Source organism: Balaenoptera physalus, assembly GCF_965194825.1.
Source record: "Balaenoptera physalus genome assembly, chromosome: 16".
NCBI lineage: Eukaryota > Metazoa > Chordata > Mammalia > Artiodactyla > Balaenopteridae > Balaenoptera > Balaenoptera physalus.
In genome coordinates this window covers 77,242,040-77,343,826 of record NC_138898.1, presented here as the reverse complement: position 1 = coordinate 77,343,826, position 101,787 = coordinate 77,242,040, and the positions used below count along the sequence as shown (strand labels likewise).

The 101,787-nt window shown below is 49.5% G+C and overlaps 6 protein-coding genes and 1 long non-coding RNA gene across 19 annotated transcripts; 3 read left to right on the top strand and 4 right to left on the bottom strand.

Annotated features, from left to right (window-relative positions):
* Positions 1–17,155: 17,155 nt before the first annotated feature.
* On the bottom strand, positions 17,156–26,668 carry TRIM72 (tripartite motif containing 72). Its single transcript, XM_082431197.1, has 7 exons — positions 26,482–26,668; positions 25,643–26,039; positions 22,846–22,941; positions 22,526–22,756; positions 21,651–21,673; positions 20,638–20,756; positions 17,156–19,728 (listed from the first exon to the last, which is right to left on the bottom strand). The coding sequence occupies exons 2-7, from the start codon at positions 26,030–26,032 to the stop codon at positions 19,151–19,153; spliced, it is 1,437 nt and encodes a 478-aa protein (XP_082287323.1). The 5' UTR covers positions 26,033–26,039; positions 26,482–26,668; the 3' UTR covers positions 17,156–19,150.
* A 111-nt stretch (positions 26,669–26,779) lies between these two features.
* Positions 26,780–35,421, top strand: LOC309645720 (apoptosis-associated speck-like protein containing a CARD). 2 transcript variants are annotated; one of them, XM_082431208.1, is made up of 4 exons: positions 26,780–27,821; positions 27,899–34,436; positions 34,638–34,694; positions 35,054–35,421. In XM_082431208.1, the coding sequence occupies exons 2-4, from the start codon at positions 34,163–34,165 to the stop codon at positions 35,308–35,310; spliced, it is 588 nt and encodes a 195-aa protein (XP_082287334.1). In that variant the 5' UTR covers positions 26,780–27,821; positions 27,899–34,162; the 3' UTR covers positions 35,311–35,421. The 2 variants fall into 2 exon arrangements, with proteins under 2 accessions (XP_082287334.1, XP_082287333.1); XM_082431207.1 differs by having other exon boundaries at positions 26,780–34,436.
* Positions 35,422–41,466: 6,045 nt separating this feature from the next.
* FUS (FUS RNA binding protein) lies at positions 41,467–51,647 on the bottom strand. 3 transcript variants are annotated; one of them, XM_082431191.1, is made up of 15 exons: positions 51,539–51,647; positions 49,962–49,986; positions 49,716–49,870; positions 48,842–48,986; positions 48,491–48,672; positions 48,065–48,272; positions 46,424–46,458; positions 44,845–44,877; positions 43,932–44,035; positions 43,445–43,574; positions 43,099–43,200; positions 42,840–42,963; positions 42,409–42,509; positions 42,145–42,292; positions 41,467–41,839 (listed from the first exon to the last, which is right to left on the bottom strand). In XM_082431191.1, the coding sequence occupies exons 1-15, from the start codon at positions 51,549–51,551 to the stop codon at positions 41,800–41,802; spliced, it is 1,545 nt and encodes a 514-aa protein (XP_082287317.1). In that variant the 5' UTR covers positions 51,552–51,647; the 3' UTR covers positions 41,467–41,799. The 3 variants fall into 3 exon arrangements, with proteins under 3 accessions (XP_082287317.1, XP_082287318.1, XP_082287319.1); XM_082431192.1 differs by having other exon boundaries at positions 48,842–48,983; XM_082431193.1 differs by lacking the exons at positions 46,424–46,458; positions 48,065–48,272.
* A 6,906-nt stretch (positions 51,648–58,553) lies between these two features.
* On the bottom strand, positions 58,554–76,859 carry LOC309645054. Its single transcript, XR_014254710.1, has 2 exons — positions 76,773–76,859; positions 58,554–74,366 (listed from the first exon to the last, which is right to left on the bottom strand). It is a non-coding gene; the product is annotated as an uncharacterized lncRNA (long non-coding RNA).
* Positions 74,374–84,589, top strand: PRSS36 (serine protease 36). 6 transcript variants are annotated; one of them, XM_082429496.1, is made up of 15 exons: positions 74,378–76,045; positions 76,346–76,381; positions 76,569–76,604; positions 76,832–76,994; positions 77,269–77,717; positions 78,002–78,168; positions 79,831–80,080; positions 80,190–80,319; positions 80,664–80,920; positions 81,006–81,169; positions 81,592–81,829; positions 81,942–82,083; positions 82,359–82,624; positions 82,702–82,823; positions 83,087–84,589. In XM_082429496.1, exons 1-15 carry the CDS (start codon positions 76,009–76,011, stop codon positions 83,363–83,365), a joined length of 2,736 nt encoding a protein of 911 aa, XP_082285622.1. In that variant the 5' UTR covers positions 74,378–76,008; the 3' UTR covers positions 83,366–84,589. The 6 variants fall into 6 exon arrangements, 5 of the variants coding, with proteins under 5 accessions (XP_082285626.1, XP_082285622.1, XP_082285623.1 ...); XM_082429499.1 differs by having other exon boundaries at positions 74,380–76,045; positions 77,437–77,717; XM_082429497.1 differs by lacking the exon at positions 76,346–76,381.
* A 2,482-nt stretch (positions 84,590–87,071) lies between these two features.
* Positions 87,072–91,457, top strand: PRSS8 (serine protease 8). Of its 2 annotated transcripts, XM_082429560.1 has the most exons (6): positions 87,072–87,410; positions 87,690–87,707; positions 89,405–89,567; positions 89,848–90,119; positions 90,210–90,376; positions 90,508–91,457. In XM_082429560.1, the coding sequence occupies exons 1-6, from the start codon at positions 87,326–87,328 to the stop codon at positions 90,829–90,831; spliced, it is 1,029 nt and encodes a 342-aa protein (XP_082285686.1). In that variant the 5' UTR covers positions 87,072–87,325; the 3' UTR covers positions 90,832–91,457. The 2 variants fall into 2 exon arrangements, with proteins under 2 accessions (XP_082285686.1, XP_082285687.1); XM_082429561.1 differs by lacking the exon at positions 87,690–87,707.
* Positions 91,458–91,532: 75 nt separating this feature from the next.
* KAT8 (lysine acetyltransferase 8) lies at positions 91,533–101,254 on the bottom strand. 4 transcript variants are annotated; one of them, XM_082429527.1, is made up of 11 exons: positions 100,993–101,246; positions 99,609–99,683; positions 99,358–99,533; positions 95,668–95,721; positions 95,402–95,566; positions 94,546–94,635; positions 92,717–92,857; positions 92,526–92,619; positions 92,281–92,431; positions 91,975–92,129; positions 91,533–91,702 (listed from the first exon to the last, which is right to left on the bottom strand). In XM_082429527.1, exons 1-11 carry the CDS (start codon positions 101,201–101,203, stop codon positions 91,638–91,640), a joined length of 1,377 nt encoding a protein of 458 aa, XP_082285653.1. In that variant the 5' UTR covers positions 101,204–101,246; the 3' UTR covers positions 91,533–91,637. The 4 variants fall into 4 exon arrangements, with proteins under 4 accessions (XP_082285653.1, XP_082285652.1, XP_082285654.1 ...); XM_082429526.1 differs by lacking the exon at positions 91,533–91,702 and having other exon boundaries at positions 91,709–92,129; positions 100,993–101,248; XM_082429529.1 differs by lacking the exon at positions 91,533–91,702 and having other exon boundaries at positions 92,053–92,182; positions 100,993–101,250.
* Positions 101,255–101,787: the final 533 nt, after the last annotated feature.

Genomic DNA, 101,787 nt, shown 5'->3' with positions numbered 1-101,787 from the left:
GCACATGAGGAGCCCTCTGTTCTCTCTCCAGTTCTTTCCTCTCAGTCTCTCACCCTGGAGGAGCTACAATCAGAAGAGGGAAGAGGAAAGGAGGAAGAGTAAGACAGTAGATCACAGCCCCATCCTCTCGAAGTCCCTAGAGCCAGAAATGGACCTTATATTGTATGGTGAATTACATATACATCCATCTTTCCCCCAGACTATTCATTCAACAGATATTTACTGAATGCCTATTATGTGCCAGGTGTTGTTCTGGGCTCTGAAGATATACACGTGAACAAGAAAGGAAAAAAATCCCCACCCTCAGAGAGTTTATGTTCTCAGGGAATAATAGACTCTACTTCACTTGAGAGCTGGGATTATGTCAAATTCATGGCTCTATCCCAGGGCCCAATATTATCTTTGACTGGGGCTCAGTGACTGTTGTTTAGATGAACCACAACACAATTTTGATTTTGTGTTGAACACTTGCGGTTTCCTCCCTGCGTCCAATTTCCCTCTTCTCAGCAACTTTCAATTCCCATTTGAAGTACTATGTCACTTGGGGAGAACTGACTTCACCCCCAGCTCTGAGGGTGGAGCATGTGGACTAAACTAAGCCAATTTGTATATTCCAGACCCTTGACTTCAGTGATGGGTTTAAGTATGGGCATGTGATCTAAACCAGACCAATCAAAGTGGATCTGAGGAAAAAGATGCTTTTGCTCTTTCCAGTGTAATATAAAACTTGGACTCACTGGAGCCATTTTTGCTATTGTGGAGAAAGTCCACCTGAGGATGAACCAACACATCACAGAAATAGAGCCAGATCCCTCTTGAAAATGTGAAACTCTGGATCAAACCACACCTGAAATCCTCTCTACCTCTGGACTTTCCAGTTGTATGAGTCAATGAATTCTTTTCATTGCTTAAGTCATTTTGAGTTGAATTTTTCATTTGCAACCAAAAGTATCCGAACTGATTCAGAGATTTTGTTTTACAAAGTGGAAGAATATCCAAGTAGATATATGACACAGACAGTTTCTAAAAGGCAGTCCAACACAAAACTGAAAGACAGAGTGTGTGTAAATCTACATGAGGTATCAAACAGCCCAAAGAAAAAGCAGAGAACATCACGGGGTTTACTTGGACATATTGGAAAGCTCTTGCTGTATAATATGGATAAGAAGAGAGAGTTCAAACTTCTAGGTGCCTTCTTAAAAACCTTTCAATAATTTCTTATCACGAACAGTTAAAAGCCAAACTCATTAGACCCTGACAATTTAGTCCATAAATACCTTTGATTCATTTCTAATCATTTATAGCCCAAGCACAATATATCAGTTACACTTAGCATGCCCTGTATAGTAGCCAACATCCAAGATGGCCCCTAACAATCTTCCTATCCTAATATTCATACCCTTGTGTAGCCCCCCTTCCACGCTGAATCATGGCTGACCTGTGTGACCAAGAGAATAGAGCAGAAGTGAAGGTGTGTGGCTCCCAAGGCATTTCAGCTTCTGTCTTGCTCCCTTGGATGGGTCTCTCTCTGGAGGCCGGAGGAAGCCACCCACCATGCTGTGAGGACACTTAAGCTACCCTGTAGAGAGACCCTGGTGCAAAAGAACTATTGAGGGGAAGGTATGAAGATTTCCCATATACCTCCTACCCCCACATATGCATAGCCTCCCCAGTCATCAACATCCTCCACCAGTGACATTTTTACTGTCTCCATAGTTTTACCTTTTCCAGAATGTCATATAGTTGGAATGACACAGTATGCAGCCTTTTCAGACTGGCTTCTTTCACTGAATAATATGAATTTAAGTTTTTTTCATGTCTTTTCATGGTTTGATAGCTCATTTCTTGCTCGTGCTGAATAACATTCCGTTGTCTGGATGTACCAGTTTATTTATCCATTCATCTCCTGAAAAATATCTTGGTTGCTTCCAAGTTTTGGCAATTATGAATAAAACTGCTGTAAATATCCATGTGCAGGGTTTTGTGTGGACGTAAGTTTTCAGCTCCTTTGGGTGAACACCAAGGTGCACGGTTGCTGGATTAATGCAGTAAGAGTATGTTTAGTTTTGTAAGAAGTTGCCAAACTGTCTTACGAAGTGACTGTACCAATTTGCATTTCCACCAACAATGATTATTGTTATTTTAAGCCACTAAGTCTGTGGTCATTTGTTATGAAGCTTTAGATAACTAGTTCAACCTACCATTGAACATGTCTAGAATGCCTTTCTTCTGCTTCTCTTTGTCATCCTTAGAAACTCCTGCCTGCTTTGATTTTCCTACTCAGACCCAGGCTGTCTTCCATACAGCTCTATTAAGAGTCCTCACATTGGGATCTCATTAAGTGTTTAAGAGGTTATTTTTTCCACTATTGTTTATTGAAGCCAATTTTTTAATTTTTATTTTTTATAGAATCTTTAAAGGTTACACTCCACTTACAGTCACTACAAAATGCTGGCTATATTCCCTGTGTTGTACAGTTCATCCTTAGAGCCTATCTCACACCAAATAGTTTGTACCTCCCACTCCCCTACCCTTATATTGCCCCTCCCCCTTCTCCCCACTGGTAACCACTAGTTTGTTCTCTATATCTGTGAGTCTGTGAAGGCAACAATTTTGAATTATCCAAATTTATATTCCCAGGACTGAACATGGTACATGCCACGTTAAAGGAGCTTAGCAAATGCCAACTGAATAAATAAGTAACGGAAAGTTCAGCTCTGGGCAAGACAAAAAAAGACTTCCACTGGTCTGGGGAGCAAAGAAGGAAATAGTGGAGAGACGAACCAAAGATATTATTGCAGGACGGGTCTTGCTCCTAGCTCCTTAGTTCACATTGAAAAACTCCTTTTCCTGGTAGTAAATATGCCAACGAAGTCTAGGTAAGCTATAGTAGGTGGTTCCATAGTGGTTTTTACTCACAAAAAATTACTCTGCTGATAGAAAAGTGTAAGAACCATTGCAACAGAAAACTGGAGCAATCATGTGGCCAAAAGCTGAGTGTCAGGGCCATGGTCAGGGGAGGGAAGGAGGCTGGATTTGACAGTGTCCAGAAAAGAGGAACATCTGGTTTCAGACACTTCCTGCCCCCAGACAGAGCAAGAGGAAGTGGGGTTTAAAAGGGGGCCCATCAGTGGAGATAGAAAAGCCATAGACTGGGTGTCTTTTTCCAGAATCTTTGTAATGAAGGTTATTTTGAGGGTGGAGAGTAGAAAGGTCTCAGAGGTAAAGCACTGAGTCTAGAAACAAACTGGAATTTAAGAAAAGGCTGGAATCATGTCCAGTTAGAACACAGGAGGGAGAGGTGGATCTTGGAAACATTAGAAAGTAGAAATGGAGAACAAATTCAGATTCAGTTCTAGATATAGGATTTAACGGATTGATCTGAACAAAACAACTAATAAGGTAGCATTAACAGATATATGTGGAAGATTAACTTTCAGAAATAGGATATAGTTTTTTAAGCACTAAAGCACATTTTGCGAAAACCATTCCAATTTTATGCCACATAAGGGCAGAAATGGGGAATTCCCTGGTGGTCCAGTCAGTAGTTAGGACTTGGTGCTTCCACTGCCATGGCCTGGGTTCAATCCCTGGTTGGGGAACTAAAATCCCACAAGCCTAGAGGCATGGCAAAAAAAAAAAAAGGCAGAAATGATACATGCCATATTCTCTGATCATGCTACATTAAGGTAAATAATAGAAAATATCAAAAATACAACTAAAAATGCCTAATTTTGAAAATTGAATATTATAAGAACTTAGAACAAATAGTTAATGCACAGTAAAATAAGATATTATATCTTAAAGTAATAAGAATAAAACACTAAGAACAATTGACATTGTATGAGTATTTGCCCTGTGCCAGGCACAGTTCCAAGTGTTTTGCATGTGTTAACTCATCTAATCTTCATAGAAATACTACGAAGATATTATTATCCCCATCTTGCAGATGAAGAAACTGAGGCACATAAAAGTCATGTAATTATATACCAAGTTATTACAACAGAGTTTATATCTGTTGGGATGCTTTGGGCTACAAATTAATAGAGATCCCAATTCAAGCAATAGTCAATGTATCGTATCACAGAACAAAACCAGAGGGGGTCTCCAAAGCTGAGTATCCAGCTGCTCGGTGGCATTATTAAGGACCCAGTGATTTTGTGTCATTTCATTTGAATTCCATGATTTTGCTAAACTGAATTGTTCTCAAGTTTCTCTTAACTACTATCAGGGTTCTCCTTGCTTTCCCTTTTTCATACAAAATGAGGCTCGTTTACCTGAAGCGTTTAGCTTCCACAGTATCTACTACTGTAGTTTGCTTAGTCTCTTGCTAGACCCTTGCAATTGAATCCATGAATTCTTCACTCATTCATTTTGTCATCAAAATACTATTTATTAAGCAACTATTATGTGCCAGGCCTTGAAGATCTAGAAATAAGCAAAACATGAAGCTCCTGCCCTCATGGACCTTACATTCTGTTTGGGGAGTGTAGCAGACACTGTCAGCATCCTGCCCTCAAATCCCTCAGATCCTAACACCCTCAGACCCTGCAAGTCAACTTCCAGATGGCTGCTAGGCCCACACCCCATAAGCTAGAAGTGCAGAAAAATCAATACCCACCCCATCTCCAAAGCAGCTTTCAACCAATTACTTTCAGAAGTTGGAGTATCAGTATCCCATCTCCCTCACACCTTAGGTGGGATTCTGAGGTATGTGTTTTTCATCATTTCCCAGAGTTTTCCCTCTGGATTAAGGTCCAGTCACTCACTAAGGTGACTGGCTTAATAATGTACCGCCCTTTGTACAAAGTTTCAATTATGCAAGATAACTAGGTGCTGGAGGTTTTGTGTACAGTGTGGTAGTTGCAGCTAATAAAACCATCTTGTATACTTGAAATTTGCTAAGAGAGTAGATCTTAAATGTTCTCACCACAAAAAAAAAAAAAGATGACTATATGAGATGATGGATGTGTTAATTATCTTGAATCTGGTGAATCATTTCACAATGTGTACATATATCAAAGTACCACATTGTACCCTGTAAACATATGTAATTTTTATTTATCAATTATACCTCAATAAAACTGGGGGAAAAAGTGAAAAAAAATGCACCTTGAACTTCCCTGGTGGCAGAGTGGTTAAGAATCTGCCTGCCAATTCAGGGGACACAGTTTCGAGCCCTGGTCCAGGAAGATCCCACGTGCCGAGGAGCAACTAAGCCCGTGCGCCACAACTACAGAGCCTGCGCTCTAGACCCCACGAGCCACAACTACTGAGCCCACGTGCCACAACTATTGAAGCCTGCACGCCTAGAGCCCGTGTTCTGCAGTAAAGAGAAGCCACTACAATGAGAAGCCCGCGCACCTCAGCAGAGTAGCCCCTGCTCCCTGCAACTAGAGAAAGCCCGTGTGCAGCAACAAAGACCCATCATAGCCCAAAAAAATTTTTTTTAATTTTTTTTAAAAATGTACCCTTTCTGGAATCTAAAAAATAAAACAAAGTAGTGGATATAACAGAAAAGAAATAGACTCAGGAATATGGAGAACAAACTAGTGGTTACCACTGTGGAGAGGGAAGGGGTAGGGGCAAAATAGAGGGTAGGGGATTAAGAGGTACAAACTATATAAATTAGTATGTATAAAATAAATAAGCTACAAGGATATATTGTACAGCACAGGGGAAATAACCAATTATAATGACTATAAATGGAGTATAACCTATAAAAATTTTGAAGCACTATGTTGTACACCTGTAACGACTATAATATTGTAAGTCAACTGTACCTCAATAAAAAAATAAGGTAAAGTTAATTAAAATAAAATAAAATAGGGAATTCCCTGGTGGTCCAGTGTTTAGGACTCCGTGCTTCCATTGCCAGGGCCTGGGTTTGATCCCTGATCGGGGAACTAAGATCTAGCAAGCCAGCATGGCGCAGCCAAAAAATAAAATAAAATAAAAATTTTAAATGCACTCTTTATTGGCTGCCTTCCCTCCCCACCCCTCTGCCAGTGATCCCTGCACCTCCCTCATACTCGGAGTCCTTGTCTCAGGATCTGCTTCTGGGAGAACTAAAACCAAGGCAGAGACAGATGATAAGCAAGAGTGAGGACACTGCTTCAAGGAAGTCAGACGTCCGCCACGTGAAAGGCTGCTGAGGCGTGAAGATGAAAACAGAAGACTGCCCATTGGGTTTAGCAACACAAACACAAAAAGGCCATTGCAGAAGCGTGGGGCGTGTGGAAGCCAAGCTGCTGCAGCTTGAAGAGTGAGTTCAAAACAAAACAACAGAAAAAATATAGGTGCGGTCTCCACACTACAGGAAGAGGGAGGGGTGATGGCCTTGGGGACTGTGGCCACAGAAGACAGGGCGATACGAGGTGAGATGGACAGATAAGGAACTGGATGGAACCCGTGGTGTGTCTGGACGTACCTAGAGCAGATTTAGACACCTGGCAGAGAGGCTGGTGACTGAATTAGGGATAACCACGAAGAGAACCAAGAAAAAGAAAAAGACAAGTATTCATTATAGAGAAAACAAAAAGCTATGCAAGAGAGAAAAAGAGGGACTTCCCTGGTGGTCCAGTGGCTGACTCCGCGCTCCCAGCGCAGGGGGCCCTGGTTCCATCTCTGGTCAGAGAACTAGATCCCACATGCACTGTAAGAGTTTGAAGGCCGCAATGAAGATCCTGTGTGGGAGCAGCCAAATAAATAAACAAATATATTTTTTAAAAAGAGAGAGAAAAAGAAATCAAAATACATTACATGGTTCTGCCATGAATAGCATATACATGGTCATCATAATATAAAGCCAGAATACTGATTTAATCAAAAATAAAGATTTAACTATATTGGGAGGATGGAGGAAGAAGAGAAGGAGATTAAAAAAAAAATCTTCCATAGTAGGAAGGCCTAATAAATAATGCCTAAAAATTAAGAAGTAGCATTATAAGCATGTTACTTAGAGTTATGAAGATGAATACCAAAATTAAGGAAAGTGAATGCCAGAGAGGGGGAAGGGGGCAGGGTGGGAGAAAGAGAAAGGAACGGCAGGTTTTTTTGTAACAAACATTGTATAACTATTTGACTCTTTAAACCAAGGTTGTTCAAACTTTTCTGAATGTCACCACAGTAAAAAACTGAATTTTACTGCACAACCCAGTACAGACATCCAAGTGTTAGAGCGGTCCACGGAATCTCTAATCACTGCTGGTTAGTGTGAAAATTGGAGAACCCAGGTTTCCACTTACCCAGCAATTCCACTTTTAGGTATTTTTCAAAACACATTTAGCACATATATGCCAGGAGACGCATGCAAGAATATTCACACCCATACTAGTCACAATGACTAAAAACTGGAAATGAGCCAATGCCCAACAGTAAGAGAATGGACAGATACAATGGATAAATAGAATATTTTACAGCCAGTGGAACACCCTGGATGAATCCTAGCAAAATTATGTAAAGTCAAATTAGCAGGTCTCTGGTATTACATAGTAATAAGGAATCGTTGTTGATTTTTGTTAGGTGTGATAATAGCAATATAGTTATGTAAGAAAATGTCAACAGTTTTTAGAAATGAGTATTGACGTATGTACAAGTGATTAAATGCACAAGTACAATTTTTTGACACCCAAATTGTAGTTTTTATTCAAGTTATTTTTACAAATTTATGTCTCCTAATGTGAAAATGTGGCTTTTTACTTCGTGCTCTGCAAATTTATATCAGCAGTAGGAAGGGCTTCAGTGAAATGATAAGATGTCTAAGATTTGCAGGAAAAGAGAAAGAAAAACATGATAGATGAAGCAAGTGCTGCAAAATCTTGATAATGGTTGGAGGTGGCTGCTGGGTATATAGAGGTCCATGACATTCTGCTTCTCTCTGTTTCGTGGGTTTGAAATTTCCATAACAAGAAAATTTTTAATAAACAAGCCAGTCCTAGAAAACAAAATATTTTCATGCTTCTTTTATACAGTTCAGAAGCAAGTAAAATGAAACTAAAGACATCTGTGATAATTAAAAGAAGGAAAAGCAGAAAAATGAAAACACAAATCCAGGCTAGTGGTCCCTTCTGAGAGGCAGGCTGGGGCTGGGACAGGGCAGAAGCCTGTCTGTGAGGAAGTTCTTAGAAATAATCTATGCGTTGGGTTAGGCGCTGGATTCAGAGGTGCTCAGATTTTTGAATAAATAGGTAACAGAAAACAAGAGGGGTATGCATAGACCATTTGATGATAGTGGACCAATGAAGTGTTATGCATAATCCAATTTTGTGCACCTGAGTTTTGAAAAAAGTATATGGGACTCACAGACACAGAGAACAAACTAGTGGTTACCAATAGGGAGAGGAAAGCGGGAAAGATAGGGGTACAGGATTAAGAAATATAAACTGCTATGTATAAAATAGATAAGCAACAAGGATATATTGTACAACACAAGGAAATATAGCCATTATTTTGTAATAACTTTAAATGGAGCATAATCTATAAAAATATTGAATCACTATGTTGTACACCTGAAGCTAATATAATACTGTAAATCAATATACTTCAATTTAAAAAAGTAAAATAGGGGCTTCCCTGGTGGCACAGTGGTTAAGAATACGCCTGCCAATGCAGAGGACACGGGTTCGAGCCCTGGTCCGGGAAGATCCCACATGCTGCGGAGCAGCTAAGCCTGTGTGCCACAACTAGCGAGCCTGCACTCTGGAGCCCGCGAGCCGCAACTGCTGAGCCCACGTGCCACAACTACTGAAGCCCGCGTGCCTAGAGCCCGTGCTCTGCAACAAGAGAAGCCACTGCAGTGAGAAGCCCATGCACCACAATGAAGAATAGCCCCCGCTCGCCAAAACTAGAGAGAACCTGTGCGCAGCAACGAAGACCCCACGCAGCCAAAAATAAATAAATAAAAATTTAAAAAATAAATAAAAGTTAAAAAAATAAAGTAAAATATATATTTTTTTTAAATATATGATTTCAGGGAATTCCTTGGCGGTCCAGTGGTTAGGACTCTGCACTTCCACTGAAGGGGGCATGGGTTGGATGCCTGGTCAGAGAACTGAGATCCCACAATCCGCATGGCATGGCCAAAAATAAATTAATTAATTAATTAATAAATTATATGGTTTCTCTACTGGGGATCTTATACTTCCAAAAGTGGGAGTGTTGTCTCAAAAAGGTTTCTGAAGTAGGAGTGGGGAAAGAGATGGCCTGTCTTTGTTCTGCTAGTTCCTGTGACTAATTCCTGTGGCTGGTTCAGTTTCCTCACCCGTAAAATTAGCAATTTGGCCAAATCATTGCTGAAGCTCCTATTAAGAAAGGAAGGCTGACTGAGTACTGGGCAGAGAGGCAAAACATGACAGGTGTCTCTGGCAACAGGCTTCCAGCACCCCCGGAACAGCAGAGAAACCTCACCCCATCACAACCTCCCCCAGGGCCCCACCTCCCTGTTCCCACCCCTCCCACTTCCAGGACCCCGGGTCTGGCCTCCGTTCTTCCCCACTTCCTCAGTCTTGGATAACCAGTGCTGAGCCCATTCCCCACGTCCCCACACCCAGCATCTGCCCCTCAGTCTCCCTTCCCCTCCCAGAAACCCAGTCATCCGGGCCTAGCCCCTAGTCATTCTTGGGAAATCCATTCTGCCTTCAGTACATGAAGATCCAGTGCCAGGTCTAGTGGTGCATGAAGCCACCTCCACACTCCCTTCTCTCAGGCCTGGATGTTGCTCCCGGGCCCCGAGGAGCAGGCAGGGCCAGAGAGGGTGACTAGATCCTCACAGCAGGGGTGACTCAGCCCCAAGGAACAGCCAGGGGGCCTGCTTTGCTGCTGTGTCCCTCCCAGGTCAGTTTCACTTGTCCCCCTGCCACTCCCCTTCTCTCTTGCCCACATCCAGGAACTGAGAATCCTCTAGAAGCCCTCCCGCTGCCTCCACATTTACCTCAGGAAGCCATCTGAGATCAGAGACTCTAAGCCAGTCAGAGGGTGTGACTGACACCGGCTGGCGGCTGGTCCCTCGGGCCTCACATCTCTCTGTGCTTCAGGCCTTCCCCCCACTGCAGCGGCTTCTCCCCGCCTGAGGGCTTTCTCTGAAGCCTCAGAAAGTGACCTTGCCCTTGTGAAAGCAGGCTAGAAGTGCAGGGGAATGAACCCCGCCTTGGAGCCACCCTCTACCTGTGGCTGACAAGAGCCAGTCGTGTCTAGTGCCCAGATCTTCCGCCTCAGGTGGGGTGAGGCGACTGCTTCTCAGGGGAGGAAGCTCCACTCGCCACGGCGCAGACCTGCTTCAGAACCCACCTTCCCCACCTCACTTCCCCGCACCCTGGAGGGGGCCGGTTCCTGCACCTCGTGAATAAGCCTGCTTTCCCTGGGATCTTTCTCTTAAGGTCTGCTTCTGGGGGAACCCAAACTAAGACCATGGGATCTCAGAGAATTCTTTAGAGCAGTCCCTTCCCACTACAGATGAGGAAACTGAGACCCAGAGAGGAGACAACATGCCCACCCCACCCCCAGCCTCCTGACGCCTGGTCGTCACCACGGACATGGTCTCCTCCACTTGAAAGAGAACTTGCCAAAATACCTCAGATCCTTTAAGGATTGTTTCCCGGACTTCATTCATTCACGTATCGTCTTTACAATTTTTGCCAGAAGCCACATGCCCTTTTCATATTTGTCACATTGTCACCTGTAGTATTTACTTCACATATTTTAATAGACTCTCTTTTTCACTTAAATTTTCTTTTTCCATGTTAGTTTCTATTTTTAAAATAAAAATTATATTTTTAATAGATAATACATTCGTATTGTTCAAAATTCAAAAGGTTCAATAACGTACACAGTGAAGTTTCCCTCCCAGCCCTGCCCCCAACCTCCCAGAGCCACAGGACCAGTATGTCTTTCCCGAGATAATCTAGGACTATACAAGCGTGTGTGTGCAAGTGTGTGTGTTTTCTCTAATACATGTATTTTTTCAATTTTTTATTGAGGCATAGTTGATGTACAATCTCATGTAAGTTTCAAGCATACAGCAATTTTTAAAGATTATACTCCATTTATAGTTATTATAAAATATTGGCTATATTTCCTATGCTGTACTAATACATGTATTTCTTTTTTCATTTATTTATTTATTTATTTATTTTTATTTTTGGCTGTGTTGGGGCTTCGTTGCTATGCACGGGCTTTCTCTAGTTGTGGCGAGCAGGGGTTACTCTTCGTTGCGGTGCATGGGCTTCTCATTGCGGTGGCTTCTCTTGTTGCAGAGCACGGGCTCTAGGCACACGGGCTTCAGTAGTTGTGGCATGTGGGCTCAGTAGTTGTGGCTCACGGGCTCTAGAGCACAGGCTCAGTAGTTGTGGCGCCCGGGCTTAGTTACTCCGGGGCATGTGGGATCTTCCCAGACCAGGGCTCGAATCCGTGTCCCCTCCATTGTCAGGCAGATTCTCAACCACTGCGCCACCAGGGAAGTCCCAATACATGTATTTTTAAAGTTAATGTTATATATCAAAACCATAGATAGAAGCCAGTATTACTTGCTTATAAATAGAAAGTAATGGTAAAAATAAATATAATGAATACAAAAGAAAATTAAATTCCTGCAAGACTTTGCTTATTATAGGGTCTGAACCTGAGACGAACATCTTTCTCTGTTACAAAGATGAGTAAGCGTCCAAGAGGTGCTAAGAGTCCCAAATGCAGACCTTCTCCTGGACTGAATCAGCAGGATTATAGGTGTATCAAAAAGAGAATAACGTTCTCGTGTGTGAGTCACTGATGAATGACTGTTCCAGTAAAACCATCAAGTTATCGTTACAGAACATCCCTTCCAGAGACAAAATTTACTTCATGGCCTTGAGGTGTAAACTAGTTGTGAGTTAGACCGAACCAGCTTTGCCACTTCCTACTTTTGTTACCTCCTCTAAGCATCAGTATCCTCACTGGTTTGAAAAAGAAAGTAACACTGATGGTCCCCGCCTAACAGCGCACTTGAGTGTGGTCCCATGAGACATCTCTCTCTGAGTCCTCATTCCTCCATCTTGTGGACATCTATGACGGCACCCACTCACTGCCAAAAACGGGGGGACGGCAGAGAAATAGAAAGAAGAAAAGTTAAATCACCGGGAATCCCATGGGTGACATGTTTTGGCATTGCTTTTGTCTTTGTTTCAGAGAAATTTTTTCTCATAATTCCAACCATGGTGGATATATAGTTTGATATGACACTTGTTTGTTGTCTCTCACTTAAATCATGAGTAAGTCCCATTTCATTAAAAACTCTTTGACATATCATACACTATTTGGTTCACAAAGTTTCATGATGGTTTGAAGGAAAACAACATACGTTTACACAGAGGAAGCTGTTTCTATCCATTCAGCCAGGCCTTGGGCGACTGAACAGGGGGTTTCCTGGCTCTCGAGTCCTTTCCTGAAACCCCCAGCTCCACCCAGCCTTTTAAAATTCTTTGCTCAGGCTCTATTCTCAGGAAAAAGCCTGAAAATCAGTAACAACTTAGGTTGGCTATGATTACCTTCAATTTCACTAACACAGCATTCCTTCTGAAGATCTCAAGGTACCTGTCATATCCCCCCCACAACTTCTTCAGATCTCTTTTAAGCTGAGGATTAAATAATGACTGTGTGGAAGACCAAGTCAAGAAAGGTCAAGATTTGGAGAGAAACAGACTTGGGCTCCAAGCCTGGCACCATCAGTCAGTTGTCATGAGAAACACAGTTTTCTCCAATAAGATGGAAACATAATTTCCATTCTCCCCCAACCCTCCAAGAGGATCAGATAAGATTATAGATCCGAAAGCGCTTGGTACAATCCTAAAGCACCACCTATGTAAGGTGCGGTTGCTTTGAAATTGGGAGGTTCTGAAGAAGTTAGGGTTTAAGGTTCAAACTCCACTTAGGGACAAGGAATTTTCCTACCAGGCAGAGCAGTGGGGGTGTTGATACAAAGAGCACATGCTCAAGAGTTAGAAGCCCTCTCCTGCTGGAAGGACCTCACAGCTTAAAGAGAAGTGTCTATCCTTGTTCAGGTACCCTGAGGGCACAAAAATACCCATGCAAAAGACACTTGGGCCTGAGCTTTTCAAAAACTTTTTCTCTAAAACCCACAAGGCACAGAATTCCAAAAACAAAAGACAAACTGTCTGATTAGGAGAAAAAAACTTGCAACGTATGTATGTAGTAGACAAAGGATATGTATGCAGAATTTATAAAGAACCACTATAACTCATTAGGAAAAAGGAGCAAGTGATATGCACAGGCAATTTTTAGAAGAGGAAATATAACTGGTCTATAAATACATGTAATGAAAAATATGTAAATTAAAATAACAGTGGGACATCTGAAGCTAACAACATTGTAAATCAACTCTACTCCAATAAAAATTTTAAAAAAAGAACAGTAGGGTACTGTTTATTTATTTCTTACCACATTGGCAAAAAGAAAGAAGAATTTGAGTTTGATAATATTGAGTGCTGGAGAAGATTTAGGGAAACTATATTCTCGTATTGGCGCCGTTTGGAGTATAAACTGATAGAGACAATTTTTGTTTAAAGTCCCAAAGCTAAGGACAGTACATGATCACGATCAATACGCTGCCCCAGATTCTAAAGAGAGCTGCGGACATACCCTTTGGGACTTCTAGTAAGAGATCAGGTCCAGCCCCACAAATTCCACCCACATCACCCACCTGGATGGACTACAGAGCTGTGGGGTCTCCCCTCCTATTCCCCAAAGAGGGCTCCTCACACCTGGAAGCAAGTGAGAGGGTTTACCAAAAGAAGCCTTCACGGAGATTGGAGGTAGCTCTCCCGCCCTGGGTTGCAGGAACTGGAAAGATGAAGGCTGGCGAGAAGTTCTTAGGAGAACCTGACACATGTCCCCTGGGCTTGGAGACCTACATGGACTTGGAGACTGACGCTGGCTTCCCATCTGGAGGACTCTAAAGAAGGGACAGAGTATACAGGAGTAGCTCAAGATGGTTAGACAAGGAGAGAGATAGGATCACACCCTTATCTTTATGTGAGAAGCCCTAGGCCAAGTGAATGTCGACAAAAGTAACTGGGCTCAAGGTGTGATAGGTCCCTGCCTGGGGCAGCCGCCCACCTGCCTTGGCAAAGGGACCCAGCAGTAGTGTAACCACTGCAGGAGTGTGGCGCGGGGACGCAGGGCAGGAGCTGAGGGGTTGTCACAGGAGGGCCCGAGAGTGTCTGCCTACATCACCTCTGAAGAACCCAACAATGCCTCCTATGAAAGCAGCAGTATTTGGATGCCTGTTGTGACAGGGGTCCCAGATTAGAGCCACAACCAATCATATGTCACTCTGCCTCTTTTTCCTCTAAGTAACCTGAACCTTGAAGGAGCCAGCAGAGCAGTGGTGGGGAGGGTTTGGAGGAAGGAAGGGGATTGAGAGGAGAGTGAAAAACCCGATCCCCACCCCCTTTTCCACTGAAGTGGAAAGTGGTCGCTTTAAATTGACAGTGATGTTGAAATTTTGAATTATGCTGGACTGGACATTCTCATACCTGAAAATGATATCAGAATGACTGTTCTGATAGCTGAGAATGACCCAAAAGCTATACAGTCCTCCAGAGCATGGCTGAAACCAGTGATAAAAGATAATTTCCTGATGTAATCCTTAAGGTCCAACAGCTTTGAAGTTTTAACCACTTCATGTCCATGTAATCCTTCCACTCCACCACTTTTTCTCCAAGTCCACAACTTAATGGCGACACCATTAAAACGTTTAAGATGCTCATGCTGGGACTCAGAAATTCCATCACTCAGTACCTACCCTAGAGAAGAAACCCTTGCACATGTGCACACAGAGGCACATCCACAGATGTTAACTGCAGCATTGTTTGTAATAACAAAGGTTAGAAACAAATACCAATCAATCAGGGAATGATAAAGTAAGCTATGGCACATTCACACAGTGGAATACTACACCGCAATCAAAAAGGAGAAGGTACATTCTATATAGTAACATGGACAGATCTCCTGACTGTATGACTGAATTGAAAAAAGGATGTTGCAGAATATGTAGAATAATATGTCATACTCATATAGAGTATGACATCATTTATACAGAAAGAAAAACACTGTATTATATATCAATATTATCTGTGGGACACATATATGTACAGAAAATCCTGGAAAACTACTCACCAAACTGACAACAGGGATCATTTCTGATGAGGAAGGAAGAGAAGAAATTAGGATTTGAGAGCATGGGCAGAGAACTTTCCCTTTGTAAAATATTATTAAGTATATTCATGCATTATTTACATATTTTTTAATTTTTTAAATAATTTTAAGAACTCATATCCTTGAGGGTCTGAAAGTCTAGATCCAAACAGCCAGCACCAGTGCAAAACTTTGTGGACATCTCTTGTTTAATCTCAAAAATCTGTGCAAATTCTGTACTCCATAATGTTTCTTTTGATACGAACATGATGTTTTCAATGTTTACTTATTGGTTGAATAACACAACTTTCCCACCACCACCGCCATTATCAAGAAAAAGAAGAAGGATCTTGGCGTAAAGATGAGGCTCCAGGACATAACATGCACCTGTGGTACATCCTTCAGGGTCAGACCATCATGTTCCCAGGGATACTCGAACCCCGGGGAAGAGGCAACCGAGCCTGGCAGCCTAGCGAGATGCTAGTTGTCGTGAGGCCTAGGGTTATGAGGATAAATGAAATAAATGAAATACTGAATACAAAGTTATTGACACGTAACAAGCTCTCAATAAATGTTTTTGCCCGCAGTTTAGCATGGCCCCGGCAGGTGCCAGTTTTTTCTTGGACACACAGAAGTCAGGAGGCACAGGAAACCTCTCTGTAGCCAGTTGCAATGGGTTCCCAGAGTGTCCACGAAGGGGGAAGTATTAATACTAAAGGAGGAGATTCTGATCCTTTGCTGGAGGGATCCATGTCTCTGTTCCCATTTCCCCTTCCTCCAGCCCCAGGGAGATTCTGACTGAACCAGGTGACCTCCATCCAACAAGGATCAGGCAGAGTTTCCCACAAACTCATCCCATCATGACTGCCTTTGGCTCAGGGACTCCATCTCTCATTCAGTCAGCCATGGGGAAGGTCACCAGGTCATTTCTCTCAATGCACACAGCCAAGCCAGGCTAAATTTACACACAAAGAACCTGTGAAGGCTGTGAAAAGGAAGTTTCCCACTGTAACTCCAACAAAAGAAAATTGCCCACTGTAACTTCAACTCGTGGAGCAAACAGCTGAGGGCAGCCGCAGAAGAGCCGTGAGACCCATCCCCGCATCTGTGCCCAGTCCCCGCAGGCTGCTCCCTCGAGCAAGGCAGGGACACAAAGGCAGGCTCAGGGACACCCAGGGCCCCTCACGGGGGCAGGTCTCTGGAGGAGTCCCCACAACAGTCGAGGACACATCCACCCAACCTTCCCTCTCTCCTTCACTCGGGGTCAGATGGGCATCACAATCTGACGGCCCCATTTTCTCTCTCACAGGCGTCTTCCCTCAAAAAAAATCCTTGCACATTTAATCCTGTCTTGGCATCTGTGTCTCAGAGTACCCATTTCCTAGAAAAGGGCTGGAGGCTCTTGGGCCCAAGAGCCTCCAGCCCTCCCCAGGCACCCATGACAGGGATTCAGTGCAGTGGTTGCACATTGTAAAGAGGTGCTGGGATCACGAGAAGCTAAGAAATGTGGTGTTTCTGGAGAAACTTGTAGGATGAGTGGGGGAAGGAAAAGCCATTCCTAGTGGAGAGTTGCATAATATGGGGTGAACAGGGACCCCAAGAGTTCAGTAGGGCCAGAGTGTAGGCGTACGTGTACACGAAGCACAGGATGAGGCTGGAGGGGGAATTCCCTGGCGGTCCAGTGGTTAGGACTCCACTTTCACTGCCGAGGGCTCTGGTTCAATCCCTGGTCAGGGAACTAAGATCCCACAAGCCGAGCGGCGCGCGCGGGCAGCCAAGCCAAAGACTGGGGGCTTCTTCCTGCAGGAAACTAGGAATCCTTGAAAGTTTTGAGCAACTGAATCACATGACCACATTTGGGTTTTTAGAAAGATTTGATGGGTCAAGACTGAAGGCTGGGCTGGCCATGAGAGGATACTGCCTAGCAATAGGACATTCATCTCTTCACACGGATTCAATGAGGAAGGAGTCAGAATATAATCGTGTTTATTCATGTGCTGGATTCGACAACCAAAGAATCCCTTTACTTTATGGTTTTATTTTCTAGCATGAAGGAGCTTCTCAAATGAATCCTCTCTTCTGTGTGCCAGAGCCAGGGCCCAAGAGGCCCTCCTCTGTCAGACGCAGCCAGGAGTGCACCCCCAGCCAGGTCTTGAGGCCTTTCTTACCCTGCCCACCTTCCTCTCCCCCCACCCCCAGAAAATTCCCACAGTTGCCAGGGGGCCCCAGGCCTTTTCACACAGCAGCAGCAGGCCCACTGGTGACAGTGAATGGCCGCAGGCCTTCACCCTCCCTTAGGATGAGAGAGGCAGCAGCCTCCTGTCCCACCTGCCTGAGTCCCCAAAAGCCTCTCCTCCAGGGAAGAGGGACTCCCACTCTTGGCTTCAGTGGTTAGTCCAAAACCCAAGAAACAGGCCTTTGAGTTAAAAAAAAAAAAAGTTGGCTTTTGAGGAGGCAACTGGGGGTTGGGGGGTGTGATGAGGTGGGAGCTTCTATCCTCCACAAGCAGCAGGGCCCAGGGCAGGGCTAGCTTCAGGCTCTTTCTCTTGGTTGGCAACTTGGGGGATTTCCTCCATGTCCTAGACACTCAGTGAACATATTCCAGAGACAAAGGGCAAAAAATTGGGGGTCAGTTTATTCACCCAGCATAGGCTCTGGCAGTTTTTATTTTTATTTTTTTAATTTATTTATTTATTTGTTTGTTTTTTCTTTTTGGCCGCGTTGGGTCTTCGTTGCTGAGCACAGGCTTTCTCTAGTTGCAGCGAGCAGGGGCTACTCTACGTTGCGGTGTGCGGGCTTCTCATTGTCTTGGCTTCTCTTGTTGCAGAGCACAGGCTCTAGGCCCGCGGGCTTCAGTAGTTGTGGCTCGCGGGCTCTAGAGCACAGGCTCAGTAGTTGTGGCTCACGGGCTTAGTTGCTCCGCAGCATGTGGGATCTTCCCGGACCAGGGCTCAAACCCGTGTCCCCTGCATTGGCAGGTGGATTCTTAACCACTGCGCCACCAGGGAAGCCCTCTGGCAGTTTTTAAACAGCCGTTGCATGGAGGAATATGTTTTGGGTTTTCTATGCCTCATAGCTGATAGCTATGTGATAACTGACTCTCTGTAACAGAGAGCTGACTGAACAGAAGGACGGCTGAGTCAGCAATGCTTCAGGTGTGATCCTGCGTGTGACCTGTAGCATCAGCCTCCCCTGCGGACTTGTTAGAAAGGCACATTTTTGACCTGCCCTGACCTACTGAACCAGAACTGTTAGGTGCTTTGAAAAGGTGATATTGATGCATGCTCCGGTTGGGGAATCACCAAGTGGAAGGCCTCTTGCTACAGTGAGTCTGGACCCTGGCAGTGGAGGCCCCCAAGGGGGAGCGGAGTGCAAGGCTGCAGGGGCTCCTTGCTCTACAGCAGGGCTCCCCAACCCCCAGGGCCACGGACCGGTGGCAGTCTGTGGCCTGTTAGGAACCGGGGCCGCACAGCAGGCGGTGGGCTGCGGGCAAGCCAGCCGAAGCTTCATCTGCGCTCCCCATCGCTCCCCATCGCTGGCATTACCGCCTGAACCATCCCCCAAACCCCCGCCCCCGCCCCCGATCCGTGGAAAAATGATCTTCCACGAAACCGGTCCCTGGTGTCAAGAAGGTTGGGGACCGCTGCTCTACAGAGTTCTCCAGCTCCTCCCCGCAATTCTCCCCAAGCCCCCTGACCCTTAATCTGTTTCTTCTCAGAACCCTCGGGCTTTCCTGGTTCTCCAAGTGGAGTTCCCCCACTGACCTGACTTTAGATCTCCCTTTCCCACCAGCACTCCAACCCCTGGCTGGCAGTCCCCTGTTCATGCCAACCCCAAAGTTCTCAGAACGCTTGAAGTTCCCGGTCCCCAACCCCCTCCGCCCTGCCTTCAAGCCCGGCAACCCGACCCGTCTCTCCTTCCAGGCCGGCAGGGCCCCGCACCCCTCCCCAAACCCGCGGGCGGCTCAGGCCTCCCCGCCGCCGTCGGGCCCCACGAGCAGCAGCGGCTGAGTGTTCTTGCCCTTGTCGTGCCAGCACACGTCGAAGAAGGGGTACACAGGCCCGGGCAGGCGCTCGTGGAAGGCGAAGAGCAGCTCGAGCGCGTCGGGGTCGCTGGCGTCGTAGAAGGAGAGGACGCCATCGCAGAAGCTCAGGTAGATCCCGATGCGCGTCGGCCGCCTCTCCGGGGTGCGCAGGGCGCGGGGCTCCTTAGCCTCGACGTGAGCCTCCAGGATCTTGCCTTCGCGCAGCCCGAGCAGCCAGAGCCCCTGCGAGGGCACCGCTTGCAGCCGGCCGCGGCGACCGGCCTCGGCCGCGATCACGCCCAGCGCCCAGCGCGGCTTGTCGCCCACCTCCACCTCCCAGTAGTGCTCGCCCTCGGAGAGCAGCTGGTGCGCCACTACCGCCACGGCCTTGTCGAACTGGCGCGGGTCCTCTCCGGCCGGCGGCGCTTTCTGCTCCGAACACTCCACGCGGCGGCCCGAGGCGCACAGCACCAGGCTTGGGTGGGCCGTGCTCGGGTCGAAGGTCAGCTCCTCCAGCGCTGCCACCGGAGGGAGGAGGGTCAGACCCTGCAGGTGTGGCTCCCGCGAGCCTTCTGCCCACCCACCTGTGGGCCAGCTGCGTCTCCTCTAATCCTCCCGGCATCTCCGGGAAGTGAGCCCCTCTCTGCTTACTGGTGGGGGCCAAAGACCACACCTCTCAGGGCTTCAGATTGTTCAGCTGTAAAACGAGGCCATAATTGCCTCCTTCCAGGGTTGTGGGCAGGACTAAGTTGATATAAGGCATGTCACTCGCCCTCTAAGGCCCCAGAGCAGGAGATGGTCAGGAAGCCTGGTCCTAGGCCAGTCCCTACCTCACCCCACTATGTGACCTCAGTGGTGATCCAGTCTCTGGGCCTTAGTCTTCTCTTGGATAAAACGGAGGTCCCTCCATTCCCACCAGTGAGGGCTGCACCAGCCTTGTGTACGTGTCCTGGAGCTCTGTAACCTGTAGCACCCCAATGTGCTTTAGCTATTGGGGAGAGGAGGCTGAGCCCTTGGGCCTCCCCAGCCACAGGCCAGAGTCAGTGTCTGACCCCAGGGTTCCATCTCTGCAGGTCCTCAGCCCCCAGTTAGCAGGGATCATCATCTCCACTGGCCAACAGGGGCAGGGACGGGCCAAGGATCACGCAGGGCTCAAACCCGGGCCCCCGCCTCCGCTCTGCCGGCAGCAACACCCTCTCAGTAAGCAGCGCCTTCACCATGTCAGTCACCCACCTGAAAACCCCATGCCCTTTAAGATCCTTCTCTGAGCACAGGTTATGAAGGTGCAGGGAAACCCCAAGGGAAAGGGGCAGTGGGCCCTTCTTGGATGACCTCCCCAGCTGGGACCTCCCTCTCTGTATGTGGCCGGAGCCTCCCATCAACCACACAGTTACAAACACAAACCCAGAGCGAGACCCTCCCAGTACCTGGCATCAGAGCTCGGAACATCTTCCTCCACACCTGGAATTTGAAGTCATCTGAGATGACGGGCAGCTGGATGTCCAGACGGGCAGGTGGTGGTGACTCTGCCAGGATCTTCTGCAGCCTGCGGGGGGAGGGGGGAGAGGTGTGTGAGAAGGGACTTCCTGGAGGAGGCACGGGGTTGGGGGAGGGCAAGCGGGAGTACCCAGAAGAGAGGAGGACGCGTGCTGTGGTGGAGTTCCAGGGTCCCCCCAACACCAGCCCCACCGCATCACACCCTGGCTTAAAACTCCTCTGTTGGTGTTTCAGTTGGGGAAGATGAAAAAGTTGTGGAGATGGATGGCAGTGATGGTTACACAACAACATGAATGTACTTAATGCCACTGAACTTAAAATGTACACTAAAAAAAAAAAAAGGTTAAAATGGGGAATTCCCTGGTGGTCCAGTGGTTAGGATTCTGTGCTTTCACTGCCGATCCCTGGTCAGGAAACTAAGACCTCACAAGCAGCACCAAAAAAAAAAAAAAAGGTTAAAATGGTAAATTTTATGTTATGAATATTTTACTAGAATTTTTTTAAAGCCTTCTGTTGGGATAAGGTCCAGTTCCTCCGCCCTTCACAGTTGGGCCCCTCCTGCCTCACCAGCTTCATCTTCCCTCCCTCTTAGCGGTTTGCACTGCTGTTCCCTCTGCCTGCAATGCTCTTCCACCAACTCTTTAACCTAGCCAACTCCTGTTCGCTCCTTCAGCGTCCAACTCTACAATGCACACCTCCGGAAAACCTGCCCTGGCCACCACCTCCCCTCCACGGCAGCACTGACTGATTCCTGTGTCCTGTGTCCCTGTCTGTCTCCAGGACAAGCCTGGGAGGTCCCTGAGGAGAAGGACATGTTGGGTTCTTTTCTACATCCACACAACGTGCAGGGGAATCGCAGTGGACTGAATGGGAGTAGAGGGTGCCAGTGTCCCTGGCAGACAAGGGCAAAGTGGGAAAGGGGACAGGGCCAGGCTGATCTCACCTGCTGGTCACCAGGCAGTATTTCTGGAAAGAGAGAGAAAGAGAATGGAGCTGAGCAGGCAGTGGGCACACTGGGGACTTCTGAGGGTGGGGGGGACCACAGAAATGCTGAGTGTGGGACCAGGAAGAATCAGAGAAGACAAAAGAAGTCCAGAATTCAAGGTCGCCCTTAGCCCTTTACCTCTGTGTGAATTAGAAAAAAGTACCCTCCTGGGACTTCCCTGGTGTCCCAGTGGTTAAGAATCTGCCTGCCAATGCAGGGGACACGGGTTCAAGCCCTGGTCCGGGAAGATCCCACATGCCGCGGAGCAACTAAGCCCATGCACCACAACCACTAAGCCTGCGCTCTAGAGCCCGCGAGCCGCAACTACTGAGCCCACGTGCCACAACTACTGAGCCCGCCTGCCTAGAGCCCGTGCTCCGCAACAAGAGAAGCCACCGCAATGAGAAGCCCGCGCACCGTAACGAACAGTAGCCCCTGCTCACCACAACTAGAGAAAGCCCGTATGTAGCAACAAAGACCCAACACAGTCAAAAATAAAATAAATACAAATAATTTTTTTTTAATTTAAAAGAAGAAAAAAGTACCCCCTTCCTCAAGAAATTAATTCCACCTGGTAAAAAAATTGTCCTAATAAATATGCAGACCTACAATATCTATGATATGAATGGTGCCCACTTAGATATAGTGTCCTTGTGCAGTGCCCAGCTTAAACAACTATAATGGCCATCTTGGGGTGCACCCCTCCTCAGTGTGTGACCCTGGCTCGTCCCTGCCCCTCTCTGGACCTCAGGGTCCCTGCCTGACAATGGAATGAGGTCTTTGAGACCTGAACCCTGGCTGAGGGGCAGAGAGGAAAGCCATCCAGTGCTCACCATGAGGAACTCAGTCTGTGGCTTGTCTGCCACCTCCTCCAGCACCTTCTCCATCTGCCGCAGCTGCTCCAGGTAAGAGTTCAGGCTCCCCAGCTCCCGCCGCAAGGCTACCCCTGCCTCACCCCGTACACGTTCAGCTTCGCGGTCCAAGGAGCCCTCCAGTGCAGCCAGGAACAAGCGCATCTTGCCCAGCTGCTCTCCCACGGCCCCCCGGAACTGACGCACTGTCTCCTGTGGGGACAGACAGACAAAAACATTTGGCTGGGGACCCCCCAACCTAGACCCCCAGTCCCCGGGCTCTGCTGTGCGGAGCCCCTCACCTCCACCTCCACCAGCTGATGCTCGAGCACGGCCACACTCTTCTCCTTCCGCATACACGCCTCCTGCAGCTGCAGCTTCTGCTGTGGGAGCTGCGTCTGGGGGGTGAGACATAAAGAAGTGATGTTGCTGCCCACCTCCCCCACTTAACCTGCTCCCTCTGGCTCAGCCTCAGTGCCAGCTTCTCTTCCAGCCAGGCTGACATTTTACCATACACACTCGCTGGTCTCAATTCCTTGCCGGTACCGGTTCTGAGGTCTAGAATGCTTCACCCTCCTGTTGTCTGTCTAGGTAAGTCCTCCCTAGCCTTGCCTTCCTTCCCTGATTCCATCTCCTCAGCAGACAGCCCCCCAGCACAGGTCTTCGTGAGGATGATAATCACAAATGTGGTTTGGTCTCCTCCACTGGAGGGGCAGGGGCTTTGCACACAGCAGGTTTCAGCGGTGAGCAGAGGGTGTGTAAAGAACAAATGCAGTCTCCTGCTATTCCTGGCCTTCACCCTATACCTAAAAGCAGAACCTTAGCAAAACACCCTAATCAGCCTCCCTGCACACCGGTGGGCTCTGGGGGTAGACATTTTAATAAAAATGTCTTCTGCATGGATGAACCAAACAAATCTGTGGGTCAGCTCCTACTCTAGGTCTGTCAGTTTGTGACTCCTGAAATGCAGGTGTAAGGGAGTTCCTATACCTCCAGCCAAAGCCACTGTTTGCCGGGAGGTGCACGGCCCTGGAATCAGACCCATGGCCCTGGAATCAGCCATGCCTCCATCACTTCCAACCTCAGTTTGCTCTTCTGCAGAATGAGAACTGTCATCCCCACCTCACCTCTGGTTGTGACAAATTGGCAGCCTCCTTCCCACCTCCCACTAAAGGAAGCTGGGAGACCCTCTAGGCACTGTTTGCTGATGAATCCTCACTGGAATTGGACCATGGGCTCCCGTGGCCAGCCACCAGGTCCGTCTCCTCCCCCAGACGTCCTGCAGGGCCACAGCCCTGCCTGCTGCAGGATGGGGTGGGCCTGGTGGCTCTCAGCCGTCCGAGGTTCATGGGCAGAAGGGCTGAGCCATGGGGACCAAGCACAATGCCACCCTAGAAGCTGGGGGCTGCACAGACACTTTCGGAACATCCTGCAGTGAGGAGGTGTGGGGAGCAGTGCTCCACGACGTGGTGTCTGGTGGATCTTACCGACAGGCTTGTCTCCTTCTACTCCGAGGCGTGCAGGAGGAGGCAGCACGGCTTCAGGGGGTCGTGAGTGTCCCCCTCACCCGGCAGATCCCATTCAACCATACTTGGGTCTGGTGCATGGTCTCTGGACCCAGCGCCTCTTCCTCCGCAAGGACCCAGGTGTTCAGTCCCACCCCGGGCTTCCTGCCCCGCTCCTCTTTCAGGCTCCTTCCAGGGATCCCCATTTCAGACCTCCAGCCAGCCCCTCCCTGCGGCTTAGACCCTGGCAGACTGTATCCCACCCCACCTGCCCCCTCGAGGCTCCTGGGCTGCCTGGTGCCCTGTCCCATTTCACGGCCTCTGTTCTCTCTTCGCAGTTAAAGATGGGTAAGGATGGGAGTTCTGTGGTTATCAGCAGAGGTTTGCCTGGGTAGGGAGGGCTCCTGGGTGGAGGAGGCTCCTGCACTGGGTTAGGGACCACCAGCCAGCACCGAGCGGGACTGTGCAAGGCTGAAGCCGGAGGTACGGTGAAGTTGGGCCCCTAGGGGAGACTGGGGCCCTCGAATACCAGCCTCAGGGCGGGGTCTACCCCCTCTAGGAGTCTGGAGGCCAAGGAGAAGTGCATTGCAACGCTGATGTTTGTGGGCAAAGATTACCCCCCCACCCCACCCCCCCCACCTCCCCCAAACAGCAGCGCGAGAAGACGGTGGCAGCTTCTGCACCGCGGAGACGGAGACAGAGGACCGCTCCATGCCTCCAGACCCCGCCTCCTCCCGCCCCTGCACCTGTCGTTTATTCTTCCAACAACCCTATAAATGCTTCATGACAGACCTCCTTGGGCCTGTGTATACATAAACCCTCCTGTAGATGCATGCGTGTGATTTGCCATACGTATGACAGCTGAGCTAGCGTGTGCCTGTGTCCCCATTTGCCAATGTCTGGGTGTCTTTGCTGGGCTTCCATGGAAATCGCCAACCTCGGGGCGCACAACTGTGTGTGGGCTCTGGAAGCGTTTGGAACTTCCAGCTCCAATCACAGTAACAGCCTGGACTTGGGTCTCGGTGCCAACCTGGGCCTGTGCACAGAGGTGCGTACCCAGGCGTGCCTTGGCCTCCCTTTGCATTTCTCCCCTTGCATTAGGCCACATCTGGTGACGGTCAGGCCCGCACAAGCTCGGAGGCTCCAGGGGCGCTGGGGGGCCACCGCCCAGCAGCTGTGTGCCCACCCCGCCCACCACCACGCCCCCCCCCGGCCAGCCCCGCCCCTCTTACTCGGGCCTCGGCCCAGCAGCAGAGCCTGCGCGCCTGGGCGGTGGGCACCGACTCAGTCCTCGCTCAGCCCCGGGCTCCGCAGACTCCGCCCCGTGGCTGAGCCCCCCGCATCTCCGGCGCGCTCCAGCTGCCGCGCCTATCCCGCCGAGGCCGGTCTCCGAGCGCCTCTTCAAGGCTCGGGTCTCCGCCAAGCTCCGCCTTCAGCCCATCAGCACCCCGATTCCCTAGCCGCCCCGCCCACGTACCCGGCAGCTCCAGGCGCACCGGGCCCTGAAGCTCAAGAGGCCCGATCGGCCCGGCCCCGACCCGTCCAACAACCCCATCCGCCCCCGCCCCCCACCGGAGGCCTCCCGGCCCCGCACCTTGAGGCGCGCATGGGCTTCGGCGGCGGGCAGCAGGCGGTGGCCGCGGTGCGAACCGAGCGAGGCGCACACACCGCACACGAGCACGCGGTCCTGCTCGCAGTAGATGCTCAGCGGGTCTAGGTGCTCCTCACAGTGGCCCTGAGGCACCTGCGCCAGCCCCTCCACCAGGCGCGCCAGTTGCTGGTTGGTGCTGAGCGCCTGCGGCCGCGTGGGTGCCTGGCAGCTCGGGCAGAGCACCGTGCCGTCCGCCGCCGGCTCCCCTGCCACGCGGCCTAGGCAGGCGCGGCAGAAGCTGTGGCCGCACTCGGCTGTCACGGGCGCGTCGAACAGCTGCAGGCACAGCGGGCAGGACAGCTCCTGGTGCAGGAGGCCGGGTGCAGCCGACATTGCGGGCCTGGGTAAGGAGGTGTCGGTCAGGGAGGCTCAGCGGAGCCACAATCCCGGGCCAGCCCCAGCCCCAGGCGGGGTTGGCAGCCCCGCAGGGAGGACCCCCAGCCTGTAGAGGCCTCTCATCTCAAACAGGAAGGGACTCTGGTTCCGGCCAAGGGAGGGAAGGGGACTCCCTCTCAGTCCCAAAGGCAGCCTCAACTGCGGTTCTCAGCCCCGGTCCCCCAAATAGCCCCTATCAGGGACCCGGTCTCAATCCCAGTTCCTAAACACGAGGCTGGGTTGCAAACACGGTCTTACCCACTGTCCTTCCCCCGACTTAGCCCCAGGCCTCAGCCCCAACCCCAAATTCTCCAGCGCCCCTCCCCCCTCCCCTCCTCTCACCTCTCCAGGGCCTGCAGCCCTCCCCTCCCCCATATCCCCAGGCCGGCCGGACCGGCAGGACTCACAGGTCTGGTTGGAGATCTTGGACAAAAAGAGACTCGCAAGAGGCCCAGTCAAGGTCAGGCCTAACTGTAGGTAGGTCAGAGCTGTGTCTGAAGACAGGTGAGAAGGAAGCACCGAGCTCAGAGCGAGGACAAGGGACACCACGGGTGATGGGCACGCAGTGAATAGCAGACAGACCCTCCCAGACTGAGCTCTGGCCCCAGGACTATATTTAGCTGCCCTGCCTATCCCCTTCCATCACTTCTGGAAACCGTTCTAAAAGTGAGGACTGAGCGGTCAGACAAGCATCACATGTCAAGGCCACCTGTCCTGGCCCATCCCCTGCCCAGCCTGGAGCCAGAGCTCAGAGCCAGCAGAGAGACACGGCCTCTCATACCACGGAAAAGACAGAAACATGATTGGAGGGAGTCTCCCCTTTCTCCCTCACCCCAACCTCCGCACTCTCCAGCCTCCCCTGTTCCCTGCCTGTGGCCCCCTCCCCAGCTTGTCACCCACTTATTCCCCAAGCTTAAGGCTCTCCAAAGTCACACCGGCAGTATTATTTCCACCTGCGGGAGAATAGAACCTCCCCCAACCCTGAAAGTTTTTCTTCCTGCAGGGCTGAGGGGAGAGCCTTTTCCCTGTTGGTGTCTCCAGTGCTCAGCACAAGCTGTGGGGCAAAGTGGGCCTCCCTAAGTGCTTGGAAAATGAGTGATAGAGGGACAGCTAAATAAATGAATGAACTAGATCCAGAGCCTGCAGCCGAGAACTCCGTTCTGCTCTGGGAGCCTCAAGGCTTATCCTTCAAATCTCAATTTAAAAACCAAAGTCCTCACACCCTAGTCATCACTCATCTCTCCCTCTGCTCACTCCCGCCTCAGCCTTTGCATTTCTCTCCCCTCTGCCTGGAACACTCTTTCAAACCCCAGTTATTTTGTGACTGCCTCCCCCTCCTCCCTCAGATCTTTACCCCATGTCACTTTTTCAGTGGGGCTTTTCCTAACTCCCTGATTTTAAATCTCACATCTCCCTTCCCCTTTTTATTTTTCTCCATATCATTTATCACGATCTGACACATGATATATTTTACTTGTTGGTTTCTTGTCTGTCTCCTCCTACCAGAATATAAATTTTGTTCACTGCTCATCTCCAACTTTGAACAAAGCCTGTGGCACACAGCAGGTGCTCAGTAAATACTCAATGAATGAATAAACACAGAGACTCACTCTGTCCTTCTCTTCTGGCCTCTCAGCCTTTTCCTGGATTTGTTCATTTCTCCCTCGACCACTCTCCGTCTCTGTTAGTCTGAGCTTCGACAAGAGCCAGGTCAATTGTCCCATGAGAGTAGCCAGACACCCCACAGGTGAGAAACAAGGAAGAATTATTTTCCCTGCTTATAAGGGAGAAGGAAGCAGCTGTCCCCCTTCCCTCCTTAAAAAGTCTTCTTTTTTTTTTTTGGCCACGCCTTGCAGCATGAGGGATCTTAGCTACCTGACCAGAAATCGAACCCGTGGCCCCTGCAATGGAAGTGTGGAGTCTTAATCACTGGACCACCAGGGAAGCCCCCCTTAAAGATCTTCTTACTCCAACTTTTTGGCAAGTAAATAAATCTCCCCAGGAGTCAGACAGCTCCTAGCACACCTCTGCTTTTATGACTTGTCTCTGAGTTCGGGGGCTCATTCCTTCTTGAACATTTGAAGTTCTTGCATGTTTCATGCTGGCCCACTGAGGGAGCTGCTCCAGGCTTCCTGGCACCTTGGGGTCTTAACCTAGGAACTTTGTTCAGGCTGTAATGATTTGGGCCTCTCGGGAAGAGATAAGTGAGGTTTTATCATTCTTTTGAATTAGAGCAATTAATCCTGGTTATATGAAGGATTCTGGTTATATGAAGAGTCTCAGGAAGGTAGGGCTTTTTACCAGAACCCTGAGAAATCCAGGGACGTTCCACTTCCCCAAACAGGAGGCAGGTGGGGATGAGAACACATCTGGAGCTGGTCTCTGAAACCACTAGCCACTTCATTTCGGTTCAAAAAGTCAACAACCTGAATGTAGATCTCACCTAGAGTTTCCACCCCTACTAGGCTAGGGCTGAAGGTTTTGGTCACTAGGAGTGGGTGCCCAGGAAAGGGAGGTGACACTCAACTCAATCCCTTTCTGTAGATGGGCCAGATCTGACCTCTGACCCATGAAAGGGACATAGATCATCTACAGCAGGGTGGGGGACAAGAAGGGGCCCAAAACCACGTCCAGGGGAGGAGGAGGTGAGGACTAGTATTGCTGAGGCCCAGAACTCAGAGGGGGCAGATTTCAGCTTGTCCTAAGGGAGAGCTTCCCAACGGCTGGAGTGATAAGTGCCATGGGAGGTGAGAACTCCTTGTATTAGATAAATGCAAAGAGAAGCCAGAAATCCCCCGATCGGGGCCCCTGCAGATGCAAGATCTGAATGCTGGTGTCACAAACTCATGCTGGGTGCCCCCAGAAAGATCACCTACCTTTTTGGGCTGCAGCCTCTTCAGCTACAATATAAGGATAAGTAGGATAATAATACCATCCCTGTAGGGTTGTTATGAGGATGAAACTAGATAATACACTAAATAAACAGCAAGAACAGCATGCTGGCACCCAAGGACTTAGGAAGCAGTGACTGCCACCACTAGGTTCAAATCTTGACTGCTCTTTCCTCGTCGTGTGACCTTGATCAGCCTGATTTTCTCATCTGGAAAATGGGGATCATGTCAGGATTATTATCGAGACTATTGGATCGTTATGAAGATTCAACAAGCTAATTCATAGAAAGCTTTTAGAACAATGCCAGGCCCGTAGAAAATGTTCAATAAATGTTGATATTGATATTATTACAATTATTACTACTAATTGTTCCAACGAACCTTCCCTACAGCCCTGTAAGGTCAATAACATCATCCCCACTTCACAGATTCGGAAACTGAAGCTAAGAAACTTTAACAATGACAAAAGCACCTACTCTGTGCCAGGCCTGTTCCAAGCACTTCACAATTCTCAATCCATTTATAACCTCATAACCTCATTTATAACCTCATAACAACCCCATCATTTTTCCTATCTTAACAGGAAGCCATGAGGCATAAAGAGATTAAATGACTTGCCCAATGTCCTGGCAGTCTATGGTCTTCTGACCCCAGCAGGTGCAATCTGGCTCCAGCAATCAGTTACTTTTGTTGGGTGGTGGAGGTGTCGGATCACACCCAGGAAGCATCTTACCACCAACAACTGGTCTGGCCTAGTCCGGGGGCAAGAAGATGGGCCCGAGGGGAGACCCAGAGGTTCTTTCCTGCCAGGAGTCAATGCTCAGAACTCGGAGTACTTCCCCCAGAAAAGGGGGGCCCAGGGAGAAGGGATTACCACGGCTTCCCAGAGAGTTGCCCAGGGCTCTTATTCCCCACCGCCGCAGGGGGAAACCACCCTGCAGTCTCCAAGAATGAGCTGGCTCTGAGTCTACCTCCCTGGGGTACCCTAGAGAAGCCACTGTCCTTCTCAGAGCACTCATTCCCTATGTGCTGGTGAGTGCAGACCCCAGAAAAGGGCTGTGACCACCCTGAGTCACACAGCTAAGAGGTAGAGGGTCTGGGAATCAAATCTGAGTGGGTCTGATACCCCTCATCTCCTGTTTTTCTCACTATTCCACAGTCTTCTGAATGTGTTTTGTGAGTTTCTTGAGCATTCTGCAAAGAGGAGGAAGTTAACATTACCATTCCTAGTATTGCAACATCTGCCCTCCTAAGGGTGTATTTGGACAGTCTGGAGGAGGCATACATTTCCATATACATTATCTCTCCAAGCAGTTTGTCAATTTCTGAAGACAGAGAGTGGGACTTTGAGGATGTAGGTTGGAATTTGGGCCCAGGAGTCAGGTGGCTCTGTCTGTATTTCCTCATGTACTACCAGCGCAGGCTTCCAGAGGAATTTTTGAAAACTTCAGTTTCCTCCTCTGTGAGGTAGGATAGACACACTTACCTCATGGGGTTGTTGGGAGAATTAAATGAGATTATGCATGTTAAGTGCTTAGCACAGTGCCTGGAACAGTAAATTTGAAAAATGGAAGCTGTCGTTACTATTATTATTCTCCCACATCACTTATCATGAGGTTGGGCATCTAGTAGGTCCTTAGTACATCTTTTTTTTAATTTTTTTTTTTAAACTTTTTTTTTTTTTAATTTTTATTTATTTATTTATTTTTAATTTATGGCTATGTTGGGTCTTCGTTTCTGTGCGAGGGCTTTCACTAGTTGTGGCAAGTGGGGGCCACTCTTCATCGCTGTGCGCGGGCCTCTCACTATCGCGGTCTCTCTTGTTGCGGAGCACAGGCTCCAGACACGCAGGCTCAGTAATTGTGGCTCACGGGCCCAGCCGCTCCGCGGCATGTGGGATCCTCCCAGACCAGGGCTCGAACCCGTGTTCCCTGCATTAGCAGGCAGATTCTCAACCACTGCGCCACCAAGGAAGCCCTAATTTTTAAATTTTTATTTTTTATTGACGTATAGTTGATTTACAATGTTTCAGGTGTAAGCAAAGCAATTCAGTTATACATGTGTGTGTGTATATATATATTCTTTTTCCGATCCTTTTCCATTATAGGTATTACAAGATATTGAATATAGTTCCCTGTGCTACACAGTAGGTCCTTGTTGTTTATCTGTTTTATATATAGTTAATACATCTTTTTAGGATCAAATAGATTCTCCTTCTGAGTTGAGAGTCTACAGTGGGCTCAATAGAGCATGTCCACCTGACAAGGTGTCACTTGTGCTCTCTGACCTCCAGCCTGAAATCACTGCAGGAGTGAGGCTTCCACTGCTATTAGAGGACGCTCCTGCACTTCCAGCCCCTTGTCCCTTGGCTCCCTGTGACATCACACCGAAGTGCTAGCGTGTGCTCTGAGGCATGTCAGGCGAAAAATCACAGCCGGATCTTCTGTGTCTCAGTCTGAATGTGTTTGAGCAAGAATGAGACTGAGTCAGGTGCCAGGGGCAAGCTGGGTCCAAGAGGAAGGGCCCTGGGTGGTGATAAGCAGGAACAAGGGAAGGGGCACCGTGTCACACCACGACACACATCCTCAGCTCCCCCGCTTCCAGGAAGCCAGGTGTGAGGAGGAGACCACCTTCTCCTCCTAGTCATGACACACACTCCCCAAGGTGCAATTCCCTGCAGCCCCAAAAGATCCGTTGAGATGTGTTACGTTGGTTTTACGTAAAGCCAAGGCCACCCCATCCAAACAAGAATTCAAGAGATGCAAATGGCCATATGTATGGCCAAGGGGATCCCCGCTCTTTTGGGGGGGTGCGGTTTGAATCAGGCAATCGCTTTTTAAATTCCATGGATCAAACACCCAAAGCTTCTGAGATTCCAACAAATGTGAAAAGAGCAGGTTTCTATGATCCTAGATTCTAGGATTCTTTTGTCATTTCATGAAAGCTTATCAAGGCTGGATCTGTGCCAAGCCCTGTGCTGGGTGCTGTGGACCTGAAAGGGTCCTCAGTCTGGTGAGGAAAGCAGAGTGACCAGACACAGTGTGTGATAAACACTGTGAGAAACGCATCATAGGGGTATCCAGCCGACATGGCCAAGGAATAATTCATTTTGCACAGAGAGGACAGAAAAGCCAACTGGGAAGCGTAGACAGCGGCCAGACTCAAAAGCTAACCAGACAACCTGCATGATCCCTCAGCTATATGACCTTGGGCAAGTCCTTCAACCTCTCTGAGCCTCAATCTTCTCACTTGTACAATAGGGCTACTATTCCCTATCCCAAAGGGACTGTTGTAAGGGTTAGAAATAACGCATGTGGAGGATCACAGCCTATACATAAGGGCTCCATTTTTTTATTTCTTAGAAAAAGTGACTCCTGATGCATGTTGGAGGACAGGCAGGAACTCATCAAGCAGACCAGGAGGGAAGAGAGGCCAAGCGGAGAGCAGGTGCTGCACGTGCAGAGGTCCAGAGGCTCACAGGGTAGAAAGTGCTGCCGAGGAAGTTGGCAGGGGACTTAAAGGCCAAGCCAAGGAGCTTAGACTTGATTCTGGGGGCACTGAGGGGTCATAGGAGGTTTTCAAGCAGGGGAGGGACAGCATCAATGTGTGGGCTAGGAAGATGTAGCCTTCTGGCCACAGTGCACAAAATGACATGGAGATTCTGCAAGGACGAAGACCAGTGAAGAGGCACAATAATAAACAGCCATGAGCCAGGGAACACTAGCCGCTGGGCCACAAGTGCCACCCATGGTAAGGATGTTGGCACATAGTACTACCCAGGCTGTGTGGGGCAACACGCACACAGATGGGGAGCAGGGCCCTGCTACTCTGATGGAAGCTTTTGAACACGTTGCAGGTAACACAGCCTCGTCATTCCTTCATTCAGCAAATCTTAACTGAGTACCTATTATGGCCCAGGTACTCTTGATGCTGGAGATTCAGCAATGAACCAGACAAGGTCCCTGCCCTCATAGAGTTCATGTTTTAGTGGGGAGGTGGGTGCCTAAACAAATACTCAGTTACAATTTAGTCACAATTGCTATGAGAGCTACAAACCAGTAGCAAGTGTTTTGAACTGGAGGGATTCTAAACCTGGTCTCCCAGAAGAAGTGGCATTTAACTTTAGACCTAAAGTCTTGAGAGTTTGTCAGGCAAAGAGTGAGGGAAGAGAGCTCCAGGTTGAGGGAATAGCATGTGCAAAGGCTTGGAGAAGCAAAGGAGCCTGGCACATTTGAGGAACTGAGAGGCCAGTGTGGTTGGAACTCATAGATGGAGTGTGGTCAGGGTGTGGTGCAAGACAAGGCTGGTGAGGTCCACAGGAGCAGACCAGCAGGGCCTTCCCAGCCATGTTAAGGGCAAGTTAAGGATTCTGGGCACAGCTTGGCCTCCAACGCCAACCCACGCCATCCCACTCCAACCTACACCAACCCAAGCCACCTTTCATCTGCTCTTCTGGGTCAAGCCCCCTGATCCCAGAATAGCTCTCTTCCCATGACTTTCCCTCCAGTCAAGAATTTTCTCAACCATTACAAGTGTCTCTTGTCATCACTTCCCAAGAAATTCAGTTCCTGGGGGACCAAATCCTGGCTCTCCCAGGAAGCATTTGGCAAGGTTTCAGGCACCATCAGGTAGCCCATGTTATGCTGGAATATTTACTAAGTGAATGAGTGAGTGTTATTATCCCCATTTTATGGATAAGGAAACTGAGGCTTGGAGAGAGAAAGCACACAGTTATCTCTACCTGTGGAATTTGGGAAGCTACATGGCTGTTAGGATTCTATGATTCTGATCCTATGACAGGGAGAGAGGATGATAAGGTTTAAGGAAACATGGAGATTTCAGGGTTCCAAAATTCCACAATTCTAAGCCTTAGCGCTCCAATAAACCAGGTTCCTGATCTGTGCTACCTAGTCCAAACCTGGAGAGGCAGGCAGCACCCACGAGCCCTTTTCCACCAGGTCTCCTGGGTCCCACCTCGTAGACCAGCCAAAGGATGCGATCTGGGGGCCCCCCCGATGGCCAGGAGAGAAAGGGAAGGAACGCAGTAGTCAGGAGCCTAACACCCAAGGGCAATGTTCTGGGGCAGGGACAGGAGTGAAGGCGGGGAGTTCCAGGTCCCGCCCCAGAGCAGACTTCCTGCTCAGCAGCCACCCCAAGTGAGCTGAAGCGGCGGCTGCCGGAGGGGACCCCAGGAGCCATGGGGTGCACGCGTGATGCCATCCTGGATGCACTGGAGAACCTGACCGCTGATGAGTTCAAGAAGTTCAAGATGAAGCTGCTTTCAGTGCCGCTGCACGAAGGCTACGGACGCATCCCACGGGGGACGCTGCTGCCCATGGATGCTGTGGACCTCACCGACAAGCTCGTCAGCTACTATCTGGAGGCGTACGGCGCCGAGCTCACGGTGCTCGTGCTGTGCAACATGGGCATGCAGGAGGTGGCGGAGCAGCTGGAGGAGACCTTGCGCAAGGGTGAGTGCGCCCCCTCCACAGGTCTGAACCAGTATCCCCTCTACACCCTCCTCCCAACCCAGAAGTTCGCCTCTCCCGGAGCTTCCGCTTCCTGTTTCTGCTACCCTTTAATAAAATCTTCTCCTGCTGGGGAGGCTTCCGGACCAAGAGACCCCTGACCCCAGAAACACTTGGGAGACACCACTTAACATTTTCTTACAGGCCCCGGAACCACGCCAGCCGGGATCAAGGCACCTCCCCAGACAGCAGCCAAGCCAGGTAAAGCCTTCAACACCCAACCTCACCTACCTGGGCACCTCACCAGCCCCGCCCCACTGCACCCCTGCATAGCCTCTTGTCCCAAGGCCAGGAGCACCCAAAGAGCACAAAGTTAGGCCAACCCTTCCCACCCAGCTACTCACGAACACCTCCTGGGGCTGAGCCTGGTTGGGAGGAGAAAGGGAGACAAAGGTAAACTTATCCCACTATACGTAGAGTCCCGGTGGCATGCCCGCCTTGAGCCCCACCACTTAGGGTTGCCTTCAGGGCAATTTCTAAAGGAAGCAAAGTGTCAAGAGGGACGGGCTCCAGCACCCACCCTGGTCCCAGCTCATCCCCTCTCCCCCCTCCCGCCCCAGCACTGCACTTTGTGGACCAGCATCGGGCGGCCCTCATTGCGCGGGTCACAGACGTGGATGGGGTGCTGGACGCCCTGTACGGGAAGGTCCTGACAGAGCAGCAGTACCAGGCAGTGCGGGCAGAGCGCACCAATCCTACCAAGATGAGGATGCTCTTCAGCTTTGCTCCAGCCTGGAACCTGACCTGCAAGGATCTGCTCCTCCAGGCCCTGAGGGACACCCAGCCCTACCTGGTGGCCGACCTGGAGCAGAGCTGAGGCATCTTCCCCAGCAGCGGTCCCACAAACAACCCCTGGCAGTTCCAGCCAACTTACCTGGAGTCTCTGATTTTTTTTTAATACACATAATATATGAAAAACCAGCTTGTACTTGGTGTGTTTTCCTACTTCCAGCCTGGAAGCTCATGCAGAGCTAAGCTACATATCCAAGCGCCGCAGCGGCTCAGATGAAGCTCTGGTCTCCGCCTGTTCCTGGGGCAGCAGGCTCCCCAGACATTTCATCCTACCTGCCTCAGTCACCATGGAATGGTCCCTCACTCACCATTTGGTGGCTCCCTTAATGCCACCCCAGAGGGTCTGCCCTTGAGACCTGTGAACACAAGTTAGCCTTGTGGCCAAGATCTAAAAAATTGAAATAGAAATATGTACAAAGGGCCTGGAGCTGTAGGGGGCCGGACTTGACAGATGCATTTAGAAACAGACTCGTCTACCAAGCTTCTCTTTCGCTTTTTCATAGGAAAAAAAATTGCAAAATGAGAGCAATTTTCAGAGGAAGCAACAAGAGTATCATCTAAACAGGAAAGAGCACAAACCACCAAGTGTCCCTAGGGCTCCTTCTGGCACTGACACCAGCAGGCGTCACTGCTCCCTCTGCTCCCTCCCACCCACTGCAAGAGGGGTTATAGGTTACACTTTGCCCAGAAAACGTGCCAACCACAAAAGCAACTTCAGGAAATGAGTTCTAGTAGCTGTTCCTTCTCTTGATGAAATTGTGCCCACAAAAGAAAATAGGAGTATTTATTTCCACAAAACAGCACTTAGGGAGCCTTTCCAGAGGCTGTTAGGGAACCAGATCCTAGGACCACATCCTGAGTACACTTTGCACCCAAATTCTTTCTGGCCTGCAGGGGGTGGACGCAAAGCAACAGGCAGGCCCCAAGGAGGCCAGATATCCTATCCTTAGGAGTCAGATCATCAGACTCGGCGATCCAGGCATGAGGGTACAAAGTGTGCCACTCACAACGATAGACCAGCGAAGAATGAAAAAGCTGTATGAAGGCTTCACTTGGAACACCCTCCCTAGACACAAGAATGGACAGATGCAGTGTTTATCCCCCTCCCCCCACCCCACACCGTCTAACACTTCCCTATTCTGATGACCGGATCACCAGAGCAACAGGAGAAAACCAAGCTGTTTGCTGCAGGAGGAAGCTACCAAAAAGCTAAGCTAATGACCACTGTCAAGGCTACAGTGACATGGGACTGCTCCTAATGCCATTTAGGACTCCAGGAGGAAAGCTGAGCTTCCCCAAAAGCGGGAATCAGCCCACTCACTCAGGATCCCGTGGGCTCATCTTCTTTGGCCAACTACCCCATAAAATAAATGATGTTCCCCATTTCACCCTCAGCCCTTTTCTACCAAGTCTTCTTAAATCTTATAAACCAAGCCTTATTCAATCCCTGAGATGTGCTTGTTCCCTTATGTTCTGAAGGACCTTACCATTTCCCAGACTGAAGTTGTCTTCCTTTTACTATCCCTGTATCTCGACATATGGCAACAGCAGCAGCCTAACCAGAAAACAAGAAACTCCAGCATGTTCCGTAAGGCCCAGGTTTAGTCAGTCTTCCAACTTACACCCAAACACCTTCAACTTCACTGCCCCCAAATGGCATATGCCTTCATGCCTTACCCACAACAGGCCTCCTGATCTCCCCGCTTCTAGTCAACCACCTTCAAGGGCCTGAGTATTGAAAACTGATGGAAATGGACTCCCTTCTAACACTAGGACACCTAAGCCCCGCTTCCAGCCTGACCCTGAATAACCCCATCCAACCTCTCCTACCTTCCTCTTCACACACCACCAGATCTCAACACTACTTACACCCCCTGCCCTACCGCACGCTGGTCCCCTGACTCTGGATACCTTGAAACCCACCTGTCCTAGCATGCCCAGAGACGGCCTTCCTCTGGGCTCCAGTGGCACTTTCATCTAGGTTCCCCGTGGTAGAACAAACCATATTGTCACGTTCTATTTTCACACAGGACTCTCCCATTAGAGCCCCATAAAAAGACATCTTTTCAACCTCTGTATAGTGCCTTGCATGTGAAAAATAGCAGTCACTGTGTATGTCTAGTGTCTTAACAGAGGTTTTTTTTTTTAACTTCATAGGAACCTAATGCTTCTCATGAGATGGAGCCATAACACTTCCTTGCACAGCAGATGCTCAAACAGACCAGCTACAAAAACTAGTGCAGGCCTGAGGCAAAAGACACGGTTCTAAGAAACAGCTCCCCTAAGTTGAAAGACTTCTTGGAGGCTTTATTTTTCCTTTATATTTGGTGGGGGAGGGGGAAGGGGGAGGCTCAGAGTTCTACCAGCCACAGCATACTGGTTAAGGACACACTTCTGCAGCCAAAGGACAGATTCAAATCCCTGCTCTACCCCACTCACCAGTTATGAGACTTAAGGCCAGTTTGTACCTCAGCATCCCATCTATAAAGTAGGGATAACAGGACATAGCTCATCACCTAACAGCAACTGGCCCACAGCGAGCACACATTAGTGTCAACAGTGATCTCCAGGATGTTTTCCTTCCTAGCTGCTCAATGGCTTAGGCTCCTCAATCTGGAACAATCAACATTTTCTGCCCAAACCTCTAAGCATCACAAGACTGGAAAAAAAAAAAAAACAAGCCGATCAACAGCAAACGTTCGATGGGCCTGTGCTAATTAGAACAAAAACCCACATGCAGGACCCAGCCTTCCACAAGTGATGACCTTTTTCTTAGCTCCTGGCTTACACTGTCTACATGGACAGTTTTGTACAAAATTGAGTTCCCCTTTCCAGACATGGTGGGGGGAATGAGCAGAAAAGGAGTCTCTGCAGAACTTCAGAACATCGCCAGAGGTCGCAGCACCCCACCAGGACCTACACACTGAGTTAGAACCGACGCACTAACCATTGCCGAGCGATTCAGGTACGTATTCAACTTAGACACACTGCTACAGAGAGAATCTGGCTCTGCCACCTCAGTCAGACGGTGACAGGTCTGCAGAAGCCTTCTCACATAGGGATTTGCCTTTTCACTCAGGGAAAGGGTATACAGGATGGGCCCTCTTCCCCTCAAATTCTGGTTGGGGCGGGGGGGCGGGGGGGACAGCCATCAAGCTAAATCTGACAGGTTCTTACCCCAAGCAGGCTGCAGTGAGGCCCTAAGGATCCTGCATGGAACAGCTACAAGGAATCAGCGCAATTGTGCAACACTGCCACCCTGAGGCGCGCGTGCAGAATGCTACCTGGAAGGCCTGGCTCCTGCTTCCCTTCGGTTTCTTCTTCCCATACCCAACCCCACCCTCCTTGGTATTCTCTACCGGGAATGGCCTAAGCTCAGTTCCCCACTACACACAAGGAATCCCCTACCTTCGACCCTGTAGTCCAAGCTCCCTTCCTGTCTCCAGTCCCTACACTGGTGGCTCTCAATTATCCTTCACGTTAAAGGAGCCCTTCATGCTCGCACTATAACCCCAAGACAATCCAAGGAGCTGAACAGCACAGTCCATCCACAGAGCACTCACTATTCCCAGACCCAAACTCCTCTGACATACTTCTGTTCCTCCCTCAAAAATATTCAGGAATTTTAAATTCAATGGTCTCTTAAAGCTCTAACTGCTAACACCATAGGATTGAGGGGCAATTTCTACAAGCCCAAAAGTCAAACCTGCTGGCAAGATCCACTTGACACTACTTCCTCGTTTCTTAATATACCCAGCACCATGAAGATTACCGTCTGCATGGGGAGGTGAACAAGATAATTTTTGTGGAAACCTCCTAACTGAATTATTTCAAAATAAAAAGTTAAAGATGAAAGGAAAGAGGCTAAGTACTGAGGGCCCAAAGGCAGAAAAGGGAGTCTGAGTTCTGGAAAGACTGGAGAGGAATGGCTGTAGATGGGACCTCACACTGAGCTGAGCCTCTCACAGACTAGTAGAGGGAGTGAGACCTGGTTACAAAACCCCTGGTGGAAGACTGACAGGAGACCGGAAGTGGGAAGCAACATACCTAAATAAAGATGTTAATGTGTTGAGTCTCATAGGGGCTGGACCCAGCAATGACTTAACCTCAGCCCTATATCCAAGTTACTGAAATCCAGCATGTGATGGGGAAAAGGCGAAAAGCCTGAGAACTAAATCAGTGGAAGCAAACAGACCCGCAGCACACTTTTCCCCACCACAACCTACCCTCCTCACTTCTCCCTAGTTAGCCTGTCCCAATTCAAAAAAGCCAGGTGCCTAAGTGCTTCCAGACTGCAGGCCATTTTCCATAATTCAGTAATAATGTATTCTTTAGATCTCTAAGGACTAGCCTAAGATCCTCATCAGAGAAATATGACTGGCTATTACCGGCCTAGTGCTTACAAGGGAATGCAGCAAAGAGCAGAGGGCCCGAAGTCCAACCCCCTTGAGGTCTCACTCCTATTTTCTCGCCAATGGATAAGCTGGCACCAGAACCAACAACATTCCCTCTGTTCCTAGTTCTGTCGTCATCCATTCTTTTCTCCTGGAAAAAGGACCCCAAACTGGATTTACCCACTAGACACTTGGGACTCTATTTTCTTTTACTTAAGAGCAAGGCCCATCACTGAAGCCCTTTAAAGGACAAGAACTAAATACTAACAGTCCCAGACAGTAACTGGGTCTCACCCAGAGCTTCAACCTCCTTCACCACTAGCAGTAGGGATGAAGGAACCACAACCAAACCCGAACACCAGAACCCCACCAGGTGAAGCACACACAATAAACTTCTCAGAGACATGGATAGTGCCATTCAAACCAAGCATCACTGTAAGAAAGCAGATCAAAAACAGCAGAGGCAGCTGACTGCACCAGGGAGAGAAACACTGCCATATCCTTGGCTCTAATTCTGAGGGTTTCTCACATGTACCAAGTTCAGTAAACCAAATGAAAGCACTGCCTGGAGAAGTTCAGCCTTTCTCCACCCACTCTTGGTAGAGCACCTCCACACAGTAGGGAGGATAAAGCAGCTATTCCTTTTGACAAAGCCACAGCTTCCGTCTCAAGTCACCAGAGATTGGAAGATGAAACAACTCTTAAGAAGAGAATACTTACAGCATACTTGACAATTTTAAACCAAGAGAAAAAGCACTTCCCACCAGGGGTCCCAGGCACTCTACGAGCTGTGCTTCTGACAGCAAAGAAGCCTGTGCTGTTGGCTATAATTTTCGGTTCTGTACAACTAAAATTCAATTGCTTGGCAGGGATGGGCAAGTTTTCTAAACTCGGTTTGAGCTGGAAAAAAGGCGGGGGGGAGATTTTTGGGGCCAGGAAAGGCATGTAAGGTTGACGGGCACTAGTCTGAGGTTTCAGCTCATCAGCCCCACCCTTTGCCTTTCTCAAAATTATCAATGACCTCAGCCCTCTGGGTACAGGCAGGATGTAAACACAACCCAGCTAGACCACTGTCTCGCTACAGACACCTACCAAAGTCCCACCTTCAGGAAAACTAATTGGGGGGGGGGGTCACCCTGAAATATAAAGAACTGCCTCTACCTTACTGTCCCAGCTAACCTTCCCCCCTTTACCATCTCCTCTCCTTCCCAAGTCTCTTTCCCTAAAATTTAGCATCCTCTTAAGGCCTAGGCAAACAAACGTTCGGGATAGGAGTCTGTCCCTTTCAGAAAAATGATTTCAGAACAAAATGCCAAGAAATGAAAAAGAAGTGAGAAGACAGGGACTCCTTCCTGGAGTCGACCATTTCCTGAGAAATGAGAGCCACATCACCCATGCACTGGGCATGAAGTGAGCAAGGCCACGGAACACCGGCCATTAAGTAGGTGCTCAGTTACTCTCCTTCCTGCAAAACACCCAACTGGCTAATAACTACATGCTCCAATCATGATCAAGCTTGAATACCACCCCCAAAGCAACCTAATTTGTTTGAGCCCCACTCAGAAAAGTGCCAAAAGAGCCAAAAGGCCTTAAAAAAAGAACACAACTACTATAAATAATAAACTCACTAACACCAGCATGTGAATAAACATGGTAAAAGAAAAACTTCCAAATGGTTGGACAATTCTGGGCCAACACACCACATGTTTCTCATTTACCCCTTTCATTCATCTAGTTTTTACCATAACATCAAAGTTTAATCTCTACTTTCAAGGATACACTTGACCTTTTCTCCCCTGAAACAAGTATCAAACACTTTATTCCAGTTCCTGCTAAGCGAGAACAAACAAATTATTCCAGTTCCCACAAGGCAGGTTGATCTGAAAGAGAAAAACTTCCCACATTCTTGACCTGGACATCAACACTCCAGGAGAGTGAAGAGGGGGAAGAGGAAGAAAATTTAACTAAAATGATGGTTTTTAATGGGAACCAGAGATATGGTTACAATTACATAGTCCGACACAAAAAACCCGTGGGTGATCAGGAGTTGGAAGGTTACAAAATAATGAGGGTAACACTGGGTACAGGAAGAAAGCTGCTCCAGAACTTCAGGAGCCAGGCTAATACGGCCTCTCCCTGCGATCCTGTCTGTGCTCACCCCTGCAAGAAAGAGTATCCATTAGGTCTGAGTTACCAACCTCTCTACCCAACCCACCCCCGAAATCCTATCTGCCCCTGCTACCCAACCCCAAGAAATAGCTCATATCTCCCTAGGTATAGAGAGTACGTGGGAGTCTACAGATTAGCTCCCCCAGATAATCTTCCTTCCCTCCTTCCCTACCCACTATGGTTACAGTCTCAGCTTTCCAACCTAACCCTCAAAACGAAACCACTGTCCCAAAACCTTACAATCCTATGACCTCTGTTCAACTGTTCTACTTTCATTTCAATTTAGTCTTACTTACCTGGAGTCCATCTTGCCAGGGCCAAAGCCACCTCTGTCCCCACCACCCCGGCCCCCTCGGAAGCCCCCACGGTCCCCGCCTCGGCCTCGGTAGCCGCCCCGATCATAGCCTCCTCTGCCACCACGACGATCGTCTCCATAGTTACCCCCTAGGAAAAAAGAAACATGATATATCCCCATATCACATCCCCCAAATTCCTCCTACCTCCCCTCTAGCCTCCTTTTTGATCCCAACTCCTTACCACCAGCTCCGCCTCTTCCTTACCCATATGAGAGCCTCCTGGTCCCCCTCCTGGGCCGTCTGGTTTAGGGGCCTTACACTGGTTGCATTCATTCCTCCAAGAGAAGTTCATGTTCTCACACGTACTGAGGAAAATAAGACAATTAGTCGGGGCCGGGGGGCGGGGTAAGGCAAGACCTAGAATTACAAACACGCCAGTTACCTTACGTGAGGAAAATGAGGCCTCGGAAAAGCAAAAGGGCTTGTTTCTCAGGAGCGAGCCAGACAAAAACTGCAGGTTATTGAACCCAGTCCAATACCTTTCTCACTAGAGCTACCTCACCTAGGTGACTCCTGGCCAAGCCTGTCAAAGTGTAGCTTTGACATCTATTAGTCAGAAAACACAAGCTCTACCATAATACCAAAGGGCACACGTGTAAGAGGGCTGAGAAAAGAATTAAAGAAGTTTCACTCACGGATTAGGACACTTCCAGTCCCCTGCTCGCTGCTGTCCTCCACCGCCACCGCCGCCGCTGGGGAATCCTCCTCGGCCACCGCCACCACTGCCACCACCTCCATAGCCTCCACGGCCCATGGGTCCTAGTGCAGACACAAGAATAGGTCTGCTCCGCTTCCAAGTTTGGTTAACTTAACCTTCTCTCCCACGCAAACCCTTACCACCCTGCCTCCCTTCTCTCCCCATCACCTCTTACACCAGCAGAAGTAGCTCCTCACCTCCTCGCCCTCGGCCTCCACGACCATTGCCACCACCCCGATTGAAGTCTGCTCGCCGAGTAGCAAATGAGACCTTGATGGGATTCCCAGAGAATTCTTTACCTAAAGAAATAAAGGCGGTATAAAGAGACTTTTTATTAAGACCTGTGGGTCCAAAAACACACTTGGTACAATCAAGAGAAGACTCTGCCTTCTTGTAAATGTTTACAATCTCATGAAACGTAAGAAAAAATAAGACCACACCAAAATAGGAGTGTTGGAAGACTCAAAGAAATCCTCAAAACACAGGCCGTTTCCCAAAGCTAGTTACCCTGTCCCCCACCCCTGCCAGCCTCCTCATACATACCATCAAACCAGTCAATAGCTGCTTTAGCAGAAGGTGGGTCATCAAATGATACTGTTGCCTCTCCCTTCAGCTTGCCTGTTTCCCTGTCTGTGTACAGATTAATCATGGGCTGTCCTGTTTTCTTATTTGTCTAAAGAAATCAACGTGAGATAACATCAGTCTTAAAGAAGACAGCACTATCATAACCATACCTTTCTCTTTCACGTAACTTGAATTAAAGCCATCAACTATAACTGTTTCTCACTTCAATATTAAAAGATGAAAGTAAAGATTATAGACTACAAATCCAAAAGTTTTAGACACTCCCTTTTTTATCAATTGTGCCTGTTTTGTGTTAAAATGTGATTCCCTTTAGAAAATGGCAAAGGCTAATGTTCTTTCCTCAACAAATGAAGCAGGCAACCATTAAGACTTTTTTTTTCACTAAGGTGTGAAATCCAAAAGCCTGCAGCACTGATAGAAAGCACCCACTCTGCTCCACAAGTACCTTAATGATACCAATCTGCTTGAAGTAATCAGCTACAGACTCAATTGTAACATTCTCGCCCAGGCCTTGCACGAAGATGGTGTTGTTGTCTGAATTATCCTGTTCTGCTTGTCAAACGCAGAAAGAAACATGAATTTGAAGAGAGAAAACAAGCAAAGGTAAAACAAGTCAGTGACTCTTAATAACCTAACTTTAAGAAATACTTGCTATTTTGCTTTCAAAGAAAAAAAACTCTAAAGCAAGCAATATACTTTGGTTTAGGTCAGACAAAAGAAATCCCCATCCCTTCTATTTTATTATCTGAGTACCAGTATGCCAGCCACTTCACAAATTTAAATTTAGTTTTACAACTACCCTTTGAAACATGTTGATACTCACTAAAGAAACAAGGGCTCAGGAGTTAACTGCCCAACCACACAGTAAGTACACCAGTTGTTTGTCAACGTTCAGTTGAAGACCCCCAAGTTAAGAAACCATCTTACACTAAAATCCAGTATACAAACATAATTAAAACAAAAATTACACTAAGTGCTTCCCTTTATGTGTCTTTTTCGTTCAATGATTTGGTTACGATCCCCATTTTTAAAAGCCACTGCTTTAACTGAACCAGCAGTTCAGGATTATGGTCCACACACAGATGCATCAGCATCTCCTGAAACTTGTTAGAAATGCAAATTCTCGGGCTCCTCCCGGACCTACTAAATTGCTGGGAGAGGAAGTCACCACATCAGGTATTTCTGATACATGGCTCATTTATAAATCACTGTTAAGTATAGCTACACCTAAACTCCCTTCCCCACATTTTCCTTCTTCTCTACCCCACAGTTCTTCAGATCCCTTTAAGTTTCAAAGAACATCCAGGGAAAGTCCTGACACCACTTGAGCCATTCCTTCATGCCACCTCTGGACTTACCAGAGTCATGACGTGATCCTTGGTCCCGAGGGCCTTAAGTGACATGAAAAAAAAACAAAAAACAAAAAAACAAGGAAAGAGGAGCCGTTAGTCAACAGGCTGAGAAAGACAAGGAAAAAAATTCACACCAAATCCAAACTTTTGCAAAATATCAGGTAAGTGCTCACAGCCTCATTCCAAACCCTGTCCTGGGTTGTCTGCCCAGAGAAAAATCCTAGGCAGGTCTGGGGAAGACAGAGGCCCCTTTTCCTAAGACCTGTATGTAACTTGAGTCCCCACAGGGACAACGCCACACTTCAGAAAATGCTGCCTCCCCCAGCTCAGGCTGGGAAATGTCCTCAGCACAGACTGGGAGGGCCAGGAGGGAGACCCCTTGAAGTTAACAAACCAACTCATAGCTTGGCCCTGTTCTCTCACCCCAGAGAGAAATGGGCTCACCACCAGCAATGTGATATGCATCCATACCGTTTCTCCAAACTTTAACACCAAAGACACTTATCCCTTGTAGAACAATTTTTAATTTCATCTTTAGAAACCATTCTTAAAACCATGTTTGTTTCCCCCAAAACCATATGAAAATAAAAATCATACATAACAGCTATTATATTTTTAAAGCATGTCCCAGGGAACAGACCAGAAATCTTATTTCCATAATGCAGCCTCTATTTTTTTTCCAGAGACCATCTTTGACCAAAGTTTATCTGAATTCATCATAAATAAATATTGTACCCACACTCAATGACACCTAAATCATGAACCCAAGCCTTTGGCTTTAAATGTTGAGACAAATCAAGAAACCTTTTGTTAACCAAACCAGAAAAGTTCCAGCTTACTGGGAGACTTCTCAAATTTGCCATTTTTCCATGAATTCAGTTTGTGCTGTTTAAGACCTGGTTATTTCCCATGAGCCACACATACTCCCAACCTTTCTTGGAAGTAGTCCACACCTTCCTTCCCAGAGCTAGTTTCTATTTGCCCATCTGAATTGAGTTTAAATGCGTGTATGTAGAATCGCATTGACACCATTCAGTATTTAATATATAAATATATACCAACTTCACCATCCTCAGGGCAGGGCAATAGTTCACATCCCTCGTCCAGAATTAAAACATTTGGAGGTTGTTACATACACATACATACACACACGCACACGCGCGCACGCACACACACACACACACACACACACACACACACACACACACTAACCTCAGACACACTGATCAAAAGGCTCCTAAAGCCAAGTCGGCCCCACGTGTTCCAGCACACACTCTCCAGTTTCTCATTACAGTGCTCACTAAGTGCCGGGTGTGGCAACACTCCTGTCAGAGGCCTACTTAAACACCTCTTATTAACCTGGGTCAAACCGAATTGGTACCAGATGCCTGCTGAGTCTTACCCCTGCCTGCCTCCAGGTTAGCACACATCTGGCAGCAGGTGGCATTCTACCCCACCCCTTTCTGGAGGTGGTTCTGGACACTCCAAAACCTTTGACACTTAAAACACGCTAAGACATCTGCAAATGAACAATCAGACAAAGCATTGCTGGGAGTTGGGAATTTTGGAAACTCTGTTCACTTACCACCAAATTTATTGAAGCCACCACGGTCACTTCCGCTGGAGAAGACAAGTTAGAAGAAAGGACATGAAGCTTCCAACGGCTACAAAAGGGCGGTTTTTGATTTTGTTCAACATTCCCCAAACATGGGTAGGTGTTTTGGGAAAATGATAATACAAATGGCTACTAAAATACATTCCCCTTCCTGACCACCCCTTGTCTGACCTTTGAGCATGTCACACACACGTGTGCAATTTCTCAGACACAATTTTTAAGGATTTTGCTTTAAAAGGTTATATCTATTTCCTCTGGAAAAAAAAAAAAGACCCATTTTCCTTGGTCGTTCTTCCGATGTAGCAGATGTTTTTTCCTCTTGTCGCGAGTGGATGACAACCCAGTAGTTGGTTTAAAAACCCTACCCCCGATTGACCCAGAAGACATTTCACACCAGGCTGGGGTAGCCCTGAACACATTTTTGTGGTTTTTTGCTTTGAAAGCAGCAAGCAGACCCAACCCTGTTCCATAAAAAGTCAAAACCAAAGGCAATTTCCCCTTAAAGCGAGACAAACTTAGCTAAGCCCTACCCTAACTACTGAGCTGTTTTTGATCTCTCCCCACCCCCGGGGTCACCCCTTCTACACTGTGAGAAGAGCGGAGTATTTTGCAATGTCACCTTTCATACCTGTGGCACATAAAATGCAGAGCAAGTTAACAGTCACATTAACAGTTGTTTTTCTTTTTAAAGTTTTGCATTAAACACACGCACACAACAGAGTTTTCCTTATTTTGTACGGTTTTTGAGACTGCCCCCACCCACCTCTGAATACTTACCATACACAAACTCTTTAAAAAACCTACTTTTTCCCAAAAAGGAGTAACACACTGACATTCCTCCCCTCTCAAGGGAGACAGAGTAGGGTCCTTCAAATTATATTTACCAACAGATTTGACAAATTTTTTAACATCAAATCTAAGGTTTTACTTCAACTTCAGCGGGAAGGGGAGGAAAGAAGGTCCAGTTGGACAAGTAACCAGAGGAAGGGGGACAGTGGAGCAAATAGGTGGGATACCACTGTCAAGCGTACTGTATTTTGTCCAAAAGGTCTGCACACTTCACATAGCCCCATAAACCAAGTCACACACACAAAATCATTACTGTCAGTCAAATGAGTGCTCGTGGATTCAAATGACTACAGAATAAAGAGACAGTAGCCAATTCCTGGAAGCTCAAGTCAGGTTAACCATTTACAACTCCCTCAGAGAACACATGGGAATACAAGTAACAAGTAACAAGTTTCCCTATTACCAGGAGTGGGATCATCGGTTTCCCTTGCAGAGAAAGAAGCCTTTACTTCCATGTTTCTTGCCTAGGATATCAATGACTCCAATCCATATACACCCATGTTTCTTTTTCTTCGAAAATAAAGGTGTCAGTACTCAAATCTCTATACAGAGGTGTGGGTAGAAGTTCAGGCTCCCAAGTTCTCACAAAAATAAAATGGGGATGTATGTATGAAGAAGAAACAGTCAATGCTCCTAAATCAAAGCCCTCACAAATCCCTAGAATAAGACTAAACATGCACTAAGGGACTAGGCTTCAAGGGAGATTCATGCAACCCTCCACACTGCTCACTGATGTTACTCCCTGGCTCACAAGACACCTACCCCATGCCGCCTCTGCCTCCACGGCCACCTCCACGACCTCTGGGTTCATAGCCACCACTGCTGCGGCTGTAACCACCGCCACCGCCCCGGCCACGGCCCCCACGGTCCTGCTGGCCTCCCCCGTAGCCGCCGCCACCACTCTGGTCCTGATTGCCATAACCGCCGCCACCACTACTACTCATGGAGGGCTGATCTTGGCCATAGTTACCTGTCAGGAAAGAAAGGATGCCTTTAAAAAACACAAAACAGACTGCGAGGTGGCATAAAGCAGTTCAACTGTGCCAAGGGATAAATGACAATAAAAATTAAAATGAAGCTAGGAAACAAAACCGCAGGATTTTTAAGAACCCTTTTAGGGAACGGGTCAAGCAGGATACAATTCCTCACAAAAAGCAAGTATGAGACAAAAAGTTGAAAACATCTCACCTCCACCACCCCCTCCACCTCCACTGCTACTGTTGTACTGGTTCTGCTGCCCATAGCCCTGAGGGGGATTATAGCTTTGCTGCTGTCCATAGCTTTGAGGCTGTCCACCATAGCCAGACTGCTGGCCATAGCCCCCACTCTGGGGCTGCCCATAGCCGCTGCTCTGAGAACTGCTACCGTAACTAGGGAAAAGGAAAAAGCAGAGTCATAATGCCAGCATGTCCAAAACCTTCTTTCACTTTCAGTATATCCCATTCTCTGTACCCAACAGAGACCACCCCCGTTACTCCTCATGCTTACTCATGCACCCCTAATCTTTCAGTCCTCTCCCCTCTCCCCACAACTCCTTACCTTCCCGAGGTGCTGCTAGGAGCTGGCTGCTGGCCATAGCCAGGGTATGAGGACTGCTGCCCGTAAGACGACTGAGAACTTTGGCTACTGCCATAGCCACCAGTTGAGCCATATCCCTGGGGAGTTGACTGTGCGCCATAGCCTGCTACAAGAAAAAGAAAAAGGAAATCACAAAAACTATGACGAAAGAGAAAAGGCAGGGAATGGGTTGAAGAAAACATTATATACCACCTAATGCTTCCCATACTTGAAAAGTCAGCCTCTTAGAAAATGCTTGGAAATCTTGCAACTCACAGTCAGAGATCACCCTTCTCTTTTACCTTAAAGCTTAATATTCCAACTTCTACCAACTTCAGAGTTCCAATCTCATCCGACCCACACCAAAGCCAGCCTCCAGGACCACCATTAATCACAGCCCAAGAGACCCCTATCAATTAACAGCATTTTAACCTGCCCGTATGTGTGCAGTACAAATAAGACAACCCCATATTATTTACACTTCAAGACCTCAGGGCAAATTCCACCTCCTGGTGTATCATGTGATATACAGCAGTCTGACTTCAAACATCTTCAAGGAAGTCATTTTCTCCCTTTAGGCAATACTAACCCCCACCCCCACCCTACCATTTCACTTTCATTCTTAGGGGAAATGGGGAAAAGTGCAACATAAACAGAAAAGTAAAAAGTCAAAGAAAATAATAGGAATCAGAATTAAAAACCAATTAAGCATTTTTGTTTGAAAGGATTCAAATGTTAGAGTGCTTTAAGAGTCATAGACTGGTTAAAGGAAACATTTCAGCACTGCTTAGGTTTAAAAAAAGCAACATTCAGAAAGAGCAGGAAGAGGTGGGGTGACCCACTAAAAGAGACTCACTGTTCTGGGTCTGTCCATAAGAACTACCATAGCTGCTCTGGCCATAGCCTGAAGCGTCCGTTGACTGGCCGTAGCCACTGTAACTCTGTTGTCCATAGGGCTGATTGCTCTGCTGGGAATAGCCCTGCCCAGGCTGGGTTGGGTAGGCCCCATAACTGGAGAAAAAGACAAACCATGCTCTCAGAAAAAAACACCTTAGCCACCCTTGTCCTTTACAAACTCTGGAAGCCCAGAAATGACACTCACCTTTGGGTTGCTTGTTGGGTATAGTCTGAAAAACAAAAACACGATTATATTACCTTCAACCATCCCTAAGAGTAGACTAGAGCGAAAAGTCTTAACTCAAGCTAGCTTTGGGGCCCCCGGAGAGGAAAGTCAACGAGGCATAAATTCCCACATGAAACCCTAGTTGAGAGGAGCAATCTGGCAGACCGTAGTCAAGTTTTCTTACAATAAAGAAAAGCAAAGAAATAGCGAATTTCTACAGAGACCAAGAAGCCTGAAGTACTGGAAAAAGCAAGAGTCTTGGTGAACAGCTATAATTTTCTGCAACTTCAATCGATGTCAGGAACTGCACAAATATACACATTTCCTTCTCACACTCGCTCGAAGACGAAGACATCACCAAGAGTCAAGCTAAAGTCACACAGCTGCTTCAGCAGAACAGGTTTTAATTCAAGCCAGAGGCAGAACTGTTCGGAACGTAGCCTCCACTTTCTCAATCCGAAAAACAAGAACGTCTCCAAAGAGGCCGCTCTTCACCCTTTGCCCAGTCTTGGAGACTGGAAACGGAGGCTTTTAATGCAAAGCTAGCTAGCTAACCAAGAGAAAAGCGCTCTTTGATCCCAAACGACGGAGATCACCATCAAAGAGCGGTCGCCTCGGGAGGCAAGTCGACTGGTACTCAAGTCCCCAGCCCTGTGGCTCCCCACGAGTGCGTTTTCTTATCTCCCTTGCCTGCCTCGGGGCTGTGGGGAGACTCGGTGAACCGAAGGAAGCGAAAGCGCTTTTAAAATGCCACATGTTAGACGCACTGGCCAGATCCACTCGTCTCCCCGGTACAGGAAACGAGTCGCTTCCTCCCGCAGAAAAGGGCAAAAGGACCGGGAGAAGGTGTGGCCTCGGGTGGCCGTTCCTTTCAGTTCCCACCTCCGAGAGAGGAAATTTAGGCGGGAAAAGCCTCGGGCCGGGTCCCCAAGTCCGTTGGACCACCCCCAGCCGTTAAGCGCGCCCAAGCCTCCGCCCCCGCCCGCGTGGCAAGCGAGGCGGGAACGAGGCGGTTCCGCCCCTTCCCGAGGGACCCCGGGGGCGAGGCCCAAACCGGACGCGCGCCGCGGAGCCTCCAGCGAAGGGTCTCGCGACAAAAAGCAGGACCGACACGAGGCGGGAGGGGGGGTTCGCGCCGCCAGAAAGGGGGGAGGGGCCAGCAGAGCGCGTGCGCGCTCCGAGTGCCCGGATGCAGCACTGCGACAAAGCGGGCCCGAGCGCGAGGCTGGGGACGAGGAGGAGAAAAGGCTACAGGGACTGAGCATTTCCATCCGTGCCTCACGTTTCCAATCACCAAGAAGAGTCCCTCCCAACCCTCATCTCAAGGAAAGGGGCTGCGAAGGGAAGGCCTCCCGCCCCGCGCCAGGCGCCAGAGGAGCGAAACAAGATGGCGACATCGGCCTCCCCCTTCCACCCCTCTCCGCTGCTTCCCGCCAGTGGTGCGAGAAGACCCTACACGCGATCGCCGCCCAGGTCTCACCGAAAAACAAAAGCCCGACTGGGAGGAAACGAGGCCCGGGACCGGCACGCCACCGCCGCCTCGCGCCCTTACATACCGTTTGAGGCCATGTCCGCGCACGCGCGCACAGGCCGACAATCAACAAGATTCCAACACCACAGCACCGACGCCTCGAGGACTGAGCAGCCCCGCCTCCTGCGTCGAGGTTTATGTACGCCTCCCCGCCTACGCATGCCGGGGGAACGCACCAACTGCGGAAAGGAAAGGGGGAATCATGGCCGACTCCTGCCACTCTTCAGGGAGTATAGAGGACCCTAGCAGGCAGAAAGGAAGCGTATTAACTAAGAACCTTGCAAATAATATATGTAATCCTCTGTTTTTCTTACAAAGAAGTTAGATTTGCTTTGCAGGACTAAGCCCACGATTCACCCCCACCCCTATGATGGCATAATGGTACGGCCCGATTATCCTCTGGGGGCGGGGCGAGGGGCCCTGGGCGGTTGCGGGCGGAACTGTAGTCAAAGCCGGGAGTCGAGGGGCGGGAACCGAAATTCCTCAGGCTGGCCCCTTTCACTGGGCCTCACTTTCACTCAGGATGGAGAGCTCCTGCGCTCCATTCCCCTTACACTGCATCAAACGCATCCTCCCTCTGGCGCCAGCCTCCCTCTCTGGCTCTAGTGTTTCTCCACCGACAACACCCACCGACCCTCTCCCTGCGTCTAGGTATTCACTCATCGTCTTTCAGGCTTGCGTCTCCTGAAGTCCTTACCAGGGTTTGTAGATTGTGACGTTTGCCATGAAAGAAAGCATGGAGTTTAGCCCGGACCCTTGGGTCCTAGTCTGGTCAAGCACTGATCGCCCACCCACACGCTCACGGCTTGGCCCGTGAGTAGCTTGGCTTGACTAGCTCTTGGACGGGAAAGCCCAAACCCTCCGGATCTCAAAGAGCACTGAGATTAGATCAGGGATTTCCCAGCCTTTTTACTGATAAAGGGCTACTCTTTATTTTCCTGAAACCCTACCGAGGAACCAATGTGGAGATCCAATAATAACTGATATTTGTATAGAGCTGAAGTGGTTTCAAAATGCACAGTTAATTGCTTTCCCATTACAGTCTTATGAAGAAAGTAAAGCTATCTCCATTTTTTTTTAAATAAATGCCTTTTTTTTTTTAATAGCATATAGTTGAGTTTTTTCCTTTTTTTTTTTTTAATTTATTTACTTATTTTCGGCTGTGTTGGGTCTTCGTTTCTGTGTGAGGGCTTTCTCCAGTTGCGGCGAGCGGGGGCCACTCTTCATCGCGGTGCGCAGGCCTCTCACTGTCGGGGCCTCTCCCGTTGCGGAGCACAGGCTCCAGACGCGCAGGCTCAGTAGTTGTGGCTCATGGGCTTAGTTGCTCCGCGGCATGTGGGATCTTCCCAGACCAGGGCTCGAACCCGTGTTCCCTGCATTGGCAGGCGGATTCTTAACCACTGCGCCACCAGGGAAGCCCAAAGCTATCTCCATTTTACAGGTAAGAAAAATGAGACTCAGGCTGAGTGCAATCCATGATTATAGAACAGCTAAGGGTCAGGGGTCCTGATTTGAATCCAGGTCTGTGTGGCTGCAAAACACTCCTTATGTTGGTTATGCAAACACTTTGAAGTGTTCTGAAGCCTTTTCACTCCCTATAAGAGCAAGGACAAAAAGTGAAATTCAAATTAACTTGCAACTTGCACTCTACTCAGCCATGCCTAGAGAAGGAAATATGAAAGTATCGAATAAAACAAGACAAAGGAGGTTATTCCTGGTACATGTGCCATGCAGATTTTCCTTCCCAACTTACCTTTGACGTGGGTTCCAGAACTTCCTTTGTAGGTTAGACACGTTTTCCTAGAGAAATAATTGTGGGCTATGCCCACAAACTTCTACTGAATTCCTGACTTAGGCCCTAATGGCCCTTGAACACCCTGTCACCCACCCCACCCCCACTGGGAGGGCAATGTGACACTGGAGTGAGGGCAAACAGAGGGAAGTCCATCACTCATTCATTCATTGATTCTACAAATATTTATTAAGTACCTACAGTGTTCCAGGGACTGTCCAGGGTACTGAGGATGAATTAGTGTACAAAATAGATGAAGCAATTTAATAATAAAGCTAACATATAATAATAATATTTATACATAACGTATTTATAATAACATAACACTTTGATAAGGCTTACTAAGTATCAGGCAGTGTTCTGAGTGCTGTAAGTATAGCTTGTTTAATCTTATTCTTCACAATAAAATGTTGACATGAGGATTACATTTTACAGATGAACAAAAAGGCATGGAAAAGTGAAAAGCTGTGCCCAGGGCTACACAGAAAGTGGCAAAGCCAGGTTCCCAACCCAGGCAGCCTGGCTCAGAGTTCCTGCTCTTAACCCCTGTGCTTCAGCAAACATCGCTTGAGCACTGCATAATATGTACCAAGCCTGGGGCAGACCTAGAGAGAAGAGGATAAAAAAATCCAGTCCCTGAGCCACAAGACCTTATAGCCAGTGGGCAAGGTGTGGGTGAGACCCACAAACCCCAAAGTGTATTTGAATCAAATGTGGTAAGTGCTGTAACATGGAATCAAGGACTGTGGAAACTCTTCTGGGAGAGCAAGTCATCCATCAGGTAGACAACCACAGAAGAGGAAAAAGAAGTGGTGACATTGAAGCCAGGCCTTACAGGATAAGTAGGATTTCACCAAGCAGCAGAGGATATGGTGTAACAGGCAGACGGAATGGCAAAGTCAAAGGCGTGGGTGGGGAAGGGCACTCATGCAGCAGCGTGGCAGGGAGTAATAGGCTCAGACTGTGACTTCTGAAAGGCTACCTCAAGTGACTGTTTCTCCAGGCTTATCTCTCTCAGTGAACCTCTCCTGACTCACGAAACACAGGGGCCTCTCACTCCTCCTTAAAAGTCTCCTAGCTTGGCATCCCTGCTCCGGGCCCTCCCCCCTTTCCCACTGTCCATTTAGCTCCTTCCCTGCCTTCTCCTCCTCTGCTCGCCCTGCAGATAGCAGTGCTCTCCAGAGTTCTGTGTTCAGCCTCCTTTGCTTCTTCCTTGAGACTCAAAATCCCCAACTGCAGCCTGGTGTGAAACTCAGCCCGCAGACAAGTTGTCTGTAGCCTACATGTTGTTTTTAATTTTTTTAACCATTTGCCAACACTAAAAATAGAGAAAAGTCCAAACTTCTGGCTTTTCTTGAAAACTGGAGGCTCTGGCCATCCAGGGCCCACTTTCCCACAGGGCAAGGGTCAGCTGGGACAAGAAGCTGCTGGGGCACGTGCTTGCAACTGACCAGAGTCTCCATTACTTCCTAGTATTCCTGACATGGAACCCAGAGTCAATTGCCATTTATATCAGGTGTTTAACGTAGTTGTTCTTAGAGTGGAATTAAAAGCAAGGGAAAATATTTCTTCCCTTCAAACGTAAGAAACCAAAGCAGGTCCTGGTTTTCAGGCCTCTACCTGGCCCTTGGAGGCAGTTGAGTTTGTGATTAGTTCCAGATCAGATGTTCTTAACCTCTTTTTGTGCCAGAGTCTAGTGAATTCTGTGGACCCCTTCTTAGAATATTTTTAAATGCATAAAACAAACATTGTAAGAATACAAAGGAAACCGATTAAATGAAAACAGAGTTATCAAAATATTTCTTAAAAATAGCTTCGTGATCAAATATACAGACCTGATAGCATAATATCTGAATTTTGAAGTAGAACAGAATGTAAAAAATGTTTTAAGATACCTGCAACAGCTGCAATGTGATATGAAAATTTCTGAGATTTCTGTTGGTGTCAAAGACCCAGACACTGCTGTGGTTTGTTGCCTATAGACAGCCTATTGAGAAAAATGCTAAATGTCAATTGGAGGTTAGTAAAAATTTAAATGTACTCTTTTCCTGTCCAAATCTGTGACCCCCCCGTTGCTATTCTCAGACCCCTAGCAAAGACTCCAAGGTAAAAATTGGGCTGTGGACAATCTCATCCACATCGTACCTTCAGCTCCCTGATGTGTAGGTCCAGCCGTGACGCTCCTGAGTTCCACGCCTGTCTCTTGATCATCTCCAGCCCAATTTTGTCCAGCAGATGCATCACGCAGGATTGGAGGCGGCAGTCATTTTTGGTACATTCAGCTGTTCCGGCCAGCATAGCAGCCCAAGCCTTTGGTCCTTCAGGGGTAGCTCTTGTGCAGGTTATAACATCCTTAGTATCACTAATGCCAATGGCATGAGGCAACAGCACTGGAATTTCCACTAGAAATTTTCTGTGGTGTTGTTGGACCCTCAGCCTGGTATCTATTACTGGCTGGGAAGCATCCAAACTTGACTCTTAACCTTCTCAAAAAGTTAGTCACCACCTTATAATCCCTTTCTGCTTAAACTAAAATAGATTATATCATCTGCTACTGAGAACTCCAATTTATACCATTGTCATTGCAGCACTGTCTATATATCAAAATATTAGAAACCACCTAAGTGCCTATCAATAGGGGATCTGGTTAACTGAGTTATTATACAGCAAAATTTCTCGATCTCAGCACTATTGGCATTTTAGGACAGATAATTCTTTGCTGTGGGGGACTGTTCTGTGTATTATAGGATATTTAGCAACATTCCTGACCTCTACGCATATTGGATGTTTGTAACCACCCCCAGTTTTAATAACCAAAGTTGTCTCCTGGCTGGAGGAGGAGGGGGTACAGAGTCACCCTAGACTGAGAACCACTGTGATACAGCTATACCATGAGATTAAGAAAATTAGATAGATCTAAGTGTACAGACACCGTGAGATTTTTTTTTTTAATGAGGTGGATCTAAATGCACAGATATAAAGACTATCTAATCTCTATTATTAATGGGAGGAAGGAGCAAGGTACTGGACAATATGTGTGTAATATGCTATTATTTAGGTTTTAAAGTGAGGGGGGAGAGTTACTGATATATATATATATATATATATATATATATATATATATATGTTTGTTTATGCATAAAATATCTCTGGAAGAAGAAAAAAACTAGTAACAGTGGTTATTTCTGGGGAAGGAGTCTGAGAAACTTGGGATTGAGTGTATGAAGGAAACTCACTTTTCCCTGGATCCTCCTTTATGTTTGAATTTTTTACCATGAATGTATATTGACCAAAAAGAAATTGACTCTTACAGAGTGCCATAGCAGTAGGTGGTAAGAGGATGTTGTAGGGTGGGACCAAAGAGGCTTGATTAGGTTTGCAGTGAGCAGTGGAATGGATCAGGCTTCCCTATAATAGACGTGATGACTTTTCAACTGGGAGTCTACAAGACGAACAAGGCATCTGTCATCCCAAGAATGGCGTGAACAGAGGAAGGAGGAGGAGCCAGCTTGACCAAGGGCCTGTCCTCCAGACGCTGTGGCTGGGTCCCTGTCTACAGGGCTCATGGGGAAGAGCAGGCAACATCCCTCTTCTCAGGAACTTTGAGAGGGATGGAGTGGGGCTTTGGGCCAGACCTGGGCACTTCTAGCCTGCAGTGTGTCTTTGTGTGACTTGGGAAGACATCCCTTCCTCCAGGCCAATACGGCACAAGCAGGGCCCAAGGCTTAGCGAATAGAGCAGGAGCTGAATTTCACTCAGCCCCAATTTGCCTCTTGGAGACGAGTTTTCTGCGGGACAAAACCTAGACCACCCTAAGCAGAGGCCCTGAGGTGTAAGACAACTCTGCCACTTCCTATAAGTCAAAATAAGAATGAAAGAAAGCGACCTTGTAGGTCTAAGGTGAATATCAAATGATATTTCCATCTGCAAATCACCTGTAACGGGGCCTGGAACATAACTGCATGAATAAATGTCCTTTTCTCTCTCACCCGTCCTTCAAGATGCACAACTTCAAGTAAGAAATAATTGCTTTATTATTTCCTTGGGCAGCACCCAGGACAGGAAGTGCCGCTGGCTGGCGGGGCGGTTAACTCAGTTTCTGTGTCTCTGTGGGAAGTCGTCATGATAAACGGAACTGGGAAAGTAAATACTGGGCAGCTCACTGGGCTGTGCTAAGAGAAAACCTGCTTGGACCGGCTAGAAAAGGGCCACACAGTTCACTGGGTCTGAGCAAGAATGGCAGAAAGCCTCCTAGGAGGCAGAGCCAGGAGACAGAAAGGACACGGGGCGAGGAGTTTGGTGGTCATGGTGACACCAAAGGGCACAACTGTCCTGTCAAAATGGCACATCCACTTCCAAATGGGTTAGAGGTCCCAGGGGAACAAACTGGCCAGCCCCAAATACTGGTACCCAGTTCATGAAAATGAAACATGAAAGGCTCTGGTGGCATTTCCGCATCATTGCCTGTCAGGGAGGGTCTCTCGCTCTACAGACAAAGGAAAAAGGAGAAGGGCTGAGAAAAGGTAGCAATACAGGGGCTTCCTGAGAAATAAGCAAAAAATCTGAAAAAACTTTATGCTTGAGTTGTTTATGCAAAGACCTGAACATGCCAAATATATTTTGTTCAAATTCATTTGCATATTTTGACAGGAAGATACAAGTAAGAGGAAAGTTCGCCTTACTTTCTTTGTGGGGCAACTAAAATGAAAACTACACATATAAAAAATTGTTTCTAATGAATGTCCAAAGGAACTATCTAGGGCCTTAATATCCACTTACGTAGTTTTAATTTTTCTAGGCCACATTTTAAGAAGTAAAGAGAATCAGTGAGATATTTTACACTATTATTTTTTCAAGCTATGTCTTCAGATCTAGTGGGTCACCAAGATGAGCCTAGCCAAACTGCAATGAATTCTGTTTCCAACTAAACAGGTTTTGAGGGGTTTTTTTCTTTTTAAGAATTTTGCTCTAAGGCTCCTGCCTCTTAGCTGATTAGAAACCAGAGAACTTAGCAACTCCTCTTTTTTTTTTTTTTTCTGGCTGCGTTGGGTCTTCGTTGCTGCACGCAGGCTTTCTGTAGTTGCGGCACGCAGGCTTTCTGTAGTTGTGGCGAGCAGGGGCTACTCTTCTTTGTGGTGCACGGGCTTCTCATTGTGGTGGCTTCTCTTGTTGCGGAGCACGGGCTCTAGGCGTGCAGGCTTCAGTAGTTGTGGTGCGTGGGCTCAGTAGTTGTGGCACACGGGCTTCGTTGCTCCGCGGCATGTGGGATCTTCCCAGACCAGGGCTCAAGTCCGTGTCCCCTGCGTTGGCAGGTGGATTCTTAACCACTGCACCACCAGGGAAGTCCCACAACTCCTTTCTTTAGTGAAAGCTTCATATGAAACAACTTAGGAAAGTGTTGCTTAAAAAAAGAAAAAAGTGTGAAAAACATGGCATAGTAAAACTGAGAGATTTGCTTCTCATTTCAGGGGTTTTCTTTTTTTTTTTTAATTTATTTTTATTTATTTATTTTTGGCTGTGTTGGGTCTTCGTTGCTGTGCGTGGGTTTTTTCTAGTTGCGTCGAGTGGGGGCTACTCTTCATTGCAGTGCGTGGGCTTCTCATTGCGGTGGCTTCTCTTGTTGTGGAGCACGGGCTCTAGGCGCGCGGGCTTCAGTAGTTGCAGCACACGGGCTCAGTAGTTGTGGTTTGCAGGCTCTAGAGCACAGGCTCAGTCTTTGTGGCGCACGGGCTTAGTTGCTCCGCGGCATGTGGGATCTTCCCAGACTAGCGCTCGAACCCGTGTCCCCTGCATTGGCAGGCGGATTCTTAACCACTGCGCCAGCAGGGAAGTCCTCAGGGGTTTTCTTACCTGATGGTCCTTACTGAAATAAGAAGACATTATGGGTAAATTTGGCTTTAGTAATTTTTAGGTGGAGATGTATTTCTTCTCTGCAGTAGAAGAAACACATCGTTCCGTCACCCAGAAACCTAACCACCATTGAGTGTAAAATTGGAGATACAGGCATAGTTTATTATTGTCCACAGGGAAAAATAATGTAGCTGTGCTCAACGTAATTGTTATCTGCTACTTTTTCTATGACAATAGGAAAAACCCTCTGAACCAGTACCAAAGTTGTGTGGAAATTTGCTTATAATCATATCAAAATGTATCTAATTATAGTGGAGTTATGAGGTTGTAATTCACCAGGGCTTGTCTGTTTCAGAACTTCCTTTTACTAGTGCAAGACAGCAAGTAGTATTTGCAATGATGGTTCAAATAAACTCTCTGGGTGAGAGTTTTCCTGTGTCATCTTGAATTCATTTCTAGAACTCTTATTCAGCAGTGTTATCTAAAGAACGTAATAAGCATTTGAATATACTCAAGTACCACAGAGTAATTGGAATTTATCAGGAAAAGCTCAGGATGATCTAGGATACCCTTGTTCCAGCTTTAGCCTAAGTTTTTAATTACAGTTGTCCCTTGAACAACGCAGGTTTGAACTGCAGGTACACTTACAAGCAGTTTTTTGGTTTTTGTCTTTTTTCCAATAAATACATACTGTAGTTCTACACGATCTGTGGTTGGTTGAATCGTCAGGTTTTGGAACCATGGATATGGAGAGACCTCGTATACAGAGGAACCACGTGTACAGAGAGCCGACCATAAATTACAAGTGGAAGGTCAGCGCCCCTAACCCTGCCGTGATGTTCAAGGGTCAACTGGATTACAAAAAACAAATAGTTGTGCAGGACCTACTTTAACTAGTAGTTCTCAATAATTCAGACTTTTACTTTAGCCTCTAAAATTTCTAAGGAATAGACCTTTAATTTTTAATCTCTGTTCCGTGGAAACACTATATCTTTCAAAAAGAGGCCAAGGGGGACCTCCCTGGCGGTCCAGTGGTTAAGACTTCATGCTTCCACTGCAGGGGGCGTGGGTTTGATCCCTGGTTGGGGAACTAAGATCCCGCAAGCCATGCTGTGTGGCCAAAAAAAAAAAAAAAAAAAAAGGCCAGAGGGCAAATGGACACAGACCTAAAGATAAAACATGTTCTGAAACATGTTCTGATGTTGAAAAGTGTGGGAAACCTGGAGAATCATTACATAGAAATGGTAAAATAAAACACAATGAGGGGGCTTCCCTGGTGGCGCAGTGGTTAAGAATCCGCCTGCCGATGCAGGAGACACGGCGTCGAGCCCTGGTCCAGGAAGATCCCACATGCCGCGGAACAACCAAGCCTGTGCGCCACAACTACTGAGCCTGTGCTCTGGAGCCTTTCAGCCACAGCTACTGAAGCCCACGCACCTGGAGCCCCTGCTCCACAACAAGAGAAGCCACCGCAATGAGAAGCCCGCGCACCACAATGAGGAATAGCCCCCGCTTGCCACAACTAGAGAAAGCCCGCGCACAGCAACGAAGACCCAACACAGCCAAAAATTAATTAATTAATTAAAAATTTTTTTAAAAAACCCACAATGAGGGACTTCCCTGGTGGTCCAGTGGTTAAGAATCCAGGAACTAAGATCCCACATGCCGTGGGGCAACTAAACCCGAGTGCCACAACTAGAGAGAAGCCCGCAATGAAGACCCAGTGCAGCCAAAAAAAACCCAAAAAACAAAAAAATAAAACCAATGATGTAAGTACCCCCCAGCAACACAGGGAAAGAAATGACAAGGAACTTCCTGTAACAGGAGAGCCTGTGATTTTATAAATGGGATAATACAAAAATAGATTCCAACAGCAGGAACTCCAGTTGGCATGCTGGGGGACCTTATGGCCGTAAGTGTCTGATGAGCTGGCTAGGAGCACCGATGGAACCTGCACAAGGACCCGCAAGGGGACAGCAGAGCAGAGCCACCACACTGCTTTAACAGCCCTGCTGGCCATCTCCTCTGAAAATTATATCAGTACTCTTGAAGCCCAGATGGATGGGCAAGGATACACCCCTATGAATGAAAGCTAAAGCTCTGCCTAGCACTATAATTTAAATGTATACTTTGTGTAATAATACACGTCATAAAACAAATATTTGGGGGAAATGTATATAGGTATGAAAACAAAGAAAGGAAGAAGAAAGGAACCCCCAAAAGCTTTTCTTTATGTAGGTTACGTCTATCTATGTTTACTGTATTGGAAATTTAAACTGATAATTTTTTAAAACACAAGCACACATTTCGTTAGCCATCGGGCTGATAGCGTCATCACATGTTACGCGTAGTCTCTGGAAAACTCCAGAGAGTGAAAAAGCAAATAACCTTTTAGTATTATCATGAAAATAGTTTTGATCTTGCCGACCCTCCGAAAGGGTTTGGGAGCCCACAGAGGTCCCCAAACCTCGCTTTGAGAACTGCTGTGCTAAATTATCATGCTGTGGCAATAACCCCAGTACCTCAGGAGCTTAACACACGTAGGTTTATGTCGTGCTTATGCTTCACGTCCACTGAGGGCTGACTGAGGGCTCTGCTCTGCATCATCTAGCCTGGGGCCAGGCTGGAACATTGCGCATTACCGGGGCAAGGGGAAAAGCCAGTGCTAGACGGTCCCAGCATTAAAATTCTGGCCTGGTAGCTGCACATGTGTTGGAGGAGGTCATGGAGAGGAAGTGACCACCAGTTGACATCAGAAAGCTGGACCCAGTCTTTTGGAGTCTCCTCACCGCCCCCCACCCCCGTCCTTGGAATGTACTCTCTGCCCATTGTTCCCACAGTGGGAGCTATTACAAGGAGGTAGCCTTGAGAGAGTATGGTGTTGCTGAGACCATCTGGACAGTATACATGACTAAACCCAGTTAAGGCCTCTATATAAACTTCTAAGATTCTGGCTGGCAGATGTGGAGATCTACTCATCTGTGGCCGCCCAAGACAAGCCTCGTATGTAAGTTCCCTTGCTTATTACACCTGCCATCTACCAATCTGGAGTCTGGAGTGGTCTGCTTCTTTCTTCGACTTCTCTTTGCCCTTTGTTTATGGGGCCAGTTGGTGAACCAACAACATAGCATTTCCACTCAGAGCTCATTGGCCAGAACTAGTCACATGACTCTAGGGGGCCAGGAAGTACAATCCTGCCATGGGAAGAGGATCCTTTCTCCTTGAAGAGATTTTTCTTTTTATTTCTTTTTTTTTTTTTTTTTTTGGCCACACAGCAGGGCATTCAGGATCTTAGTTGCCTGATCAGGGATCAAACCCGTGCCCCCTACAGTGGAAGCGCAGAGTCTTAACCACTGGACCTCCAGGGAAGTCCCTGGAACTTTTCTTTTAAATAGTGGAAGAAAGTCTTTTACAGAAGCTCCAGCAGAGTTTCTGAAGAGAAAGTCCAGCAGAGACACATTATGTCATCATCAACAGTTTGGTGACAAACATCCAACATGCCTGGTCTGGATATCTTGGGAAAGCTGTCTTATCAGATGTTGTCTCTTTCAGTTCTAGGAACTCTTTACTTTCAGGACACCAGATAATGTGCAGGTCCAGTCAGGGTTCAGTGCTTCCTTTAGGTGTGTCACATGAATCCAAGGGTCTATGCCTTGGAGTTTGACAACCCAAGGGCTGGTTAGCAGAACCTGATAGGGGCCTCTCCAGTGAGGTTGAAGAGAGTTCTTCTGAAGGTGTCTTTTCCAATAGACTAAATCTCCAGGTTGCAAGATGTCATGTTTAAGGTCTTCATCTCCCAAGGGCACACTGTGAAAAGATTGCTCTACCAAAGCATGATTATTATTATTTCTTTAAACGCTTTTCTCTTTTTTTTTTTTTCTTTCTCTTTATTTATTTCTTTTTTGTCTGCATTGGGTCTTCGTTGCTGCGCGTGGGCTTTCTCTAGTTGCTGAGAGCAGGGGCTACTCTTCGTTACAGTGCACGGGCTTCTCATTGTGGTGTCTTCTCTTGTTGTGGAGCACGGATTCTAGGCGCACGGGCTTCAGTGGTTATGGCACTCGGGCTCAGTAGTTGTGGCTGGCGGGCTCTAGAGTACAGGCTCAGTAGTTGTGGCGCACGGGCTTAGTTGCTCCACGGCATGTGGGATCTTCCCGGACCAAGGCTCTAACCTGTGTCCCCTGCATTGGCAGGCAGATTCTTAACCAGTGTGCCACCAGGGAAGTCCAGCATGATTATTTTTAATACAAGCAATTGTGCCTTTGAAATATTGGAGTATCTCTCCTTTTATCAGTTGTGGGTCAAAAGAATCAAGGGCCAAGTGCATTGGATGACCTGTGACTATCTCAAAGGATAAGATTCATGGGTTCCAAAAATGGGTGGATCTGAGATTTAGAAAGAACAACAGCAGTACTTTTGACCAAGGTATTTGGAGGGTGTCTATAAACTTTGCCAATTGAGTCTTAATAATGCCATTAATGTGTTCAAGTAAACAAGAGGATCGAGGGAATTCCCTGTCGGTCAGTCCAGTGGTTAGGACTCCATGCTTTCATTGCCACAGGCCACCCGTGGGTTCAATCCCTGGTCGAGGGTGGCATGTACAGTGAAAGTTTTGTAAAACGGGCCAAACAGCACAGACTTGTTGAAGTATGTGGCAAGTAAAATGGGTTCCTTTATCACTATGAAATACAAAAGGAGTTCCCCAAGTAGGGGTAGTTTTTTCTAAAAGGATTTTAGCCACTGAAGAGGCAGTAGCCTATCTACAAGGGAAGGCTTTAGTCCAGTGTGAAAACATGTAGACCATGACTAAAACATTTATACCCATAAGATGGAGGAAGTTGTATGAAATCCATTTACCAGATTTCAAATGGTCCATTAAGCAGTTTAAAATGTCCAGGAGCAGTACGAACAGGCTTCCCTGGGTTATACTTCCGACAAGTGGGACAAGTGAGGTAGGCACTTTTTGTGGTGTTGTTAATGTTTCCTCACCAATATTGGTTCATGAATGCTATTATTTTATTAGTAGATCAATGGTTTAATGCATGTACAGTGGTGAAAAGTGGGAATTTTAGAGTCTCCAGTCGGACTGGGTTGTTGTTTGACCCAAACCGGAGCCTTCTCTCTTTATCAAACCAAGAGTTGTTGAATTTCCAAACTTCTTTTTCCTTTTCTGAGGCCAATTGTTGGGGTTCTCTAGCCAGTTTTTCTAAGTTATCCTTTGGGGGAAATATTCCTTTGGACCATGACAGAGGTTTGGCTGCTCTTGGTCCCATTAAGGACAGCATTCTTGTGAAAATATCAGCAAAGTGATTTTCCTTAGCTTCTAAAGAGTCATGTTTAGAATGCCCCAGAACCTTAATTATAGTTAAAGTGGCAGGTAAAAGTATTGCATCCAGTAATTCCTGAATATATGGGCCATTTTACATTTTATTTCCACTGGAAGTGAGGGGAAGCCATGTTGCTTCCACAACATTCCAAAATCATGAACTACTCCCAAAGCATATCTACTATCAATATAAATATTGGCAATTTTGGGGAATTCCTTGGCGGTCCAGTGGTTAGGACTCTGCGCTTCCACTGCAGGGGGCACGGGTTCCATCCCTGATCGGGGAACTAAGATCCCACATGCCGCGCAGCACAGCCAATAAATAAATAAATACAATAAAAATAAATAAATAAACATCGGCAATTTTGTCCTTGGCTAAAGAACAAGAACGATATAATTCAGCCTGTTGGGCTGAAGTAGCCGTCGGTAAAGATGCTGCCTCAAGACAACATCAAAAGGAGTAGCACAGCATACCGAGCATGATATTAGCCATTGTTACCTTTTAAATAAGAAACATCAGTCAACCATGAGAAGTCAGTGTTATCCAAAGGAATTTCCTGCAGACCATCACAAGGAGTCAGGAGGTGGTCCATCAGTGTTACGCAGTCATGAGGAATTTCATCAGTGACAGAGTGGAGAAGAGTAGCAGGGTTAAAATTATTACAACAAAAAAGAGTTATGTGAGGAGCAGTTTGTACAAGGACTTCATAAGAGGTGAGGTGGCTGACTGAGAACTATTGAGTGTGGTGAAAATTCAGGATAACTTCTATTGCATGAGATACAAAAATGGATAAAGCGGATCTCACAAGGATTTTCTCAGTGGTCATAACCAAAAGGGCAGTGGCTATAATGGCTCTAAGGTAAGGGGCGTATCCATGTGCCACTGGGTCCAGTTACTGGCTATGACACCCTATGGATCGATGGAGGTCCTTGTATTTTCGGGTGAGTACCCCAAGTGCTCTCTTTTCCCTTCCTTTTCATATACGACAAGGAAAAGGTGAATCTGAGCATTGGGATTCCCAAGGTCAGGTATGTTCATCAAACTCTCCTTTTAAGGCCTTGAAGTCTATGTTGTCTGGCTCAAAATTGGGTCAGGGTTGTTATTGTTGACTAAAACATACAGAGGTTTGGCCATAAGAGAAAAATTTGGAATCCAGTTTCAGCAATTACCAACTAGCCCAAGACAACCTCCCAGTTAACTCTTAGTTTTGGGTTTGGGGAAACTTAGGACACAATGAGTCCTATCTGGATCCAAGTGTACCCTTTGTTCTATTATCAAATGCCCTAAATATGGAACCTGGGTTTGGGCAAACCGTAATTTTTCTTTGGTGAATTTATGTCCCTTTAAGGCTAAAAGCTTTAGTGAGTGGATGTTGTCTTCCTGTGAGGAGGCTTGAAAAGGAGAGCAAAGAAGCAAATCATCCACATATTGCAACAAAATAAAACTTCTAGGGAACTTTATATCATATAGATCAGCCTTCAGGATCTGCAAGAAGTAGGGACTCTCAGTAAAACCTTGAAACCTTACTGTCCAGGTGAGTTGTTTTTCTTCCCAGGTGAAGGCTAAAAGGTATTGGCTAGCTTCATCAACTGGAATACTAAAGAATGCACTACATTTCTTTACTGTAAATCAATTACAGTAAAGAATTAGCTTCCCAGGAATGGATGTTAGTAACATATGAGGGTTAGGAATGACAGGGTGTCCAGGGATGTTTATTGTCAATGTTGTTTATTGGAGGTCCTGGACCAACCTCCACCCTTGGCCCTCAGGTTTTCTCACTGGTAAAACTGGGAGTGTTACAGGGGCTAATACAAGGGATAATGAGGTCTTGAAACTTGTAATCTTCTGTTATGGAATTTATGCCTTGAAGGGCTTCCTGACTTACAGGGTATTGATTAATTTTGAGAAGAGGTTTTGAGGAATCTATTAGAATTTTTTAAAATTTATTTTATTATTATTTTATTTATTTTTATTTTTGGCTATGTTGGGTCTTCGTTGCTGCTCACAGGCTTTCTCTAGTTTCGGCGAGTAGGGGCTACTCTTCGTTGTGATGCGCAGGCTTCTCATTGCGGTGTCTTCTCTTGTTGTGGAGCACGAGCTCTAGGCACGCGGGCTTCAGTGGTTATGGCACTCGGGCTCAGTAGTTGTGGCGCATGGGCTTTGTTGCTCCGCGGCATGTGGGATCTTCCCAGACCAGGGCTCAAACCTGTGTCCCCTGCATTGGCAGGAGGATTCTTAACCACTGCGCCACCAGGGAAGCCCTCTATTTGAATTTTGATGGGAAGTGTGCTGTGAATTTTGCCAACATCATTTGGAGATTTTTTTCCCAAAAGAAAGGTGGTAGCTGATTCAATAGGGACAAATGATCAGTGTTTCCAGAATCAGCTCTAGTACTGTCAGAGATGGAAGGCATAAAGAATGTCAAAGGGTCATTTGGTTCACCTGGTTGGTTACTTTGATTGAAATTATATCCTCCTTTTGAGAGAAAGAAATTATTGAATGATGCTTCTCTAAGAAGTCTCAGCCTAATAAATGGGTAAGAGCAGAGGAACTAAGTATAAAAGGGTGTGTATCTCTCAAAGGGCCTAAACAAAATAAATAGATTCAGAGACAGGAACCCCCCTCTTTTTTTTTTTTTTTTAGCTGTGTGACATGTGGGATCTTAGTTCCCCTACCAGGGATTGAACCTACGCCCCTGCAGTGGAAGCATGGAGTTTTAATCACTGGACCACCAGGGAAGTCCCTGAGGCAGGAACCTCTTGAGGTTCATTAGAGGTCCTCACTATTTGAACTGTGTTAGCACTCTGAGGTAGAGGCTGTTTTATAATAGTGGGGTCAAGAGTGGCTCTGGTGTCAGCTAGGACTGGAAGAAATTCGTCCCCAATCTGGAGAAATGTTTCTCCAAACTGATTAAAAGGGAAGTTTGGGAAGAGCCCCTGTAGATCCTTGGAGCCTCATCATTTTGAGAATTAAGAGGACGTTGGAAAGACTGCTTAAAGGGCTGAAGGCATCTAAAGCACTTAAATTTGTAACAATCTTTTTTCCAATGTCCTGTCTCTTTGCAATAATAGCAGAAACTAGGAGGGTTTGGGTTTCATTTAGGAGATTTCATTTGCTGGAGTTGAAAATTAAGAATTTTGGCGGTCTTCCTTAAATCTGAAGTGGGCGTAGTTTCCCATTCCATCCTGGTCCTTTTAACTAAAAGGGAAAGTTCCCAGCTCAGCTCATTAACAAATATAGAGCTAAAATCTACCTGGGTGGAATCAACATCTAAAGGAAGGGCCATCTTTTTTTTTTAATAATCTGAAGCCCATTGCAGTAGCCATGAACAGGTTCATCAGATTTTTGTGTGCAAGGTTGAATTTTGTTCCAATCAACAGACTTTCAAATTTCCCTATTGAGTCGCCTAGCAACTGTATGAACCTGCTCATACAATAAATTAGCAGGCTGGTCTCCCAGTTGTAATTCTAGAGATCTGTCAGGATTTTTCTAATTATTTTCAATTTTCATCCAATGCTGGGCCTGGCCTTCACTGACAGGTATAGAAAATCGCTGATAAAGGGAATCTCCTGGCCATCCAATTGTTAGGACTCAGCGCTTTCACTGCCAGGGCCCAGGTTCGATCCCTGGTTGGGGAACTAAGATCCCACAAGCTGTGTGGCACAGCCAAAAAAAAAAAAAAATAGCTGATAAGTCAGAGAAACCAGGTTAATAAGTCTGAATGACTTTACTAAATTTCTCAGCAAATCTGTGAGAAACTTCAGTTACTTTGGGAAAATCTTTGACTATGGCATGCAGTTCAGCTTTAGTCCAGGGAGTATAAGCTATTAAAGGTTTAGCTTCTGGATCCTCAGAAGGTTTAATTTTAAAGGAATGGATTCGGACAAGTTCAGAAGAAAAGGAAACAAGGAGATTTTCATAGAAAAGGGGAAGTTCAGGGAGAGAATTGGTACTGGGGAACTGAGGGTATAGAGGACACCTAGGTTGTGTAGGAGGGAAAAAGGAAGATGGCCCCATAGACAGAGACAAGATGACACCAGAGGTGGTGCCTGAGACAAAGAAGCCAAGGAAGAAGAGCCTGAGGCTTCCGGAAACATGTTTTCTTTCTTTAATCATTTGTTGGCCTCAGTTAACCTTAAAATCTTATTTTGCAGAGAGGCAGTTTAGACTCCAGATAATGTTGGGAAGCCTCAAAAGATCAATCAAAATAAGCATTCCACTCAGTTCTGGAAACGTTTGAGCTATTGTAGTCCAATTTGGCTTTAAGGAAATTAAGTTTGGGGACTTCCAAAGTTCCCCATCATGGCCATCGATATTCTAAATTGCCTTTGTTCAAGTTGGTCAGTTTAGTTAGAAATGAGTATGAGGAAGAACTGCAGTTTTGAAACATAAAATCGGCTAGAGTCCCTAGATGTGGGGCACTCTCAAAATATTTAGATAACCTGGATCCCATTTCTCAGAAGTTTTTCTCTAGAGTAAAAGAAAATTTTTCAAACAGCTTCAACAGCTTCCAGCTTCAAACAGCTCAATTCAGACAGCTTGCAAGCTAATATCAGCCAATTCTAAGGAAACTGCTTGGACCCAGAGGAGCCAGGCCAAAGACTTTTTCAGTCAGTTTCCAGAGAATAGCTTATTCCAAAGGAATAGGCCAAAGGTGGCAAAACTGGCAAAGTTTAAGTGAAGCAGCCCATCTTCCCAAAGGAATGGGCCAAAGGCATTTTCAGCCAGCTTTGGTTGAAACAGTCTGATCTTAAAATCAGACTGAAGTATCAAATGTGTACTCACATGCAGAACAAGGCCTTAACTCAAAAGACAAAACCTAAAAATAAACCCTGAATAAATCCTGGAAAGCTTCAAATGCAAAGAGGGTGTGAGCTCCGATCCAGGAGGAAGATGCACCTTCAAACTCCAGGGTTGGTGAGAAAGCACTGAGTGAAAATGGGCTCAATTGTGGGTACCACACCTGTCTGCTCACCAGCCCCAGAGCCTTCAGGGATCTTCTCTGGTCTCTGTATGGGCCACCAAAATGTTGACCTAAAATAAAAAGACTGCCAGTTATTTTTCCAGCAAAGATGGGTTTATTCGGGATCAGCAGGGAATTCAAGCCACATGCAAGTCCCTGTACAACAGGGGAAGGAGAACTCTTTTATAGAGGGGAAAAGGAAGTTGGGAGGGCTATAGTAAACAAAGAGTCCATGGCTTTTCATTGGCTAAGTCTTTACCAGAAAAGGAGTCTTTTTTCTTGCTGTTGGGCTCTGTTTCCTGTTGTAGACCCTTCTGGTCTCCCAGCTCTATTTAATTGAGGTTTCTGTTTATTAATTTTTTATAAGGGGAAACCTGAAATAATGTGCCTGTTTTTTATTAATATAATCTGAATGGGTTTCTGTAATCTACAGCTTCCCTCCTCATACACGCTCTCATTTTAGATGCTTAGAATTCAGAAAACCCAAACAGCCTACAGGAGAAATATCTGCTATGGTATGAGTACCCAAGGCCCACCATGCTTCATCCCCCATCTTTACAGACGGGTCCAGAAGACTTCCTGAGCTCAGGCCTCCAAGTCAGGGCCTTGTTGCCACAGTTGCTTCTCAAAAATCTTGCCCTCACCCCCACCTCAATCATCTCCTGGCGCCCTCTCTTACCCCCAGGGGTTAAACCGGGCTCAGCCACACCCATCCACAGCTGCTCTCCTCAGAGGCAGAGGGTCTCTCTCCCAGACCCCAACACAGATCATTTCCTCTTTCTCTCAAGAACCACCCTCCACATGGCATAGACTGCACCTCACTAAAATGAATACTCTTGAAGTAGGGCTGCTCGTTTGAGACCAAAGTGCTGAGTCCTGGGGCAGTTTCTGTCTCCAGTATGCCTCAGCTGCTTGGGGGATGTATTGGAGGAAAGGAAGGGAGGCCCAGGTGGTGACCTTGTGCCAGCATGGTCCCTGGAGACCAGGTGATAGAGTCAGGGGATGGGAGTGTCTGGTAGAATGAAATGGAAAGAGGAGCAGTTACTCTTTCCTGCCACAAGCGGGAGCTTCTGGCAACATCTTGACCGTACCAGTCAACTTGGCTTCTGGTACAGAGTGAAGTCAAATATGTCAACTTTTATCAATGGTTTCTCAAATATTCCCACTCAGAGGGACACTGCACCGAGTTACATGGCGTGCGCATTTTAGACCCCGTCTCATGTTATTTTGGAACACACTCCAGAAAGTCTCCTTCTTCCAAGCAAGAGACAACAACACAGTAACTTAGCAAGGCAATGTTATAGCCAAGGGAATAGGGTTGCCAAATTTAGCAAATAAAAGTGCAGGATGCCAAATTAACTCTGAATTTCAGATAAACACGAATAATGATTTCCCAAATATTGCGTGGGACATAGTTATACAAAAAAATTGTTCATTGATTATCTGAAATTCAGATTTAACTGAACATTGTCTATTTTACCTGACAAACTTACCAGGGGTTACATCCACTTTTAACAGTTTTCCAAACTAAAATGTTTGCAGCCTTGCTCTGTGATGACACCCTTCTGGTGTGCGTTAGAGCAGACACCCCAGATTCTTTTCCAATTTCTGCACATCTTTTCACAAGAAGATGCAGCACTGTCCAGCTTAGTCACATGGAGTGTATGTGGCCCTGACCTTAACCTGTTGAAACAATCTCCTGCCCCCTCTGCTCAGCACCTTTCAAAAGCTTGGCTGGGAGAAACAATATTTTTTAACGATTATCTCAAGAATGTCTTTTTTTCTAGGTCAGTGATAATCCACCTTTTTAGTGAGAAGGCCAATTCAGAAAAAAAAAGTAACTTGTTACCAATTTTTTTTAAAAGAAATTACCTTTTTTTCAGCAATGTAGTATCAACAACTTTGCTTAAGTGTGCTTTTATTGTTTCTCCAATCACTAAAGGGCTTCATTCTTTTGGCTAAACTTTCAGAAACTACATAACATGCCTGCTCTGGTGTATCTGATGAAATGCTCCACCTTTTACCAAAGCTTGTGGTCTAGGAAAGAATTTTTGGAGCTGGCTCAGTTGTTTTTCCTTAATTGACCCTGGAATCCACTTAACTGCAAAATGTGCTTTGTCTCTTTTTATTCAGGCATAACGACCACACAGTAAAAGTGCACAAAGTGTGCTAATCTTAAATCTCAATGAAATTCTGAATTTGTATATACCTGAGTAGCCAACACCTAGATCAAGATATAGAACTTTCCTGCACTCCAACAAGTATTTTTGTGCTCTTCCCAGTCACTACTTCCACCAGAGGTCACCACTATTCTGACTTCTATAATCGTTGATTAGTTTTGTTCTTGAATTTTATATAATTGGAATCATACAGTTATGATACTTATATATGTTGAACATAATTTCTGTGAGATCCATCCGTGTGGGTGTACATATCAGTAATTCATCCTTTTTTATTGCTGCATAGTATTCCATTGTATGAATATATTACAATTGATTTATCAATTTTCCTGTTACTAGGCATTAATGTTGTTTCTGGGTTTTGTCTCTTATGAATAAAGCTTCAACAGACACTTTGCTACACTCATGTCTTTTGGTGCACTCATTTATCTTGTGTCTAATCATAGGAGCATCGTTATTGGGTCATGGTATAGATATATGTTCAGCTTTAGTGAATATTACCAAACAATTTTCTACCCACCATCCCCACCCCTCAGCAGTGTATGAGAATTTCACTCACTCTATATCTTCACCAACATTTGGCATCGACAGCTTTTAAAATTTTAGCCCATTCTGGTGGGTGTTTGGTGGAATCTCTTGATGGTTTACATTTTCATTTCTCTCAAGTCATCTTGCACAGCTTTTCATATGCATATTGGCAGTTGGGTAGCCTCTTTTTGTGAAGTACCTGTTAGAGTCTGTGGTAGGTCAGCTCCAAAGATGACCCCCTCAAGGAAGCATGCCTTCTAGTATTCATACCCTTTGTAATCCCCTTCTCATTGAAATCTGTGCTAGGTTGTGACTCTTTTTAACCAGTAGAATGCTGCAGCAGTGGAGCTGTGCCAGTCCAGGCCTAAGCCCCAAGAAGGCATGGCAGCGTCTGCTCTAGAGTTCTTGGGAACTTCTGCGCCACCAGTAAGAAGTCCAGCTGCCTTGCTGGAGAGACCATGTAGAGTGACTACATGGAGAGGAGAGACCTTGACATTACGTGGAGAAGGAGAGAGGCCCAGCCAACCCAGGTGAACATCCAGAAGTTTCCAGCCCCAGCTGCATCCGACTGCAACCACATGAGAGACCCCAAGCTGGATCAGCAGAAGAACAACCCAGCGGAGCCCAGTCACCCCACACAACAAAGAGAGATAATAAAATGGGTTCTGTTTTATTTATTTATTTATTTATTTATTCATTATTTATTTATTGAAGTATCGTTAATTTACAATGTTGTGTTAGTTTCAGGTGTATGACAAAGTGATTCTGTTTTTCAAATTCTTTTCCCTTATAGGTTACTACACAATATTGAGTATAGTTTCCTGTGCTACACAGTGGGTCCTTGCTGTTTATCTATTTTATATATAGTAGTGTGTATATGTTAATCCCAAACTCCTAATTTATCCCTCCCTCCTGCCGCCCTTTCCCCTTTGGTAACCATAAGTTTGTTATCTGTGTCTGTGAGTCTGCTTCTGTTTTGTATACAAGTTCGTTCGTATCATTGTTTTTATAAATTTATTTATTTTATTTTTGGCTATGTTGGGTCTTCGTTGCTGCGCACGGGCTTTCTCTAGTTGCACCGAGCAGGGACTACTCTTCGTTGTGGTGCGCGGGCTTCTCATTGCGGTGGCTTCTCTTGTTGCAGAGCACGGGCTCTAGGCGCACAGGCTTCAGTAGTTGTGGCTCACGGGCTCTACAGCGCAGGCTCAGTAGTTGTGGCGCACGGGCTTAGTTGCTCCGCGGCATGTGGGATCTTCCCGGACCAGGGCTCGAACCCGTGTCCCCTGCCTCGGCAGGTGGATTCTTAACCACTGCGCTACCAGGGAAGCCCTCCAAAGGATTCTTGACACATGATGTCCCAATAGACTGGATGCAGAAGCAGAGATGAGAATCCAGCTGTATTCTATTAATCGAGACACTAAAAAAGTTTTCAAAAGTGTAAAACAATGCCACTCTTCTCACCTTTTTATTGGTTTTGGAAATGTAGCTGTTTTTCATAAAAATATGTTATTTACATTAACATAATGAATTTCTTTTTAATGAATTAATATGTATTTCAAGTATTTCTCAGTTTTAATTTCAAATACAGTAAATATTGATAGATATAAGGCACATAAGCGAAACCTCTTTAGATTCCTCAATAATTTTTAAGATTTCTAAGGAGGTCCTGAGACCAAAACACTTAACTGCTGAATTGGAGGAAGCAGTTTGTAGGTGAGGGTCTTCGTGGCGTGCATGCTTTGCATTAGCCACTCTCCACACCCTCTTCTTCCTACCTTCTTTCTTCCCATGCCTCATTTTTCTGAGTGTTTGTTGAATAAATGACTGGTTCTTTATCTTTGGAGGGGCAAATGCCTACAAATGAGTGCTGGGGGAGACTTAGAAATCCGAGGATTGTGTTAACAAGTCTGAAGTTGTTATCCTAAAACAATACAACAGCCAGTTATTTTACCAGCAAAATGGGTTTATTCGGGAGCAACAAAGATTTGCCATTTGGGACATGCAACTATGGCAAACCACATGCAAGCCAGGTAGCGCAAAGGAGAGTTAACTCTTTTATAGAGGAGAGGGGGAAGTTGAGACGGGCTGTTATAAACAAAAAGTCCATTCGAAGAAACTGGGAGTTCAAAGCGTAGTGGCTTTTCACTGGCTGAGTTATGACAGTCTCTCATTGGCTGAGCTGCTGCCAGGCAGGGAGAAAATCTTTCTTCCTCCTGCTGGGGGTAGAAAAGTAGTGTCACTTCCTGCTGGAGATGCAAAGAGATGTCTCTTCCAGTAGGGAACTCTATTGACATCAAGTAGTATGTGCGTGAGAGCTCCCCCTTCTGGCCTCCCAACTCCATTTCAGTGAGGTTTCCCTTTAGTAATTTTCACACCACCAGGTCGACCTTCATTTCCTGCCACGGACTAGCTAAAGTTAACAAGATTATCAGTTGAATCCAGTCAATCACTTGTTGGGTCTCTGTATTTGCATTTCCTCTCTCCCTGATCACTTCTCATTTTCCTTTACTCTTGCTGCCCTGGGATTGTACTTCCCAAAAAAGAAACAGCATGTAGGCTTTGCCTAGGCCTCTGTTTTCTAGGGAAACTGGACTAATAGAGTATTGTTATTATTAGCTTATGTTATTGATAAGAAAATAGATATATTTGTGTGGATACTTTTTGTTTGACCCTCCATTTCCATTCCTCACACTTCTCCATCCTGATCTGTTCCCCCAGAAGGTGACCTTTATGGACCGCATCACGGGCTCCCTTGCACTCTGACTTCTGGTAGGTTTCAGATGATGGGAGGAGCTGGCAGGTGATCAGAGGGTAGGAGAAGAGTGAAATAGGGACTTTTCTTTCCCAGCTCCCTCCCTGCTGAGCCACAGGTTGATAAAGGTTGCCTTCCTCCATTGAAGACACTCCTGTTGGCTGGCCCTCTCCTACAGCCCAGCTCTCTCTTTCCCGGTTCCAGTATCTGCTCCCTCTCTTTGCCCCTTCAGGCAGGGCTCTCTGTTACTGCTAGCCCCCGGGTGCTTCACCATCCCTGTCGGTTTCCCTGTTCCCTGCCTACACCTCTGTAAATAGTTCCTTCATTAAACTCTCCTCAATTCCTCTTCGAGGCACCATATTTCTTAAGTAGACTCCTACTGAATATACTGATGGGTTGAGTGACTTTCCTAAGGTCACACAGAGTAAGTGGCAAAACACCTGAGAGTACTTACATTGACACAAAGAAGGGTGGAGTCTTTCTCAGCCTTACCAGCCTGCCCAGCCCCCTCCCAGAATCCTATGTCCTGCCCAACCTGCCGGAATCTGTGATCCTTTTGTTGGGATGGGATCGAATTCCCTAGGGCTCCCGTCCCAGACCTGGCCAGCAACTCCAGTAACCAGAGCTGTGTGAGAAGAAAAGGCCAAGCCATTAGGGTAGCCACACCCCAAAGAGAGATGAAGTCTCAGGTGAGTCACGCCACTGAGGGGCCACTTTCTCTGTCCCAAGGGCCACTGCTGACCTGCAGCCCTGCCTCACCAAGGACCCAGAACTTTGGCCCCCCAGCCCCTGGCTGTCCTCTCCTTCCGCCTTTGCGGGTTTTCCCACCCAGTAAGTGTCCTGGAGCGAGGACACCTGCCCCCAACACCCACACTGGGCCTCTAGAGACATGAGACACGCACAGGGCTCTGGGTGGGGACTTCAGGCTCCTTACTTCCTCCTTCTAGCCCCAGATCTACTCAGATTCCCAGAGATGGGCTCCAGCCAGGGAGGGTGGGGCTGCCCCTGGGACCATCAGGAGTCACAGGCTGCCTAGGCAGAGACAGAGCTGTGGCAGGGAGCAGATCTTCACCGATCTCTGTGCCTCCAGCTGACTCAAATGTACCATGTCCCAGCACCTGCTTCTCCCACTTGCGATCCTTGGTAACCTCAGGGGACAGGGCATGGTTCTAAGGTGCCTGGCTTCTAACATCTGGGGAGCTGGAAAGCAGGACTCCAGGGGTCTGCCTGGGGAGTGGGGTGTCAGAGGAGGCAGGGGAGGAGGACATCAGAGAAGGTGGGAGTGAGGTGTCGGGAGGGGAAGGAATAGCATATGAGAGGAGGAGGAAAGGAGGCCTGGGTGCCATGGGGGGATGGAGTACCTGTAAAGCTTGGGGGGAAGGGGTCAGGGAGGGCGTATTGTAAGAATAGGTCTCCAGCCTCTTCCTGACTCCATCTTTCCAGCCATAAACCCCATCCCAGGAGCCTTCCAGGACTCAGGTAAGGCAGTTGGACTAGGGCAATATCACCCACAGAGGCAGAAAAGATGGGAGGGGTAGCATGGGTGCTGGCAGGGTGGCTGAGAGGGCAGGGAATTGGGGAAGAGGAAAGTAGGAAGATGGCAGCTGGGCACTGTCAAGGGCTGGATGTCACCAATATCTTCCTCTTTTTACCCTGTGATTCCCAGCTCTCAGTCCTACCCAAGAAGAACCTGAAGATCTGGGTAAGGAAGGGTGGGGGGCTGGTCCTCAGATCTTAAAGGAGGTTAAAGCTGGCTAAGCGATGAGGGAGGTGGAAATGATCAGAAACTTAGAAGTGCCCAGGTTCTCTTTGTTCCCTGTTCGGGGGCAAACTGAAGTGGATTGGGGGGTGGGGCTTTGCCCTCAGTTACCTGGGCCTCTGGCTTGGGGAACAGGGGCAGGTGATGACCTCCACGGTATCCCATTGCAGACTGCGGTCGCCCTGAGCCCTCTGCCCGAATCATGGGGGGCTCAGACGCGCAGCCGGGCACCTGGCCGTGGCAGGTGAGCCTGCATCAGGGCGGGGGCCACATCTGCGGGGGCTCCCTCATCGCCCCGTCCTGGGTCCTCTCGGCCGCTCACTGTTTCGTGACGTGAGTATTCGCCCACGTCCAGCCCCTTTCTTTCAAAAGCCAAGCCCGCCCCGCAGCTGGGTCCCGCGGACTCAAGGCTAAATTGAAGCCCAGCTACCCCCGCCTCCCCGCCCTCCTGAAGCTAAGTGCTCTGCGGGGTATCCAGGTTCGGGGTGTGGTGAGGCCGCCAGCAGACTCCGCCCACCACTCCACCAAATATCCGAGTCTGAATTCCATCTTTCCCAGGCCCCCCCATCAAGCACCTCCAAATCGCAACCGCTGCTCCCCCTTTCAGGAGTCTGTCTCAACCTCGGTCGCCCCAGCCCCGAATCTGGATCGGATTCCGCCCCTCCTGGCTTCCCGCTGACCCCACCTTCTCCCTGGTTCCAAGCCCCCAGCCCCACGAGGCCTGCCCCCTCCATGCGGTCCACCTAACGCCACCCCGGCCTCGGCCTCGGCGCAGGAACGGGACCTTGGAGCCCGCGGCCGAGTGGTCGGTAGTGCTGGGCGTGCACTCCCAGGACGGGCCCCTGGACGGCGCGCACGTCCGCGCGGTGGCCGCCATCCTGGTGCCGGACAACTACAGCGGCGTGGAAAGGGGTGCCGACGTGGCCCTGCTGCGCCTGGCCTCTCCCGCCCGGCTGGGCCCCACCGTGCGGCCCGTCTGCCTGCCCCGCGCCTCGCACCGCTTCGCTCACGGCACCGCCTGCTGGGCCACGGGCTGGGGGGACGTCCAGGAAGCCGGTGAGTGGGGCGCGGGGCGGGGGGGTGCGTCTCAGGAGGTGGGTTATTGGGGAGGTGGAGGCTACCAGGTGGGGCCCCAGGGCAGCCCGCACTGGACGCTTGGTGGGGCCGTTCCTGAGATGAGGCTGTAGGAAGAGAGGAGCGGGAGGGGACATTGGTTTGGGACGTGGTGGGCTCAGAGACAAAGATGTCCGGGAGGCAGCTGGAGGGGACCAAGCTGAGCCCTGGGGAACAGGGGGCTGCATTCCTGACTCACAGCATTTCTTCTCTGGTTCTGCCCACAGACCCCCTGCCTCTCCCCTGGGTGCTACAAGAAGTGGAGCTAAGGTTGCTGGGAGAAGCTGCCTGTCAGTGTCTCTACAGCCGGCCTGGTCCCTTCAATCTCACTTTCCAGCTATTGCCAGGAATGCTGTGTGCTGGCTACCCAGAGGGCCGCAGGGACACCTGCCAGGTGAGGGGAGGTCCCCGCACCTGCCTGAAGGGCCAGGCAGAGCCCTCACCAATAGGAAGCAGTATGAGTAATAGACAAATCCCATCTCTCTCATATTTCTGAACCTCATATGCAAAAAGAGGGCAAGATTGCCAGTGGATGGGATTGATGTGAAGATTACAAATGGACAGAATTTGGGGCTCAACAAATGGGCACTATTATCAATAGCAGTATAGTGCAGTGGTCACATGCCAGACTCTGGAGTGTTAACCTGGTTAGAAGCTCAGTGCCACCACTTATTAGCTGTATAGCCTTGGCCAAGTTATTTGACCTCTCTGTGCAGATTTTCGCATCTGGAAGATGGGGATGATAGTGTTACTTGTCGGGAGTAACCTCGTCGGGAGGTTATGATGATTAAATAAATCATCATATGATTTATTAATCATTATGATAACTAAATAAATTTGTACATGTAAAAAACATTTAGAACAGTGCCTGATCCTTAGTAAGAGCTAAATAAGTATTAGCTATTATTATTACCATTATTATTATCATTATATTATTATCCCATATCCTAGCCTATAGCACAGCACCTATTACTTAGTAGATACTCAACAAATAGTTATTTTTTTTAATGAATTAATCCTTCACAGAAGGGAATTTTCCAGATAACCTGCTGAAGGCCAAAACATGATATATTTTAACCATTTTCCCCAGAAATGTTCCTCCAATGGCACACAGTTTTGAGGGCACTCAAGCATGCATGGTGGTGATGGGGATTCAGGCTAGAAGGTTTTCAGGGTCCTTCCCAATTATGAAGTTCCAGGACCTAGAGACATAATCCCTGCTTTCTTGAACAGGACTGCCAACAATTCAACTTCCTCTAGACCAGTGCTGTCGAATAAAACTTCCTGTGATAATGGAAATGTTTTCTATCTGCCCTGTCTGGTATGATAGTCACTAGCTACACTGGCTATTGAACATTTGAAAGGTGGCTAGTGTGATCAAGGAATTGAATTTTAATTTTAATTAATTCAAATAGCCACATGGGGCTAGTATCTACCATATTGGACAGCACAATTCTAGATGATTCTGCGCCTTCTTTGTAACCCTCCTCGGGTCACAGAGGTGCCTAACCTGGAATATAGTGATATCTTAGGGACAATGCCCCAGCATTAAATGGCCCCAGAACCCTTGTTTTAGTGTCTGTTCCTTGTAGTTCTTCCTCCTTACATGCCTTCAAACTGTCCCTTCTTGATGCTTTTCTAATAGCCTATTTCCAACAGCCTTTTCCTCCTGAATGCTGGCATCTCTGATTTACTTTAAAACTTTAACAAGGAATTCTAACAACTTAGAAATCAAAGACAGGGTTTGTTTGAACTATTTATTGAACAAGAATCATTGGCTCTGAGTGAGACCTGCAGGCCTCTCTGGCATGGCCTTTAATGCGTCAGCTTGGTGCTCCTGGCTTTGACTGCTCATCAGCCTTTCTACTTTACAAGGCTTTCTTCTGTTTAGAGTTGTAGGAATTACAGAGGACAAGGCACAGCCAACAAAGGTTTCTAGGAGAAGGTAGCTGTATGTAGGGCCAACCAGAAGAGGTGTAGAACCTTTGCAAGGTGGTCCGGTATAAGCTGGTGGGTCTCTGGGCTGATCCCGTGACACTGAGTCATCTATCATCAGGGAGACTCTGGGGGGCCCCTGGTCTGCAAGGAAGGTGGCCGATGGTTCCAGGCGGGAATCACCAGCTTTGGCTTTGGCTGTGGACGGAGGAACCGCCCCGGAGTCTTCACTGCTGTGGCTCCCTATGAGGCATGGATAAGGGAACAGGTGTTGGGCTCAGAGCCTGGCCCTGCCTTTCCCACCCAGTCCCCGGAGCCACAGTCAGGTCTCCCCGAGCCCACGGATGAGAACTGCACCATCGCCCTGCCAGGTGAGGGGGGCAGGACCCCTGGATGTCAGCTGGATCTGGGAGATTTGAGTTCAGGTGGGAACTGCGTGGGGTTCAGGAAGCCCCCTCACTCAGGCCTCTCACCCCTCAGAGTGCGGGAAGGCCTCGAGGCCACGGGCCTGGCCCTGGGAAGCCCAGGTGATGGTCCCAGGATCCAGACCCTGCTATGGGGCACTGGTGTCTGAAAGCTGGGTCTTGGCACCTGCCAGCTGCTTTCCGGGGTGAGTGAAAACCCAGTCTCAGGCAGATTCTTGCCCCTTCCCCCATCAGTCTGAGACACTATCTAACTGGCCCAGCCCTTCCCCTGGGTAGGATAGGGGTAGGGGAGTGGGGTACCATTGGGAGGTGTATGATCCAGCTCAAAAATCGTGGTCCTAGTCTCTCAGGGGCGAATAGAGGGGTAATACGAATTCGACCCAGGATTGTGGGGTGGGGGTCTGAGTGCACAGGTCTCAGGACGGGGATGCAGAATCCTGCCTGGAGATCCAGAGTCTAAGCCACGGGTGGAGGTTTAGAGCTGAGCATGCGGGATCCAGCCCACGTCCCCAGTCTCCCCATCCCGCAGCCGCATCAGCTCAGACCTCCCGCCCCGCGACCTGGACAACTGGCGCGTGATGCTGCCCTCGCGCCCGCGCGCGGAGCGGGTGGCACGCCTCGTGCCGCACGACAACGCCTCGTGGGACGACGCCTCGAACCTGGCGCTGCTGCAGCTGCGCGCGCCCGTGAACCTGAGCGCGGCCCCGCAGCCAGTGTGCCTACCCCACCCAGAACACTATTTCCTACCCGGGAGCCGCTGCCGCCTGGCTCGCTGGGGTCACACGGGTGAGCAGGGGCCCGGCTCGGACCGGGCGGGTGGGAGCCGGGCCGGACACCACCGCAGCGCAGGCCTCCTCCCCTTCTCTTCCAGAACCAGCGCCCGGGGCCGGTTCGCTGCTTGAGGCGGAGCTGTTGGGCGTCTGGTGGTGTCATTGCCTGTATGGCCGCCAGGGGGCGTCAGTGCCGCCACCGGGAGAGCCGCCGCAAGCTCTCTGCCCCGCCTACCAGGAGGAGGAGGTGGCGGGCCGCTGCTGGGTGAGCGGCGGGGGGAGGGGCCCATGGGTCTGAGTAGGAGGGAGGGGCAGACTGGGGGCGGGGCCTGAGAGAGACGGGAACCGGGCTCGGCGATCTGGGGATGGAGACGGGGTTAAGGCGGGGCCAGAACGCGCTGGGGCGAAGCCTGGCCCTGAAGGACTTTGCGGGGGGGGGGGGGGGGGCCCGAGACCCGCCGTGACGCACGGCGGGCCTTTTCGCTACCTCTAGGTTTAAAGAGAATCCTAAAGTGAGGGCCGACTTATTGCACAGGTTTGTATTGGAGCCTGGCTTGGAGGAGGTGGGATTTGTTATGTGCGAGTACGCGAGAGCGTGGAGTCCAGGAAAGCCCCAGGACCTTTGGTATCCCGTCATCAACTGGCACACACGTAGAGGTTGGTAACACACACACTCTCTCGCTGCAGAACTACTCTCATTGGAGCCTTCTATGCCGGGAAGAGGGGACCTGGTTCCTGGCTGGAATCAGAGACTTACCCAGTGACTGCCTGCGTCCCAGAGCCTTCTACCCGCTGCAGACCCACGGCCCATGGATCAGCCATGTGACTCGGGGAGCCTACCTGGAGGACCAGCTGGCCTGGGACTGGGGCCCTGAGGGGGAGGACACTGAGACACAAACTTGTCCCCCTCACACAGAGCATGGCGGTGAGGAGGTGCCTTTGGGGCTTGGGGGCTCCTGGGAGTGCTTAGATCCATGGTAGGGGCTTTGGGGGTCAGCTGTTGGGCCCCCAGTGAGGGAGTCGCCTCCTCTCCCTAGCCTGTGGACTGCGGCCAGAGCCGGCTCTGATGGGGGTCCTGTGGCCCTGGCTGGCAGAGGTGCATGTAGCTGGAGAGCGAGTCTGCACTGGGATCCTCGTGGCCCCAGGCTGGGTCCTGGCAGCCACTCACTGTATCCTCAGGTGGGTCTCACCCATCTCCCTGGCAAGAGGGAAAAGTTGGGAGATGGGCCAAAGGACTCTTTCAATAGAGGTTTGTTCTCCCTTTAGGGCTTTTATAGCACAGGGTAATTGCTGCGAAGTGTTTTGAGACAGAAGAGAGATTTGGAAGGAGGAATAATGAATGAAGGAGTTAGTGGAATGACCCTGGAGATTCATTCCACCCTTTCCCCTGGACTGGGAAGGACTTTATCAGCAATGAGGGGAACAGGAAGTGACACTGGACCTTGTTCCAACAGGCTGGGCTCTACAACAGTGCCTTATATTGAAGTGTACCTGGGCCGGGCTGGGGCCAGCCCCCTCCCACAGAGCCACCAGGTTTCCCGGCTGGTCATCAGCATCCGCCTGCCCCGGCACCTGGGACTTCGGCCCCCCCTGGCCCTCCTGGAGCTGAGCTCCCGGGTGGAGCCCTCCCCATCAGCCTTGCCCATCTGCCTTCACCCAGGGGGTACTCCGCTGGGGGCCAGCTGCTGGGTACTGGGCTGGAAGGACCCCCAGGACCGAGGTGAGAGCCCTGGGTCCTGGGGGTGAGAAGTGGCTGGACACCAGAATCCCTGGGACAACCTTCCTTCCTCTCTCTAGTCCCTGTGGCTGCTGCTGTCTCCATCTTGACACCACGACTCTGTCACTGCCTCTATCAGGGCATTCTGCCCCCTGGAACTCTCTGTGTCCTGTATGCAGAGGGGCAGGAGGACAGGTGTGAGGTACGGAGCCTGGGTATCCTGGGCCAGGCAGGGGAGAGGCAGTGCTGGGCAGCTGGACACCAGGGAGAGGGCAGGGTTGGAATTCTTGGGTGCTGGGTCTCAGATAGGAAGAAGCAGTGCTTCCTGGCTGAACCTTGAGAGAGACCAGGGGCCAAGATGCCTGAGGATGGAGACAAGCAGTGCTTTGTGGCTGGGCCCTAGAAGGTGCAGGGGACCAGAAGGAAGGGTAAGAGACCCTTTTGGTCCTGGCTCTGATGCTGCAGGTGACCTCAGCACCTCCGCTCCTGTGCCAGACTGAGGGAGGCTCCTGGGTCCTCGTGGGCATGGCTATTCGAGGCAGCAGGGAGCTATTTGCCGCCATCGGACCTGAAGAGACCTGGATCTCCCAGACAGTGGGGGAGGCGTATTTCCTGCCCCCCAGTGGCTTCCCCCACTGGCTCCCAGAAGGCGGCGACCTCTGTCCCCCTGACATGTCCAGGGCCTCAGGTTCCCCTCGAGCTGCTCTTTTCCTGCTGCTACTGACCCTGCTGATCCAGGGCTGAGGCGGCCTGGGTCCCTGGGCCACCTCCCCTTCACCTCCCCCACCCCCTCCAGCCCTCTACTTCCCGGCCCGGTGGGGCTGGAATGTGGCCCAACCGGCTCTGTTCCCTTACCCAGAACCTCCAGAGCGCCCCACCCACCTAGGCTGCAGCGGCTTCAGACAATTGGGCCTCAGTGCCCAGCTATTATGGGCCCTGGCATGCTTGAGGGCAGTGGGAGCCAGCAGACCACAAAGGTGTAAACAGAGACACACGTGGCCTTGTGGCATTGCTGGGGGCAGGCTGAGGGACCGGGGGAAGCCCCAGGGAGCGGGCCTCTCCCTCCTGGGCCTCTGTGGGTCAGGCCTTAGGCTCCCAGAAAATGTATCCCTGATAATGTGGCGTCTGTCCCTCATTCCTGCCCCAGGGCGGGGGAGGTCGAGGGGCCAGCTGGGTGTGTGTCACCTCCCCAGTGGAACCAGCATCCCCAGCACGCACCTGCTGGACATCTCAGCCCTAGCTCTCTTGGACCCTGCTGCCCCTCCCCCCAGAGCAAGAAGGACTAGGGGTGAGGGTCAGAGGAAGGGTCCAGGAGTCTGGGAATCCAGGGTCTGTCTGCCATATCCTGTACCCGCGCGGAGCCTCCCCCATACACATACCCTGATGAATGGTGCCCCAGAGCGTTCACCTCCAGTGTCCCCAGTACACACACATGACACTTGTACCCTTCAAGGGTCCACCACATCCTGCCCAGTGCCCCCAAGGTTTGGGCCCCATCAAGAGTCCCCTATATGTACATCTCACTACCTCCGCCCACCCCACTTACCAGTGCACCTCCCTGCCTTCATTCAACCACGTTCCCTGCTAACTGCTAAGTCCCGGCACAGCTCGGGCCTTGACAAGCGCATGAAGTGCTCCCAACGTGGTGGGGAACACATGGACTGGGGATCAGGAACAAGTCATAGAAGAGGTTCTAGCAAAGAATAAGGGCAAAGGGAGACCCATCCGGGGTAGGAGGGGAGCTTGGGGTGCTGAGGGTGGCAGAGGGGTCACCTCTGGGGCTGGGGTCACCATCTCTGAGTTGAGTAGGCAGAAGGTTGGGGAGCGGAGACCTTACAGGGAAGCTGGAAGTTCTTGGGAGATTGAGAAGATGGGCAGAGGTTCTTAAAGGCCCTGGCTAATCTTTTTTTTTTTTTTTTCTTTGCCCGCACTGCATGGCATGCAGGATCTTAGTTCCCTGACGAGGGATCGAACCCCTGCCCCCTGCAGTGGAAGCACAGAGTCCTAGCCACTGGACAGCCAGGGAATTCCCGGGCCTGGCTTATCTTCAGCTGCCAGATCCCAAAGAGAATATTCCCCTGCATCTATCTCCACAGGGACATACACCCCTACCTGCTCCCCATGAGGCAGGAGATAGATGGGCCCCAGGCTGAGTAGCTGGAGTTTGTCCCCTGTGGGCAGATACTCCAAGATGAAGAGGAGGAGGAGGAAGAGCTAAGCCCTGCCCAGATAAGAGACCATATATGTCTCATTCTCGACGTCAAGGAGACCTTCCCGACTATACATGCGCAGAAAGGCTCCTCAGAGGTCAAAAAGGAGGGGGTGCCACCCCACAGTAAGTGATGCCAACCTATCCATAGACCTCTTTGCTGGAATCCATCTTGGCTAAGAGTTGCGCACGTACACGTGGGAGGACCCTGAGGTAAACCAAGTACGGACTCAGAGGCAGAGAAAGCAAGATGATTGGCCAAAGGAAACCTGGAAGAAATGCCCCATAAAGTGATTCAAACTACCCACGAGGGCGCGACTCTCTCTCTGAGTCCACTCGTGTGTCTATCCACACGTACCCTTTTTCCTCCTAATAAACACATTACTTGTTTCACTACTTTCCGTCTCTTTGTGGAAATTCATTTCCCGTCACAGCTGATGGGACAGGGCCTTGTCACTGGCCACTGGTCCTCTGGTGGTCTAGTGGCTGGGATTCAGCGCTCTCACTGCCACGGCCTGACTTCAGTCTCCGGCCAGAGAACGGAAATCCTGCTTCAAGCCGCTGCAGGCCGAGGCCACCCGAGATCACCCATAGCCAGCCAGTCACTCGTATGTCATCCCCCACAAACATTTAATATACCCTGTCCTCTACCCAAACCCACCCACAGTGTCCAGGGTCTTCCCCCTCCACCCCAGCTTAGACCCCTTCCCGAGTCAGTCTTTTTTTTTTTTTAATAAATGTATTTACTTACTTATTTATGGCTGCGTTGGGTCTTCGTTGCTGCGCACGGGCTTTCTCTAGTTGCGGCGAGCGGGGGCTACTCTTCGTTGCGGTGCGCGGGCTACTCGTTGCAGTGCTTCTCTTGTTGCGGAGCACGGGCTCTAGGCGCGTGGGCTTCAGTAGTTGCGGCACTCGGGCTCAGTAGTAGTGGCTCGTGGGCTCTAGAGCGCAGGATCAGTAGTTGTGGCACACGGGCTTAGTTGCTCCGCAGCACGTGGGATCTTCCCGGACCAGGGCTCGAGCCCGTGTCTCCTGCATTGGCAGGCGGATTCTTAACCACTGCGCCACCAGGGAAGTCCCCCGAGTCGGTCTTGTCCCCTTTCCCATTCCAGGAATTCCTTGCCCTCCAGCCTGGGCCCTGAAGTCCTGGCTCAGAGGTCCAGACACCTAGTCTTATGGAAGGTAGGTGGACAAGTGGGGCTCTATTTTTCTAGAGCTTGAAGCCAACACACTTTCCCAATTGCCCAGATGCATACACTCACAGAGGAGGCTCCTGAGCCCCAACCCAGGTACATGGGCCTCCTTTCCCTGAACCTAGGCCACCTGCGCCCTCCTTCTGAGGACGATTCACCTGGACCACCCTTCCCCATCTTTGCCTTGTTAACACCTTTTCATAATCCCTTTAGGTCTCAGTTCTAAAGGCACCTCCTTGAGGAGCCCTTCTTGATGCCAGCCCAGGTCAGGCTCCTGTAAGTGGCTCCCAGAGCCCGCATTCTTTTTTCTCCATCACAGTTCGTAGCTTGAAATTATTCTGTAATTGCTTGTGTCATTATATGATTCAAGTCTGTCACCCCAACTTCACCATGAGCTCAGGGAAGGCAGGGACAGTGTCCACTTCGTCTCCTGTGCCTGGACCATATTAGGCGCTCAGTAAGTATTTGCGGAATGATTAGCACCACCAGACATGCTCACCACACCTCACCACAAGAAGATGAGGCTGCAGGCTCCACAGAAGGACCTGAAAAGGCCCCAGCCCGGGGGCAGACCTGGCTGTCCCGGGCTCAGATGCCAGGCCTCAGGCGGAAAGGAGGGAGAAGCAGCTGTGGCCCCCACGGTAACACAGGCCAGGCCGGGGCCTGGGGGCATAACTGGTCCGGGAGACCTGAAAGACCTGAAAGACCTGGGACCGAGAGCCACTGGGTCAGGAATCCAGCCATCCGGGTTTCCAGCCCTGCCTGGGGCTGCTCAACCCAACCCCCACGCCACACACACACACACACACACACACACACACACACACACACACACACACACACACACACACACACACACACACACACACACACACACACACACACACACACACACACACACACACACACACACACACACACACACACACACACACACACACACACACACACACACATAGGGGTCTGAGAGGACTCAGGACTTTGGCAACAAGAGAGGCCGGCTGAGCTGAGCAGGGAGGGCGGGGCCAGGGGAGGGGCCGGCAGGTAGGTGCCCTTTCCCAGGAGCTGCCACTCCGGAAGGAAGATCTACTGTGTACCCAGGCCGTGCTGGAGACTCGTCCTCACTGCCGGCTGCGGAGACCCCAGCGTTTCCCCTGTGCCCGCTGCCTGCCTTCAAAGCCGCCTTGGACACCTGCTCCCGCTTCCCTCTGGTCCTGACACCTGGATCTTGCCTTTGAACCCCAGCCTGAGGTCCCTTCCTTTGGGTGCCTGGTGTCTTCCCAGGGCCCCTGGTCCTGGGTCATGGCCCAGAGGGCAGGCCAGGGGCCTAGGTGGCTGGAGGCTCTGGCCACTCTGCTTTTGCTTGGATTATTCTGGAATGAGATGGGTGAGTGTGTGGGGGTGGGGAGTGTGGAGCACAGGGGGAGGGAGGGCGGGGGGGCGGCAGGTAGTGCACCGGGGCCGAGGGTATAACCCTTTTCTGGGGCACATCCCTTATTCTGGGCTCAAAAACCCCCAGCTTCAGCCTCCCTGGCTCTTGGCCTCTCCCCTCAGCTTTGGCTTCCTGGGGGGGGGAGCCAGCCCTGTGGAGAAGCAGCAGGTAAGGGTGGGGTCTGGGCACTTGAGACTTGCCTGCTTACCCCTCCCTCTTTCTCTTTCCCTCCAGGAGCCGTTGGGGCTGAAGGTGAGGCTCGCCGGGGAAGTGGGGGAAGGGGAAGGGGAGGGGGAGGGGCCGCGGGTTCAGATTTCCCTGGGGCGTTTGAGTGCCTGACCCTCTCTCTGCAAGGCCGTCTCGTTCACTCCTGTTATCTTATTTAGGTCCCCCAATAGCTCTGGGAGGCGAGGAATACAGCCCTCGTCCTTTGGATTAAGAAACTGAGGGGCAGAGAAATGACTTGCCCAATGGCACACAGCCAGTAAGTGGCAGAGCTGGGATTTAAACCCAGGTCTGACTCCAAACGTGGGTTGTTTTGAGGGAAACAAACCAAGGATCCGTCTCCTTGGCAATCCCGGCTTCACCATGTACTGGCTGTGTCTCGAATGCCAGTTCCCTCACCTCTAAAATGAAGTTGACGGAGTTCCCTGGGGGTCCACCGGTTGGGACTCCGCACTTTCACTGCCGAGGGCCCCCGGGTTGGGGAACTAGGATCCCACAGGCCGTGAGGTGCGGCAAAAATAAAATAAAATAAAATGAAGTCGATTCTGGGAATTCCCTGGTGGTCCAGTGGTTAAGACTCTGTGCTTCCAATGCAGGGATCACCGGTTCGATCCCTGGTCAGGGAACTAAGGTCCCACATGCCATACGGTGCGGCCAAAAACAAAAAATGTTTTTAAAAAATGAAGTTGATTCTATCTGTCTCCTGGGGCTGCAGTGAAGAGTCTGGAAGATTAAGGAAGTGAAAGCCCCTCTGGGGCCTGACGTTGCTTGAACTGCTGGTCTCTATTGTCCTTTTTACAAGGAGAGGGGGAGGAGCCTCACTGGGTGGTTTTCCCTGCTTCTGAGCAGGTGACTTTGTGAAGGGCACTTGGGTCCTGCTCCAAACAGCGGTCTCTGCGGGGGTGGGGCCGTCCTGGAAACTAGACATTCACACCCTGGGAGCCCGGCTGTTTTGTTCGTTTGTTCAACACACATTCACGACTCCATCCGTGTGCCCAGCCCTGTGCTGGGTGCTGGGGACGTGGGGATCTGCCCTCGTCCCTGCCCCTAGGGAACGCCCAGGTTGGCTGCTTGAAGCAGACACCGTCATAATGCGGAGCAGCCACGTCCGGGAAGCACGGACCTCGGCAGCTCCGAAGCGTCGTCTCACTCAGCCAGCAGGGTCAGGGCAGGCTACAGAGGGACTGAGAATTTGAACCATCTCTATAGGCAAATAGCAGTTTGCTGAGCGAAGTAGAGATGAGGAAAAGTATTCTAGGCAGAGTGACCTGAATAAGCCAAGGTCTGGAGGTGAACAAGTGTGTGGCCCGCTGTGACAGGGTGTCCAGAGGGACGGCTGGAGCAGATAGCTGTGCCATGGAAGGTCTGGAGTCTCTCGTAAGGGCAGTGCGGAGCCAGGGAAGGATTTAAGCGGGGGTATGACCTGGCCAGATTTGTAAGGAGTGGAGCAGATGGAAGGCAGGAAGGCCTGTGAGGACAGAAGCTGGATGGGACCTTAACTAGGCACTGGGTCGAGGGTAGCGGGGGGCGGGGGGGGGCGGTGTGCAGAACTGACCGTGACTGGTGAGCCATGGGATGGGAACACAGGGTGGCTGGTTTCTGTAAACTCACTCCGCAAGCTCCAAACCAGACCTCCTGGGCTGTGTCGGGAGTGGCAGGGTCGAGGATGTGGTTTGGGGGCCCCTGAGGACCTGACCCCCTCCCTCCCTTTCCTCCCTGGGCAGCCTCCTGCGGCGTGGTCCCCCAAGCACGTATCACAGGTGGTAGCGATTCAGCCCACGGCCAGTGGCCCTGGCAGGTCAGCATCAGCTACAAAGGCGTCCACGCGTGTGGCGGCTCTCTCCTGTCCGAGCAGTGGGTGCTGTCGGCTGCTCACTGCTTCCCAAGGTACCAGCTGGGTAGGGGGCAGGGTGGGGAAGTCAAAAGTGGGCTGGAGGTCAAAGTTCAAGGATCAGTGTAGGTCAGAGGTTGGAGGTTCTTGGGTTGTATCTAGGGATATCAATAAAGTCTGTAAGGATCCGTCAGGAGTGAAGGCCAGAGGTCACAGGTCACAGGATAAAACAAGGATGCAGGGTGGACCCTGAAAGGTCAGGAACTGAGGTTGGATGCCACAAGGCAACAGGGATCCTGGTCTCTCAGGTCCCAGCCTTTGCCCCTCTGCCTGTAGGGAGCACCGCACGGAGGACTACGAGGTAAAGCTGGGGGCCCACAAGCTGAACTACTACAGCTCTGACACCCAGGTCCGCACGGTGGCGCAGGTCATTTCCCACTCCAGCTACCTCCAGGAGGGCTCCATGGGTGACATCGCGCTCCTCCAGCTCAGCCGCTCTGTCAACTTCTCTCGCTACATCCGGCCCATCTGCCTCCCCGCAGCCAACGCCTCCTTCCCCAATGGTCTCCAGTGCACTGTCACGGGATGGGGCCACGTGGCCCCCTCAGGTGAGGGTGAGGGGGGCGCTGACGTCTAGAGGCACGGGGGGAGCCGACGCAGGGTAGGAGGCCCTGGGTAAGCATCTTTTGTCCCCACAGTGAGCCTCCAGGCCCCCAAGACACTGCAGCAACTTGAGGTGCCACTGATCAGTCGTGAGACCTGTAACTGCCTGTACAACATCAACGCCAAGCCCGAGGAGCCCCACTTTATCCAGCAGGACATGGTGTGTGCTGGCTATGTGAACGGGGGCAAGGACGCCTGCCAGGTAAACGCGGGGGGTCCGGGGAAAAGATGAGACAGGCGTGTCTTGGGAGATGAGGGCGCGATGGGGCTCGCACGGATGGTTGGAGGCCTGGCGTCCGGTCCTGACAGCTGCTGTGTGGATTTTCTCCTCAGGGTGACTCTGGGGGCCCACTCTCCTGCCCAGTGGGGGGCCGCTGGTACGTGGCAGGCATCGTAAGCTGGGGTGATGCCTGTGGGGCCCCCAACAGGCCCGGTGTGTATACTCTGACCTCCAGCTATGCCTCCTGGATTCACCAAAAAGTGGCAGAGCTCCAGCCTCAGGTGGTGCCCCAAATCCAGGAGTCCCAGCCTGATAGCAACCTCTGCAGCAACTATGGGGCCTTCAACTCTGCCCCAGCCCCAGGCTTGGTGGGACCCCTCCTTCTGCTGCCACTAGGCCTGACCCTGGGCCTCCTCCGCCCACAGCTCGACCACTGAGCTACTCACCCTGGGAGCTGACTTGCTTCTGGGACCTCCACATCACACCCAAGGGCACACGCCTGCTCCCAGGATGCCTGGGGCCTGACTTTGAGCCACTCCTTCCTCCCAGGACCCTGTGGGAGTTCAAAGCACCATCCTGACCTTTGCGCCCACTCTTCTGGGTTGCTCTTTGAGGCTGTAACCTCCACCACAGGAGTTTACTGCCTAGGAGTCTGCTGGCTAGAAACTCTGGTCACCTCCATCTGCTGTCCACAAGCCTATCGGTTGGGCTCCTATGGAGCCCCCAAGGACCCTCAGCTATGAAAGTGGGCCCCGGCTCCCCACCTGTTTCTAGAAGACTGCCCAGATGCCTGCTGCTAAAAGGCTGGCTGCAGCACCTCACCTGCTCTGCCTGATGAGCCCCATCATTTCACCCTCTCACAGTTTTCTGGGCTGGGGCTGCCTCTGGGCAGCATGCTTTCAAGGACAGAAAAGGCCCCACTCTTGCCTCACTGGCTGCCACGCCCCCTGAGCCCCGACTCCTGGACTCCGGAGGACTGAGCCCCCACCGGAACTGGACCCCGACTCGCACCTGGTGTGTGGGGTTAGACGGAGCGAGACGGAGTAAAATGTTCTGAGCACAACTGGCCGTGTGTGTGTGACGTGAAATGAGGCCCATCCGCTCTGGGCCTCTCCCTCCCACCTCCAAAGTCCAGAGCCACTGGCAGAACTTACTTTATTAAAAAAATGATGAAACAGGTCTGTACATATTTACAGGCTGGGGTGCAAGGAGGCACGGGTCCAGCAGCAGGGGCACAGGCCACTCACTTCTTGGAGAGTTTGACTTGCTTGTGCTTGGGGGGTGCCCACTTGAGGCAGACAGAGTCCACTGTGGGGAGAAGAGGCATGAGAGGCAGGACTGGGCCTCCGGGCCCGGCCGCTCGCACTGGCTGCTCTGCCCTGGGCCCAGGCCAGGTTTCACCTTGAGGTGAGAACAGGGGCAGACTGAGTCCTGGGGAGGGGGCTGCCCCAGGCTTCAGTCCTGGGAGCTGGTCAGACTGGTTGGGGATCCGATGACAGCAAAACAGAGGCCTTGGCTCACGGCAGTCCTTACATCTACCCCACACACACACACACACACCCTGGGCAGACTCCACCCACCTGTTATGGGTGGTTTCTTATACTGGGCACTTTTGAGGTGTTCCTCCACCAGCTTGGGTGTGACACAGATCACATGCTGGCCCTTCCAGTACTTGACCATGTTGAGGGACTGGAGGGTGCTGATGATGTCATTCTGGGTGATGCTCGTCATCTGGCTGCAGAAAGGGATTAGAGCAGATGCTGGAGAGAGCTCCCTTGCGGGGTTTGGCTGGGACAGCAAAAGGGGACAAGGAGACAGTGTGACAGCATCACGGCCAATCTTAGGAGAGTCCTTCCCTCTTCGAGGGTTCCAGGTGCCTCCCTTACCTAAGGTCCTTGATGGACAGTGTGCCCCGGAAGTCTCGCAGGATCTCCAGAAGGACCCAGGACCAGTAGCTGCGGTAGCTGAGCTTGCCCAGGTCAGACAGTGGCTTCTCAGGGGAGCCTACTGTGCTCTCCAGCTTGGACAGCTCATAACCTGGCAACGGTGGAAATGAGGAAACTGAGGACCCACCCTGCCCTGGCACCCCTCACCACAGCTGCCCTTCCTGGACAGGCCGGGAACCACTCACTGAAAGCAATGAGGAACTTTCCATAGCCACGGCGCTGGTAGGGGGGCAGGGTCAGGATGCAGGCCACGTTGTTCCCATCTGGTGACTCCTTTTCCTGTAGGGGTGGGTGGTCAGGACCTCTGCGGAGGCTCAGCCCCTGATTCTGGTTCATTCTCCCCCGCTCCCTCAACCCGGGCTTCCCGACCCAGCACCTTCGAGAAATAGCCGACGATGTGGGCTCCCTGCCTGTCCACCTCAGTCAAAATGTAAAAGACGAATGGCTCCACGTCGAAGTACAATGTCTTGTGGTCCAGGAAAAGCTTGGCCAGCAGACACAGGTTCTGACAGTAAATCTGAGGGGTCGCGAGGTGGAAGCAGGCTCAGGGAGCAGGCGTTAACTCCTCCGCCTCGCCCCACGGAGGCCTGGGCAGGAGCTGCCACCCTGCCCTGCAAGTGCCAGGCTCCAGACAGCAGCCAGTGCCAGCACGGTGAGAAGTGGGATCCTCACCAGGACAGTCATGTTTAGAATTGGAAGGAGTCTTAGAGTCACATTCTGATGGACGGGGAAACTGAAAATCAGAGAGCTATGCGCACTCAAGGAGGTAACGGCAGAGCTGGACCAATCATGGCTACCACTTCTGAGCGCTGAAGAGGAGCTCAATCTTCACAGACACGAACTCTTCTATTTCAGGTCAGGAAACAAGCTCAGGGGAGACAGTGGCTCACTCAAGGTCCCATGGCTGGTGAGCACTAGGGCAGGACTCAACCTGCTATATGAGTTCTGACTGTTCATGGCTGTGTCCTCAGCACCTAGCGCAAGGCTAAGCGTGAAGCTGGGAGCTTGGTAAATGTTTGCTGAATGGACGACCCTCGAGCCTGACTCTGCAGCCTGAGCTGTCTGCCCACTCAGCCAAACTGGGACAGAGAGACCAATGTCAGGAGGGCCAGTGGGACCTGGAGGTTGGCTTCATGGCAGAGATCAAGGACACCTTTTACGTCCACTCTCGTTTGACTCAACAATTGTGTGAGCCCAGCACCGCTAGACCCATTTTGCTTAGGAGGCAACGGAGGCTCTGGGGGGCGGCGGGGGGGGAGTGCTTGCCTGAGGCCCCAAAGCTGGAGAAGGCCGAGCTGGGAAGAACACCCACGTCTCCTGCTGGGGCCCCTCCTGCCGCCCCCAGCCCCATTCATGCTCAGGAAGGCAGAGCAGGGGGCTCTGGTGGGGCTAAGAGTGGGTATTTCCCAAGTTACTTATCACGAGGCTGACAAAGGCCCATGTTTACTAAGCCCCTATTCGATGCCAGGGACTGTGCTAAGTACTTTACTTTGCTGTCTCATTTACTCCACTAACAAGCCTGTTAGTTAACTATTAGCATAACTCCTGTCTTAAAGATGAGGAAACAGGAACAAAGGACCTTAAGTAACTTGTCCAAGGTCAGCTAGAAGTGACGGGGCGATTTGAAGCCAGGAGCCACTCAGAGGCCAGCCCTCTGCGTCTTACACTCTACTGGCCTTCCCCAGGAGACCTTCCCAGACTGACCAGGCAAGGGTCAAGTTCTCAACGACAGCAAAGCAGGCCCCAAAGGCCCCACCCTGCCCCAGCGAAGTCCTTCAGGAACAAGGAAATTAGCGGTCTGAGCCGCAGAGCTCTCCCCGAAGGAAACCTCACACAAAGCAGTTCACACCCAGGAAAAACAAACACCTTTTCTTCAGGCAGAAAGAGAAAGCAGTTTTTAAGAACAGCCTGAGGCAAGACAATCTCCACTCTGGGTTCCAAAATTGCCTGAACCTAAGCCACCCCAAGCTACCCCATCAGAAGGCAAGTCCTCAGGGACAGAAGGGAAACCCAGAACTCGAGGCTGGCACCACAGGGCCATGAGTTCACTATGCACCAACCACAGGCCGAGTGCCAGGCTGAGCACAAGCCCGCAGGCCTCTTCGCACACTAAGGCCGGCCTCTACCCTTTGGCGACGGTGAGGATCGTCGGGAGGTGCCCAGCGTGTCCCCCCACCTGCCACAGTGCCTCCCCCCGGGGCTCACCTTGTGGTCTTTGCCGTCTACCTCGTACACAGAGATGTTGCTCTTGCGATAGATCTCCTTCCCCGGGGGCTGCCGCCACTGGCACTGGCCCTGGGGGTGGGGATGGGCAGGGGGAGGCACAGGTATGAGGCCCCAAGGCTCCCCACTAGGTGCCCCATCCTGCCCTGTGTGGCCTGCAGCAGGCCTCTGCTTCTCTCCACCTGGAGACCCCGGGCTCCACCCTTTACCTACATCGAGTAATCCTCCCAAGCATCTGAGGAGACGGATGCTATTTTACAGATGGAGAAACCGAGGCACAGTAACTGGCTAAGTAACTGGCTCAAATATCACACAGCGAGATGGTTTTAAGTCCAGCTCAGCCTGGCTCTGGATGACTCTGGAGGGCTGGCACCCGTGACAAGGGCATTTCCCAAACCACATACATTTGCCTCAGTGTCTACCCTGTGGGAAACATGCCACTGCCCTGCCCCAGCAGGTCCTGCGTGTGGATTAAAGCTTCCTGTCTGTCCGCACCTCATGGTCCCACGGCTCGGGGCTGTGCTTACTTCCTCTTTTCCACAGGGGAACCTGGCACTGGACTGGCCTTGATAAACATGTGCTGAGGGCAAGGGACCCCAGAAGGTCCCCATTCCACAGAAGAGGAAACTGGGGTCTGGGGAGGGTCAGCAAGTTGGCCAAGGTCACTCCGGCAAAGGCAGAGTCAGGCCTGGAATCCAGGTCTCTCCAGCCGGGGCAGCTTTTCCTTGGACTCAACTGCTCTGGACCTGTCTCTCTTGCCCAGTGCCGCTGCCTCAGCCGGCCCTCAGCCTCTATGCCCACCACCGCACTCACCAGGCCCGGCCCGGCCCAGCCTCACCAAGTGGAAGCGGTAGCTCTTTTCGTATTTCATGTACTTGAGGCAGTACTCGCAGAGCCAGAGCTTGGGCTGTTTCCCATAGTCTTCAGGGAACGGGGAGAAGTACCAGGCATCGATTTCGTAGTTCCCGATGTGGATCTTGTCCACGTACTTCACCTTGGTGATCTGTGGGCGAGGTGGGAGTGAAGGGCAGGGGATGGCTCGGTCGGGGCAAGGGATGCCGTAGGGAAGGGGTGCCCCCACTTAGGACCCCCTCCCCTACTTACTGCCTCATGTTCCTTCTCCAAGGCTGCCGTTGTGGGGTCCATCTCTGCATAGGTCTGAGTGAGAAAGAAGTGGACACAGGTGAACAGAAGTGGCGGTCAGGCCACCCCTCCCATCTCAGAACCCAGCACTTCCCTCCTGTCTAGCAAACCTGTTTCACCTGGTTTCAGAGCTGACTGGTCCAAGTTCCTCTCCCATCTGCCCACCCACCCATACATCCCAGACACTCCTGATGCCCAAGTTTGGACCTTTTGCCTGAACAGGGCTAGGATCAGGAGGCCTGGTTCCAGTTCTTGGGCTGGTAAGAGCTTCAGCTGTACAACGCGATCAATCCAGCTCTGCCACAGTTGTTGTGAGACAGATGACATAATGGGCCTGGTCTTCCGCTTCCATAGCAGGAACTGGTGCGGACTGCCCGGTGTGCCTGGACCTCTTTCCTGCCCATGGGACTGCTCCCGGAGGCCACTCCCACAGGCACATCAGGCTCTAGGTGTCCAGAAAGGAACTCAACCTTTCCTCCCTGCAAACCTGTTCATCCTCCTGGGTTCCCCATCTCCCTAGGAGCGTCACCTTCAGTCCAACTACCCCAGACCATTAAGAGGCCTGCTCTCAAGACTCCTCCTCCTGTCTCAGCCTGGCATTCGAATAACGGCCACGTCCTGTTAGCTCTACCTCCTTGTCATCTCTGGAACCGGTTCCTCTGTCCCACACCAAATAGCCACTGCCACCGTCTCAGGTCTGGATAGTTGACGAGGCCTCTGTAAATTCCCAGCCCCCAGTCTCAGCCCCCTCAAATCTGCTCTGCTATTGACACTCCTGTTTCTGGCCTCCATGCCTTTGCACATGCAGTTCCTTCCACCCTGAATGTCCTTCCCTCTCCTAGAGCTGCCAGAAGATGCTTACTCAGCCTGGTACCGAGCATGAGCCAGGCAAGTGCATGATGAGGCAGAGCTTGGCGAGTGATCACGTGTTAATTGTTTTTGCTGTGCTCTCCCTGTCCTTCAAGGCCCAGCACCCTGGGAAGGTGTGGTCAACAATCCTCCAGGAGGCCTGACTGGATTCTTCCGATGCAGAATACATTCCTTCCCAAGTCAGGAATTCAGTGGTCAACAACAGTACCCTCCGACTCCCCCTTCTTGGCTTCCCCCATTTTCCAAGTCTTTGGAAGGCAGGGACTACAAGCCAGGTGGCACTCACAGCCCATCTTGTTCCTAGGCCAGACGCTGAAGGAGGAACCAAGTCCAGCCTGACAGTGGACGCAGGTAGGCCTATGACCTACACCAGAGTAGATGGCAGCCTTGCCCTGTAGTTCAGAAGGGAGAAGGAGCCAGCCTTTTACCCAGAACCCCTTCCACAAAGCACTTTGCCTGGATGGCCTCATTTAACCCTTTTGGCAACGCTGAGATACAATGTTCTTACTTCTATTTTACAGAGAAGTAAACAGGCAGGGAGAGGCGAGGTCACTGGCCCTTGGGGACTAGCCAGCTGCCATTTATTCCGAGTACTAAGCACTTACGTCGTAGGCATTACTCAGAACACGCCTGAGATGGGAGTCCTCTCTCTCTCCACTGCACGAAAGAGGAAACTGAGGCACAGAGAGGTGAGCTCACAGAACTGGCACCCAGCACAGCTGGGCATGGGCCCCTCGCCTGTCCAACTCCACACCTAACCCCTGCAAAGATGAGGGAAGGATGATTTTCCTCCTCACATGCCTCTTTAAAATACATTTCCCAACTCATACAAAACAATCCTCCTCTGCAAATGCATTAAAGAACTACAAAAACACTACTTTCCGTAAATGCTGCAGTTTATTTAGAATTAAACATTAATTAGGCTCTGAAGAACCTTGCTGATCGTTAACTCGCTGTTACTCGTTCTTTGATTTTATCCCCACTGGCCCACTGTCAACCACTCTGCTGACTGCCAGCTTAGAGGTACATCTTTGTGACTTAATGTGCCAGTACAACCTGGCTGGGGAGCTAAGAAAACCTTAGATCTGCACTGTCCGGTAGAGTAGTCACCAGCCACAAGTGGTTACCTAAATTTAAGTTCATTACATTCAAATAAAATTTAATTCTCGGGACTTCCCTGGTGGTCCAGTGGTAAAGAATCTGCCTTTCAATGCAGGGGACACGGGTTTGATCCCTGGTCGGGGAACTAAGATCCCACATGCCGTGCAGCGTGGCCAAAAAAAAAAATCTTCTAATAAAATTAAAAAATTTAATTCTTACTCACACGAAACCCATTTCAAGTGCTCAAGAGCCACACGTGAGTAGTGGCTACTGTTTCAGACAGCACAGAGGTAGAACACTTCCATTTATCACAGGACGTTCAATTGGACCGTGCTGCCTTAGATGGTGAGAGATCTTTTTTTTTGGCCACGCCATGTGGCTTGCAGGATCTCAGTTCCTGACCAGGGATTGAACCCGGGCCATGACAGTGAAAGTGCCGAGTCCTAACCATTGGACCGCCAGGGAATTCCCAGTGAGAGATCTTTCTAATTCAGGTATTTCAAATTTTTTTATCACAGCACTGTAAACCAACTGGCAAGTTTGTGTATATACATATATATATTTGTATGTGAGATAGAAGCTTCTTAAAACAATACTTACCTTTAATAAAGTACAACGCACTATGATATTTTCTATCTTGTCCTAGTTCTTCCATTTTTGAAATTTAAATGGTCACCACCCACTGAACTAATTTGGCAATCTACTAACAGCCCCACAGTTTGCAAATCATTGCTGCTAAGCCCAGAACAAGCACTCAGAAGGATGGACTAGCACTGGTTGAAAATAATGAAGGTATGGGTGCCTTGAGAGCTCCATAAACCCTCCTCTTGTGTGCACACCCCATCTCACAAATCCAGAAACTAAGATTCACAGTGGGAGGATAGAAACCCCCCAGGGCAGGCTAGCTTTGTGAAAAGAACCCAAGTTTTGGAATAAAGTGGCAGGAATTTCTAGCATGTTTCAAAGAGCTTGTGCCCCAAAGTAGGACAATCTAGTTGGCCAATCTAATTCCTAACTGGATTCCTAAAACTACCTGTACCTCCCTTGTAAACTGGGGATATAATGCTTACCTCACAGAGTTGCTGTGACACTTCAGTGAGATGATATACTGAAATACTTAGCCTAATACTGTGGCTCACAAGCCTATAAATGTTTGCCATTATTACTCTAATTTCAACCCACCCTTTTACTAGCTGTATGATCTTGGGCATGTTACTTAACCTCTCTGAACCTGCTTCCTGTTTTCCTCAAAAAGAACTAATTACCCCTGTGGTGTTGAGTTGTTAGGGAGGATCTGATGAGCTTATACAGGCACAACACTCAGCACAATGCTTGGCAATAGCAAGTGCCCCAAATCACTCATTCTCTTCCTCCCCTTTGGACTTCAGGTCCATCTGTCAATGTGGCACAGCCAAAAGCGAGCACGAAAGGTGCAAGAGGCCTGAGTTCCAGTCCCAGCTGTGTCATTTCCTTGCCACGAGACTGTAGCCAAGCTCTCACCCTCTCTGAGCCTCAGTTTTCTCATCTGTGAAGAATACCTGGGAAGAAGTAGATAGAGTCCCCTACACACTGTCGGAGCTTAAGAAATGGGAGCTGCTGTGGTTTTGGCACTGGGACCCAAGGGAGTCAGCAGAGGCAGCTGAGCCTCCTGCAGCCCCGGGGAAGGGGAGGGGCCCGGACCTTCTGCACGTGGTTGATCTCGTCATGCTTGCGCTTTTGGTTTCGAGTGATCTTTCGCTCAGGCTGCTCGGCCAGCTCGCTGAGGTACTTCTCTGAGTTCTTCTGCACGGCATCCTTCACTGTCTTGGTCAGCGCCAGCCGGTTCTTGTCTACCCATTCGTCCAGTCGCCGGTTAACTGTGAGGATGGGCCATGAGGGTGCTGCCCTTCCGCCCCCGCCCCCCCCAGACCTGGATACCCCAAATCACTCACAGCCCACATAGTGTACATAGAATTCCTCTCGGCCCTCCTGATCGTTCACTCGAGACTGGATCACTTCAGCAGAATCTGTGAAGGGAAAGGGCTAGCATCACCAGGAAAGAAAACGGGGCTGGAACAAGAGTGATCCTTCGCACTGAGGAGCAGTTTCCCAGATTCTGTGGCCAAATGTGTGCTAACCTCACCTGTTCACATCTGCCACTCCCTTCAATCACTGTCTGAGGTGGGCCAGATTGGTGCTGTTATTCTTATTTTAGAGACAAGGAAACTGAGGCCTATCCAGGGTCACCTATTTGAAAAGTGATAAGAGCTAATACTTAACTGAATTTAAATCTGGCTCCAAATTCAATGTTTGTTTTACTATACTCAGTCGTTCATTTGTTCAGGGGTCATGGGGGCTAGCTGTGGAATCAGACAGCCCCACTTCCTAGCTATATTTAACTGATCAAGTTATTTTGGCTTTCTGAGCCTCAGCATCTTCATCTATAAGGATAACCGTGCCCACCTCAAACGGTGAATTAATGGCTCTAAAGCTTTCAGTATAGCACCTGACAAACAGCCGACCATTCGATAAACGAGGAAGGCAACCACTGCATGTCTGGCCCTGTGCTGGGCTGCTGCTGGATACAGTGATGGATCATGAGCAGTCCTGCCCTCCGGAAGTTCCCACTTTGATAGAAAACAGACAGACAGACAATGACAACATAATGGTACATATACTATAGCTCAGGTATGAAGAAAATGTTGCATTTCTTCATACAGAAAGGGAACATACAGAAGGGAACGACTCAATCTGCCTGAAGGGAGTCAAGAATGGCATCACAGGGGATATGATCCTAAAAGGATGACTGGGGCTAGCCAGCTAAACAAGGAGAAAGGGAAGAAAGGGCATTCCAAGCAGAGGGCACAGGCGGTAAAAGGCATATGGCCTTCAGAGCATACAGTGTGGTCTGGTCTGGTCTGGCAATGGCCTTTACTAGGGGTGCTGAAAAACAGAGAGGTTACAAAAATGAAAGCCATTCTAAGGAACTTGGGGTTTATTTTGGAAATGAGGCAAAGCAATAGAAGGGAGGGGAAGCTCGCTTTTGTGTTCTGGGAGGTCCTCTCCGCTGGCGGCTGCAGGGGATGGATGGAAGGGGGAGTCACAGAGACAAGGGAGACCACTGAGGAAGAAGGTTAACAAGAAAAGGGAATGAAGCCTAAGACTGGGCAAGGAAGTGGATTGGGAGCTCTACACACAGTAGGAACAACTTGGCGAACGCCCAACTCGGGGAGGTTTGTAGGCGGCGCCCGGGCAAGTCCGAAAGTCCGCGTTCTCCTCCCTCAGGCCCCGTCCCGCCCTTAAACCCCGCCCCCTGGCCCTGGGTCCCGCCCTCACGCCAGGTGCTATCCGGCCTTCGGCACAGGTATGTTTCTCCGATCTCCACGGTGACTTCTGGCTCTCCACGCGCCGGAGTCGGCGGAGAGACGCGGCCCGGGGACGGGGAGGTCCCCTCGACCGCCACATTCTCGCCGGGCCCGGGCTCGCCCTCCCCCGCGACCCCTGAAGTCGCCGCTGCAATCGCCGCAGCTGCTCCTTGTGCCGCCATCGCTGTAGTGGAAGTGACGTCAGAATACAGCGCCGCGCAGGGCCTTTAGCTCCGGGTCAGCGGTTAGTGGCGGAGGCCGCGGCAGGCTGGAGGGGGGGGGAGGGGTGTGTGACGTCGCAAGAGCTCATTGGCTCGTGCGACGGTCCCCGCGGCGCTGGGCCAGATTGACGTGGACTGTGCCGGTTGCCCTGGAGTTGTTTTCCGTTTGGAACTATGGCTGCACCGTAGAGTTGAAGAGAGGAAAAAGGCTTTCCTGATGTGATGCCTCAGCTCTATCTTTTTTAAAGGTCCGGGTGCCTGATCGGGGGCGCTGCCCCCACTTCCCCGGGGCAGAGCCAAAGCAGCCTGCCTGGATGCCTGGCTTTAGGGCGATGAACTTGGGATTAACACCCATCCCCGTGCCGCCCACTTCCGCCTGCCAAATACGGGTCTCCCGTCTTTGAAGACTGGAGAAACTGCCTTCCTTGTTCAGAGTGGGAAAAGGACAGTTGGGGTGGGGGAAGCAGGACGGATGTGTCCTGGGACAGCCAATAAGTCACTCTCACAGAATCAAGCCTTTGTAAAGAAAGGACCAGGTCCCCTAA

Excerpts from the sequence above, each read along its gene's own strand:
- KAT8 (XM_082429526.1), bottom strand. The coding sequence starts at position 101,203 with ATGGCGGCACAAGGAGCAGCTGCGGCGATTGCAGCGGCGACTTCAGGG. Across the intron at positions 95,722-99,357 it reads AGATCAACCACGTGCAGAAG|ACCTATGCAGAGATGGACCC; the intron begins GTCCGGGCCCCT and ends TTTCTCACTCAG. Across the intron at positions 94,636-95,401 it reads AGAGCTACCGCTTCCACTTG|GGCCAGTGCCAGTGGCGGCA; the intron begins GTGAGGCTGGGC and ends CCCCACCCCCAG.
- LOC309645720 (XM_082431208.1), top strand. The coding sequence starts at position 34,163 with ATGGGGTGCACGCGTGATGCCATCCTGGATGCACTGGAGAACCTGACC. Across the intron at positions 34,437-34,637 it reads GGAGGAGACCTTGCGCAAGG|GCCCCGGAACCACGCCAGCC; the intron begins GTGAGTGCGCCC and ends ATTTTCTTACAG. Across the intron at positions 34,695-35,053 it reads CCAGACAGCAGCCAAGCCAG|CACTGCACTTTGTGGACCAG; the intron begins GTAAAGCCTTCA and ends CTCCCGCCCCAG.
- PRSS8 (XM_082429560.1), top strand. The coding sequence starts at position 87,326 with ATGGCCCAGAGGGCAGGCCAGGGGCCTAGGTGGCTGGAGGCTCTGGCC. Across the intron at positions 89,568-89,847 it reads GCTGCTCACTGCTTCCCAAG|GGAGCACCGCACGGAGGACT; the intron begins GTACCAGCTGGG and ends CTCTGCCTGTAG. Across the intron at positions 90,377-90,507 it reads GGGGCAAGGACGCCTGCCAG|GGTGACTCTGGGGGCCCACT; the intron begins GTAAACGCGGGG and ends TTTTCTCCTCAG.
- FUS (XM_082431191.1), bottom strand. Across the intron at positions 49,871-49,961 it reads ACCCAACAAGCAACCCAAAG|TTATGGGGCCTACCCAACCC; the intron begins GTGAGTGTCATT and ends CTTTTTCTCCAG. Across the intron at positions 46,459-48,064 it reads GGAGGCAGAGGCGGCATGGG|CGGAAGTGACCGTGGTGGCT; the intron begins GTAGGTGTCTTG and ends TGTCTTCTCCAG.
- TRIM72 (XM_082431197.1), bottom strand. The coding sequence starts at position 26,032 with ATGTCGGCTGCACCCGGCCTCCTGCACCAGGAGCTGTCCTGCCCGCTG. Across the intron at positions 20,757-21,650 it reads TACTGCCTGGTGACCAGCAG|GCTGCAGAAGATCCTGGCAG; the intron begins GTGAGATCAGCC and ends CTCCCCCCGCAG. Across the intron at positions 19,729-20,637 it reads GTTCCGAGCTCTGATGCCAG|CGCTGGAGGAGCTGACCTTC; the intron begins GTACTGGGAGGG and ends CTCCGGTGGCAG.
- PRSS36 (XM_082429496.1), top strand. The coding sequence starts at position 76,009 with ATGTCCCAGCACCTGCTTCTCCCACTTGCGATCCTTG. Across the intron at positions 80,320-80,663 it reads CCTGCCAGCTGCTTTCCGGG|CCGCATCAGCTCAGACCTCC; the intron begins GTGAGTGAAAAC and ends CCCATCCCGCAG. Across the intron at positions 82,625-82,701 it reads GAAGGACCCCCAGGACCGAG|TCCCTGTGGCTGCTGCTGTC; the intron begins GTGAGAGCCCTG and ends TCCTCTCTCTAG.